We start from the raw sequence: 144,179 nt of genomic DNA, 5'->3' as shown, positions 1-144,179 counted from the left end.
TTTTTTTTTTTCAGGACTTTTTTCAATTTTTATGATATTTTTTCAGGACTTTTTTCAATTTTTATGATTTTTTCAAATTTTGCCCCCAGTGTCTAGCAAGGCAAGGAATATGACAAACGGATAAATAGGCTTGCTAAAATGATGGTGGATAGAGGGAAGACAAAGGCCTTTTATGATAGAGACAATATGGATGCAATTTTCAAGGGCTATTGCATGATGGGACAAGAAACTGGATATGACAATGTAAAGCAGTGACATGGCATGAGGGACATGTCAACAGGTTTTTTGAAACCATGTATAAATTTTGCGTCCTTATGTTAGATCAAGATCAAGGATTGAAAAAGAGTGTATGGATAATGATAAGATATGGATAGGATAAGCAAGACCAAGAATGGATAAGGGACATGGACTGAAGGTCGGGGTTGGCTAAGGGATAGTGGCAGAAAGTTGCAATAAGCTAGGGAATATGGATGAAAGGTTATAATAAGCAAATGGATAAATGACCAAAAGCTATGATAGACTAAAAGCTGCAAACAAGATGCATGATGCTCATGACGATCGTCAGCCTTGTCAAGATCCAAGGTGGAAAGGGAAACTGGACATGAGGGACAATAGGATAATGGAAGGGTATGACATGATATGATAGGATAATGAAGGGCAATAGGATATGAAGGAGGAAACTTGCCCCCAAGTGTGGTGTGCAAGAAGTTCATAAATTACCCATGACGCCTGTTTGCCAGGTTTTCATCATGGTACTTGCCCAAAGCGCCTGTTTGCCAGGTTTTCACCAGTGGACGAATTATTTTTCTTTATTATTTTTTTCTTTCTTTTGTCTTTTTTTTTTCACTTTTTTTTGTATTTTTTTGGATTTTGACTTTTTCAGAAGAAGACGGACACATGATAGGGGATGGAAGAAGGACTCAAGAGTCTTTTTGTTTGGATAGTAGCCTTGAAAAGAATGGACCATGACCTTTAAAAGTATGCTCAAAGACGTTGGTAGGATAAGGACATGGACAATGAGATGAAACTAAGGCAATGATTTATGCAAAGGATTGGACGAGAGGGATGGAAGGATGGAAAATATGCATTGGATAATGGATAGGGTATTGGAAGAATTGGGCTTCAGTGGATGGAAATGAAGGCAAGATCGACATTGGCATACACCTTGAGGGGTGATGGACTAATGGAGGAAAAATGTATTTTGGATATTGAGATTTTGATGGAGGAAAGGCTATGGATTTTGGGAAATAAGGGCCCAAAATGGATGGAGGAATAGACTTGGACGGTTTGGATGGAGGAATAGCAACTTTGGATGCCAAGTTGGATATTTCTTTAGGCTTTTGTGCTTCAAGGAGCTTCTTAGGGATCCACATGGTTTTTGATTTTTCATGCTTTTGTGGTTCCTTGGAGTGCATTGCTTGCACAAGGGATTTAGGAACCCATATATATTTTGACCTTGCTTTATTTTGCTCAGTGGGCCTTTGTGGCCTTTTTGATTTTTCTTTTTCTTTATAGATCAATTTGTTCTTTGTTTTGACATGTCGATTATATTGGACATGTTGATCCTTGAATACATGTGGATTTCTAGACTTACGACTTTTATGCTTGGCATCCAAATTGCTTGGAGGAGGGAATGAATGTTGGTGTGGACGGGAATGATATGGAGGCATGTGGGATGGATGGAAGGTTCTCCAAGATGTGTGCCTTTGTTGATGTTGCATAGGAGATGGAGGGATATAGGGACCTAGAATGGATGGAAGGGATGATGGGGAAGGTGGACATTTGGATTTTGACTTTGAAGGGATACCAATGCCTTGAGTGTGAGCTTTTTAGCCATGACCATTAAGATCTTCTTTAACATGAAGGGATTCTTGCTTATGGAGATCTACCCCTTTGCCTTTATCAATATTTTGACTAATAGGATACTCTTTTCTTTGGGAAGAAGACGAGAGTCCATTATGAGGTGGATGTGATATGAGAGAAATAAGGAGATCTTGAAGTGGATCGGATTGCACCAAAGTGGAAGAACCCATTATGCATGTAGGGGGTTCATGAACATCTTGCACTGACATGTTAGAATCATGAGGGGTATCAGGATCATGAGGGGGACTAGGAGTGTGTAGTGGACATGGCTCAATGACAGGCTCTTCAAGAGATAGAATGGGGGGAATAATAGGATCATCAAAAGAACTGAGACCTTGGAGTGGATATGCGGGATTAGGATGTGGAGATGGAGGGACAAGTGGATCTTGTGGAGGATCTGAAGGAATGATTTGATCTTGACAAGGAGGAAGATCATTGGAATCTTCTTTAAAGGTTCTTTGCTCTTGACTTTCAATGGGATCATCGGAAAGAATGGAAGGGATATCTTGATCTTTCTTAGAAAGTGGAATGTCAATGGGATTTGAAAGGACATTGTGTTTGTGAAATGGAAGGGGATCATTTGGGATTGGATGGACTAAGATATCTTGATCTTGCTCGGAGAATGGAGTGTCAATAGGACTTGAAAAGGTGTTGTTCTCTTGGATAGAATGGATAGTGATAGGAAGATCATTATGAATGTGTGGGAAGATGGGGTCCTGGTCAACAATTGGATGGGATGATAAGGTTTTGGGATCTTGATCTTGATCTTCTTTAGGACTCATTTCTTCGCATGCTAAGTTATCCTCTTGACATGAGGTTGGACTTTGGATATGCATGGGGGATTCTGACAAGAAATCAATGTTTTGGCATGAAGGAAAGGCAATTTGAACATTTGTAAGATCAGACATTCCAATCGTAAAGCTTTCTTGCATCTTAGATTTGGGTCCACTTTTTGGTATTCGAGGAATCACTTCTTGTTGAGGGAAACCTGTCATCAACATTTGTGTGGCCTTCATTTGATCTGGTGTTAAAGGTGTTGCATTAAACAATGGATTGTTTATTATTTTGAATGTGGACTTTTGAGGAATAGTCACTGTCAATGCCTTTGAAGCACGTTTACTCATCAAGGTGGGTTGGGTTTCTTGTTGCACATGTTCTTCATTTGGATGCAGAGAGAAACCTAACAACTCACTGCCTTGTTGTTTTTGCACATTAATTTGCTCATTTAAGGGAATCATATTACTCATCATGTGAAGATACTTTTGAGGAAACCTCTTAAAGACCTTATTCAAGAATTTATCCATCTTTTTTGTCAACTTTGGATCCTTAAGGTACATAACAACATCATCAGAGACATCAAAATATGATGAAGAATCTGGTAAAATATTTGGATTTGTTTCTTGCTGAATGCCTTGATCTGAACCAAATCCTTGTGAGAGAGTTTGTTCTTCAGACAATGTTTGAGTTCGAATGTCATGTTGCAAATTTGGTTGATCCCAATTAAAAGGTGCACTTCCTCTTGGAGTTGGTGGAACACTCCCATGTCCTGGTTTCATGGGTACAAATACTGGTTCATATAATGGAGGTGGTCCAAGTTGAACCATTCCATATGGTGGTAGAGATGTGTTTGATGAACCTTCAACTTGCACTATTTGACTAGTTTGACACTGCGAATTTACTATGTTATCCATGGATTGGTACATTGGTTCACTCATCTTCTTAGATCTTGATCTTGTCTCAACTGGCATGTCACTTATGCAAATGCAATTTTTTTTGGAAATTTTCAAGGATAATGTATGATATGCAACTAAATGCAAACTAAATATATGAAAATGCAATCTATGTTTTTGGTTGTTTTTGAAGATTTTGACAAACTTTTGAAATGCAAATCTAAGAGATGGACCCTTAGGAAATTGAAATGATGCCTAGGCCTCAAAGGACAAAAGGACCAAGTGACAAAAGGACAAATTGACAATGTCTCACCTATATGCTTGGATACTAAGCTAGGTTTGACGAAATGATATTGATGACAAAAAGGACAAAAGACTTGATGAGGTCTAGACTTCTTAACAATGACTTGGGGTTTATCAAAGATTTGGATTGCTTAAGTATGACAAGACCTAGGTTTTTGAGACTATATGCAAAGGGACAATTAATATGCAAGTGATCTTAATATGATATGACAATGACTTAGGCTTAATGAAGAGACTTGGGATATGCAAATGCAAATGTATGACAATGTCAACCTAAGATGAAACCTAAGGTTTAATTATGAAATGATATTACTCTTATGCAAGAGGACACATGTAAATGGATGACTTTTATTGATATGCAAAAGAAGTATGACTTAGGTGAATCCTAACTTTGATACTTGATAATGACTTTGCTAAATGCAACCTATGATGAACCTAAACGTAAGTGACATAAGAGTTGAGACAAGTTTTTGACCAATGTTGGATAACCATGCTTGAAGGATGATCTTTGAATCTTGTTGAATGTTTGTTGGATGAATGTCTCTTGTGCTTAACTTTATGTTATATTAATGTGTTTGTTCTTGAAATGGTATTCAACTTTTGACAATCAAAGAATACAAGATGTTACAACTTAGACTCAAGGCAATCATGCTCATTTCCACATTCCTTAGGGTAGGCAAAGACATTAGGTACTTGAGAGGTAGACTCATTATGGGATTCAAGGAGAATACATAGATGCTTGACCCCACGGGCTCCCCTCCACGGCACTCACTTCTCAGGGCAGCCAAGCATCAGTCCCCATGGAATCTCCCCATGGCGAACTTAGTATCTCTTCCAAGTATCCGAATTTGTCCTTCTCAAGCAACTAGAAGGGTTTTTGGCCTCTAAAAACAAGGTATGTAGTAAGGATTTCTGTTAAGCATTACTCCTTGATGTCATGCAAGCATGATTGAGACATTAAGCCCATCAAGATACCAAACAAATGTAGTCGCGCAAGCGCGATTTAGACCAAGAGGCCCTACTTAGATGTTGATATGAGAAAGAGTTTCAAGGGGCATCACTTCCCAAGTAACTGCAATTCCCACGTAACACTTCCTTCAAAGCTTTCGCTCATCAGGTATTTTTTTATAGTGAGTTAGAATGCCAAGGAATTCTATCTGTACTCACTTTGGGTCGTTCCCTTCTCACGATTATCACTTGCTTGCAAAAGCAAAGTGGTCGGGAAGGCAGGCCCTCTAATGGAGACAAACAATCAACAACACAAGCATGGTATCAAAGATCTGGATTTCTGATCACCCTTTGAAGGATGAGAGCATACTCTCCTACTCCAATGTCATACTTAACAAATAAAGCAAACAAGGGTTCATTTCCTCCTATTTATAAATCACTAAGTGCCTAATTAAAAATCTCAAACACACAATTTGGTTGTTTCTCCAAGGCAACCTGCAAAACGCTAGTTAGATGTTTGATTTGTTGTCTTTGACCATCGAATCTGCATAACACATGTTAGTAGTTTGATTTTTAGTCTTTGTCATGCGTATGCCAAGATCCTGCACAAATAATCAGTACCAAAATCCAAAGCATAGATGATCTGATTTATGAAAACTAGATTACAATTTCAGTCCACTTTGAGAAGGCATAACCTTCTCATCCTAGCTCCAAATTACAAACCGTTTGATGTGTTGGAAAGGTATTCAAATAATCTAGAACCAAATTTTGGAAACATTAATGAGCTCTCATCATGTTTCCGCACACCATATTTGTCCACAAATGCACCGAAGACCCTCAAAATTGCAATTTACTAAAACATATAAAAATTTTCAAGTAAAAAATGCATTTTTCACCTCTGATCTGGACTTTACATAGGCGCAGAAGTCAGAACACAAGCGCAAGATGTATAACACAAGCACAAAATATTTCAACACAGGCGCAAGATGTTTCAACACAGGCGCAAAATGCTTTACAGAAGGGCAGAAGTGTCCAGAATGCACTGCACGACCCTGTTTTTGGGTTTTTTGACCTGCAAATCAACTTAGAAGCACTCCAAAACATAGTAAGATGGTTAGAAGGTTAGTATTCACGTCGGGTTCACCAGTTAATGTAGCGTAGAAATTAGGATTCATCACAAGATAAGTAGATCAATCAAAACACAAGACATGTTAGCTCAATCATAAGAATACTCATTGAAATGAACCTAATTCTAAGCACATTCAATAGAGGCATAAAAAACAAAGCATTCAAAATGAAAATTATGCAAACCAGATGTAAGATTGAATACTCCTTCCATGCGGCTCCATTGTTGTTCTTTCCTCTTCAATGGGTTTGTGGATCTCACCTACAAGTGCTCACACAATTGAAAGCAAAAAGCTCAAGAGTACTAGAAACGAAAATTCGGTAGTTTGATAGAAATTCGGGATTCATGAAGAATTCAAGGGATCAAGGATTCGAAGGGATTTGATTGAAAAAAACATCCAATTTATAGAAAAATTGGATAAATGACAAGATTGGCATGATGCAATTCAAATGGAAATTGCCAATCAACATGACAAAATATGACAAATTATGCACTTTCCATGCACAATTTGATTGATTGATAATTGATGACAAACTTATGACAAATTCCATGTCAAATTGATTGATTATCAATTATGACAATTTCATGACAAATTGAAATGTCATTCCCATAGAATTAGGAGATGAAATAGGAGGGAAAAGAAATTAGAAATTAAGAAAATAGGAAATTGAAATTGATGACAAATTAGGAATTAGAAATTGATAGAAATTAGAATTTAGGAATTAGTGAATTAATTAATAATTTTTCATTTATTAATCAATTCACAAAGAGGAATAATTAGCCAATTAAATAAAGATTTAATTGTAATAAGAAGACCTAGGATAAATAAATAAATTATTTAATCCTAGAGGAAGAAATGACACATTAGGTTAAATGACTAAATCATAAAACCCTAGAAGACGAATTAGAAATGCGAAAATGACAATTAGGTCTTGATTGAAGATAATTAATGTCATGATTTTGAATTGATAAATGACCAATGTGACAAAATAATTTGATTGATAAATGCGCCAATTGATGAGGAACAATGACAAATTGATCCAAATTGACATAATTGAGACAGACAACGATCGATGACAAATCGGTCGCAAGATTACAAGATTGACAAGAGGACGAGGATCGATGATAAATAAATTGCAAGACAACAAGATTGGAAATGACCACGATCGATGACAAATCGATTGCAAAAATGACAAGATTGCACATGACAGCGATCGATGACAAATCGATCGTTAAAATGACAAGATTGAAGGATTGATGATACGATTGATAAGATTGATAGAAGGACAAAACCCTAGTTAGGATTGACGATGTCCAGAATGATAAGATTGAATACGCACATTGATGCGATAGGATAAGATTGATCAAAATCATGACTGGATAATGTTGTCGACAAGACCAAATTTGAGGACGAGATGATTGAAGAATGTAGAAGAACGACTTGATGTTCGCAAATGATAAAGACCAAGTGTGAATCATAGGAGAAATGTTAATGCGACGCAAAAACCTAAAATGAGGCAATGCGCAAATGTTAAAGTATGACCTCGCAAGCGTTGACTATTTTTGGGTGTCTACAATATGTATATATATGTATGTATGTATGTATATGTATATATATATAGAGAGAGAGAGAGAGAGAGAGATAAAACATGCAAGGGGAGTTCATGATGGGGGTCATTAAGTGCCAAACTTGTGACATGATGTGGGTGTGAATATTGGTGCTAAACTATATGCAAGTTGTCATTGTTGTGAATGTAGAGCACAATATTGAGCATAATCACGTAGCTTTAAATGTAATGAGAAGATGACCAAAGCACATTTATGTTGGCTTGATGTTGATGTTTGGTTGTAAAGAATTGATTGGTGACTTGTTTTATGTTGTCATTGATGAAATTATGATTTATAGTCACATATGTCTTGTAAGCCAACCAGTAAAGCTTAACTGATAGAGAAGACAATTTAACAATGAATTGACAAATAGGTCCTCAATCGGTTAACTGGAATAGAGATGCATTCAAGCAACAGGTGTAGGTGATTGACAAAGAGTTGGATGATGTTGTTTTTCAGGAATAATGGAGTCAGGTATTTGGTGTTATATTCGTGACCGCATTAGCAGATTCAACAGGATGATCAAAATTTGATGTACAGAGCAGGCTATTTGGAAGAACACTTAACTGGTAGTGATAAAGTCATGAAGATTGGTAAACCGGTACAATTTTGTTTTATTTTTGGCTTGTTATGTCAGTGGCCAACATAAGTTCGATGTGTAATGTAAGTTTGTCTAGATTCATTGAACCTAGGAGATTGTTCCAAGGTTGTTAGCCGACTAAGTTGATGTCTATGAAAAGTGTGATGACTTATAAATGCACGTATGAGATCGAAGGCGAATATTCATATTCTAATTGTGTGGTGATTTGTGAAGCTTCGTATTGATGTTTTGTTGAAGTTTTGGAGGAACTGAAGCAGATCTTATTAGACACAGATTTGTTATATGAAGATCATTGAATTGTTGTTATCCTAATAGTTGTAATAGCTAAATCCCTTAACCGGGTAGGTCCTGATAGGCCTTAATGTGTAAATACCCTAATAGAGTAGCTCAACATCTGAGTTTAAATCCTCTTGCAAGGTTTCTCCTAACATGGCTCATCATAGAAAATCCCTTAACCTAGTGACTCCTAACAAGGTTTGCTCCTAACAGGGCATATTTGTAAGACCTTAACCAGTCAGAGGTTTCTATTCTATAGATAGGGAATCTTGTGGGTACTAACTCCCACCATGGTTTTTCCCTTTTGGGTTTCCACGTATAAATCATTGTGTTATGGTTGGCATGTTTTATGTTGTGTTTTATTATGTGATTATTTTCCTTGCATGCCAATTGATTTTAAAGTTGTTAAGAGGTGTAATAAATTCTTAAGGTTTTTGCTTGCATTGATTCACCCCCCCCCCTTTCAGTGCCTTATAAGTTTATCAATTGGTATTAGAGCCTAATTCCCTTAAGGCTTAACTACTTGGGAAATATCCCTAAGGCTATCATGGGGTATATGAGCTATAGAGAGATGTCTAATAGACTTGCAAAAACTGGGGAAGCCCTATAAACATTGAGAGGCAAGTATAAATCTTCTCTTGCTAAGAGAAAAGAGCTAACTGAACAATTGTTGGAGGTTTCTTAGAGAAGCTATTTTTATGAAGTAAACATAGATGTATTGGTTGATGAAGTGGAGAAACTGAATGATGAGAAGGATAACTTGAGGAGAGATAGAAGCACTAACCATCATAATGAGTCAAGAACTTGAAGCAAGGAGGTCAGCAAAAGACAAGATTAAAGAGAAAGAACATGAGATCTTTAAGTTGAATTAGGAAGTCGGTACCTTTTATGCTCATTGGCATGAGGAAAAAGACAAAAAGAAAAAATAAAGGCAGAACTGGATATGGCAATGTCTCTTAGAGAGACTCTTATGAAAAGGAATGAAGACCTTACATAGGACCTTGTTGATGCTAATGAAAAACTTGCTAAGTTTAATAAAAGTTCTACCATGGTTGATGAACAGATTCAATCACAAAGGATGAATGGTGACACAAATGGATTGGGTTATACTACATTTGAGAAAGGTGAGTCTTCTGGTACAAAGGACAACATGGAAGAAGGTAAATCTGCACCTAAAATTCAAAAACCCACTAGTAAGAAACCTTATAAACTTGTATGTTTCAATTGTCATAAGCCAAGACATACTGCTAATGTTTGTAAAAGAAGATCTAATGTTACTAATGGTTATAGACCTAATACATATCAAGGATATAAGCCTAGAACCTTTAATAGATATTGTTACACTTGCAACATGCATGGGCATAGAGTAGTTGAGTGCAGGTATGGAGCAAATATACCAGCACCTCACATGAGTCAGAGGTCTGGTGGTGGTTGGTAAAGAACCTTTAATGACCAGAGAAGTCCTAATTGGCAGAGACCCTATGCTAACCGGTCTATCCCTTATGAGATGGAAAATAGGATGGATGTGGTTTGCACAATCTGTCATAACTACAGTCATGCAGCCATGAACTATAGAAGAAGGACTGGTAGAGGTAATGATGGACCTTAGAAAGCATCTGGTATGGCTTGTTATCATTGTCATCAACCAGTAAATAAATCTAATGACTGAAAAGGGAAGATGAAAATTGATGTGGAGGAGACCAGAGTTGAAATGAACAAAATCTAGAAAAACAAGGATGATGAGAAACCGTCTAAAGATCCTAATTCTTCACCTAGTGTGGAGAACCCTTCACCGACAAACTAAGTTGTTAAAAATCTTAGGGGGAGCTTAATGTTATATCTATTTCAAAACCCCTTGAAGGACCATGAGGTAAGTTAAATCTACATACTTTGATGCATTATGATATTGAGAAGTGATTTTATGATCAAACCGATAGGTTTGATGTGTTATGAGAACTGATAATATGTTTAAAGATGTTTTAGGGTTTTACAGGTAATGACATTTAATGAGGTAGATAATTGGCAAATAAAAAGAACCTTGTGAATGTCATTTGTCACTTTGGAATCTTGTGAGCACTCAGAGAATGAAAAGAGTAGAGGAAAGATTGTGTTTGTAACATCTAACCAAATTGACAGAGTTTTGAGAAGATTTGAGGTGATCCATGATCAGCAATTGGCGAGTGAACATTATTGGTGTTGAAACCCTAGTTGTGAAAGCAGTAAAAGGTATTTATCCGACAAATCCTATTTTCTATATCTGAAGTCTGAATCTTTGAGAATGGATACCCCACATCTAGTAGATGTTACAAGCAAACCTCGTCCTAAGTCTGTTGAAATTTATCCCGCCGGAGCCCTATTTGGAGTTCCCTATGGAGTGTTACATGTAGAAGATGTCAGATTTTTTATTATTGCAAATTTGAGGATCTTGGTATTCTGCAATATTTGACCAATATAAATTGCTATGTGATGAGAACAGAGTGTTGAAGGAACAATTTAAGAAGGTTATCGAGAAAGGTTTTCACCATGCACTAAATTTCATTGATGATTTTGATGGAGAACATGTCAGATATGTTCTTAGCATGATTCATGACCAATTTATGTGGCTCGACAAACCACATAAGATTACAAAAGAAGTTATTCATGCAGTCACCAGATTTTGTGTCACCGGTGAGCTTCTAGTATTGAGATTCGTTCCTAAGAATGATGTTGAAAAGCTGACTAATTCAAGATGGGATGGAAGAGAAATGACAGTGAATAATATTAACGATCCAAAAATTAAATATGCTTCAATGGTTATTGGTTATCGGATATATCATTCTAGCAGGATGAACAACATCTGTGCTACAACCATTCATACCGCATACCGGATGATAAAGGAAGATGTTGATTATGATTTGTCGGAGGCATTGCAAAGTCAACTGATTTTGAATCTTGAGTCCATCAAGAAGAATAAGAGATTGAAGTTTAAATTTGGACAGTTGATTATTGGTTTATTTTTCTACTTTCAGAACTGTTTTCCTAGTATTGATGATGTTTGGTGGTCTAATGACACACCGACACTACTACAGATGAAGAACAACATTAGAATGTTGGGTAATGGTTTGAACAAGATTTCTTGGGGTTATTTTAAAGATTTTCAAAAGAAGATGCATGCAAGAGAAAGGTTACCATAGAGTATTGTCAAGAACTATGAGAATATAATTCGTTTCATGGTTGATACAGATACTTGTATGATTGAGGCAGTTGATTCCAGGACAACTTGGGTGATGCTTATGGGTTATGAAGTTGAGGTAGATATTTTGGTGGCATATGCAGATCACTTGTTAACTCAACCAGTAGATACAACTGTAGAAATATTTGGCACCTATAAGGAGACATCTCTACAGGTGTACTTTGAATTAAATAGACTGGTAATTGCTAAGAAAGTGAGAAAAGAAGTGGAGGCATTTGTTGAACAACAAGGTTTTACAAAGGAATCCATTTCACAAGCAAGAACAAGACATACAACACAACAACTAGGAACATCTAGTGCCCCAATCGGTACCAACACTGGTAGACAAACAAGGAGTATAGTGGCGAAGGAGACACCTGTGGAGGCAAAGAAGTAGAAACCTTCCAAGATTCAATTCAAGAGAAAAGGTAAATTCATTGAGCCCCGTGCACCTAAAGCACTCAAAGTGAAATAAGTTTACAGGAAGAGGAAAAAAGAGCAAGCAAAGAGATCGGTAGCTGATGAAGAAGAAACTGAATCATAAGGTGAAAAGAAAGCTTTGAGAGCTAGTGGTAAAAAGTCAAAGGTTGTAGGAGCGTCTACTATCAAATCCGTCAAGAAACCGATAACTAAGCTTGTAGCTTTTGAAAAGATGTTTATGCATATTAAGGAATATGGGATTCTTAAGGGCTTGGATAAACTGTATGATAAGTTTAGTGAGGATGAACAAAGATAACAACCTGAAGCTAGAAGAGAGGAGATAGATGAAATTATTGTAAAGGCTAAATCATCTTTTAGATCCAAGAAAAGGTTGAGAAGACTGTTAATTGGTGAGACCCAATCAGTTCACATGGAAACTGAGCTGATATTGAAGAGGTTACTCAATTTCATTCCTGAGGAGGAAGAGCATCCAGAGAAGTTTAAGACAAGATATTTTGGACAATGTTGATATCAGTGACTTTCAACCTGATGAAATTGTAATGGGAGACCAACCGATAGATGATCAACTGGTCAATACACAGACATAGACTGTTTCCATTACTGATGATGACACCATTACTAATAATGTTGATGCAACTAATAATGTAAATGTGCAGGTTGATGATGTGCAAATGTCTGAACAACAACAAGGACATGAGGAGAAGAAAGAGAAAGAAAACAAGAGCTCTGAAGAGCCACCAGTAAATGACAGTGAAAAGAATAAGGAAGAAGAAAAGACATACGAAATGACAGAGGATAAACCTACAAAGTAGTAAGAGGAAGAAGAGAAGAAAACAAAAAAATTTAAACCTAAAGTATCACCTCTATAATTTACTTCTAAGAAGAAAATTGATGATGATGAGGACAATGATGCATTAAGTGTACAAGGACCCATTAATATGGATATGCCAAGTTCTACAGAATTAATGGAGATTGCCACTACAATGCAATCTAGAGAAAAGAAGAAGAGAATGAAGGAACAATAGAAAGAAGTTGATACAATCAAACATGCAGTTGAAATATTGTCAAGATTATTACCGAAGACTGATATAGACAATTTTGCTACACTGATTCATAAGCTAGGTCAATTGGTTAATGATGCTAGTGAACAAATGAAAACATTTGAGGATGTAGCATATGTTTGTGTAGAAAAGGAGTATAAGAAGCAAAGGACAAAGCAGTTAATGAAAGATATAGATAAAACTGAAGTCTCTTTAACTATTAATAAGGACCACTTGATGGAAGCATTGGAGATTGGCGATAAGATCCTTTCTACTATGGAAAATTTTTCTTTATTTTGTGATGATTTGGTAAAGAAGAAATAGGAAGTTGAAAAAGAACTTGAAGTTCTAAGTGATTCATTTAAGCCCCTGAATGATTCCATAATATACTATTGAAGGTTGGTTGTTGAAATCTTATGAAAATGAACAGGTAAAGCGAACAACATCCCTGCAGGAACTACAAACACATTTGATACCGAAATTTGAGATCTTGTAGATAGGATATAAAGAGTCAAAAGATATTCTTGATACCTCGAAGATGACCACTATAGATGCCATGGAGGAGCTTGTTGGGAAGATGAGGACACATGTGCAGATTACCAACACTATTTTGGAGAGCTGGCATAATGATCTGAAGTAGTTGAAATCTCATTTTAATGATGCTTTTTTCTAAAATTGCATTGTAAAAACATTTTGAACTCCTATATCTATATATTCTATGCAATTTTGAAGTAAATGTATTATCTTTTTATGTATTTACTTTCCTTTTTCATTGTTGTCAAAGGGGGAGTAGTTGTTGAAAAGAGTTAGTCAAATTTTGTTGTAATCATAATTGGGAGTAGCAGTATGAGTCTTGTAATGGTTTAAATTTTTGTAATAGCATGTAATTTCTAAGGGGGAGTATGTGTCATGAATAGAGTCAATTTTTGTATTGCAAACTTAGACAATAATTTTCCTAAGTGTTTGTTGGCTTGAAGTTGATGTTTCTGTGTAAAGAGTTGATTGGTGACTTTCTTTATGTTGTCATTGATGGCAACTATGCTTTTATAGTCACATATATCTTGTAAACCAATCGATAAAGCTTAATCGGTAGAGAAGACAGTTTAACAGTGAACTAACAAATAGGTCCTCAACTGGTTAACCAGAACAGAGTTGCATTCAAGCAACCAGTACAGGCAATTGACGAAGAGTTGGATGATGCGGTTTTTTATGATTAATGGTGACAGGTATTTGGGGTTATATTTTTTACCGCGTTAGCATAGTCAACAGAATGATTGAGATTTGATGTATAGAGCAAGCTATCTAGAAGAACACTTAACCGATAGTGATAAAGTCACTAAGATCAGTAAACCGGTACAATTTTGTTTTATTTTTGGTTTGTTATGTCAGTGGCTGACATAAGTTTGACGTGTAATGTAAGTTTGTGTAGATTCATTGAACCTAGGAAATTGTTCCAAGGTTGTTAGCCGACTAAGTTGATGTCTATAAAAAGTGTGATGAGTTATGAATGCATGTATGAGATAGAAGGTGAATATTGAGATTTTGATTGTGCGGTGATTTGTGAATCTCTGTATTGATGTTTTGTTGAATTTTTGGAGGAACTGAAGTGTCCATCTTATCAGACACAAAAGTGTTATATGAAGATCGTTGAATTGTTGTTATCCTAATAGTTGTAGCAACTAAATCCCTTAACCGAGTAGGTCTTGACAAGCCTTAATATGTAAATCCCCTAATAGGGTAGCTCAACATTTGAGTTTAAATACTCTTGTGAGGTTTCTCCTAATAGGGAAAAGCTCCTAATAGGGCTCATTATAGAAAATCCCTTCACCGGGTCACTCCTAACAAGGTCTGCTCCTAACAAGGCATATTTGTAAGACCTTAACCAGAAAGAGGTTTCTATTCTGTAGATAGTGAATCTTGTGGGTACTAACTCCCACTGTGGATTTTCCCTTTTGGGTTTCCACATATAAATCATTGTGTTATGGCTGGCATGTTTTATGTAGTGTTTTCTTATGTGATTATTTTCCTTGCATGCCTATTGATTTTAAAGTTGTTAAGAGGTGTAATCAAATTCTTAAGGTTTTTTGTTTGCACTTATTCATCCCTCCCCCTCTCAGTGCCTTATAAGTTTCACATTTCTAGGTCCAACAAAGAGTTGCAAAGAAGATTGTAACAAAAAATTGATTCCACACAGAAAATTTAGAAGTGTCAATCATACTAACAACTTGAGAAGTTAGTCCAAAATAGTCTAGGATGACCATCAACAAAATAAATTAGGTATGGAGATGATAGGAGCAACACCAAACAACATTTATTGCCTACTTTTGGCTATGACAATGACCAATAATGATGATGTTAATATTTTTTATTTTGGAGGTAGATGTCCCTAGCCAATATGTGATTATAGGTGCTACTTTTTCGATGGGGGTGATATATCTAGCACTTGGTTTTTCAGGATCTCACATTATATTTTTGGCCTTTTCTTTTCCACTCAATATTATTTGTATTACCAAGAGGTTTAATTAGATGTCTCTATTATTATACACAAGTTGCCTACATTTCATCTATGTTTGACATAATACTCATATACATGATATTTTTCTTACAACTTTTCTTAGTGGTATACACATTTTTCTATTGTTTAGCCATTAAGAAAATAAGGTATCTTCAAGAAAGGGCCTCATGGATATGTACTTTTTACCATATATGTTTTTCAAGATTGATTTTGTTATAGAATAAATACGATTTTAGAGAATTTTGGCTTGAGTTACTAGGGCTCTAGAATTTTGTCAATTTTTTTTGGTGTTGTTAGAAAGAAATCATACTTCATACTGAAAAAATCTACACCTTACATTATTGGGTTATTTGTGTGAAAATTTTGGGGTGTGTCTGGGGTGACCCTACACTATACACTACTGGGTTATTTGTATTGGATGTTATGGTTTTTTAGAATGTGTCTACACCTAACATTGTGTGAGAAGTTCAAATATTTTTAAAATGGATCTACACCTTACATTGCCTTTTGGTATGATATATTTGGGAGTTTTAGGAAGGTACTACACTTTAAATATTCAAGTTATTTTTGTGAGAAGTTTTGGTGCTTTTGAAATGAAACTGCACCATATATATTAATGAGTTATTTGTATGAAATATTTGGGAGTTTTTAGAATGAATTTATACCTAGCATTATCAGGTTATTTTGTGTGTGATGTTTGGGTGTTACACAATTTTTTAATATGAATGTATGCAAAATGTTTATGGGGATTAGGTTTTTTCGGTTGGTATTGACAATGTACTTTGCAAGATTCAGCGTAGTAATAGGACTTTCCATGTAAGAGTAGTTTAAATAACTAACTTAAAATTAGTAATGTTTATGGTACTTGTAGACACTTAAATCTGACTAATTAATTTAATCAAATTGAATTCCCTTGGTCGCATGTATTAATTAAATAACTTATACTATTTAATTAAAAATGGCATCCTTTTTGGCTAAATTAATCTAGTTAATAAAGCCATGTTGAATTGTTTGATTAAGATTTTAATTAATTAGCAATTGCACGCTATGTGCGCACCATAGGAAGTTGATAGGCAAAGGCTACAAAATCAGTTGAAGGGTAGATAAAATGAGGACAACATTTGTAAATTGCACCATTAGCAAGTGAGGCAAAGGAAAGCTTGTTGAAATAAAGTAGTATAGCAAAGAAATTTTTAGGCAAAATGTGTCACATTGATTAATGGTGATAAAATAATGAGACTATTTTGTAATTTGTTTTTGAATCATTGGAATGGAACGAGTGAAATTCGAGCTAGTATCAAAATATTAAAGCGAGGGAATGTTTTTTTTGCGACAAGAGTTGTTTTGTATGATTGAAATCATGGGCTGCAACTGTGAGTTGAACATTACGAAGTAGTGGACCTAGAACCAAAGACAAGGAATTAGAAATTTAATGTACCTGCTTAAAGATAATTGTGATGGAAATAAGCAATGTAACTTGATACAAACAATTCAAATAATAAGAATCAACAAAACTGAATATAAATTATGAGGTACTTGAAATGGTGAGCACCGAATGCAAAATTAAATGGTGGTTGTCTACTCCAAATAGAATATTTGAAAGAGGAGTAGGAGTAAGAAAAAGGAAATGGGTGCAAGTAATAGGTTCATTCCAGAGTATTCTACAAAATTTAATTCACATGGAACAAATATAGAAATGAGATGTGGACAATGGTGTAAAAACTGAATACCTGATTGAAAGATTTGGAGGGGAGAAAAGTTGATAAATAATGTGCACTAGTGTTATGCACATTTAAAAGGAATTGTATATAATATTCATCCTATATTGGAGTCTTGAAAAGACAAGAAATGAGTGTACTCAGAAATATAGTATAAAAACATGCAAGTTAAAAGAGCAATGAGATTGTCAATGTTGAAGGCCATAGATTCGTTGTCTTTGATTCAAAGAGATAGAGAACCTGTAAGGAATTTATAGCTCTGAAAAGAGAAATGTATGCACTGAAATGAAGACAATAAATAAGTTGAAAAATTGAGGTTGTAAAGAAGTGCATAACAATAATCAAAATATATAAGGTTCCATTACAAATGATAATCGATCTTTTAAAACGATGAAAGAAGAAAGGTCAGATAGATACCTAGATTGTTTAAAAGTGGATGGTATTGTTAAACCAATTATATATATATATATATATATATATATATATATATATATATATATATATATATATATATATATATATATATATATATATATATATATATATATATATATATATATATATATATATATATATATATATATATATATATATATATATATATATATATGAGAATTCATCTGGAGATAACATGAAAAGAGATGTAATTGATGTGCGTATTCCAATTTTGAAAAGACAAGAAACAAGTGTATTCAGAAATGTAGTATAAAAACAAGCAAGTCAAAATAACCAAAAATTGGAAGAAGGAAAAAATTAAGTATGTGAAATAAATAAGGTTGTGTATACCTATAGTGAGGATGTAGATGTTGAAGGCCATAGAGTCGAGGTATCTGAATCGATGAGATGGAGAACTTGTAAGGATTTAATAGAAATTGAATAGAGTATTTTTGCAAGTGTTGTGTCAGACAATGAAGCCGGAGTAGTATTGAAAGATTGCAAAGGCAATTCCATGAGGTTGTCAACCATATGAGCATTTAAAGTATTGTTTTCACTTTAATTGTTAAGTTATTTCTTATTTGGTAGTTTCATTCCGATTTTCAAAGCTTTGTGTTGCAGAGATGCTTATGTGATTTGGTGGAGGAAATGTAAAAAACATAGGTTGTAAAGGTAGCTAGTCGTGTAAGGTAATGTAGTGTTTGCTTAGTTGAGGGATGATTTGAAAGGAAAAGTGAGTTGGTGTTTGTTTGAAACATCAAGAATAACAATGTTGTCTTTTGATCTTTGTATTCTTTTTCAATCAGCAGAGCCCCAATTCCCATCCAGTGGTTCTCCACCCTCCTTCGTCAATTGAAGAAGAAAGGAAATTTTATATGTAGAATCAACTTGCCCAAATGCACACCTTGGCCACATGTGCATTTGGAGAAACAATGGATCAAGAAAAAGTACGACATTTAATGTTCATGAACATATTGTATGTTAGGTTGTTGTTATGTATAGTGATCCATACATAGGTTTTTGAAGATAATTTCTATGATTGTCGTTTCTTTCAGCCTATACACAAACATGCACATTTTTTCAATGTTGAAAAATGCCTACCTATTTTTTTAGTTGTATCTAAGTTGTTGGTTGGTGAGCTAATGAATAAATGCATAATATGAAATGAATTTGTTGGTAAGGTCATAAACCAACAACTGAAACACAACTAAAAAGCATATGGGGTTTAAGCTTATTGGGGTAAGGTGTTCTAGTTTTATAGTTGCAGTGATTTAATTTTGTTTTTAATTTACACTCAATTTGATTCTAACTATAATTTGTATATATATAGACTTGGCAGTGGTACATGTGTCAAGAAAGTTAATTCACATGCTTTGAGCATTGATGGTTGTTGAAAGACTAGTTTTTAGGGTGTGTGTTAAACAAACATGGGCCTGTAGACTAGAAATTTGTAATGCGATTAGGTATGGCAGAAGAAGAGGGTATTCAAACCATTCATGGAATGTGCAGCATGGTGTTTTTGTGCTAGGGTTTGAAATAAGCGGGTTCTACTTTTATAGTTGTAGTGATTTAACTTTGTTTGAGATTTACACTGTGAATTTGATTCTAACTATATATAGAGAGGACTGCAGATAGAGAACATTTGTAATGTGATCAGGTTTAGGAGAAGAATAGGGTATTCAAACCATTTGTGGAATGTGCAACACAATTTTTTTGTGCTAGGTTTGTTAGATTGTGGTATAATTACCTAGATTGTGCAAGGACGATGATGTAGCAGCAGATAAAAAAGTTACATCTTTGGTACTAAACTGTGTATGATTGCAATCATAAATGATATTACAAGAGTTATTTTAATTGTTTTTTTTTCAGATGCAAAAATTGTGAGATTATTTTGTGTTATTTACTACATAATGACAACAAAGAATGCAAAGGCGTGAAGAACATATGTACATAGATATAAAAGAGATTAAAAAAAAATTGGACACAATAATACAAGAATAATATTTAATTTGAAAAGGTAAAGATACCTGAGTGGAGCTCACACCGATCATGAGTTGCTTATGTGCATCATGCATCCTGGAGAAAGAATTGAAGTAAGGTATGAAGAAAGTATGAAAAGTGAACAACATTAAAATTTTGATAATAAATTTGAAGATTTTATCGGCAAAGGCATATTTCAAAATTTCTTGTTGAATGTTCAATCAGAGAGTACTTGCAATTTGGCTTCTTCTTTTTTCTGATAGTGGTACAAGGATTTTTTTCATATTTTGAATATCTTTCAAAAGGGAAAGAGTCTCAATTTGCAAACCTTCAAGTGATGCAACTCTTCAAATTGTTGTAAATGTGAGTCATTGTTTTTTAGTTCTTCCTATATCTATTGTTGTTATGTTCAAAGTGAGTCCTTGAGATTTGTGAATAGTGATAGCCCAAGCCATTGTCAATGGGAGTTGTGTGTGACTTCCTCGAGTTATAGGACCAGTGGGAATATGTTTTTGGATTTAACAATCTGGTGGCTTTGAATTGGTATCATAGACAATTGTTTTGATTTGTCCTAATGAGCCATTTACAAGACCAACTTCAATCCATAAATTAGGAATTAACATTACTTGTTCATTTATACATAGGAGTATCTCATATGGAATTTGTTCATCATTATCATAGTTAACATTAGTTTTCCTTGAAATTTGAGCCACACTTCTAGCTTTTGGCAAGTTTAATTGTTTTAACTTTTTATTATTGTGTAGTCTAGCCAATGCATTTGTTGCAAATAGATGTATTAATTTTTCAAACTCTTTATTTTGTTCAACACTTAATTTAGTGCTAGATAGAGTCATAAGAGTATCCCAATTAATTCATAATGGCAAGGCATTTCTTAAGTTCTGAAGGACAACATGAAATTGTTGTGTTTGAGATACACCTTGTTGGCGAAAAGTTGTATCCAATGTGACCACTATTGTAAAAGAGTGTCATAGACTAAGAGTTGTAGAGTGTGATGCATACAAAGTTTTGTCTATTACAAGGGGGAGTTGTCCAAGATCACAAACAAGGATTATTGAGATACCTCCAAATGGTTCATGTTGTTTATGAGGAAATGCTTGGCATAATCTGCTATCTATTTTTAAAAGCAATTTTGGGCCCAAAAAACTCATTTCATCTATTAGAATGTATTGTAAATGTTAATATTGCTCTTGGAACAACATCAAAGATTTCCCTATTAAAGGTCGCATGTATTTAATAGGAATTTGAAGGCTTGCATGGATTGTAGTTGCTTGTATATTATATGCAAGAACACTAGTTGGAGCTAGCACAAGTAATGGATTGTTGTTGCCATTTGCAGCAATGTTCCATTTTTTTCTAATGCAATCTATATTAGAAAGGATTTGTTGATGCATATCATTCCCTATATAATCATTCACAAAGGCGCTATGTTATCACGAGTTGCATGATGGTGAACAATAATGTCAAGTACAAGTTGTTGGTTGGCTGCCAATTGAAATGCAATATTTTGTAAAGATGATGATTGGCGAAGAGTAGGTTGGTATCATAGTTTTTTTGTAGCTATGAATTCAACAAGACTATCAAGCTGCTCGTTTAGATAAGTGTTGTTTGAATTATAGATAATATCATAATCATGCCTACCCAACATTTGGAGGTCATTTTTGTTGAATTTGTTTGACGTCCCCATTTGTGAAAGGTACTCCCATTCATATAGGTATGCATCTTTAGTATCTTGGAAATAATCATGGGCAGTATCTTCATTGATTTCATTAAATATGCCAACATAAGTAGCCATTCATTTTTAATAATTTGCAATTATCCATTCCCTTGATGTTCCTATATTTGTAGGGATATGACAAAAGTGTTTGTATACAACCAACTCACTCCAACAATATGTTTTGAATTCATCATCATCTTTATTTGGTGGCAATTTAAATTGTGGGTACACATTGATAATTGGTTGCTTATGTATCTTTTGTCATTTTGCTTTCTTACACTGTCTATTGTATGAAATATTTTGTGTTGATTGTATTAGGCACACTTGTTCCATTTCAATAGGTCTTTCTATGTAATCACAAATGTAAGACATATAATTTTTTCTATCATCATTCGATTTTGTAACATGTTGTAGTACTTTTCTACCAACATTTAGCGATATAAAATGGTGGCTACAACTTAATAATGGCATATTTTGCAACATATGGAAAGTTTTTTGTGCACTAATGTCCTGATCAACAATTATCCCCATCATGAATTTTTGATATGCCAATAAAATGGTATCTTCGGTCTTATTTCCAGCAACTATCTATTTTAGCATTTCACTATAGCTTTCTGATTTCCTTTCCGATTTAGAAGCATATTTTGAGATATATTGAAGGACAATATTTTTTGAATATACAGGCTGGCGAAAAACATTTTCCCTCCATATTGCAGGCATAACAAGATTGTGAATATTTAAATGGTTGTTATTTCTTGCTGGTTGATAGCATGGTTTGTGGTCATTATCAATCATCAATGTTGATATTTCTTGTTCAGGCCATGGAGCTTTGCAACGACATTGCAATGTGGAGCAATGTCGTTGAACATTTACTAACTACTCATAATCTAAGGTAGGGTCAATAGATAAAATTTGACTTGTATTAGCTAGGCATTAATCAAACATGGAAGAGCAATATACTCTATTGGCTCGATCAGCTTGGCTGTGTGAATTCCAAGCTATAACATATTTATCAAAAAACAATTTTACTAATTGCGCCTCATCATTGTTACTCCAATCTATGTTGTCCATAGTAGGCACATCAAGTAGCCACAAAAACCCATGTATGTGTGTTGAACTGCAATGTTGTCATTCATACCTATACCAATGGTCCATTCATTTCAAAAGATTTTGTATAACTTCTTCACGAAATATTGTAAATGTATAATGTAAGTATAATGATATTATATGTGGATTATGGACAACATTTTCCATAAATTGTTTCCTTATCCATTGTGAATCTAGGCACTCATTTTCTAAAAATAATTTATGCAGATCTGGGCATTTGGTATCAGCAGAGCTCAATGTGAAAAACAAAGTGGGTGTTCCCAATTGGTATATCATTGTAGTAAGCTCTCTACGAGATCTATTCTAATATGCTTGTGTCTCTTGCGATGTTGCTGCAAATCACATTAACTATTTTGGTAATTGATTGGAAGGTGTGTCTTGCAATCATTGTCATAAAGCTTGCAAAGTTGTTGGAAAAGATTCTTCCAAATTAGTCTTTATGAAAACAACAATTGATTATTGTGAATGGTGCCTCATTATTAGGTTATAAAGATAATACCTGAATCTAACATGTTGTCCAAATATTTGGTCATTGTATCTAATTAATTGCAGAGCATATTCATGCAAATGAACATGTTTTGTTCGTGCTTGAAGTGGCAACACAAATCCCTTTGGAAATAATGTTGGGAAAGCCATAGCAAACAAGCCTTTAGTGTTGTATTCATTTATTGGTGAGCAAGTTATTTCAAGCCAAGCTATTATATTGTTGTCATCAGTATCTTGCTGCAACATTTTCTTAATGGCATTAAGTTCACGTGTCAAAAATGATGTTGCACCCCATTTTGACATTACTATTTACTTTTTACTTATTTTGGTTAAAATATTGTAAGCACATGAATATGCTTTGAATATATTTGGAAATTGGATCATTCTTATATCTTGAATATTTAAAGATGGAATATATAATATTATAATAACAACTGACTACTGTTGGAATGTTGTTGAGTTAGATGCAGGAAATGAACGATCCTCTAGGGAAGAGGAAGAGTATCACTCAGGAGAAGAATTTGGTTCAGTAATCTTAATATATGTGCCTTTTGAGCTATCACACACTCACCACCTAGTTGGTCAATTGAGTTAGATTGGTTGGGTAGCTATAAGATGTTTTTTGTCGATTTGGTTATAATTAGGGAAGTGTCGATATTTCTTGGTTTGTATATCTTTGTTTGGAATGTTGGATTGAATCTCTTGAAAGGTTTTTATGCTTTCATATCTATCTATTGATATATATTAATCGATGAATATATGCATGTATCAATTGAATAGTAGTGATACTGTTAGATTATAGTTTATATATTTGTGTTATAAATTATAATCTAACAGTATCACTACTATTCAATTGATACATGCATATATTCATCGATTAATATATATCAATAGATAGATATGAAAGCATAAAAAACTTTCAAGAGATTCAATCCAACATTCCAAACAAGGATATACAAACCAAGACATATCGACACTTCCCTAATTATAACCAAATCGACAAAAAACATCTTATAGCTACCCAACCAATCTAACTCAATTGACCAACTAGGTGGTGAGTGTGTGATAGCTCAAAAGGCACACACACACACACACACACACACACACACACACACACACACACACACACACATATATATATATCACCCCATACGTGCTTAGGTCTGTTGTTCCCGAGCCTAAAAAAGATAGCGTGTATGCATTGATTTTAGGAAAGTGAGTGTGTACGTGCTACTTTTAGGAAAGTGAGCGCGTACATGCTCATAAGCCCTAAAGAACCACGTACACGGTATGTGTCAAAAAAGGTTTTTTTAAAAAAACTGGGTCTTATTTTCTCGTGACCACAACATTTTTTCCTCCATTTTATCCACAAAACCATGAACGAGCTACCTCATTTCTCCTCTAGACACTATGGATCAAGGTTATTTTTTCTTAATTTTTGTCTTTCTTTCCCGTTTATTCAATTTGTTTTACGTTTTGAATTTAATTTCGTTAATTTTGATTAGGTTTTTTTATTTTTTGTTTCAAAAACTAGATTATGATAATCCACAACAAGAACAACAAAATGCACCTCCTGAAAACCCCGAAGAAAACCCACAAGATACACCTCCAGTTCCTCCTTTTAACCGTATGCCTGAAACATAGGAGCAATTGATTAATCAATTAGGGCAAAACACGTCTAAAATAAATAGATTGATTAATAAATTGAAAACATCTGAGCTTGAACATCATAAATCCATCGCCACTAGCCTAGAAACATTAGCTAGTGGTGCCACAATCGTTTCCACACAAATTACAAAATGGGGAAACTTTAGGGATAGGTATCATCAATACTATGCTGATGGGTTATCATACGAGGGAGTGAAAAACAAAAATATTAGTAAACAGCAAATATGTGCCCTTTTTGTTGATCCTAAAACTGGTGAGTCGTTACCTCTTAATGCAAAGAGATTTCCCATACATTGGTGTACCAATGTGCAGATGAAGAATCTTTTTTGGCAGAGATGGTGGATGGTCTTTGACGATCCACCTTGTAATAATTATGAGGTACCATTGTATTTTTTGAGAAAAGTATACTATGAGTTTTCCCTCAATATGTGGCTAAACTATTTTGACATGAGAGAGTTTCATGGTAGAGGTGATGGCTCTACCCAAGATAGACCTGGAGCCCATAGGCGAGTATCCCTAGAGAGTCATCGCCCCCTAGCACCCAAACCCAAGGTGCATCAAGCTATCCCAGTAGAGCCGAAAGAGTTGATGGAGCTACAGAATATTCAAGTGGCCACAACATTGACTAGTGCCATCATCTAGCATGGGACGTCGTTAGCACATCCTCTTGTACTAGATGATGAGCCATTAGTTGCTCCAGGTGGCAACAAAGAGCCCATTTAGCATATGTGTGTCAGTTGCTCGGAGATATACTTAGGGATGGATGACGTGGTCATTATAGATGGATCCACATCTCATTCATACATGATTTGCGGGAGTAGATGTCAGGCCCGCACGACTAAGGATTTGGCGATGACAGAAGAGTTGATGGACATGGCATTTTCCCATCAACGACAGACACAGGTGTGTTGATTTGAAATTCATAACATTTTATTTATCAATCACTTTAAATTTGTAATTACATAAATGAATTTTTATTTATACATCAATTTAAATTGAGATAAATAATATACATTTCAAGATGTAGTAGTGGTATCCTATACTCTTCCCGCAGTTACTATAGCTGCAACTTCGATGCCTGAGGTATAAATTTTGTAACAAGTTAAAATAGAATAGTAAACTTTGAATTCAAAGAAATTATAAGATATAATAACTATCTTTAGTTCTTGGTCCAATTTTTGGTTTGTAGGTGTTGACAGGGGACCAAATGTCCCAGATTGATGACATCACGCTCTCAGCGATCGATTTTGGCCTACAAGGCTATACGGTATCATATTTTGTACAACCTTTTTTATGTATTGTTTTGATGGATTATAGAAGTCATTTCATTTTAGATTTTTTAAATTAGGTTTAATATATTATCTATACTAATATCTCATGTTAATTTTGTTTTTTAGGGTACCCCCTCTGCGTCTAGGCCTCGTCCTAAGAAAAAGAATTCCTCGAAGACACCAAAACATGGGAAGAAGGTAATTGAATGCATTTTTAGTTGTACAATTGTTTGAAAAATGTTGAAATCAAATCTTAGTTGGGGTTTATAGATTGATTGGTGTTTTTTTGTGTATTTTACATCTACAATGACCATTGAGCTATGTGGATTTGTTGAATGCACTTGATTCACTCGTGGATCAAGAAGGGAGGAGGTATGTATCTCTACTTTATTTTCTTGATTTCATGATTATATGAACGTGTACATGTGAAGATGTGATGAATTATAATCTTATAATTTTTCATACAGGAAATATCCATAGCTACTTCATCAATGGCAAGCCCTCCTCCCTGCACTGGAGAATCATCTCATGATCTAGTATAATTTTCTTTGATATATTACATTAATTGTTTTTAACCTACAATAATTATCATTATATTAATTGTATTTAATCTTTGAACATTTTTTTGATAGGTAATAGCAACAGTTTCTCCATTGATGGTGAGCCATCCTCAGTCTATTGGAGAAGCATCTCAGGAACCGACCGTACATCATTGTTCTCTATATTATAGCTTTTAAGTGTTTTTTTATGTATTTATGTTAGTACATTGTATTAATTGTGTATTTAATCTACAATATCCCCCTTCGCGGTTCAGCCATAACATGGATCCTTTTAAGTTTGTCTTCAAGAAAACTCCTAAGAGTGACAAGGAGAGGAGAGCGAAGACGTTAGCTCCGAGATCAGCCAATGAGGTAATCTACATTTTAATTGCAAAGGAATTATAGTTAAATGCATAGTTATGTTGTTAATTATGAACTATTTTCTACAAAAAAATTCTAACTTGGCTTTTGAATTGTGGTTTTGTAGCCATCTACAGAGTTGCGTACTACATCGAAGAGGCTAATTTTGATGATCCACCAAAGTTTAGGATCATATAGTGTTAGTTGTGGTCATAGAATGACTAATACATGTAGATATATTCTATATTTTTATTATATATCGATTTAGACATGGCATATACCACATTTTTGTAATACTTGTATTGACTTGGTAGACATGCCTTACATATATATATATATATATATATATATATATATATATATATATATATATATATATATATATATATATATATATATATATATATGTTACTACTTATCAAGTTGTCATTAGTTTTTATATTCAAAGTCATACTATATACTCTAGTCGGTTAACACTACCGAATCATGCAATCGGTATACACAGAGAAGTCAGTATGCACAATCTAGTCGGTTACAGAGGAAAGCAGTCACAGAATGCAGTATACACTGAGCTGTCTACCGAGTATCCTTTATTGTCTACCGAGAGGCAAAGATGACACACCGAGTTGATATACACCGAGTGAAACATGTTACCAGATATGTTGAACCTAGACATGCATATGAAAACATGTTACAAGATTGAGGCACATCTAATCGTTATTACATTGGAAATTGTACTAAAAGATTGTGTATGATTTTGAGATCAATCAACCAATGAAATATTTTATATAGTTATTCATTCGAGGAATCTTGTTTGTAAGATCGAAGCAATGAATTAGATCACCGACTTAAGAGATCTATTTATACAAAATGAGTTAAGGGTGTATAGGTGTGTAAGAAGACTATTACAGAGACATAGAGGTCACTGAGAAGGTTTTCAGAGAACAGTCGAAGAACAAAGTAAACAGAAGGGTTTACCGAGTTACTATATGGGTTATCGAGGTATGCTATAAGCAAGGTAATCTATTATGAGCACATAGAATCTGCTATAACATTTTAGATGTAAAGTTGCAGATATTTGTAATGATTTTATTGTAATATTGTGAAGTTGAAAGAGAAACCTTTAATAGGGTAAAAGACTCTAATCAAGTCTATAAATTGTAAAGCCTCTAACCAGGTGCAACATTCAGAATAAATGTTGTAAAATCCTTTAGCAAGGTAGATCTAATAGATCTTGTTACTCCTAATAGGGTAAGCTATCAGAAATAGCTAAAATGTAGCTCTAACCAAGAACTCTTTATTATTGCAGTAGTGAAGTTGTGGGTGCCATCCCCACTGCATTTTTCTCTCTAACCAAGAGTTTCTGCGTAACCAAAATATATGTGTCATGGAGTGAATCAGGTATGATTGTTATCTATTTGCTTTAACTTTATTTTATGTTACTGCACTATTCTGTTTATGCATAACAATAAAGTTATTATTCAAGAAAAGTTTTCCAGTACTGATTCACCCCTCCCCTCTCAGTACATTAGCTTTCCATATTGGGCCTATATATATATATATATATATATATATATATATATATATATATATATATATATATATATATATATATATATATATATATATATATATATATATATATATATATATATATATATATATATATATATATATATATATATATATATATATATATTGATCCAATAAATGTGTACTGAGTTCATTATTAAGTATTCATTTTATTTCATGGCTGTCCTTTTATAAAGTTAATTGATCATTTGCCTATGGAATCAAAAATATGAATATAAACAACAAAAATATATGATATAAAACATTGCAATCATGGAATATGATTTGATAAAATTTCTAAAATGTTGAATTAACCCTACAAAACTCCTTGTATTTAGTTTATTATTGTGTATTCATTGTATTTGGTGGCTACCCTTTTATAAATTTAAATGAAAATTTTCCTATGTAATCAACAATATAAATATAAACAACGAAAATCGACAATATGAATATAAACAACAATATGCGTGTGGTGCGAGATCACCCTCATGCTCGCAATGGTCAAATTTTGGTTCTCGTGTGAACAAACTGACATCACAATAAGGTCTAGGTGGCCATTTTTATGCTAGGAATGCTCCTCTCATGCATCTGAAAGTGCCAAAACGTCAAGAGTCATACCCTACCGACGCGATCTCTTAAGTGCCCTGAGTCCAAAAAATTGTCAAACTTTGACAGATTGTTTCTTCCAATCTAGGATACATATGACCAATCTGTTTGAACCTGTGGGGTCGCATGAGCCTCCTCTACAATGTCCTATCTCAGTTTTAATGAATCTAGCCCATTTTTAATTGGTACCATTTTTTTGCCTACTGCAAAAATTGTCAGTTGTATGCAATGCAAAGTTGCAAGATAGGCTAGAATTGATTTGGTTCGTTGTGTTCACAAACCGATGTCATGAGCACGTCTGAGTGGGTAGTTTTACATTAGGCATGCTCCTCACATTCATCCCAAAGTGTCAGAACGTCGAGTCATACCCTACCGATGAGATCTCTAAAGTGCCCTGAGTCCAAAAAATTGTCAAACTTTGATATACTATTTCTTTCAATCCATAACACATATGACCAATCTGTTTGAACATGTGGGGTTATGTGAGACTCCTCTACAATGGCCTATCTCTATTTTTGATGACTCAAAGCCAATTTTAATTTGTACCATTTTTTGCTTGTTGTAAAAACTGTCAGTTGCATGCAATGCAAAGTTGTAAGATAGGCTAGAATTGATTTGGTTCATTGTGTGCACAAATCAACATCACGAGCACGTATGGTTGGGTAGTTTTATGCCAGACATGCTCCTCTCATGCATCCCAAAATACCGGGACATCGAGAGTCATACCCTACCAACGTGATCTCTCAAGTGCCTTGAGTCCAAAAAAATTTTAAACTTTGGCGGATTGTTTCTTCCAATCCAGGACACATATGACCAATCTATTTGAACCCATGGGGTCATGTGATGCTCCTTTACAATGGCCTATATCAGTTTTTGATGACTCAGAGCCATTTTCAATTGGTAGAATTTTTTCCCCTACTGCAAAAATTGTCAGTTGCATGCAATGCAAAGTTGCAAGATAGGATAGAATTGATTTGGTTCATCATGTGCACAAACCGACATCACGAGCACATTTAGGTGGGAAGGTTTATGCTAGGCATGCTCCTCTCGTGCATCCCAAAGCGTTGGAACATTGAGAGTCATACCTTACCAACGCGATCTCTATAGTGCCTTGAGTCCAAAAATTTGTCAAACTTTAACGAACTGTTTTTCCAATCTAGGACACATATGACCGATCTGTTTGAACCCATTGGGTCATGTGAGACTCCTCTACAATGGAATATCTCTATTTTTGATGACTCAGAGCCATTTTCAATTGGTATTATTTTTTTGCCTACTGCAAAAATCGTCAGTTGCATGCAATGCAAAGTTGCAAGATAGGCTAGGATTGATTTGGTTTATCGTGTGCACAAACTGACGTCACGAGTGCATCCGGCTGGAAATTTTTATGCTAGGCATTCTCCTCACATGCATCCCAAAGCATCATAACGTCGAGAGTCATACCCTACCGGTGCGATCTCTCAAGTGCCCTGAGTCCAAAAAATTATCAAACTTTAATGAATTGTTTCTTCCAATCCAAGACACATATGATCGATCCGTTTGAACCTGTAGGGTCACATGAGGATCTTCTACAATGGCCTATTTTAGTTTTTGATGACTCAGAGCCATTTTCAACTGGTAGCATTTTTTCACCTACTACAAAAACTGTCAGTTGCATGCAATGCAAAGTTGCAAGAGATGCTAGAATTGATTTGGTTCATCGTGTGCACAAACAGATGTCACGAGCGCATTTGAGATGGTAGATTTACACTAGGAATGCTCCTCTTGTGCATCCCAAAGCGTCAGAACATCGAGAGTCATACCCGATAATGATAATAATAACAATTTTTGCTCAAATTGTATCTAGACTCAATCTATGACTCCTATGACCTGATAATGACTCAAATAATTCTCCATGATTATACAAGAATAAATAATGTTCATGATTGACCTTATGAATAATAGTCATGATTGACCTTATCACATCACATAAACTCAAAACATAGTCACAAAACATAGACAAAAAAAATAGTCACAAAACATTGTCACATATTATTCTAAAATTTGTCTCTAAATATGGTCAAATAAGCTCTTGGCTATTTGAATATACAAAAAATGTCTTACAAATCATCTCATTAGCTTTAATAAAAAATTTGGCATTACAATATGTGCGATTCAACTCATCGCCATTTTAATATACAAAATTTGGCATCTAAATATGTACAAATCAGCTTATTGTCATTTAAATATACAAAATTATGCCCCTAAACATGTAAAAATCAGCTCATGGGCATTTATAAATACAAAAAACAAATATAGAACAATTCATCGATGATATATACAAAATTATCAAAATCATTCTACTCTGAACCGTAAAATCAATCAAGTGAGCCTTCAGGATCGACTCTAACCCGTATTGTGTCAAGTATTGCCTCGCAGTCAGATTCACAAACTTTCCATAAAATATTGTTATGAGGTCTACCACGATACTTCATCAAATGAATATTTGTTGCAACACCAAGCTTAGAGAAATGAAAAATATGTATGTGTGTTTCAAAGTCCTTGAACAAGCAAACATCATAATTATTGATAGGGTATCTCCTAAGCCATGTTCTTGTCACAACAACAGACCCTATTGGGTACTCAATACCCTCTCCGTCAATGATTGTGGTTGTCAATTTTCTTTTAGGCTCAACATAATGCCACAAATAGCAATTTATTCCTTTTTCATTGTTCTCTTCTGCAACAGCTGCATACACATGACCTGCATTTTATAAAGTGATAATTAATACCCAAAATAAAGTGTGATGTACAACAAAATGAACCAAAAATAATACTTACAAAAAAATTAACTCAAAAAATCACATGAATCCACTAGGTCAGATACATGGTCAAAATCCACTGATGTCTCCATTTGGCTCAATTGTAGTGCTTTGGGAATTTGATATGTATCAATGGGAACCAACGGTCTAAAATACCATTTGTCAACCACTCTTGTGATTGACATTCTTCCCACAAACAATACATGCATAAAGAGAAAAAACATACCATCTGTCTCGTATAAATTACTAGTGAACTTGCATTTGAACTCATAAATGAGTGCATGTCACTCGATCCTGTAACTGTACAACAATCTAGATAGTTTTCAATATTAGATTCAGTGATCAACCAAAAATATCTATGAACCATTGCGCACTTGGATGACCTGGACCCATCGCAGACTTACACCATCGCATAATTGTTTTTGCATCTATCAACTCAGCACCACCTTCGTACTTCAATTCTTCTATAGTCAGGGATCTTTTTACACATGCTCATGCACCATCGTGCTCTCCCTTACCATTTCCATCCTTAGTGAAATTCCAAAAATATTGTACACCCCTCATCATATGCATCCTTGTCAACCAATTAAACATCCTTGCATTCTTGAATTGTGCGGTGCAATTATCTGACCATATTAAGTATCAGTTGTATTGTATGTTTCTTTTCTTTAAATTATCATTGAAAAATTTAAAGAATCCTTGTACAAACTCCGATGAATGAGTATGATCATCACCTATGTAGAAGTGATACTCTCTTACAACCTTTCTATCCTCCTTTGTGCTATCATCTACATGCATGAATGTTATGTGTACAAAAATAGAAACTTGTCTAGAATTATAATACATAGATTGCACTTCATTTTGAGATTGTAGTGTATAATTTTCAACAAAATCAATGATAGAGACAATGGTGCCAAGAGGAAATGTGTCCTTACATAACTTGAATTGCTCATCTAACCATCAAGATTTATGTGTATGCATTATGTACTCATAAACTAGTTTCTCTTGAAACATTTTCATAAATTCAACTACACATATATCATTTTTCACTAGCTCACATCTCTTCAAATCTTTTCCATCTTTAACTCCATATGTGACTGTCTTGTATTTTCCAAAAGAAACTAGTATTCTACCAATTTCATATGTGCTCTCCAAATGTACACATTTTGGTAAATGTTGCAAACCACCACATATAGCACAAGAACCTTCCAAACAAGGCATCTTATAATAAATGCAACCATCATGTCTATTACATAGCATACTTGAAATAAATTATCTTGCCGACTTAGGAGGTGTTTGTATATTGCATTCTTGCAAAACATCGTTAGTGTGCAAAGTAGAACAAATATGATGAAAAATATGGTGCGTACATGATTAATCTTAATATAAAAAGGTTTTGTCATTTCAAAAAATATTTGAGAAATTCTTATTTGAGGAAACTTTTGAAGGAATCTTTCATAAAATTTTGTTTGAGTCATATCCAAATAGTGTTTGGCATGTGGCTCATGATTTGTAGACCTGATTTGTCTTCTAACAACATCTCTTTGGTTGGGCAAAACTCTTGTGTTTTCATGCCAAAAAAAATCAATTAATGTTCTTAGTGTATCAACAACAACCTTGTCTTTACGTGGTAGTCTACCCAAGAATGCCCAAAGAGAATTATTGTTAGGTTCCTCTATTTTTTCTCGCCTATGTAATGCTTTACTCAATGTTGTTCTACTAACATTTAATGACTTACTTGTTTTGCTTATCAAACAATCTTTTTTATTTTATTTCTCATTATGGTTGATGTAATGACATGTCGAGTAGCATTAGAATCTTTAATACGTGATTTTGAACCAATATCTTGATATGCATCAAATAGATTTCTCACAATAGTTCTTTCGTTGTTACTTTCAGATGATCTTAGGCCTAGAATTTTCATTGTCTCTCTAAAATTCAAATTTTTAATCATTTGAATAATTAATTGACATCTTGCGGTTTGATTTGTTTTCAAAATAGTTTTACCATATTATTTCAACCATTCTTCTACAATTTTGTTCATTCATTTTATCGAGCATTGGCTTCAATATATTCTCATCAATGTCAATTAGATACTTTGGTTTCCTATGAATGATTCTAGGAGGTGTTAACATTGATGCATTGTGTACATTCAATTCATCAAATAGAGCAGGTGTATGTTCATCATTTAATTGATTATTCAATGTGGTATATTCTTCAATTGCATTAGGTTCATACGGTAAATCACATGTCTCTTATTCAATTATATTAGGTACATTATGTTCATTTTGTAAATCAAATTGAGATGTTGAGGATGACATACCTTCTTCTCTCATTGTTCTTATGTCACATAATTTCTTCATACGCTGCCTTTGTCTTTCATTTTTAGCCTCTCGTTATTCCATCATTCCTCGCTTGTCCTAAATAGAATCGCATTATATATACATGTCAATAAAAGTTCATAAACAAACAAATAACCATAAATATACATCTTGTCATTATTTTTTTGAATCAAAACTATTAAACAAACACAATAATATTGACAAAACTAATAAGAACAACAATTCATTCATTTGAAATCATGCAAAAACAAAAATATCACTTACTTCTATGTATAAAATAGTGATAAAAGTGCAGACACAGTTGCAATTGGGCCTTCAACAACCTCAAAAACTTCTTTTGAGGCCATTGAGGCTCTTGGGCAAATAAAACTATGTCTAAGTGCCCCATACGCAATATATTAATAATCGTGTGCGCGTTGTTAGTCCCTAAAATGTTGGTAAGCTTGATGGCATTTTTTTTCACCATGTATGTGCTTAGAACTCATAACTAGCGTGTACGCCCTCCTATGCCTTAAAAATGTTATGGTAGGGCAACGAACTAATAGGCTCAGTACCCTATATGTGCTATTTGTAGTAAAGGAGAGAGGGAGAGGGGGGAGGGAAGAGAGAGAGAGAGAGAGAGAGAGAGAGAGAGAGAGATGGGATATGGAGAAAGGGAGAGAGAGAGAGAGAGAGAGAGAGAGGCTATGGAGTAAGGGAGAAGGGGAGAGAGAGAGAGAGAGGTAGAGGGAGAGAGAGAGAGAGAGAGAGAGGGAGAGAGAGAGAGAGAGAAAGAGAGAGAGTTAGAGGGAGAGAAAGAGAGGTAGTGTAATGCCCCACCAGAAATCCTAAAAGAAAATCAACACAACTAGGCAACTAAAGGGTAAATATTTTTTTTTAAAGATTAAGTGCATTTATTATAACAATTGCACATTTAATAACACAACAGAAGTATAACACATGATTTCCTAAGGGTTACCAACAAAGATTAACTCATAGATTATATTAACACCATGGTTAATCCAATTGTCCATTTTAATTAGGTAAATTAAATGCTTGAGAATAAACCTACACATACATCTAAATTCCATAATGAAATAATTAAAGTACTCCAATGCATTTATTTATCCATAAACCATTTATACAAAAGATCAAAGCAACTGAATTAACATATATTCCACTGATATAATATTACAATATCCATAAATACATGACTTCCAAAAATACCATGGAATCCAAAAGTTACAATATCAAGGTTACATAAAAGTTTGATACAATGACCACAAGGTCTCAACTGAACAAAGATCACGAACAAGAGTTGGTACATGAACCACGAACCAAGAAACAGCAGCGAAGCCTTTCCTTGCCTAAAGATACAATCCAGAACATCCGATGGGAAGTGGCACTACCACCCGACCATGTGATCCCGAAAAGGAACCACCCCACCGTGCTAGGAGATAGTAGAAGACCCCCTAGCAATAAAAATAAGACAAGTACGACAAAACTACATGACTCTGCAAACATCCATGTGACTCAACTCACAAACACTAGTGACTCTAAGGAGAGAGTGTCATCACATGTCTTAAAGTGGTTACCCTGGTAGGCCTCCATGGGTCCTGGCCCCCATCCTGGGTTATCTTGGTAACCTCTCTCAAACCTCTAGCTCCATCTAAGCCTCATGCGGACCCTACCAATCCTTTCGTGAAGACAAGGTGATAGGTTTGCCATTCCAAGCCTTCTCACCACATCCTAAGCTTATACAAGCACTCAACCATGTGCAAGGCACATTATCTTAATTAATATTTAATCTACCCACCCCCTATTCAATTATTAGGTTATCACTTCTTAACTGAATTTCAAGGGGTTATTTTGCCATCCACTCTGAGTGTGGCCCCCGCTCGAAAGCCACTCTCTCTCATAGGACGCTAACAAGAAAGGTCTCTCTATGAGAACTCTATGGTGAAATTGACAGTCATATCTAATCCTGACAAACCATAGTTGAAGGATATACAATCACTAACCCAAGATTGACCATATGGAATAAAACACACAATGGCTCATATCAACATGGTTATACAACAACACCTGACCAAGGCATAAAACAACCTTAGTAACAAGACAATAACTCAAATCAGATTTACAACAAAATATGCTTTTACCGAAGAATACCCTTTATTCAAAAGATCCTATAACAGGCAATCTTTTTAAAACAATAAAAAACATTAATTACTTGCAAATACGGATATTTCAAAAAAGAAGAAAATACACCTCTTTGATAAAAGAAAAGTAGAATTGTCATTTGATCAACAAGGCTAAATTAAGCACATAAAAATTAACCTTCTAATGTATTTCCAAGAATAAATATAGAATCTAAAAAAATATAAGCTTTTCTAAAAATAAACAAATTCTGAATTAATTATATATATATAATAATATAATATAAATATATGAATATATATATTCATCGTATATATATCATATACCTATATTCATATTACAATATATATATATTAAAACATGAATTAATTTGTACAAAATTAAATAATACTTAAATGATATTGTAGTTACATAAATCTATCTATTTTAATTAAAAGAATATTTGCTATTTATTTAATTAAAAAAACCCACTAGCCATCAGCTAATTAAATTAACATTTAGTTAATTCATCTTCAAAACATTCTCCTATTAATTAAATAAATTATTCAATTTATTTTAATTAATTCATTAAACCAAATTCACAATCAATTAAATGAATAAATCTTATTTATTCAATTTAATCCCCTTTTCCTCTTTTAAATAAATAAAATAAAATATTTATTTAAATCATTAAATCCCCCCCCCCACTTGCATTTTCTTAAAAATGCAACTTGCACTTATTTGTTGAAATAAATAAATTTTATTTTAATAAAATCTTATTTTCCCTCACCCACCAAATCCATTCGCAATCCTAACCCCCTTCTAGATTCTTCTAAACCCTTCCTAATTAGCCTAATCCATCCCCTAATTATTGTCACATTCCTAAGCAACTTGGAGTCACTTCTCAAAGACTTCAAAGTTTTTGAAAAGCACTAAATGATTTGTGTGTTCAACAATTTAACCTCTAAAGTCTTCCAAACCACTTATGGCTCTTACATGACCATTAATGGTCAAATCCACTTGCACCCATGGTTAGGGACTTTGACCCCTAACTCAACCCTCATGTGACCCATGTATCTCCTCAAGCATTTATTGCTTTGACCATGGTTATCCCTTTAACATTTGCACAAGAGTTTATCCATTGGATAAAAGCATTATTTTTTGAATAATGAATTTATTCACTCAACCCAACCTTGACCTTAACTCCCAAGTTAACTCTCAGGTCATGTCAAGCATTTAATGCTTCTTCCCTCTCCTCTCAACCTATCTCATATTAACACTTGTCATCCTGGGATTGGGTTGAAAGTCCTCACATGGATTGAATATCATTCAATCCTGACCCTTGTTGAGATTTCTCAATCTCAACCATCCATTGCTCCATTTTTCCTATAAATAGAGTTCATTTCTTCATAATCTAGATCCTGAAAACTTATATGCATTTAATCTATAGTCAAATTTAGAGAGTATTTTAACATAAAATCACTAATATATTGTCCTTCTGGACTAAAATAAATCTTAGTTCATATAATAGCATCTCATATTTAGCTTATTTTTACACTTGCATAGCATAAGTTTAAAAGCATTTTCAATCTTGAATCTCCATAAGACATCCATAGTGCAAAAAGTTGTTGAGAGCTACACTAATTTGGAACTTGTAGAGGAGAGGAACAAGGGAGAAGAAGCTAAGAGCACAGTAGAAGGCATTTGGAGATGCCTTGTTGTATTTGCATCCATAGTTAAATATTTCATCATGTTTTTAGTGTCTCTTTTGGTATGTCTGCTTAAACTTGTTTTTGGTTGATTAACACTAACATTTGTCTTTGTTTCTTATGTTTTTGTGTGTTATACGACCACAAGTTTTAGTCTAACATTGTCCATTTTGCAAAGCATCATTTGGTGAAGCCGACGTAAATCCAACACCAATTTTTTTAAAACTACTAACAGTTTTCTTATTTTAATTGTCACACAAGTCGCGCTTTAGTGCTATTGAACTCGCTTTAGCGCATTTGAAAATTGGTGTTTTAGCACTTTCATTAGTTAAATTAGCGCTTTCACCCTTTAATTAGCATTTTTGTCTTTGTTGTAGCGCTATTGTACTTTAAATAGCGCTATTGTAATTTTTAGCACTTTTGCGCTCTCTATTTGTCAGTTTTAATTCTGTAAAATTTTATTATAACGCAAAGTTGCGCTTTTGTACCATAGTTGTTGTGTTTTTGTTCTAAAGTTGCGCTTTTGTTCTAAAGTCGTGCTTTTGTTATAAAGTTGCACGTTTGTCCTAAAGTCGCGCTTTTGTTTTAAAGTCGCGCTTTTGTTCTAAAGTTGCACTTTTGTTTTAAAATTGTGCTTTTGTATTCACAGAGTAGCGCTTTTGTTCCAGAGAGCTCAAAATTGTAATCGAAAATCAAAATTTAGGCTTGTGGAAGCCCACCTAGACTTCACTTCATATTTTTAACTTTTTGATTGTTTGTGTAGGGTGGAGGAGTTTATAGTAGAAAGCATTTGAATTTATTTCTTTAACTTTGTTGTTTTTCAAAGTTCGATAAAATGAATTCATTTTCTTTTTGGCTTAAAATTGAACTTCACATTTTATTTTGGGTTATTAAAAAGAAATACACCTTTTATTTGGGCTTAAAACGAACTTTATTTGTCCAAGTTAAAAACAACAACAAACTCAAAATCCCACAAATTTACTTTCATTGCAAGTTAGGATTCACTTATATTTGGTGTTTAAAACAAGACAAACAAATCTCATTTCTTGCATCAAACAAGAAAATTCACAATCAACACTTCAATTTTTGTGCAAGTAAAAAAAACAATCAACTTGTTAAAGGTTTTCATGTTTTAAAGCAATTTACTTCAAAGCATACGTGTTTCAAATTCAGTTGACGAGGATTTCAATTTCCTAGTTTACTCAACATTTTGTCTTTGAAGTTAAAAAGAAACACCATGATTGTTGGAGCAACGTCTCCAAATTGTTAGATCACATTGTGATGATAAGTTAAAAAGAACAAGTGTCTTTTGTGTTTGGCACACTTGTGCAAAAGAGTTTGTTGAGTGGTCCTACTTCTAACACACACTATCCTCTCCCTTGGCTTTTGTGGTCCTAGGTGCAAGAGAAATTTGTTAGTAACACTCAAGATTATATTTTTAAGAGAGGCCTGCCAAGAGACACATCACTCTTGGGAATGACCTCATGCGGAAAATCCTTCAAGCCGCTATAGAAATCAGGTGAGAGTGAAAGCTGTAGCCTTGGGTATAGTTGTTCCTACAGTGTAACTTGCTGAAAGGACAAATGGACCCCACCACAAGTTATAAGGCTCTTAAATGAGTCACTGTAGAATGAACTTATGTCCAAAAACATCAAAATTTAATAAACACCTTTAAGTAGTAGTCCACCCATTCTATTGATTGAGGATATTTGTGAGAAGTTTAGTGCAAGAGCATAAAAGGTTTTTCTCCCAAGATACTCACCATACATATTTCCTTGAGTAGAAACATAGCTTTTGAAAGGTTACTTGTAGCCTGATAAAAGTGGTGACTCCCCCATCATAGGGATCATCTATTTGTTATGCTCATGCAAGACTTAGTATATCACATCCTTACCTGCCACGACGGGATTCATAAGGTATGTAGTACCAAAGTTAAAGAAATATCAAGATGTGGGCTGAAATTATCACAACTGGCCATTTGACCTTAGGGATAAAGAGTGTCTGAAGTGTTTTCATTTTGTGTCAAGACCAGTGTTAAACTGAGCCGACTTTAGGCTTTTTGAAAAACATACTCAAAAACATTTGAAGGAAAGGGTCATAAAAGTCCAAGGATTGGGTTGATCTAGACCCAAACTTATTTGTGCCTTTTGAGGCAACATTCTTGCGTTTGTATGCTTGCTTTGTTTTCTTGTCAAAGAAAAATAAAAAAATCGAATTCCAAAACAAGTATTCATCCAACACAAAACTTTCACACATTTTCAAATACCAACAAAAGAAAAAACAAAGTACAACAACAAAGTATCAAACTATATGACCATTCTTGACATCTTGAGAAAGAAAAATCTTCATCAACATATCAACTTGAAGAAAAGACCATTGAGCTCAAAGGCTTTAATCAAAAGGAGGAAATTCTTCTATTTTAATAGACAAATATTTGTCTCTCATAGAACCTTCTTACATCATATGCGTCTATATCTTCAAGAGAAATCAAACGAGTTTGATCAAGAGTCATTAAACCGCAGAGATTTTACTCAATATAGAGCTTTGAGTTATCATCAAAATAAGGGAGGCAAGATCAACCCTGCCTTCTTTCCAGATATTTGTATCACATATAACTCAACTAGGGTAGAACCACCAACCCCTGAACAAGAAGAGGAAGAGTTTATTCCCTTTGTAACACAAAGTTTCTATTGAAGTTCACATCTCATCCATCTCCACATTCACACATCATCAAATCTATTTCAAACTCTCAAAACATCAAGAGGTTTTTTGTCCTAAGTTCTATTTTTTATATTGCTTGAATCAAACACAATACATCACTTTTTAGAGTTTCTCTACATCTAGGATAGACTCATCCTAAGAGACATTTCTACATAGGTTAAAACTAGTCTATGAGTGCATCCTCTCATTACTAGGTAGTTGAGTCTATAATACATCGCAGATTTCTCTAAACCTTATCACATCAAAACTTTGTCAAATCAAAACACAACAAGCAATTCAAGAAAGAGCTTTGGTAGCACCTACTTTTAGTGCTAGATATTTGTATGCAAAACACTTCACCAAACATCAATCTTTCATTCCATCACCCACTCATCATCAATTTCATCAAACTTCAACAAAAACTTATAAACAAAATGGCTCATACCAGGTCTAGGTCTAGACAACATGAAATTGAAGAGGAAGAGGAGGAAAATATCAATGAATTAGCCCTTGGAGGAAACGCAAATGATGACAATCCAAGTACTACTCTTGGGGCAATAGAAAGGGCACAACACAACCCTCTCTTTAATAGACTTTTTGATGAAATACTCAGAAGCAATGTTGATGCTCACTTTTTAAGACTTGCTCAAGAGGGGGCTAAACACCCTCTGACTTTGATGTTTCATAACTAAGACAAGCATCAGAATGCCAAAGTCATAATGAGGATGAAAGAGGTCGAGATCACATTAGATATAACCTTCATCAAGTTAATCCCCCACCTCCTCCTCCTCTTCCAAATGAAATAGACATGTTGCTGCAACAAGTCAAAAATATTGCCCAACAACTTCATAGTGGTGTAAAAAACAATCATTTTTCACTCAATGACATTTGTCCCTATCCCTTTGATAGGAATCTTCATATGCCACCTTTTCCATGAGGGTTTGAAACACCCAAGTTCAAAAAGTACCAAGGAAAAGGAGATCCTCGTGATCATTTTAGAAAATTTCATTCAGCTTGCCTCGAAGTGGCATATGAGGACACATACCTAATGCGACTTTTTCCCCAAATATTGGGAGGAACAACCACATCATGGTTTTCCCGATTACCAGGTGGCATTAGGACATTTGAAGAATTCGTCCAAAAGTTCCTGGCACACTACTCACACAACATTGAACGTGATATCACAATGGCTGATCTATGTAATACTAAACAAAAACCAGGTGAGCTATTTTCAGTTTTTCTGCAACGATGGCGTCAAATGTCTAGCAGACGTTCTCTTCAATTACCTGAATAAGAACTAGTTGAATTATTTATTTCCAACTTAATTGCCGAAATGGAATTTCACCTAGACGTCAAAGACACGAACTTTTTCAATGACATGATCACAAAAGGTTTAAAATGTGAACGGGCTCTCATCAAAAAAGGGCTTATCAAGATATATAATGAACCAAAGAATGGCCCTCGCCCACACTTCAATAGTGACAAGCCTAACTTTTGGAATAGAAACAAAAATGTCATCAATGAAGAGGTTGTGGATGCAAGAACTATCAAAAGTGCACAACCTGTGGTCTGATTTGCAATACAAAACCCCACACTCAAGAATAACATAGTTGCTCCTCCAAATCAAGGACACAACATACCTCAAGAGGAACCCAGATAGCATCAGCAAAATTTTAAACCAAAACGAACATACACTCCCTTAGGGGAACCCATTGAAACAATTTTACGTCAGTTGGTTTCTCAAAATCTGGTGACCTTACCCAAAACATCAAACTATGAACCTTAGGTCAAACCTTTATGGTGGAGGGATACTGAATATTGTGATTTCCATCAAGGCAAAGGGCATAAGATAAGCAATTGTCACAAATTGAAAGATCTTAATCAGGATCTTATTGATCGAGGTGAAATCGAAATCAAAGGACATGACCCAAAAACAACAAACAATGATCATCTTATATTCAAAAATCCACTTCCATCACAAGATCAAACGGGTTCTTCCACTTCAAAGAGAAATAGAGACACCACTGATTATAGGCAAGGCGCACATAATTACATTGTGAATCACTTGTATGATTCCAATGAATTAATTGCAGCTATTACCATCAAAAATCCTAGCTCCACCCGCAATGTTGTTACACATCGCGGCAAGATTACCATAAAAGCAGCTCCACAAGGCACCCCATCTATCCCAAAGCAGTATAACCTTGTGGATCAATTAGATAAAATGTCCGCATTGATATCTATCTTAGAGCTATTGCACTTATCCCCATCTCATAAAACAATCTTGGATCAAGCTCTCCAAGAGGCGTCGGTTCCTGCAAACCTAAATACAGATCAGTTCCAAGTTATGGTTGGAAACCTAAGATCATCACCTTGTCTCACTTTCTCTGAAAGTGACAATTCATCCTTCCAACAACCTCATAATGCCTCACTCCACATTGAAGGGTTTATCAACCAACATGGGATCAAGCAAGTCTTGATTGACAATGGAGTGGGCCTGAATATCTATACACTACAATTGGTCACAACATTGGGATATGCGATTGAGTCAGTGGATCCCTGCAAGAAGATAACAATCAAAACCTATGATGATGTCGAGTGTTCATCCAAAGGAGTTGTTGTGCTACCAATCTGAGTAGGCCATGTGGTGAAACACATCATTTGTCAAGTTCTAGACCTTCCTCTGCCATACAATTTATTGTTAGGAAGACCTTGGATACACGCCATGCAAGCTGTTCCATCCACCTACCATCGGTGTATCAATTTCCCGTATAATGGTGTAGAAATCACAATCCTGGGTGATGCAAACCCCTTTGCATATTGTCATAATATCAGTCATCAACCAGAGATTACCATTCCCAACAACAGAGAAGCCATCTCCTCCACCTCATATGTAAGTCCAACCTCTCTTTCCAATTCAAACACCACTATACCCAAGCAAGAGAAGCTCAAGATGAAGATAGCAGAGGAAGGTCCTAGGGAGTACAATTTGAGCCAACTTTTTGGTGTTGGACAAATGCCTACTTCTCCTAGAACTCAGGGTAAACCTCAACAGTTACTTCAAACACCACTAATCAAGCCAACATGTACTTTGATGCCATTCATCCTCAGAAAGAGTCAAGAAGAAGAAACCAGAGATGAGGACTTAGCTAAATGGATCTATAAAGCCCCAATCACGACGAAAATCCTACAAGCTAAGCTTCCCACAAATTAGTATGGAAAAGGCCTTCTCATTATGCAAAGAATGGGTTATGATGGTCAAAGTTCTTTAGGACCTTGCAAACAAGGAAGACATGAACTGCTGCAGTTGGAATTAAAGCCCAAAGATAACACATGCTTAGGCTTTCAAAAGAAGATTCTTCCTAAACTCAGATTCAAAGGAAAACCCAACAAACCTCTATATCAACCTAAAACTCTAAAGAGGTCACCTTTGATTATATCAGCAGCACCACGCACCATAGCAACTGCCCCATTGAGGCTAAACATCCTAGCAATAACATCCACAACACCAATCATCCCACCAATTAAACCAACAATCCCATCAATCACAGCAACCACGTCAACAACGCCACTGGCACTATCAGAATCCCCGGTAGTATCAACAACACAAGCAACTCCAACAAAATCCACATATTCAACAATGTCGATACTCCCCATATCATATTCATTGATCCCCATAATCCTTCCTGTAGTACCGATCATTTCATCTACAATGGTACATCAGCCGATCACACTTGTAGTGTTTAACTCAAAGGATATCCCAGTATGGTATAGTAATCAGATACTAGAAAGTGACTCAGAGACTGACTCACATGAGTGGGAATTTGATTTTGTCCAGCTTAATACTTTAGATGAGGAAGACACGTCACTACCTCCACCTCACAAAGACATCCCTATTTACGGAGAAGCACAGATAAAGACCTCTTGGATTCCTGAACTAGAAACATCTTCCACAAACCCTACATCACATCCTACACCTGATTCTGACAGGGAGAGTACCATCAACAACCTTCACCACAATGTCTTGACCCTCACTAATACATCTAATTAACTTAACCTAATTAATGAGGTAATTCCCATTATCCATCCTAAACTCATTGAATGGAACCAACCTAATCTCCCATGCCTTGACCATTTCCAAATGATGAGGTGATCATTGACTTTTTGGAACTATGAGATAACATACCAAGTGGGGATCACAAAGTTGGATTCAACATTGAAATTAATAGCGCAACATACTTTGGGGTAGATGCCAAACCTTTCAGCTGCAAAATATAGCAATAAAACATGGATCTTCCAGTGAAAACCACACTATGGCACTGTTTGATCCCACAAAAGTAAAAAGAAAGAGCGTATCCAATGGTGAAAACCTCTTTGAGGTGCCGAAGGATGAAAGGTTTGACATTCTCCCTTCTAGTACATAGCAGGAATGATCAACAATTCTCATCAAGGAAACAAAAGAATACAACATGGGGACTCCTGAAACTCCTCACCACATACATCTGGCATCTCTTTTAACTCCAGAGGAACAACCTAAGTTTGTCGAATTCTTTCAGAAGCATCAGATCAACTTCGCATGGTCATATGCAGACATGCCTAGTCTTGATCCAGATTTAGTCATGCATCACCTCACCATAGCAGAAGGAGCCAAACTTGTCAAGCAGAAGCTTTGTAAGATGCATCCCTAGATTGCAGTACTCATCAAAGTAGAACTCAAGAAACTCCTAGATGTTGGTTTTATTAGACCAATTGATTATGCGGATTGGATATCCAATATTGTGCCTATCGGCAAACCAAATGGGGGAATCTGTATCTGTACTGACTTCAGAGATATGAAAAAAGCATGTCTTAAAGATGACTTCCCCTACCAAACATCAACATCATAGTGGACCTAACAATAGGACATGCCATGCTTTCACTTATGGATGGCTTTTCAAGGTATAATCAGATAAAGATCGCACCAAAGGATAAACATAAGACGGCCTTCACATGTCCATGGGGAACATACTGCTGGAATGTAATGCCTTTTGGTCTAAAGAATGTAGGAGCAATCTATCAAAGGGAAATGACCACCATCTTTCATGATATGATGCATACTATAATGGAAGATTATGTTGATGACTTACTGGAAAAATCACTCACAAGAGAAGGTCATCTGGACATATTAGAGAAAATCTTTGATAGACTGGAACAATATCATGTTCGACTCAACCCAAAGAAATGTGTCTTTGGAGTAACCTCAGGGAAACTTCTAGGATACATTGTCTCAAGCAAAGGTATTGAGGTCGATCTTGCAAAGGTCAAAGCAATCATGAACATGCCACCTCCAAAGAACATCAGTTAGCTAAGGACATTACAAGGGTGGCTACAATCCATCTGAAGATTCATAGCACAACTAGCAGATAAGTGTCACCCCTTTACACACCTATTACACAAGAACATCCGCTTTCAATGGGATACCAGATGCTTAAAGACTATCTCATGAATACACCATTGTTGATCCCACCAGATCTGAGTAAGTTTCTATTACTCTATATTTTAGCAACTAATATAGCATTGGGAGTGCTACTGGCACAACACAATGTAGAAGGGAAAGAGTGTGTTGTTTACTACATCTCTCGCACACTAGTCGGCTATGAACTCAATTACACACCTATTGAGCGAGCTTGCCTAGCAGTAATATTGGCAACTACTAAACTGAGGCACTATTTGTTAACACATAAAGTACAACTCATTGCCAAGATCGATCCACTAAAGTACTTACTCAGCAAAGCAGTATTGACAGGCCACTTGGCCAAGTGGGTGATGATTCTAAGTGAATTTGACATCGAGTATGTGGACCGTAAGGCTATCAAGGGTCAAGTTATTTCAGATTATTTGGTTGATGCTCCCCTCATAGGTGATCATCCTCTCATTTCCAATTTTCCAGACGAAGAGATATTCATGATCACAACAGCACAACCCTGGAAATTATGCTTTGATGGTTCATACACTAGGCATGGCTCAGGGGCAGGCATTCTATTTATCACACCTCAAGGTGACAGCATCCCGAAGTCTTATAGACTTACTTTTTCATGCACCAACAACATAGCTGAGTATGAGGCCTTGATCACAGGACTTCGACTGGCTGTACAATGGAAGTTACAAGAACTACAAGTATATGGCGACTCCCAACTAGTCATTCGACAAGCAACAAATAAATATCAGACCAAGGATGATAAACTCATGTCATACAAACAAATGGTGGACAAATTAAAGACATCATTCACTACTATCACCTTTGAGCAGATACCCAAAGATTAGAATCAAGTTGCTAACGTTATGGCTACCATTGTATCTCTCCTAGATCTTCCTCAGAATTCAACACGCTATGAGTTCCTGGTAGAACAACTTTGGATTCCCGCTTATGATATCCCTGAATCCGAAATGATATGTTGCCTTGTCGGTTATGAATCCCCATGGTATGGTGATATCTACACCTATCTCTGTGATCACACACTTCCTCCTAACCAACGTAAAACCTTCATTCGCCAAACCGCTTGATATACCATTATTGCTGAAACCCTATACCGACGCAGTCTTGATGGTACTCTCCTTCGATGTTTGGAATATGATGAGATAAAAAAGGCCTTCGAAGAGGTACATGAAGGAATTTGTGGAACTCACTCAAGTGGCTCGTCACTAGCCAAGAAGATCATACGAGTTGGATACTATTGGCCATCAATGGAAAAAGACTCATACTACTTTGTCAAAAAATGTAAGAAATGCCAAGTTCATAGAGACCTGATACATGCACCAGCATAGGAATTGCAACCAATCACAACACCATGGTCTTTTTGTCAATGGGGCCTTGACCTTGTTGGTAAAATTCATCCATCTTCATCCAACGGCCATAAATTCATCATTACCGCCGCTGAATATTTAACAAAGTGGATCGAAGTTGTTCCACTTACCCAAGTCACCGGTAAGCAGATCGCCTCATTCATCCTTAATTACATCATCTGTCGGTATTGTGTACCCATGTCCATCATCACAGATAACGGGCTTTCTTTCAAAAATCAGGATGTTTGTGAGCTCTGTGAGAAGTTTCATATCCAACACCACTTTTCCACTCCCTATTACCCACCAGGAAATGGTCAAGGCGAAGCATCAAATAAGAACATATTGAGAATCCTCAAGAAGATAGTCAATAATATCAGTCATGATTGGCATGTTCAATTGAATCCAGCACTATGGGCATATCAAACTAGCATTCGAACCCCTACAGGTGCACCTCCCTACTAACTGGTCTATGGCGCAGAAGCCATCCTTCCTATTGAAGTTGAGATACCATCTCTACGGGTTTCCTTGCATAATCTCATAGATGATGAAGCATACCAAGTCTCATGTCTCCAAGATTTAGAGCTACTTGAAGAGAAATGACAAGCTGCATATAATCACCTCAAAGCTTATCAACAATGCATGAGCAGAAGCTATAATCATCGAGTTAGACCTCATACATTTGAGGTAGGTGATCTTGTTCTTCGAGAGAATCCTTGTAACCAGCCAAATAGAGAACATCAGGTAAAGTTTGAATCAAACTAGCTGAGTCCATATGTTATCATTGTTGTATTTAGGTCTGAGGCATATCAGTTGGTTACTTCAGAAGTAGAACTGCTAGCAGATCCAATCAACAACATGCACCTCAAACGGTTTAATACATAAGCTGTATAGAGAATCAAGCTCCCATACATACCAAAAAAACACCAAAAACATTCAGATAAATGTCTTGAAGAAAATACAAAAAAATCAAAATAGTAAAGAAAAATCATGCATCCAAATGGTGAACAACCACTCTGGTGGCACCTTGGGTAAGTGCACTGGTAAAAACATGACAAACAGGTGCCACTGGTAAAGGCTATGGCTCCATTGTCTTTTAGACTTGTTGCAATCACATTCATTTGCATCCACTCATCCATCAGCCCACAAATAGTACTTTATGCGTCTTGCATCTCGCTCTTTCATAGTCATGTCTAAACTGGGAGCAACACTCTTAACCTATTGATGGAAGTATATTGTAAATTACTTTTGATTCATTGAGTTCTTTATTCAAAAACTATCTCACAAAATCCAAAAACATTCAAAATTGTCTCACAAAATACCAAAAACATTCAAAAACACTCACAAAATCCAAAAACATCAAAAACATAAAAAATTAATCAAAAACATAGCAACACCTTATACATACACATCCAAGAAGATACCAAACAAACATTGTGAAATACTCAAATGATGACCACTTATCACATCAACCAAACATTTAACATCAAACATGCAAACTGTCTTAACAAGGATGCATCCTTCCTTACCAAAAACAAAGACAAGATGACATTTTCTTTGACAAGAAAAATCTGTTTAAGCTATCAAATACTTGGTTGATTTGTAGGTTATTCATTCATTTATATATATCAAGTTCCTACACTACTCCGGGATATCCACAAGTGATTAGAGTGGCCAGGATGGTTCCTAAGTATTGTTTGTATGTCTTCTACAAATTATTCCGATGAAGTTTTGGGGCATGTACTAATGGTGTCTATGTGGAACGTTCACTAAGTTACGTGATCATATGCAAAATACAGTCATAGATCACTACGGCTTGCTGACTACAGTTTATACCTTGACCATATGAGCATGAACCATTATCAAGGGTCCATATTCTTTATTCTTTATTTATGTTGTTTGCTGGCAGCTACAACGCTCCATCCTTGGTTCCTACTACCTCATCCAAGCTCGATATTATCATGCTCAATGATGAAAATAAAGCACTATGGATCATCATTCCATCTCATTTGTTTATATTGCATTCTGTTGCATTCCACCCATCCATACATTCATAAATAGTTGCATATCATTGATACATAGTAATGACAATGGGGTGCATACTCTATTTCGCTATTCTTCCATAGAAATAGGTCCTCCATATCTCCTATCTAACATTGAATTCACCCCCTCAACCTCCCTATCTTGATCATCAACATTGTCATAATCCCTTCATCATTTTTCATCAGCTCAATCAAACTACATTCATCACCATCCATCTCTAAACAGGAGGGGTTGCACTTCCCATCCTCGGTCATCCTATAAGCCAAGCAAGTTACTCTATCTGCACAGATACATTAACTCCCACACACCTAGACTATCAACAGATACTTTGATTAAGTATCTTCGGGTCTCAACAGGTAATCGATCATGGTAATCCTAGACTACATCAAGCATTTATCATAATGACCTAGTCTCAACGGGGCTGCTATGATTCACCACAACCATCCATCCCACGCACACACTATCAATTGATCAACCAATCCAACACAATCACAATGGACAATTACATCAATTGTCTAAGTCTCAACGAGTATTTTGCTTCATATACCTTGACTTCATCTGACAATTACATCAATTGTCTAAGTCTCATCAGGTTACTTTGATTCACTTACTCAGACTTTATCTTGTCCAAGTGACCAACTGACATCAACTGTCACGCTTTGACTCAATCGGGGCAATTAAACCGATTACACCAGATTGTCCAACCATTTTGATCAATTATATAGCATCACTCAAAATCACAACCACCACATTTTCACTATATCTCCTGCATGACCTAAGGGTACTCACTGGCTTGATGTTTCTCCGTATTCACTTTGATTTTTTCTATTTTTTCACCAGTGTTGCTAAATTCTTCTATTCTACCTCCCCTCCATTTTTCATTCTTTTTCGAGAGATTGCCCGATTTTTAAAAAAATTTGGCCCATCTCTCGAGGGGGCATACCACCCATTAAATTAACATTTTATGGGGCATATTTCTTCACACCTATTTTTCTTTCTTTGAAACAATACGATAAACCACACCATCTCAAAGAGGGGCAAATGTAGTCACATAAATCTGTCCATTTTAATTAAATGAATATTTGCTATTTATTTGATTAAAAATCTACAAGCCATCAGTTAATTAAACTAATATTTAATTAATTCATCTTCAAACATTCTCTTATTAATTAAATAAATTATTCAATTTATTTTAATTAATTCATTAAACCAAATTCACAATCAATTTAATGAATAAATCCGATTTATTCAATTTAATCCCCTTTTCCTCTTTTAAATAAATTAAATAAAACATTTATTTAAATCATTAAATCCCCCCAGTTGCATTTTCCTAAAAATGTAACTTGCACCTATTTATTGAAATAAATAAATTTATTTTAATAAAATCCTATTTTCTCTCACCCACCAAACCCACTTGCAATCCTAACTCCCTTCTAGATTTTTCTAACCCCTTCCTAATTATCCTAATCTATCCCCTAATTATTGTCACACTCCTAAGCAACTTGGAGTCACTTCTCAAAGACTTCAAAGTCTTTGAAAAGCATTAAATGCTTTGTGTTTTCAACAATTTAACCTCTAAAGTCTTCTAAACCATTAATGGCTCTTACATGACCATTTATGGTTAAATCCACTTGCACCCATCGTTAGGGACTTTGACCCCTAACTCAACCCTCATGTAACCCATGTGTCTCTTCAAGCATTTATTGCTTTGACCATGGTTATCCTCACTAACTCTTGCACAAGAGTTTATCCATTGGATAAAAACATTATTCTTTGGATAATGAATTTATTCACTCTACCCAACCTTAACCTTAACTCCCAAGTTAACTCTCAGGTCATGTCAAGCATTAAATGCTTCTTCCCTCTCCTCTCAACCCATCTCATGTTGACACTTGTCATCCTGGGATTGGGTTGAAAGTCCTCACATGGATTGAATTATTGGTATGTTGGTATGGTTTTGTCATTGATGTCAACACCTACTTTGGAGATCCAACAACATTCACCGGCAAGCAGTAATCTGTGCAATAGTTACTGGTATATGGTCAACCAACAGGATATAATGTTCACTAGTACCTAGAATGACATGGAAGATGCTTGGTAATGTCGAAGACATCATGTGGACACTTTATTTTGAAGTAATAATCATTGGTATATTCATATTTGCATATTTGCTTTTACCGGCAAAAAGGTCCAAGTTATCTAGGGTTACGCCGGCAGGTTTATCTTTTCCAGATCAGCATGGCACGCTATGGAGATGATTTATTATTGTTGTAAATGCATTAAGCCAACATGATTAATCGGTTATTGCATCAGCTATTATATTATTTGTAAAATATTTTTATTTTAATATCTTGTAGAGCTGACCTACTAAAATTGGTCTTAGGGTATGGTATAAATGTAAGATCTTATTTGTAAGATCAAGTGTTGAATGCGAAAAAGATTTAAGTAAAGGCATACACAAAGACATCATTTGAAGGTGAAGCTAGGTTTTCGTAGAAGCATATTAGCATTACACCGGTACTTAATCCAGCATATGAAGATGCTATTTTGTGCAATACATTCTTATTGGATTTAATCATCCAACTGTAGCCAGTGTGACTCCCATTTGTGATTGAGCAGTGAGCTCTAGGTTGTTGGTCTTTCTGCATGTGCAGACTCCTTTTGTACACTTACTATCTGCAGTAGTATCATCTGATTATGGGTAAGGTTTCCCATCGTGGTTTTTCCCCTTATAGGGTTTCCACGTACAAATATTGGTGTCATGTGTTGTGGATGACTTTGTGTTTATGTTTTATGCATTAATTCTTACTGGTATAGCAATTTACTATTAACATTGTCTACCGACATATTGGTTTACCGGTATTAAGTATTAGGTTGGTTAATAATTTTTTGATCTGAATTTATCCGACAACTGATTCACCCCCCCCCCTCTCTCAGTTGTCTCTGGGACCTAACAATTGGTATCAGAACCTAGTCCTCTTTTTGCAAAAGTTTAACAACTTGAGGAGATCCAATGTCTACTAATTATTTCAGGAAGGACAGTCCTAAACTTGATGGAACCAACTATGGGATATGGAAGATTATAATGGAGACACATCTGAATTACATCGATAAAAACATCTGGGAACCAAGAATGGTTATACTGCTGCTGTAGCTGGTCAGACTGCTCCAACTACCTTAGCCAATGATGAAGAAAATGATTGCAAAGCAAGAGAAGCACTCTTGAGCGCATTATCAAATCAACAAACCATGGGATTATCAAATAGGTCTACTGCTAAAGCTATTTGGGATCATTTGGAAACACTGAATGAAGGAGATTCCATAGTCAAAATTGCAAAGCTTGAAAGCTTCCGAGTCAGGTATGAACATTTGAAAATGGAAGAAGATGAAAGGATTTCTACTTTTATGGAAAGAGTAAATGAAATTGTTTTGGGTATCAAATGTTGTGGAGGAACCTTGAGCGAGGATGAGATTGTTTCAAAAAATTTAAGAGGTTTTCCACCAACATATAAAATGAAGGTTACTGTTATAAATGAGTTGAGAACAATGCCTAATACATCAGTAACTAGGGATACATTGATTGGAAAACTTTCAGCTTTTGAAATTGAGGAATTTGGTCCTGTTGCTATTATAAAGACTGATTTGGCCTTTAAAGAATCAACATCATCTATTCCATCTTTTGACAAATCAGACTAGAGAGCCTTTTATACAAGAGAACTTGAAGAAACCAGGAAGGAGAATGAAGAGCTTGAAGAACTTGAAGCACTATTTGCAAGGAAAATGCCAAAAGGTCCAATTGGAAGTAAGTATGAAGGTAAAGCACCCTTTAAATGTTGTAACTACAATAAGATTGGTCATATGGCTTCAAGATGCCCTGATAGACATGCTAGACTAAGAGAAGAAGCTAGAAGAACATACAAGCCTAATCCTAAATATCAGAGATACAGATTTAAAAAGAATAAAGATAAATCTTGTTACATTGTTGATGAAGGTGTGACTGATGATTCTGATGAGGATCCAACAGACAATGGATGGGTTTTTGTTGCTATAATAGAAGATCAACTAGCACCTACTGCTCAACCGGTAGAACAAGCCCTAGCAGCTAAAATTGAATCAAAGGATGAATGGATTATTGACTCAGGATGCTCACATCACATGACTGGAGACAAAGGTAAATTCTTGAACTTTCAAGAATACAATGGAGGTTTAGTAAGATTTGGAGATAACAAAGCCTGTTCAATCAAAGGTAAGGGTTCAATATCTCTTGATGGTAAACATAACACTGACAATGTCTACTATGTTGAAGGATTAAAGCATAATCTTTTAAGTGTTGGTCAATTAGTTGAGAAAGGTTTTCAGTTATAATTTAAAAGTGAAAAATGCAAAATCACGAATAGAACTGGTTTGGAAATTGCAACCGGTAATCAGACTAGAGGTAATATCTGTCATTTGAATAACAGTGAAAAGGCATGCTTAATTGCACATATAGATGAAAGTTGGTTATGGCATAAAAGACTATGTCATGTAAATTTTGATTGCATGGTAAAAATCAGTACTTCTAAGGCAGTTAGAGATCTACCTAAAATTGTGAAACCTCATAATACAATTTGCAAGGAATGTCAATTTGGAAAACAAGTTAGAGCTACTTTCAAAAGTATTCCAGAAAAATCCAATAATGCTCTTGATTTAATTCACACTGATTTATGTGGTCCAGCTAGAACTAAAAGCTTACAAGGTGATAGATATTTCATGCTAATTATTGATGATTATTCTAGAATGTGTTGGGTTACTTTTCTCAGAGAAAAATCAGAAGCACTTGGGAAGTTCAAACTATTTAAAGCAATGGTTGAAAATGAGACCGGTAAGAAAATCAAATGTTTAAGATCAGATCAAGGAGGAGAATTCACATCTAAAAATTTTAATACATTCTGTGAAGTGAATGGAATCAAAAGACAATTATCAGCACCTCAGACACCACAGCAGAATGGAGTTGTTGAAAGGAAAAACCAAACTATCTTGGATGCAGCAAGAAGTATGTTATCAAAAGTAAATCTACCATGTGTACTGGAGAGAGGCAGTAAGCACTGCTATCTATACATTCAACAAAGTTCACATCAAAGGTGAAACCGGTAAGACCCCTCATGAACTATGGTTTGGTAATATTCCTACTCTTAAGTATTTCAAAATTTTTGGAAGTAAATGTTATATTAGAAGAGATGAATATATTGGCAAATTTGATCCTAGAAGTGATGAAGGAATATTTCTTGGTTATTCATCTAAAAGCAAGGCATATAGATGTTTCAATAGAAGATTATAGAAAATTGTTGAGAGTACAAATGTAAAAATTGATGAACAATTCAAAGGAACTTCAAGATACATAGACTCTGAACCGGAAACAAAAATTATGACAAATGAACCTACAATGAATCCACTAGTACAGAATGATGATCCAGTTACTCTGGTATCATCAGAGGATTCCACAGTAATTGAAGAACAACAACAGACTAAGACACCCTGGTATGTAAGACTAAATCATTCTAAAGATCAGATAATTGGAAGCAAATTTAAAGGAGTTATGACAAGAGGAAGATTGGCAAATGAAGAGGTATGTCTTATTTCTCAAATTGAACCATTATCTATCAATGAGGAATGTGAAGAAAAATTTTGGATTAAAGCTATGGAAGAAGAATTAGGACAAACTGAGAAAAATAATACTTGGACATTAGTTACCCGGCCTAAAGATAAAAATGTAATTGGAACCAAATGGGTATTTAGAAACAAACTTAATGAAAATGGTAAGGTTGTCAGAAATAAAGCAAGACTAGTGTGTAAGGGATATTCTCAGAAAGAAGGAGTTGATTACAATGAAACCTTTGCACCGGTAGCCAGAATTGAGGCAATTAGATTATTCTTGGCTTTTGCAGCTCACAAGGATTACAAAGTTTATCAAATGGATATTAAATGTGCATTTTTGAATGGAGATCTTGAAGAGGAAGTTTATACTGAACAACCTGATGGATTTTCTTTAACAGATGACAATGATATGGTTTGCAGATTAAGAAAAGCTCTGTATGGATTGAAACAAGCCCCAAGAGCTTGGTATGCAAGATTGGATAAGTATCTTTTAAATATTGGTTTTACTAAAGGAAATGCAGATAGCAATTTATATTACAAAGTAACTAATGATGACATCTTGATTATTGAAGTATTTGTTGATGATATAATCTTTGGAGGAAAAGATGGATTATGCAAAGAATTTTCTCTTGAAATGCAGCAAGAATTTGAAATGTCTATGATTGGAGAAATAAAATTCTTTTTAGGATTGTAGATTTTACAAATTGATAAAGGTATATTTTTGAGTCAATCCAAGTACTTGAAAGAACTACTAAAGAAATTTGGGATGGAGAACTCTAAACTGGTAAGCACACCTATGACTACAAATGACAAATTATCTCAAAGGGATGAATCTACACCTGTTAATCCAACTAGATACAAATCTATGATACGAGGTTTACTGTATTTGATACAAACCAGACCTGATATTATGAATGCAGTATGTATAGTTTCTAGATTTTAGAGTAATCCTAGGGAAAATCATGAATCAGCAGGGATTTTCCGGTACTTACAAGGCACAACAAATCTTGAATTATGGTATCCTAAAGATGAAAATTTTGATCTATGTGCATATACAAATCCAAATTGGGCAAGAGATGTGGATGATAGAAAAAGCACCATTGGAGGAGCATTCTTTCTTGGAAAGAGATTAGTTTCTTGGTTAAGTAAGAAACAGAGTTGTACATCTTTATCAACATCAGAATCAGAATATGTTGCAGCAGCAACAAATTGTACACAAGTACTTTGGCTTAAGCAAATGTTGAAAGACATAAAGGTAAAATGCAAGGAACCTATTACTATATACTGTGATAACACTGCAGCAATTGATATATCTAAAAATCTAGTATTACATTCTAAAACAAAACATGTTTCTATCAAACTGAATTTTCTAAGGGAAAAAGTTGAAGAAAAAGAGATAAAACTAGTTTATGTGAATACTAAAGAACAGCTTGTAGATATTTTCACAAAACCTTTTCCTAAAGAAACTTTTGAGTATCTCAGAGATTAGCTCGGAGTTATACCACCACCGGTAGAGACTTAGATAGTTGATGATTGTCATCAACTGGCAAAATTAAATGGACAAATCTTTATTTCGGTATTTGATGAGGAAGCTACACCAAAGGGGGAGTAGTTGGTATATTGAATTGGTTGGTATTTTGTATGAACTTGACCTTTTGTGACTTTGACATTTGATGTCAAAGGGGGAGAGATATCTATGGAAACACACATTATCTTTTTGGCAAAGAAAAGAGATTTTAGGGGAGAGATTTTGAAAAACACATTTAAGAAGAAATTGGTATGAAAGATTGTTACTCCTAGGGGGAGAAATGGAGATTGTTAGTTTTTGTATTTGGCATTTCTGTTTTGGCAATGTGATGGTTTTTCCATCTTGTGTTGCCATCAATGCCAAAGGGGGAGATTGTTGGTATTTTGGTATGGTTTTGTCATTGATGTCAACACCTACTAAATACACCTACTTTGGAGATCCAGCAACATTCACCGGCAAGCAGTAATTTGTGCAACAATTACTGGTATATGGTCAATCGGCAGGATATAATGTTCACCGGTACCTGGAATGACATGGAAGACACTTGGTAATGGTGAAGACATCATGTGGACACTTTATTTTGAAGTAATAATCATTGGTATATTCATATTTGTATATTTGCTTTTACCGTCAAAAAGGTCCACGTTATCTAGGGTTACACCGGCAGGTTTATCTTTTCCAGATCAGCATGGCACGCTATGGAGATGATTTATTATTGTTGTAAATGCATTAAGTCAGCATGATTAATCGGTTATTGCATCAGCTATTATATTATTTGTAAAATGTTTTTATTGTAATATCTTGTAGAGTCGACCTACTAAAATTGGTCTCAGGGTATGGTATAAATGTAAGATCTTATTTGTAAGATCAAGTCTAGAATGCGAAAAAGATTTAAGTAAAGGCATACATGAAGACATATTTGAAGGTGAAGCTAGGTTTTTGTAGAAGCATATCAACATTACACCGGTACTGAATCCAGCATATGAAGATGCTATTTTGTGTAGTACATTCTTATTGGATTTAATCATCCAACTGTAGTCAGTGTGACTCCCATTTGTGATTGAGCAGTGAGCACTAGGCTATTGGCCTTTCTGCATGTGCAGACTCCTTTTGTACACTTACTATCTGCAGTAGTATCATCTGATTGTGGGTAAGGTTTCCCACCGTGGTTTTTCCCCTTACAAGGTTTCCACGTACAAATATTGGTGTCATGTGTTGTGGATGACTTTGTGTTTATGTTTTATGCATTAGTTCTTACCGGTATAGCAATTTACTATTAGCATTGTCTACCGACATATTAAACTGGTTTACCGGTATTAAGTATTAAGTTGGTTAATAAGTTTTTGATCTGAATTTATCCGACAACTAATTCACCCCCCCCCCCCTCTCTCAGTTGTCTCTGGGACCTAACATGAATATCATTCAATCCTGACCCTTGTTGAGATTACTCAATCTCAACCATCCATTGCTCCATTTTTCCTATAAATAGAGCTCACATTCCTCATTTTCAAATCCTCCAGCATTCTCAAGCATTTAGCATTCTTAGCCATAATCCTAAAAACTTGTATGCATTTACATTATAGTGAATTTTAGAGAAAGAGAATTTAGCATAAATAACATATATTATCATTTTGGACTTAAATAAATCTTAGTTCATTTCATAGCATGTCTAATTAGTTTATTTTACATTTGCACATCATAGCTAAAACATTTCAATTTTGAATCTCCATAAGGCATCCATAGTGCAAAAATCTGTTGAGAGCTACACTAATTTCAAACTTGGAGAGGATGGGAACAAGGGAGAAGGAGCTACGAGCATGGTAGAAGGCATTTGGAGATGTCTTGTTGTGTTTGCTTTCATAGTTAAATACTTTATTGTGTTTTTAGTATCTCTCTTGGTATGCCTACTTAGACTAGTTTTTGGTTGATTAACACTAACTCTTCTTTGATTCTTGTGTTTCTTATGTGTTATAGGACCACAAATTTTAGTCTAACATAACCCCTTTTTGCAGAGCATAATTCCATCTCATCTGTTTATATTGCATTCCGTTGCATATCACCCATCCATTTACTCAATCCTTATTCATATGCATGGTTTTGTATGCAAGTGTGAACAAGATTAATATGAGTTATATGAAAATTGAGTTGGTCTTGGATACAATCACGACAGAGTGCTCTGATACATCATCAGTGCATCATGCAAAAGTTAAAACAACCTTGCATTCATCTATCATAATGACATCATCATTGCATTACATTTAGTTGCATTTGCATAAACCTAGTTCATTATCATTTACTTGCATGTGGGTTTATTAAGATCTTAAATCTTCATTAGCATGCATTTTAATATCATTTAATTACATTTTATGCATATAGTTCATTCTCATTTACTTACATTAGTATTATTATATATATCATTTCATCATTGCATAAATCATGACATTGAGATTCATTTATATGACAAAATTGTCTTTGTTTACATTTATTACCATGATTAACCATTATAGATGCATTTAGTACCATTTGAGATTCATTAAAAATGCATTCATTATCCTTTTAATTGCATCAAGGTGTAGTTATTCGTTACCCATGAGTTGCATTATCATTTCACTTCATCATATTTTTTGCCATTTACAATCATAACAAAACCATTTGTCTCAACATGGATTCATACATTATGCATATGCATTCATTTAGAAATCATCATTTAAACATTTGTGCTTTACATTTTTTTATCCATATTACATTCATCTAAAACCCATATAGATGCATTTACATAAATAAATCATTCAATCAACACATTACATTAACATCATTGCATATCATTATCTCATTGTCTCATCAACATAAAATACAAAGTACCATCATAATCATCATTTCATTATGCATATATAATTATCATAGCATTTACATACATGAAGCATTAACATCAACAAATCAAGCACATCAACCTGCATCCACATGTTAGCATCCCATTCATACAACATACATATAGACATCATGTAGGAATAAATCATCATGAAACATGCATATAGGAATCATCTCATCAACTCATACATAAAACAAAAACAACTATCCATCTAAGCATAAATCATAAGATCATTATCCCGCATAACATCTATACATATCATCAAAATGCATATCAACACAAAAATATGGGATCTCCTCATATATCATATCATATCGCCAAAAATATGCATGTATCAGAGTACAATGAAGTTCAAAATATCGGCTACCCAAGAGCCATCCAAGACAGTCCAAAATGACAATGTAAAAGCATACAAGAATGTCCTCTCAGATACCACTCTGACCGGATGCTGCACCACCATCACCACCTACTCCCCCACTAGCCCTTGCATCACCTGATCTATCTATCTGTGGAGGACCCATCACACCCCCACTGCTTTGCATCCTCTAAGACTGCTCTAATCTCTCCCAACGCATCTGTGAATAACTCAATGCCCGTCAACTAGATGGCAACTCCTACTCATACAAGCCCTACCAGTAATCAACCTTTGCACTTGCTCTTCATACCTCCCTCACCAATGCATCCATAGAAGGCCCCTATCCCTGCACTCCCTCCAAGGCCTGCACTCCCTCCAAGGCCTGCACTCTCTCCTATAACTAGATCACCCTGTCCATGGCATGATCTCTCTCCCGCAACACTACAGTCAGCTCTAACTCTCGTGCAAACAACTACACATCTCTAGCGACCACCTCTACCTCCATATCCTCTAGTCGATTCTGCAAAAATAATATCATATGTTCCCACATATCTCCATCCCCTATCGCTCCCTCCCCTGTATCCATAGGTGCCTCTCTAGTGGCTCCCTCCCTTGTATCCATAGGTGCCTGTCCCTCACCTACATCCCTGCCACCTAATCTCATTCCTCCCTACATCAAAGTTCCCTGAGATAGCCGCAAAGGCTGCCCACCTCTCTCTCTCTATTGTAATCATCCACCACACCCACCTCCGCCTCTAAATCCACCACCCTCCTCCAAAACCCCCACCCCCTCCTCCTCCTCGATCACCACCTCCTCCATCCCCACCACCACCATCCCCTCTCCCTTGTTCATGTACTACTCCGCGACCTCCTCTCCTCCTCCGTCTCCATCCCCTATCCTCCTCAAAATATGGAATTGGCTCTGTTGGATCTGATATCCAAGGAATCGGATGTGCCGCAATATACTGAGTGTACTCCAACACCCCTGCATCTACCACCCCCGGTCTCATATGCCATGGTCTCACCTATAAAGTGCGGAACTCTGCCAATGCCTAATCATAAGGTAACACTAGCCCCCATAAGTACATCTCTCGTACCACCCATGCATACTCTCTCGATCCACTAGGCAATCCCTGCCACCGCCCAAACTGTCTCAAAACTCTGCTAGAAAATTGTCTCTCCACATTGTAGGTTTTCCTACCAATGAGGTATCATGTCATGAACACATACGGCAATGCCTCTGTATCATCCTCCCACGGCTCACACTCAGTGTATGACCTCTAGATTACGGTATCCAAATCGTCCAGTGTCTACCACCACCACTCTAACTTCCCCAGGTGGGGCTGACTCATCATACCTCCATACATGTATACATATGGTTGGTCCACTGCTCAGAATCTGAGACTAACTGGTCAGGTAATAGGTAAGTGCTTCCATGCCCAAATATGAAGCAGAGTGATCCCCACTCCCAATGACCCCACCCCTCGGTATGCTACCTCATGTAGATCTCGATATAAGTGTGATAGCATGCACGGTCCTCATGCAAATTGGGTGCCCTCTGTCATCATCTGTTCAATCACTTGACCCCAACCAATGGTAAGTCCATGCGATCATCGATCTAGACATAGCAATCCCCCAACAATCCCTTATAGCACTGATGGTAATGGCTCATACAAGGCTGCTATATCCTCCCAAGCTATCGATCTGTCATCAATGAAGATATCCTCATCAAAGAATCTCTGCACTGCTAATATCCCCCATGCTCGATCATATATCACCAACTCTCCTCAAATGGGAATGTGCAGGATGCACCATACATCCTCCAGTGTAACTGTCATCTCCCCCTGCGCTAAGTGAAACGTGCATGTCTCACTATGTCAATGCTATGATCAACCTGCGATTCGTTTGAATCACGGGCATATACATAACATCATACAGGTCTATCACTGCAATGCAATCCACCTCGGCTTCTGTCAATCGATCACGTAACACCTATGTGGTGGGATGTCTCTCGCGCGTCTGTAAGATGTGAAGATCCTCCTACACACATGCATCAACCATCATCATCAGTTATTTTGTTTCAAACTTTCTTAAGTTTAAACCTAGACTATCAACAGATACTTTGATCAAATATCTTTATGTCTCAACAAGTAAGAAATCATGGCACGCCTAGACTACAACAGGTATTTATCCTAATGACCTAAGTCTCATCAGGGCTGCTATGGTTCAAAACAACTCTCACCTCACATCTCCATCCATCCATCATTGGCATCAAGAGATTATTTTTCAAACACATTGGAGCATCTATTTTCCTATACAAAAGCACTATTATGAACACAATAGCGCTAAATCAACTATGCAATAGCGCTAAATCAACAATAACGCTACAGTGACTATACAATAGCGCCCCCTCACAACAATAGCGCTCAATCAACTACTCAATAGCACTAAAAACATAAAAGTGCTAAAACAGCTATACCATAGCGCTAAACTTGACAAAAGCACTAAAACCACTATGCAATAGCTTTATAGTGGCACAATAGTGCTAATTTAGTTGACAACAGCGCCAAAACATAGTTTTAGCACTATTGTGTTGACTCAACTTGGACTAAGCAAAAAACATACCAAAAATGCATGAAATTCAAAAATTCAAATTCACATACTGGTGGTCCATAGTCATCTGGCCGCTGGAATTGATGGACTCGCTCTAATCGGTGCTCTGCTATGGGAACCGACATCCTAACTACTGCTTGCTTTTCCAAAAGGTCACTCCCTGAGCTCAAATTTTACTATGGATGCGAATGCAAATGACCCTATTTTCACCCCTTCCTCCTCATATATACCCTCCGTCGTAACCCTAATTCTACCCCACTCACCGTCATGGTCCCCATGAACTTCCCGAGCCTCCCATTTCTCCATTTTATCTCTGATTTCTTCTATTTTTCACCAGTATTGCTAAAATTTTCTCTTCTACCACCTTGCCAATTTTATTCTTTTTCGAGAGATCGCCCGATTTTTCAAAAATTTTGGCCCATCTCTTGAGGGGGCATACCACCCAATAAATTAAAATTTTATGGGGCATATTTCTTCACACCTATTTTTCTTTCTTTGAAACGACGCGATAAAACCGCACCGTCTCAAAGAGGGGCAAACGTAGTCACATAAATCTATCCATTTTAATTAAATGAATAGTTGCTATTTATTTAATTAAAAAAACCCACTACCCATCAGCTAATTAAATTAACATTTAATTAATTATTCATTAAACCAAATTCACAATCAATTAAATGAATAAATCCTATTTATTCAATTTAATCCCCTTTTCCTCTTTTAAATAAATTAAATAAAATATTTATTTAAATCATTAAATCCCCCCCACTTGCATTTTCCTAAAAATGCAACTTGCACTTATTTGTTGAAATAAATTAATTTTATTTTAATAAAAATCATATTTTCCCTCACCTCCTAACCCCCTTCTAGATTCTTCTAAACCCTTCCTAATTAGCCTAATCCATCCCCTAATTATTGTCACATTCCTAAGCAAATTGGAGTCACTTCTCAAAGACTTCAAAGTCTTTGAAAAGCATTAAATGCTTTGTGTGTTCAACAATTTAACCTCTAAAGTCTTCTAAACCACTTATGGCTCTTACGTGACCATTAATGGTTAAGTCCACTTGCACCCATGGTTAGGGACTTTGACCCCTAACTCAACCCTCATGTGACCCATGTGTCTCCTCAAGCATTTATTGCTTTGACCATGGTTATCCCTTTAAACTTTGCACAAGAGTTTATTCATTGGATAAAAGCATTATTCTTTGAATAATGAATTTATTCACTCAACCCAACTTTGACCTTAACTCCCAAGTTAACTCTCAGGTCATGTCAAGCATTTAATGCTTCTTCCATCTCCTCTCAACCTATCTCATATTGACACTTGTCATCTTGGGATTGGGTTGAAAGTCCTCACATGGATTGAATATCATTCAATCCTGGCCCTTGTTGAGATTGTTCAATCTCAACCATCCATTGCTCCATTTTTCTTATAAATAGAGCTCATTTCTTCATAATCCAGATCTTGAAAACTTGTATGTGTTTAATCTATAGTCAATTTTAGAGAGCATTTTAGCATACAATCACTAATATATTGTCCTTTTGGACTAAAATAAATCTTAGTTCATTTCATAGCATCTCATATTTAACTTATTTTTACACTTGCATAGCATAAGTTTAAAAGCATTTTCAATCTTGAATCTCCATAAGACATCCATAGTGCAAAAAGTTGTTGAGAGCTACACTAATTTGGAACTTGGAGAGGAGAGAAACAATGGAGAAGGAGAGAAACAATGGAGAAGGAGCTAAGAGCATGGTAAAAGGCATTTGGAGATGCCTTGGTGTATTTGCTTCCATAGTTAAATATTTCATCATGTTTTTAGTGTCTCTTTTGGTATGTCTGCTTAGACTTGTTTTTGGTTGATTAACACTAACATTTGTCTTTGTTTCTTGTATTTTTGTGTGTTATACGACCACGGGCTTTAGCCTAACATTGTCCATTTTGCAGAGCATAAGATATAATACCCAAAATTTTAAAATCTTATTTATGAATATATATATATATATATAAAATAAATTAATTAAAAAAATCTAATTATATAACACTGGGCACGGAACCCGATTGTACCATATTTTGGAATACAAAATAAAACCCAGGGAAAAGTGAACCATATTAACTCATTGCTACCACATGGTAGCAGGTACTACCACCGGTAGTACATGCTACCTTACGGTAGGAAGTGTTACCGCTGGTAGCTGTACTTCCGTCGGTAGCAACTACCGACCCTCCCAAATGAATTTATATATATTTATTTATTTATTTATTTATTTTTAAAAAAATTCCATAGCATAAAAATTATAAATTTCAATTTTCAATAAAATTTATTTCCCTAGAATTTAATTAATACAATTTTCCCCAAAATAATTAAATAAAGCAATTTTTCCGTAATTTTTAATAACCCAATAAATTTAAATTAAATTTATTACTATAGTAACTAAATAATTACACAGATATGTACAAATATTGACAGAACAACCATAGCCAAATATCGAAACCAATACCAAACAAGAGAGAATATTTTCTCTAGTAAATCTCATTTTCTACCAAAACTTGCAACGTTTATGCACAGTAAAACATCTTGGCAAAATTTGCTAGAATAACTTTTCCAAAATCCTCACAAAATTTAATCCACAAACACTAAGGAAATAACTTCTTTCCATAAATTAAAATTAATTTAAGGAATGAATTTTAGCCAAGAACATGAAATAACCAAAAATGGTGTTGGATTTGACAAATATTTTTAACACATCATTCAGAAAGAGGGAAGAAATAAAATATTTTCTTTAAAAACAACCAGAAGAGGCCACCCAACCTGTATAGCTTTCCTGGAAGATTCATGCGGAAGAGCTCAGTCTCGTACCGGTTTTCCAAGCCAATCCCTCTTCCAGCAATCCTCTTATAATTTCTTCTTCAACAAAATATTGCTTCCAAAATATCTGCCTCTTTCTTGTGTACCAAAAAGAGAAAGATCTATTCTTTTTAACCTAAAATTTTAGGTTGCACATATTTTTCCCAAAAACCTAATATTTAATTTTAGTAATAAATGCAAATTTTTTTTCTTTTCTAATTCCTAACAAAGGGATAAATTAACATGCAATAAGCAAAAATCATTTTTTTCTTTTCTTTTCTCATGCAAATTAATTAATTTTCTAAACAAAGAAAATAAAGTAATACTTTAATTCTATTTTATTCTTTTATTCATTTATTTATTTAAAATTTTAGGAAACAATAAATGAAATTAATCTAATTTATTTTTCACTAAAATTTAAATAAGATATAATTTGAATACAATGCAACTTGCAATCTAATTTAATAATTTATTTTAATTAATTAAATTTAAAATTTCAATGCATAAAATACATAATTCCAAAAATACCAACTATGAGATAACTCCATAAATTTAATTAATTAATTAAATGCATTAAACACACAAACTAAGCAAACCCCAAGCAAAGACTCATAAAAAGGCCAAACAACAAAATACGAAGGCCGAACAAACTGACAAGATGACCAATTGACGACACTCACAAGAGTGTAACTGGGTAAAATAGGGTCAACTACTATCTCCTCCACTTCCATCGAATAATATAAGGCACGCTAAGACATGTGAAGGCATGTGGAGATGATACCCCGTACCTACCTGGTACTTGTACCTGCAATATCTTGCATCACCGAACCACAAATTCATATATACAATATAGAAAACACAGCATGCACACCAATGAAGGAGAATCGCAACGTTCCCTGTCTCACCGGAGTGAGTGAAGGAAAATCGTCCCCTTGATCCAATACACTCGCAGACACGCAACATATAATTACACATTGCATAGATAAAGTAAAGTGTTAGTACATAGCAATAATCCATAAAATGCCATAAATCACAAGTACTGAAATACTGCAAATAAATTATGCATCTCATATCCAGATAAAGCATGAAATAATGTCATAAAAGTCTGAATAACACGCCATAGTAATGCATCCACTGAAAGTAAACAATAATAAAAAATGAGTCTAATAAGTTCAAACAAGGAGGGGTACTACATTCTCCTCCCAAAACTAGGCTTACTCCTAGAAGCCTAAAAAATATAAGAATACAACTCTCTCATCTTCGCTGCATCCTCTCAAGTCATCGAGGTCTCATCATTTGGGTACCATAGGACCCTTACCTAGTCGATGGTGCGACCCCTGAGGATTAAATCCCGACGATGAAGAATGCACACTGGCTCCATGGAAAGTTGTCTGTCGTCGACCTGCAAAGAGTTCCAACCAAGAACATGTGTCACATCAGGATGATAAGGTCGAAGAACTCAAACATGAAAGACATCGTGGATGCGGGATAGACTTGGTGGCAAGGCAAGATGGTATGCAATGGGTCCTATCCTCTCAAGGATCTCAAATGGGCCAACAAACCGAGGAGACAAATTAGAACCCTTTCCATAACGGATCGGACTCCTACGCGAATGCACTCTCAAGAACACACGGTCGCCAACAAAAAATTGACGATCTAACGTATGAGCATTTGCATACTTCTTCTACCTATCCTGTGCAGCTACCAAATGCTCACGAATCTGCTCAACCTGCTACTCCATCTCTCGAAGAATATCTGGTCCTACTAGCACCTTGTCCTCTAGCCGATCCCAACTCAAAGGAGTGCGGCAAGGATGACCATACAATGCCTAAAAGGGGGACATACCTATGGAGCTATGATATCCATTGTTATAAGCAAACTCCACTAGAGAGATATAATCGTCTCAGTGTGACTGCTAGTCCATAACATACATGCGAAGCATGTCCTCCAAAACTTGATTCACTCATTATGTCTGACCATTTGTCTCTGGGTGATAAGTTGAACTAAAGTTCAACTGAGTCCCCAAAGCGTACTAAAGTGAGGTCCATAATGCTAAGGTAAAGATAGGATCTCTATCAAAGATGATCCGCCTTGGAATACCTTGCAATTTCACTACATCTTCCAAGAAGACTCGTGCCACCACTCCTGCCATATAGGAAGCTCGAATAGGAAAAAAGTGAGCAACCTTTGTCAATCTGTCAACTATGACCATGATGGCATCACGACGACACGAAGAGACAGGCAACCCAACAAGGAAATCCATGAAAATGATATCCCATTTCCAATCCGGTACCAAATTAGGCTGTAAAAGCCCTACCGGGTGTGATGCTCTGCCTTCACCCGCTGACACTCTAAACACTTCAACACAAAATCAGCAATGTCGCATTTCATACCAGCCCAATGATAAATCTGTCTAAGATCTGCGTGCATCTTCTTGACACCTGGATGTGCCAAATAAGGTGCACGATGGGCCTCAGTCATGATCAAAATGTGAAGACCCTCCAAAGGAGGTACATAGATCCATCCAAGGTGATGAAGAAGTCCATCTACCTCAAGGTTATATCCAAAAAATCCACCCTCTAAAGGCCTTCGAGACTCTATCACCGCTCTAACATCCTGATACCATGTATCCTAAGAAAGAACTTTAAGAATCCTCCCTCTCAAGTCTACTCCAAGTGACAATGTTGAATTCTCATGTCGCCTACAACTCAAAGCATCTACCACTACGTTCTCTTTCCCCTGAATATAATGAACCTCAAAATCATACTCGCAGAGGAATTCCATCCATCTCCGCTGTAAAGCATTCAAGTTTGGCTGTGCGAATATATACTGCAGACTGTAGTGATCACTATGCAGCTCAAATTGACACCCTAATAGGAAATGTCACCATCTAACCAAAGCATGAACTAAAACTGCCAACTCTAAATCGTGAATTGTATAGTTCAACTCATGGATCTTGAGTTTGCGAGACTCATAAGTAACCATACTTCCATCCTACATAAGCACTGCACCTATACCTTCCAAAGAGGCATCTGTGCATACCATAAAATCTCTAGATGGATCGGGAACTACCAAAATCGGAGCACTGACAAGGCATTCCTTCAAGGTCCGAAAAGTTGACTCACACTGCTCTGACCAAATAAACTTCTTCCCTTTCCTCTGAAGAGAAGTAATCGGGTGTCCTATCTAGGAAAAGCCCTAAACAAAGCGATGGTAATATCCGACCAAACCCATAAAAATCCTAACTTCTGAAACATTGGTCGGCACTGGCCAATCAACAATGGCTTGGATCTTTAAAGGATCCACGGATATACCTTCTCCCAAAACCACATGACCAAGATAGTTCACCTCAGACTGGAAGAAGTCACACTTCACCAAATTGGCATAAAGTTGATTCTCCCTTAAGCACTACAATGCCTGACGTAAGTGACCCTCATGCTCTTCCATAGTTCTAGAATAAATCAGAATGTTATCCAAGATACAATGATGAAATGATCTAGGTAGGTGCGAAAAACCCCATTCATGAGGCTCATGAAAACTGAAGGTGCGTTCGTTAACCCAAATGGCACCACTGTGAACTCATAGTGACCATAACGAGTATGAAATGTTGTCTTATGAATATCTACATCCTGAATGTGCAATTGATGATACCCAGATTCCAGATCAATCTTAGAGAACACCTTGGCTCCCTTTATTTGATCAAAAAGATCATCTATATGAGGCAATGGATATCGATTCTAGATGGTTACCTTATTCAGCTATCGGTAATCAATGCATAACCGAAGAGAGCCATCCTTCTTCTTAACTAAGATAATAGGAGCACCCCAAGGAGAAACACCAGGATGAATGAATCCCTTGGCCAACAATTCCTCTATTTGCAATTTCAACTCATTCAACTCCTGAGTAGCCATTCGATATGGAGATCTCAAAATAGGTTCTGCACTAGGAACCAAATCAATGTGAAAGTCTATGTCTCGCTTCGGAGGCATACTAGGAATATCCAACAGAAACACATCAGCATACTCTCGAAGAATAGGGTGATCATACAGAGTGATTTCTTTACTCTCTGACTCATCCACATCCTCAAGAGTAACTACAAAAAGCTAACACCCTCTACGCATGCACCGCTTAAGTTGCATAGCGGAAATCATAGGTAGGGATATCGGTCTCTAAACTCCAACAATCTCCACTTCTCTACCAAGGTCATCTAAACTCTCCATTGTCTTCTTGCGACAGTCTACACGAGCACTGTGAGATGATAGCCAATCCATCCCCAACACAACTCCATAAGAACCTAAAGGAATGACTCAAAGGTCAACTGAGGTAACTATGGTTCCTAGGTCCAAATCACAACTGGGAATAAAGGCATCTACATAAACACGGACACCTATAGCCAACTCTACTTGCCACCTATCCACCTGCTTAGCAGACGAGAGTCCGCAATGCTCCACAATGGACGAAGAAATGAAAGAATTTGAAGCACCGGAATTAAAAAGTATAGAGATAGGGATTCCATGCAACATACCTACTGCCTCAATAACTGTACCCTGATGATCAACTTGGTGGTCATCCACCACTGTAAACACTCTATGGGATCTTCCTACATCTCCCACTGAAGGCTTTGATGCAGCTGGCCTCTGACTACTTGTATGGTGGAAATGTTGAGGGCACTGCACGGCTATGTGACCAAACTACCCACAAGAGAAGCAAGCTCCTCTACCTGATCCACTATTACTTGTCGGCCCACTAGACTGCGGGAAACTTCCTCTGCTAGGGGCGTGAGATGCACTCTATGAGGACTGCCTTGAAGGGCCCTGTTTGCCCCTTTGCCAGTTCCTGTTCTTCCTATACTGAGAGTTGCCACCTTGCTAGCCTTGGAACTGTACTGGTTTTGACGGTTGATGCTACTGTTGTTGTCCACCCTTAGTAGTTGCCTGAGGAGTCCTAAACGGTGCAATTGACTGAGATGAATTCCCTTGAGCTCTGTTCCCACTAGAAGGTGCACTCCCTATCTGCACACCTGCCTAACCACCAAGTGCACAGCTAAGGTTCAGCTCAACCAATCTAGCTTTCACCATGGCTATCTCAACTAAAGGTGGTTCAAACACCCTCACTCTTCCACTGATGCGGTCATTCAAACCCTTCAAGAAGTGCTAGCCTCATCATTACCAACCCCGGCATACTGTTTGAGCTCATAGAACATGTGCTCATACTAGTCTACTGTCATACCATACTGACGTGAGGCGTAGAACTCATCTGCCCAAGTCTACCTCCACTGGGGTGAGAGAAATCGTACCCTAAATCTCTTCAGAAATAGCTCCCATGTTATGGTGTTAATGCACACACCGATCTTCTCCTCCTCTAGTCTCCACCAGATCAAAGAAAAACTATTGAGACACATGATATCACATCTCGCCTTGGTGTTGCTACTATATGGGAACATAGCAAAACACCGATCCAAAATGATAAGCCAGGTCTCTGCCTTAAGACCGGTACCCATACCATTAAAGAAAGGAGGGTTGGACCTCATCAAGTCCTTTATGTGACCCAAAGACGCTGGATCTATGTTGGTTGGGATCTCCCTCCTCATGGGTGGTCTCTCTCTCTCTCTCTCTCTCTCTCTCTCTCTCTCTCTCCTATGGATCTTACTGATGCGACTCCTCAACTTGAGCATGAATAGGCTGATCAACCTCAAGCCTGGGGCCTAACTTGTCCAAAACCTCCTGAAACATTTGTCTTAGCTCTTCCCTTTCGAGAACCTGCTCTCCTACATGCTGTGAATCCTGATGAACAGACTGTTTCGGCTCAACACTCACATGAGTGGGTGGTGGTGAAGGACTATGATGATTAGAACCATGACCCCATCCTCTACCTCTGCCTCCTTTGCGACCACCCGTATGACCACCTCCCTTAGCTTTCCTAGCCATGACCTAGCACCACAAAAGAGAAAATGGTTCAGATCTACGACAAGGATCAGACAAGAGAAACACAAACATTAAGACCTAAGTAAAAATGTCAAGTTGAATAGGCTAACTACAAACCCAGAGTACCCAGTGTTGAAACATGGGCTCTGATACCAAATGTAATGCCCCGCCAGAAACCCTAAAGGAAAATCTACACAACTAGGCAACTAAAGGGTGAAATGTTTTTTTTTTAAGATTAAGTGAATTTATTATAACAATTGCACATTTAATAACACAGCAGAAGTCTAACACATGTTTCGCAAATTATATTAACACCATGGTTAATCCAATTGTCCATTTTAATTAGGTAAATTAAATGCTTGAGAATAAACCTACACATAGATCTAAATTCCATAATGAAAGAATTAAAGTATTCCAATGCATTTATTTATCCATAAACCATTTATACAAAAGATCAAAGCAATTGAATTAACATACATTCCACTGATATAATATTACAATATCCATAAATACATGGCTTCCAAAAATACCACGAAATCCAAAAGTTACAATATCAAGGTTACATAAAAATTTGATGCAATGACCACAAGGTCTCAACTGAACAAAGATCACGAACAAGAGCTAGTACATAAACCACGAACCAAGAAACACCAGCGAAGCCTTTCCTCGCCTGAAGATACAATCTAGAACATCTGATGGGAAGTGGTACTACCACCTGACCATGTGATCCCGAAATGGAACCAACCCACTATGATAGAAGATAGTAGAAGACCCTCAAGCAAGCAAAATAAGACAAGTACGATAGAACTACATGACTCCACAAACATCCATGTGACTCAACTCACAAACACTAGTGACTCTAGGGAGAGAGTGTCATCGCATGTCTTAAGGTGGTTGCCCTAGTAGGCCTCCATAGGTCCTGGCCCCCATCCTAGGTTATCCTGGTAACCTCTCCTAAACCTCTGGCTCCATCTAAGCCTCATGTGGACCGTACCAATCCTTTCGTGAAGACAAGGTGATAGGTTTGTCATTCCAGGCCTTCTCACCACATCCTGAGCCTATACAAGCACTCAACCATGTGCAAGACATATTATCTTAATTAATATTTAATCTACTCACCCCCTATTCAATTATTAGGTTATCACTTCTTAACTGACTTTCGAGGGGTTATCCTACCATCCACTTCGGGTGTGGCCCCCACTTGAAAGCCACTCTCTCTCATAGGAGACTAACAGGAAAGGTCTCTCTATGAGAACTCTATGGTGAAACTGACAGCCATATCTAATCTTGACAAACCACAGGTGAAGGATATACAATCACTAACCCAGGATTGACCATATGGAATAAAACACACAATGGCTCATATCAATAGGGTTATACAACAACACCTGACCAAGGGGTAAAACAACCTTAGTAACAAGACAATAACTCAAATCAGATTTACAACAAAATATGCTTTTACTAGAGAATACCCTTTATTCAAAAGATCATATAACAGGCAATCTTTTTAAAACAGTAAAAAGCATTAATTTGCAAATACGGATATTTCAGAAAAGCAGAAAATACACCTCATTGATAAAAGAAGAGTAGAATTGTCATTTGATCAACAAAGCTAAATTAAGCACATAAAAATTAGCCTTCTAATGTACTTCCAAGAATAGATATAGAATCTAAAAAAATATAAGCTTTTCTGGAAATAACCAAATTCTGAATTATATATATATATATATATATATATATATATAATAATTTAATATAAATATATGAATATATATATATATATATTTATCATATATATATCATATACCTATATTTATATTACAAAAAATATATATTAAAATATGAATTAATTTGTACAAAATTAAATAATACTTAAATGATATAATACCCAAAATTTTAAAAACTTATTTATGAATATATATATATATATATATATATATATATATATATATATATATATATATATATATATATATATTTATATAATAAATTAATTAAAAAAAACTAAATTATATAACACTGGGCACGGAACCCGATTGTACCATATTCTGGAATACAAAATAAAACCCAGGGTAAAGCGAACCATATTCGAAAATATGACTTTTTTGATGTGCAAGTCAGGCACTATGTTATGTTTTTAAGAAAAAATCAGGGTCTATTTTTTGTGTGCAAAGGATTTGACCCCCTTAAGCTTATCCAATTTTGAAAAAAGCTAGTAGTTTGGAAACTAGATTCAGAGTAATACAATAATTTTTCTTTGATTATGTTCATATGTTGAGTGGATGACTTTCAAATTTTGCCTCCAAGTTTAGGTTCACCTGATTTCAAAAAAAAAAGTGTCCACTTATACCCCCCTTTTTTACCACCATCTTTACGCACTTATATATATATATATATATATATATATATATATATATATATATATATATATATATATATATATATTGTTATCGGCCTGTTATTTTATCGACATGTGTGCATTAGTCAAAGGAGGTCGACAAGAATAGGGGGTGATCACCATAAAGGTGGCGCACCCCATTTAACATGGTGAATGCATGTTGGTAACCACCACCTTACCCACGTTGGGTGGCGGAATGGGCTTCCATGCAGCACGTAGGCGGGAGATTAATGTCATCCGCACCCTACTCCAAAGGGGAAGGGCGGTGATAGTTAAACTGCCACCCTTAAAATGTACACCCAAGTAAATATGCAACCTCGTCTTTAACTTATTCGGTCCATATGGTAGCATTGACCATGGGGGAAGCGCATAAATATTAATATGTCAAGTATAATCGACACCCTATAATAAGGGAATGATAATGTGAATAGGTCAGCTAGGCATCGACCTATTTATTAAGGTGAGATAAATAATTAAGTTATTCATAGGAATATAGTTAGAAGCTATTCTTAATATAAGGGAAGACCTAGTCATTAGGCATATGATAATTAGAGATAGATTTCTATTTGAATAGGTAAGAGAGATGTGGCAATCTAGTGAGCTTAATCGTATCCATAGGTTTCTCATTTATTAGTATAAATAGATGAGTGATCTTGGAGGTTATTCACTCATTCCCATTTTTCCATTTCCATTCTCATTCATTCACTCGTTCATTTTGAATTCCATTAGTTAGTCTCATTGCTTAGAGCTCATATTTGTTGAAAAGAAGTGTTAGTGTGAGGGAGAATTAGAGGAATATTTTGTAGTAGGATGTGGAGAATTGTATTCGATTCCACTTCATCCCATCTCATTTGTCTCATTGCTTAGAGATCATATCATCTCTTGCATTTTGCTCTCATTCCATCTCAGTTATCCATCTCCATAATATTTTCCATTTCTTATCATTCTTTGTTTCTAAGTTCTTCATTGAGAGAAGAAGATAGTTCAAGAGTTGTTAGGAAGTGGGCTAGATGCTATTGGGGAAAGCTTGGGAATGTCTGTGTTAGTGGATACGTTGTGAAACTAGCATCAATGGAGGAAGGAATTGGTAAATGCATGGTAGATATAATTCAGGCATGAGTATAGTACCTCTCTTTTATATTAATATGTTATAAATAGATTATGATATTGTGTAGGCTCAATTGAAGCCATGATAGGAATTGTGCACTTGAAATTCATGTATTCTTGGGTGATGGAAATTTGTAATCTTTTGATTAGATTCACATATGTGATTAATTATGCTTTATTAAAGTAATAATTGAGATACTTACATGATACAAATTCTGGAGTTGATAGAAACTCGATAATCCTTATAATTAGATATATATTATGTATGTAATAGCTAAGATAGAGATAATCTATATATATATATATATCTATAGTACATAGGAGTGAATGGTTTAGTTAGTCCTAGGGATAGGAAATTCATAGATAGGAATAAATCGAGATAATTATTCTATTATTTAAACCATATGAGAAAGGTGTGTATCTATAGTATATAGGAATGAATGAGTTAGTAATCTAGGGTTAGATTAACCAGGGTTGGGAGCAACCTAAATGTTTCCTATTATAACTCATGGAATAAATATGAGATAGTTGAATGGTCAGTTCACCAAATAGAGCAATGAAGTGGGTGGACATACGACTCTCACTCGAAGTACTGGGTGATGATTTCTTAGGCCTAAGTAGTGTAGGTTGTCACTGTCTACACTGTCGGTTCACTATGATCCAGGTTTGCATACTAGGCAGGGAATGTCATACATGCAGGTTGTAGCCTATGTATGGTAGCTCTAGTTATGTAGGACACAACACTATGCTCAAAAGACTATATTATATTGTGAGGTTACCAAACCAAACTGTTCGTTGAAGGGTCGGGCTGCTTCAGTTAGAAGAGGCACGAGGGACTACTAAGTCTTGTTTGGGTGGAAAAGTGCTTGAGTGATGCTCTTCCTCATGCAGTTGGTGGTCGATATTTGAGGATGTATGCCAAGAAGGACATCTGGACCACTATGTTTTGCTTATTTACTCTTAAGCTCAGTTGAATCTTTATTGGGAATCAAATATTCCTAAAGAAAATGGAAGTTTGAAAAGGATAATGTAAATGCATTTATATTTTTATGAATATGGCATTGTATATGTTTCATGATCAATGAAAATGAAAAGTGATATATTTCAATTGTGTATCTTGAATTGAAAAGGAAAAGAGAATTTTTATTATTGGTATTTTGGCAATGTATATCTTTTTACTTGTGGGTTAAAACTTGGTAAAATTAAAGGGTAGAACAAAGGGGGATGTTACACATAGAAGCTTTGGAATAAATGATGATGTACTCTCCAATCGAACTTCATTATCAACAAGCAGATTTTCTTTAGTTGGTTGCTCAACATTTTCTTCTAAGCTATGTAACAAATTTGATATATCAATGGTTGTTTCTCGTAATAAATTTGATGCATCAAAATCTATGGCAACATCATTGTAGTATTGGTCATGATGGATTTTATAATTGAATGCATCCATAACATAGAATTTAATCAAATAATAATCATAATATTTCCCCCGTAAACTTGTTCTACAAACAATAAGTATTTCCAGGTCCTGCAATTCAGGTGGCAAAATAGTCGCAATTTCTAAAATCTCCTATGGGAAATTTATAGTGTGTCTTGTATACTTATATTGACCCCCTCTTTCATGGTTAACTTGAAAAACAAGTGCAACCCTTGCTATAAAGATTTCCTCCACTTGAGAAAGCCTTTTTAAAACAAAAGGTTGTTCACCAGGATCCATATTGTTTGCAAAAGAAAAACGATGAATATCGTTTTCACCATAGCATCTTGAACAAATAACATTTGGTTGGTTCGATCTTACTACCATACCAATATAATTTCTTTACAAATAGCACATGTCTATAGAAGCTAACAAGTTATCAATCCTTCTTTGGAAAGTAGCCAATGTATGGTTATAGTCAACAGACGAAAAAGGGTTTGACATTGGCTCACCTACAATCTTGGTAGGAGTCATTATTTGTTGAATCATAGGTTGATGATGTATAGGAAATTCATTGGTTGCACTATTGAATGACTTGGTAAATGTTGTTGAATTTGTACTCCAAATTTGTAAAGAATTTGATGTTGCAGGCCCCATGTCTATTCATTTGTAACGGGTTCCAACTACATTGTGCCTAAAACCTAGAATGGTTGTGAGATATTGGATGTCATTTTTTGACTTTGTCATTGGAACGTCGCTTTCTTGAGATTTCTTCTTTATGATGTGCGTAATAAATATTATTCTTTTCTTTCTTTTTGGCTTTCTTTAAATCAGATTGTTGCACAATAATCTCAATGCATATCTAAGAGATATTAAAGCAGTAGGCTATATTAGAATGTGAATCCCTAAAGAAGAAAGCTATGTGAAATCTTTATTCTACATGTGGCAGCGAAGTCAATATATATATATATAGAGAGAGAGAGAGAGGGAGGTAAGGGGTTTTAGTTTTATGATTGCGGTGATTTAATTTTGTCTATAATTTACATTATGAATTTCATTTTGTCTATAATTTATTTGTATATAGACTTAGTTGGCTTGTTACTGATTAAATAGGTAGCCACCCATTAATAATCTTCAATTGGTAGAACCCCAATTCCTTTCCAATGGTTCTCCACCTTCCTCCATCAATTGAAGTTTAAGAATATTTATTTATATGCACCCTACCTCAGCAAGATACGCATCTCGGCCAAGTGCGCAATACTTAGGGTGTATATATATATATATATATATAATTTTATTTTGTTTTATTTTATTTTATTTTATTTATTATTTTATTATTTAATGGTAAGTGCTATCGTTAAAGGGGATAGCACCCTATATATTACAAAAATTGGTATATGTGTGTGTGTGTGTACATATATATGTATATACATACATATATATATATATATATACATATATATATATATACATATATATATATATACATATATATATATATATATACATACATATATATATATACACACACACACACATTTATATAAATCTGTGTGTGTGTGTGTATATATATATATATATATATATGTATGTATACACACACACGCACACATATATATATACATGTGTGTCTATATGTATATATATTTATATATGTATATGTATATACATATATATCAAAGGTGGAAATCAGCAAAAACAACATTTATATATTTTTTATTTTTTCAATAGTAATTGATGGCAATACACACAATAAACATTTCTTTTTATTATGTTCACCTTTTTTTGGAGAACAAGTGTACACTCAAAAGTGATTCCATTTTTTGTGTAGATGGTAAAAGTAACTTCTGGACACTGATCGATGGCCAGATACATAATAATCATTTTCATTTTGTCTAGCTTTTTAGAGAACAAGAGGGTATTCAAAGAGTTTCTCATATTTTTGGGACTCTCTTAAATAAAATCTTAAACACACACACACACATTGTAATGCCCATACCCTAGTCGGACTTTTAAAACCCGTTTAACCTTGATTGACTTCCTAGGTGGCATTCTCGAATGGTAGATTAACCGATATGCAATGTGTAGTTTAGATAATATAAATAAACTGAGCATACTTATTATTGTGTTTTTGCTTCGATTCTCGTGTAAATGCAATTGTTCCTAACCCTTGTGATAAATCTTGAGCTAACATCCTCATTGAATATGTATTTGTATATGCATGCTTGTATGAATTCATGGGTGCAGGAGATTGCAGGTACAACACCGCTTAGGGCAAGGTTCATCTCCTTTGGAATTTGCAAGGTTGAGTATACTCGTTCATCTTTTGAATTCGGATTTAGTGGTCATATAGCTCTCGTCTTGCCTTAGCCATGGTTAGGTGAGCATCGTGTGTGGATTCGTGGGCTTGCTCTTCAATGGGATGCGTGTCGAGTGATTTGGAGGACTTCCTCAATTTGCATGCCATGCGCGAGGTAAGTGAGGTTTGTGATCCTAAGTATTAAATTTAAATTTAAGAGTAGACGAGCGCATTAGAAATTTAGAAATTTAAATGGGTAGCTTCTTCTATATGATTAATCACTAATTTAAGAGATTGCTTTAAATTGTTATTGTAACAAGCTTAAGGTATTTAACTGAGGTTAGTGTGCTCATTTACGCATTTGTAACTTTTATGCATTTGTAGTTGAGAAATTTGAATAAACAAGACTCTTGCATTAGATTAGTCATTTATTTAAAAATGTCGCTTTATTAAGTTATAGCGAGTTAATTTAATAGTTAATTTTAATAACTACGATTTTAATAAATTATGCATTTTAGAAAGGAAAATTTTTTAAGTCGTTTGGGAGATAGTAATAAATTACTCATTTTCGCATTTTGGAAGAAAAGGGATAAATTATTATTATTTAAACGAAAATCATTTCCTTTTTACTTGTATAGTTGACATAGTATAAAAAGATTGATTTTTAGAAAATTAAAATTTAATCAAAATGCCTTACTCGGCCAATAGGTTCGAAATAAGAAGTAGGCTTAAAACTTGTAGTGAGAAATTAAAATTTAAAAGAACGCAATAGGAAAAGGAAGCTTTTTAATTTTAAGGGAAAAATGAATAAGAGGTTTCCATTTTTCATCTATTTTATTTTAAAAATAAATGCCTAATTTCAAAATTAAAAATTAGGGCAAAATTAGGGCTTTTTCTTTTTAACCTAGTTTTGCAAGCATTTTGGGGGTTCTTGGCTTTTTTGGTCTTTCTTGGAAAAAGATGGTTCTTGCAAGGGAGATTGGGGATTTTGGAGAGGGATGAGGAAAGAGAGCAGCTGATTTGGGAGCTCATCTTCATCAAAATCTCTCCCCGGAAAGCGTTTGGAGGTAAGAAATTTTAATCTACCCTTTTTGTTGCATGAGTGTTCTCTTTTAGTTTTAGCTTTCAGTTTGGTTGTTCTTGGTTCTAAGATTGGCCAAGGTTTTTTTTGGGATATTTTCAGGAAGAGAAAATCTTCCCCATTCTTAGTTTAAACAATCTGGAAATTTATTTTATGGCTGTTAACAAGATGGGCATGGGGTTTTTACATTCTTTTTTGTCAATCATTTTGGTTTATTCCAAAATTTTGTTACAAAAAAAAAAGAGGAACTGGCTGTGAATGTGTTGTTTTCAAAATAAAGAGAGAGGGTTTGCTGGAAAATACTCTAAATTTGTGTTTTCAGACTGTGTTTTGGTGAGAAAATCATACATTCTATTTGTATTATTTACATACATTGTTTTCTTTGTTTTAAAAAAAAAATGTATCTATAATTATTCATTTAGCAATTTGTGGACTGCACTCAGGCAGTATTGGTCTGGGTTTGGAATGATAAAGAAATTTGGATCTGGTATCGTATTTTACCAGAGATTGTTTTTTTTTAAAATAAAATAAAACAAAAATGAAAAAAAAAAATATATAAAAAAAATGTTGTTTTATGCCCCCCCCCCCATCGCTGGGAGGAGGCAATGTTACCACGGTAGCTGCTGCTACCAGTTGGTAGCAGCGCTACCACTGGTAGAACTGCTACCAAATGGTAGCAGCGCTACCAAGGGTAGCGCCTGCTACCATTTGGTAGCAGCGCTACCAATGGTAGCGTGGCTACCAAGGGGGCCCACGTGGTATTCCACGTGGGTAACCCCAGTTACAATATGCCTCGTTTTTTTTATAAAAAAATCTTTTGTTTATTAAATTAGTTTTTAATTCATTTTTTTTTATTGTTTTAAACAAAAGAAAATAATAAAATAATAAATCTAGGATATGTTAATAAACAAAAAAAAAAGGGGGGAAAACAATATATTGATTTTGTATGGGGTCCTTGTTATTATTTAAATTTAGATTTTTCTCCCTTATTTAACTAATAATATTTAAGCTGAGTAATGATTAACATATAGAATTTAGAATATTGGAAGCTCGAAAACTCATATAGAGATACATGTTTTTGTTTTGCCACATTCTAATTTATATAACTGGCATTGATAATTACTAATCATAAACTATGGTTAAATGTGAATATTTAATAAATGATATCTTAGGAATTTCTTATATCATCATATAATATTAATCACATGTGGCTTCTTGGTCCCTTCGTAACAAATACCTTTCGCGAATTAACCCTTAGTGTTCTGACGATAATTTTAATCGGTTTGATATAAAATTGAGATTTACATATACTTGTTTTATATATATGCAAGGGATTTATAAATCGTTGGGAGGGTACTAGTGTATAGTTCTAGACCAACATGTTAGTGATGTGTATCTAAGGATTAAGTAAAATACCCGAATGAGAAATGCTTACATTTATGTGAACTTAGTTGGCAAACTTGTAGAGTTGTATTTACGGACTGAAATTGTCATTAGGAGTATGGTTGTGATCGCCTAAAAGGCAAGATTGTAAAGACCTATAAATTTTGTATTCCTACGATATAATACCAAAGGGGTCTTGCAGTTGAGCAGACCCGGAGATGTAGCCCATCCGGGGTGAACTCCGAGATCATATCTGTGTTATGTGATGATTATAGGGTGCCTTGTTTTATGTTTTAAATTATCATGAAAGGATGTAATCTTGCATGAGTGTATGGTGGAAGTTTACTGAATTCGAATTTTAAATGCATAACATTATTCATATGGATAAACGTAGTTATTTAAGTTCATAGAACGTTGTGAATTATGAATATGGCATGGTATTTATATATTGAAAATTAAAGTGTGGAAAAAGTAAACTGGTAATGTTAATTTGAATTGTAATAGTGGAAGAAATCCAGATAGAATTACTTCATTGGATTAATTGTTAAAAAGTATGTTAATTTGGGAATGAATGTAAAAAGGGGAAAACAAAGTTAAAAAATTATGTCACAATTCTTAGATTGAAATTTAAAAGAAGAACATCATAGAAATATCTATCCTTTTACCTTAGTAAGTGAATCACGCCATGTCAGTTATGTTTCTTTACATTGGATAAAATTTGTTAAGTTATTTCACATTTTAATCACAACCAATAACCCTCACCAGATTACTTCTATAACCGGGTGAACCCAACTAGAAAACCCATATGTTAATCTTTATAAAAAGGAATCCCTCATGTTTGCTAAGATTGAACTAGAATGGGAGACGTCATGATAATTATGTTTCATTATATTGGATATAGTGGTTTGGTCTATCACGTTTAATCTTAACAAATCAACCTTATCGAAATTTAACTTGATAATTGGTGAAACTCAACTAGTTCACCCTGATTTTAACCCCAACAAATGAATTTTCTTTATGATTGTTAAAGATGAACTGAAAAAGAAGGGATTCAATTAGTTGTTGATACATTAAACCTAATAAAAGAATCTCTCTCACCTTATATTCATTTAACAATAAAAAAAAAAAGTGATTTGCAACAAAATGATTGTAATTCAATCCTAATGGAAGAGCATCTCTTGGAATTTATACTTTAATCTTGAAATGATAAATATTATCTTCCTAACTATATCTTAAAGTTAAAGGATGAACTCTTCTGTGGCTCAACACATTTTCAACGTAATGAATTAAGCCATCTAGTAGTACTATTATAAAAACTCCAAATGAATTCCCATGGCTTCTCACATTATACCTTTCATAATAGAACTTCAACTCATCTGTTAGCTATGCACGAAATCTAATGAAGGGAATCTCATTCTATTAACTGTAGTTAAACTTTAAGGAATGATTTTCTCTTACCGACCATGCTTTTAATATTTAAGAAGGATATCGAACGAGGGTGAATATTTTAAAATCAAATGAAGGAATCCTCGTTTAACTAATCGTAGCTTAACCCTAAAAGAATGAATCTCGTTAGGCATACTTATAGCATGAAAGGATGATGTCAAGTGTAGATGGTTATTTTTAAAACTCTAATGAATGAACTTGGTTACATTTAAAACGCTTGAACCCATTTGGGGACCCCCTAATGAAATTATGAATTAAAGTGCCTTGAGTAATTAACCTCTCGAGGGTCTCCTCATCAACCAAAGCAATTGAACGCTTCCTAAAATTTTAAGATGTCATATCTTGAAAACACATATATAATCAAGACCTATGCATTTTCCCGTAATATAAGATATCCAGATTGATGGATCTGATGACGCAAGATGAGTTAGGTGTAAGGTTGTGTAATCGCGTTAGGAAACTCCTTAGGATTGTTTGAGCCTTCCGCTGTGATATCTAAATTGAAAGATTATCTCCATTGTATTTTAATGTCGTGTCTAATTATGAATTGAGTTAACTTCAAACTATCTTAACGTTATAACGTTTCATTAACGCACTTAATTATACTTAAAAAAAAAATTTACACTCTATTTGAGTGTTTTTAACTTAAACCCGTAGGGGTTTCCTGGCGGGGCATTACACTTGGTATCAGAGCCCATGTTGCAACACTGGGATCTCTAGTTTCACTTGTGCTCTTAGTCGGTGTGTATGTATCTACCTTAGGTTGTATGCTTGCCCACCTCGATGTGAGGGTGTGATTTAACAAACCATACTTGTGTGTAACGTGTGTGTTCACACTTTGTTTTCACCTCAATGATGTGGGTGTTTTGGGAATAATTATAAGAGTTTTGTCTGCTTAATGAGGACTTGGTCTACGATTTCTCTTCTTCAAAAGGGAGTCGTATGTACCTTCATTTTTGATTTATTTTCCTCTTTGACTAATCCATCTAAGTTGGTTGTTAATATCTTGAATCTAAAAGTACGAAATGTGTTGTTTGTGGTTTTGGCTCTACTTTAATGATTGTCCACTTTAAAAACTAGTATGGCAAATGTTAATGCTTATCATGTAGTACATTGAGTGATTATGACTCATCTTCTTTTCTCTTTCTCCAAGTAAATTAAAATGAATTGATACGTGTAGTTACCTCTTAGTTAAGTTTTCTAATTGCAAGAGAAAGGATGATATTTCTTGAGCCTTGTGTGAGCTTCATAACGTTTTTGTGCTTTAGATTGTGAAAAGGATTGATTTAGGAGTTAATTTTTGGTTAATGATAGAAAATTGTATGTTTACATTAAAGGGTGCTCCATGTGCTTGGTAGGAGTAATATAATCAAATTTCATCTTAAGTAAGGTGCTTCAAATGCGTATAGTTGATTTTGTGCAAATTGCTTGATGTGAAAGGAAAACCAAAAGAGGACATACTGTAGTAGCTTCAAGAGTAAATTGATGTGCTTCTCAAAAGATTGTTTTATGTGCTTATTCAATTAGTGTGATTAGGACCTATTAAATGACGCACCATTTAACTTGTTTTGGTATTAGATAATTGCCTTATTATGTTTCGAAAGGAGTAAATAAAAGACTTGTGGAATTGTATGCACTAAATGTGTGAAATCTAGTAGATAGCTCTTTATTTACCTCCTTATCATATTATGAAGCTTCAAAGTTAAATTTGAGGTATTATTGTATTGTAACGTATTACAAATAGTGATTGTGCTTTAGAAGACTTGTATTACAAAAGAAAATTTGGTCATTTTGAATTCTTGTTCGGAAAACTAGAACATTATAGAGCAGCAATAATAATTAGAAATGTCATGTTAGGATGCTTTGACACCTCCCTAAAAGATAGCAAAATGAAAACTGTGCAACTCAAATGATAAACTTATGTCCGAGCATATGGTGTGATTTTGAAATTTTTGTGTATTCGTAGGAAATAGTTGATTTTCCAACTCTCTTCCTCCTCTCGTTTAAAATATAGGAATTGTTGTTTTTGAAACACTATTTAGAATGTAGTGATTTAAGAAGAAGTTTTTCTATAACGCATGTGAAATTTTATGTTGCTTTGGGCTTCTAATTGAAAGGGGAAAGTTTTTCATCTTGAAAAGGGAAATTGCATAGTTAGTAATGTGAATGAAAATGCTTAGGGAAGATTGAGAAAGATATTAGAATGATGTTATCTCGTTGTGTAAATTTGAATTGTTGAAAATTTCAGTATGTGGATCTAGAGTAAACCTTGTTGGTGATTCATGTGTAAAGCATAATTAAAAAAACTTCCCTTAAGTATATGTTAGCATAATGTAAAGTGCTCCCCGTAAATGTGACTAAACCAGTAATAGTGCTATTCGGTGTGTGTTGTGAGAAAACCCGTACTTGCTTTGTGTGCCCATGGGATGGTGAAGTAATCAACCATGGGGAATGTGTTTGTTTATGAGTATGGGAAACCATACCTATCTATGTGATGTTGCTTGTTTGTTTCCCTTACTGAGTGCCAACCCACGGGTTGTTGATAAGTCAGTATGTGAAGGGGTAGTAGTAGAAGTCACCATTCCTCGAATAGTATGAACAGCGTACGAGTAATGTCGACGCGAAGCGACTTTAGCTTCCCTATTTTGAGGGAAAAGTATGGTTTTGTAACGAAACTATAACATAGGTGTACTCAATACTTCCCCTTGTGATGAACCGATTTATGAGGTTCATGTGTGCCAGCCTTATTCCTATCCTTTATCTTGAGCATATAGATGACAGTTTTTGAGCATATTGTTGGATTCCATCGGAGCATTTGTTGCCTTGTCTTCATGAGAGGCGTGGTACTTTCTTACATATTGGAGCATTTGTTGCCTTGTCTTCATAAGAGGCGTGTTATTGTTCTACATAAGTTACCAACTGGCTAGTGTTGGTAGACTTATGGGTAGACCTTAGCCATGTATACCTCTGGCTTACGGCGAGTATCCTGAGAGGAACATCGCTATACGGAGAGTGACCAGCGCGTGCCTTATCCGCGGGGTACACTGCCATGTGGGATACGTCCATTGCGTGCTTTGTCCACTTGGAGTATTGCCATGCCGTGCTGAGACACGATGCGGGATGTAGTAGACATTTCCATGCGGTCTACCGCTATGTATTGGGTAGAGCCATGCCACATGACGACGTGATGCGGGGTGATGCCGAGGTGCACACTGCCATGCCATGTGGATGTGTGACTTGGTCACACCACATGATGAGCTACTAGGGTAGCTAGACGATTGTTCCTTCCTTCCTCGTTGGTGGCTAGCTACTAGTCACGTAGTGATGTAATGTGCAATTATGATTTTCTTGTAATTATTTATTTATTTCCTTGTGGGCCAGCAATTTATTTTACCTTGACCTTGATAGTTTAGCCACGATCTTGCGATCTTGATTTTACTTGATTTGATGTTGCAAATCCGGAAATTATTTTCTTGTTTTATTGTTGGAATTGACAATTATTATCTTTAATCTATTGTACTTTAGTGGCTAAACCGGTTTATCCTTGTTGTTTTCGTATGCTGGTCTTGTGTTATAATGTGAATTCCTCTCCAAGAACGTAGGAGACGGGCTTGGATGAGTGTATACGAGGAAGTAGACGCAAGGAACCTTGAGGATGGAGGTATGTGAGGCTGTGAAAACAGCTAAGATCCACTACCTACCTATGAGTGGTGACTATCTCTTGGAGGCTAAACACCTTACACAACAAGGGATATTCACGGGGGACTTGTATGGAAGGTGGCACCACTATGGTGTACCCTAGCACCATCAAGCCCTTGAGTGAGATGATGGATATTTGTTGATCATGTATGTATTCTGAGAGCAGGCATAGAGATGTGGATCATATATGTTACCTTTGACCGAGCATTAGACATGCTCACATGTGGCCTATTGTGTTGTGCAAACCAGTATTGTGGATGGATATTATGTGTAATCATGGATTAAATGGTATTAACTTGTCACTATGTTATGGGGCATAGTCATTGGAAAGGATCTTGTATGTCTGAAAAATGTAAACAATTGAGTTCTTATGTTGTTCTTATTTGTTGAGAAGTTAACTTGGCCCTGGAAATTGTTTTATGTGAAACTAGTTCTAGGTGATAAAATCTTGTGAAAGAGAGGAATTGATGGAAGAAATTGACCTTGAGAGCCTGTTTTCTTGTCATGATTGATAAATGAGAAGGATAACTGTGTCTATGTGTATTTTAATTGCTTTAATTTGGTGTAATAAGGAGGGAAAAGTCTCATATCTTTGCTATAATTGTGTGAGAATTATAGAATATTTCAAGGTGTGAATGATGTTAGATGCATTTTTATTGGTGAATAATGTTTTAAATTGTTGACAAAATAGTCGTTTGTGTAAATTGATAATTGTTAATTGAGTTTAAGGACTAATAAGTGTTGCAGGACTTCCGTTTAACTTTGCGACTTCCAGGAGTAAGTCGGAACCTAGGGGGGGAGAATGTAATGCCCATACCCTAGTCGGACTTTTAAAACCCGTTTAACCTTGATTGACTTCCTAGGTGGCATTCTCGAATGGTAGATTAACCGATATGCAATGTGTAGTTTAGATAATATAAATAAACTGAGCATACTTATTATTGTGTTTTTGCATCGATTCTCGTGTAAATGCAATTGTTCCTAACCCTTGTGATAAATCTTGAGCTAACATCCTCATTGAATATGTATTTGTATATGCATGCTTGTATGAATTCATGGGTGCAGGAGATTGCAGGTACAACACCGCTTAGGGCAAGGTTCATCTCCTTTGGAATTTGCAAGGTTGAGTATGCTCGTTCATCTTTTGAATTCGGATTTAGTGGTCATATAGCTCTCGTCTTGCCTTAGCCATGGTTAGGTGAGCATCGTGTGTGGATTCGTGGGCTTGCTCTTCAATGGGATGCGTGTCGAGTGATTTGGAGGACTTCCTCAATTTGCGTGCCATGCGCGAGGTAAGTGAGGTTTGTGATCCTAAGTATTAAATTTAAATTTAAGAGTAGACGAGCGCATTAGAAATTTAGAAATTTAAATGGGTAGCTTCTTCTATATGATTAATCACTAATTTAAGAGATTGCTTTAAATTGTTATTGTAGCAAGCTTAAGGTATTTAACTGAGGTTAGTGTGCTCATTTACGCATTTGTAACTTTTATGCATTTGTAGTTGAGAAATTTGAATAAACAAGACTCTTGCATTAGATTAGTCATTTATTTAAAAATGTCGCTTTATTAAGTTATAGCGAGTTAATTTAATAGTTAATTTTAATAACTACGATTTTAATAAATTATGCATTTTAGAAAGGAAAATTTTTTAAGTCGTTTGGGAGATAGTAATAAATTACTCATTTTCGCATTTTGGAAGAAAAGGGATAAATTATTATTATTTAAACGAAAATCATTTCCTTTTTACTTGTATAGTTGACATAGTATAAAAAGATTGATTTTTAGAAAATTAAAATTTAATCAAAATGCCTTACTCGGCCAATAGGTTCGAAATAAGAAGTAGGCTTAAAACTTGTAGTGAGAAATTAAAATTTAAAAGAACGCAATAGGAAAAGGAAGCTTTTTAATTTTAAGGGAAAAATGAATAAGGGGTTTCCATTTTTCATCTATTTTATTTTAAAAATAAATGCCTAATTTCGAAATTAAAAATTAGGGCAAAATTAGGGCTTTTTCTTTTTAACTTAGTTTTGCAAGCATTTTGGGGGTTCTTGGCTTTTTTGGTCTTTCTTGGAAAAAGATGGTTCTTGCAAGGGAGATTGGGGATTTTGGAGAGGGATGAGGAAAGAGAGCAGCTGATTTGGGAGCTCATCTTCATCAAAATCTCTCCCCGGAAAGCGTTTGGAGGTAAGAAATTTTAATCTACCCTTTTTGTTGCATGAGTGTTCTCTTTTAGTTTTAGCTTTCAGTTTGGTTGTTCTTGGTTCTAAGATTGGCCAAGGTTTTTTTTGGGATATTTTCAGGAAGAGAAAATCTTCCCCATTCTTAGTTTAAACAATCTGGAAATTTATTTTATGGCTGTTAACAAGATGGGCATGGGGTTTTTACATTCTTTTTTGTCAATCATTTTGGTTTATTCCAAAATTTTGTTACAAAAAAAAAGAGGAACTGGCTGTGAATGTGTTGTTTTCAAAATAAAGAGAGAGGGTTTGCTGGAAAATACTCTAAATTTGTGTTTTCAGACTGTGTTTTGGTGAGAAAATCATACATTCTATTTGTATTATTTACATACATTGTTTTCTTTGTTTTAAAAAAAAAATGTATCTATAATTATTCATTTAGCAATTTGTGGACTGCACTCAGGCAGTTTTGGTATGGGTTTGGAATGATAAAGAAATTTGGATCTGGTATCGTATTTTACCAGAGATTGTTTTTTTTGAAAATAAAATAAAACAAAAATGAAAAAAATATATATATATATAAAATGTTGTTTTATGCCCCCCCCCCCCATCGCTGGGAGGAGGCAATGCTACCACGATAGCTGCTGCTACCAGTTGGTAGCAGCGCTACCACTGGTAGAACTGCTACCAAATGGTAGCAGCGCTACCAAGGGTAGCGCCTGCTACCATTTGGTAGCAGCACTACCAATGGTAGCGTGGCTACCAAGGGGGCCCACGTGGTATTCCACGTGGGTAACCCCAGTTACAATATGCCTCGTTTTTTTTAAAAAAAAATCTTTTGTTTATTAAATTAGTTTTTAATTTATTTTTTTTTTATTGTTTTAAACAAAAGAAAATAATAAAATAATAAATCTAGGATATGTTAATAAACAAAAAAAAAAGGGGGGAAAACAATATATTGATTTTGTATGGGGTCCTTGTTATTATTTAAATTTAGATTTTTCTCCCTTATTTAACTAATAATATTTAAGCTGAGTAATGATTAACATATAGAATTTAGAATATTGGAAGCTCGAAAACTCATATAGAGATACATGTTTTTGTTTTGCCACATTCTAATTTATATAACTGGCATTGATAATTACTAATCATAAACTATGGTTAAATGTGAATATTTAATAAATGATATCTTAGGAATTTCTTATATCATCATATAATATTAATCACATGTGGCTTCTTGGTCCCTTCGTAACAAATACCTTTCGCGAATTAACCCTTAGTGTTCTGACGATAATTTTAATCGGTTTGATATAAAATTGAGATTTACATATACTTGTTTTATATATATGCAAGGGATTTATAAATCGTTGGGAGGGTACTAGTGTATAGTTCTAGACCAACATGTTAGTGATGTGTATCTAAGGATTAAGTAAAATACCCGAATGAGAAATGCTTACATTTATGTGAACTTAGTTGGCAAACTTGTAGAGTTGTATTTACGGACTGAAATTGTCATTAGTAGTATGGTTGTGATCGCCTAAAAGGCAAGATTGTAAAGACTTATAAATTTTGTATTCCTACGATATAATACCAAAGGGGTCTTGCAGTTGAGCAGACCCGGAGATGTAGCCCATCCGGGGTGAACTCCAAGATCATATCTGTGTTATGTGATGATTATAGCGTGCCTTGTTTTATGTTTTAAATTATCATGAAAGGATGTAATCTTGCATGAGTGTATGGTGGAAGTTTACTGAATTCGAATTTTAAATGCATAACATTATTCATATGGATAAACGTAGTTATTTAAGTTCATAGAACGTTGTGAATTATGAATATGGCATGGTATTTATATATTGAAAATTAAAGTGTGGAAAAAGTAAACTGGTAATGTTAATTTGAATTGTAATAGTGGAAGAAATCCAGATAGAATTACTTTATTGGATTAATTGTTAAAAAGTATGTTAATTTGGGAATGAATGTAAAAAGGGGAAAACAAAGTTAAAAAATTATGTCACAATTCTTAGATTGAAATTTAAAAGAAGAACATCTTAGAAATATCTATCCTTTTACCTTAGTAAGTGAATCACGCCATGTCAGTTATGTTTCTTTACATTGGATAAAATTTGTTAAGTTATTTCACATTTTAATCACAACCAATAACCCTCACCAGATTACTTCTATAACCGGGTGAACCCAACTAGAAAACCCATATGTTAATCTTTATAAAAAGGAATCCCTCATGTTTGCTAAGATTGAACTAGAATGGGAGACGTCATGATAATTATGTTTCAGTATATTGGATATAGTGGTTTGTCACGTTTAATCTTAACAAATCAACCTTATTGAAATTTAACTTGATAATTGGTGAAACTCAACTAGTTCACCCTGATTTTAACCCCAACAAATGAATTTTCTTTATGATTGTTAAAGATGAACTGAAAAAGAAGGGATTCAATTAGTTGTTGATACATTAAACCTAATAAAAGAATCTCTCTCACCTTATATTCATTTAACAATAAAAAAAAAAAGTGATTTGCAACAAGATGATTGTAATTCAATCCTAATGGAAAAGCATCTCTTGGAATTTATACTTTAATCTTGAAATGATAAATATTATCTTCCTAACTATATCTTAAAGTTAAAGGATGAACTCTTCTGTGGCTCAACACATTTTCAACGTAATGAATTAAGCCATCTAGTAGTACTATTATAAAAAATCCAAATGAATTCCCATGGCTTCTCACATTATACCTTTCATAATAGAACTTCAACTCATCAGTTAGCTATGCACGAAATCTAATGAAGGGAATCTCATTCTATTAACTGTAGTTAAACTTTAAGGAATGATTTTCTCTTACCGACCATGCTCTTAATATTTAAGAAGGATATCGAACGAGGGTGAATATTTTAAAATCAAATGAAGGAATCCTCGTTTAACTAATCGTAGCTTAACCCTAAAAGAATGAATCTCGTTAGGCATACTTATAGCATGAAAGGATGATGTCAAGTGTAGATGGTTATTTTTAAAACTCTAATGAATGAACTTGGTTACATTTAAAACGCTTGAACCCATTTGGGGACCCCCTAATGAAATTATGAATTAAAGTGCCTTGAGTAATTAACCTCTCGAGGGTCTCCTCATCAACCAAAGCAATTGAACGCTTCCTAAAATTTTAAGATGTCATATCTTGAAAACACATATATAATCAAGACCTATGCATTTTCCCGTAATATAAGATATCCAGATTGATGGATCTGATGACGCAAGATGAGTTAGGTGTAAGGTTGTGTAATCGCGTTAGGAAACTCCTTAGGATTGTTTGAGCCTTCCGCTGTGATATCTAAATTGAAAGATTATCTCCATTGTATTTTAATGTCGCGTCTAATTATGAATTGAGTTAACTTCAAACTATCTTAACGTTATAACGTTTCATTAACGCACTTAATTATATTTAAAAAAAAAATTTACACTCTATTTGAGTGTTTTTAACTTAAACCCGTAGGGGTTTCCTGGCGGGGCATTACACACACACACACACACATGTATGTAAAAGATATAAGCATAGATAAAAGATGCATGTATGTATGTATGTAAAAGATATATATATATATATATATATATATATATATATATATATATATATATATAAACATACACATACACATACACATACACACAGGTGTGTGTGTGTGTGTATGTATGTATGGATGTATATATACATATACACATATATATGCATATAGATATATATTCAAATTTATATATGTATATATATATATATATATATATATATTCAAATATATATATATATGTACATATACATATATATGTATACATATACATATATGTATATATATTTGAATATATATACATATATATATATATATATATTTGAATATATATACATATGCATATATATATATATTTGAATATATATATACATATGTATATAATATATATAAATCACACACAAAATCAAATCATTGTGCCCATGCAGCTAACACAATATCCACTATGAACCCCTAGCACGACACACACAAACACAAATACCTAATTAGATTTAAGCAAATTACAAATATAACCAAGTCAATATATGTAGTATTTATTGGACATAACATTCAAAGAGCAAAAACAATAACATTTTTTATAATTTTGTTCATACAAATTTTCACAATAATTACAAGAATCCTCCCCAAAACCATGTCAATACCAATACACACAATTTATGGAATAGCTAAGTCTAGACAATGCGACCAACGAAAAATACCTTGTCACATATTCAACAAATGATTTGAATACCCTATTCTTCTCCTCATCCTAATCACATTATCACATTACAAATATTCTATCTACATGCCCATGTTTGTTTAACGCACACCCTAAAAATTAGTCTTTTAGTAACCATCAATGCTCAAAGGAGGTGAATTAACTTTTTTGACACATGTACCACTGCCAAATCTCTCTCTCTCTCTCTCTCTCTCTCTCTCTCTCTCTCTCTCTCTCTCTCTCTCTCTCTCTCTCTCTCTCTCTCTATATATATATATATATATATATATATATATATATATATTACAAATAGGATTTAAAAATTTATAGATAAAATCAAATAGCCATATGTCCATGAAGCTTAAACACCTTACCTCGATTAGCTAAAACCCCAAATGTAGGATCCCAAATACAAATACTGTAATATCTCTAAATACCCACTTCTTGTACTACCCATGCGTACAAAAACCAAACTGCATATTTTCACAATAATCACAATAATTCTTTTCAAAACCCTGCAAATTCCAATACACAATTTTTGGAATACCTAACTCTAGACAATGTGTCCAGCCAAAAATACCCTGCTGCACATTCCACAAATGGCTTGAATACCCTCTTGTTCTCCTAAACCTAATCATATTGCAAATGTTCTTTGTATGCCAACCCATGTTTTTTTAACACACACCCTAAAAATTAGCCTTTCAGCAACCATCAATGCTCAAAGCAAGAGAATTAACTTCGCTGACACACATACCATTGCAAACATTTCATAATCCACACCTAGAATGTGTCCTCCTCCACATTTCATACGCAACCTCTTAAATGCATGTTAATTAATAAACAAATATATATATATATATATGTTTATCATCTTTTTAGGTGGCATCGGAATTGTTTTCCAGTTGGCTAACAATTTTCCTCACTAAAAATCCTACACTGAAGCCTATCAGCTTAATTAATTCTCTTTTTACCCTTCCTCTATTAAATAAAATAATTTTATTATTCTATTTAGTTCAAGTCACCTTTTCCTCCTTTTATTTGAATTTAATTGAGTCACATGCCTCCTAACTTTAACCCTTCTTCTAACCCAACCCTTGGGTTCTAACCATCCCTGTCCCTTCCAACCTCCTCCCCCTCACATGTGTGTGCACATTCCTAATTTCATAATATTTATGAAATTGAAACCAATTTTGGGTGGCCATCTTCCAAAATTGACATGTGTCTTTGAGGACACATGTCATGCCTCTTCTTGACATATGTCTGCATTGAAGACACTTGTCCCTCTTAGTTGAACCACTTTGAGGACAAGTGTGGAATCCCATTCCACATGCCACCTTGAGGATTGCCAGTGTCTCATTTTTGCAAAACCTTCCCCTCTCTTCCAAATTCTATTTAATCCATCCATTTTCTAAGTATTTCATTCACTCTCATTTTTTATACCATTGTATCACAACATTTTATCCACTCTCATTTTTCATACCATCGTAATGCAACATTTCATCCACCTTTTTCACACTCATACCATTACCATGTAAATTTTCATAATCATATCCAATCATCTTACACTCATGTTTCAAATCCATTTTGCATAATGCCACATCATCGAACAAAATTGAGTAGCCACAATGTCATAAACTGAAGGCTAATCAAATCAAAGGAACAAAATGGAGTTTGTATTTGTATTGCTTTGTCAATTATGCTTTATTAATTCCTTTCTAGCATCCTTATCTTGAGTGTTTAATGAGTTTGTGTATGCTTAGGCTGAGAATTGTTATTTCAATCATTTTCTTTGTTTAGCACTACATTTTTCTCATATAGTACTATAGTAGCCACCATGTCTACTAGCATCTACAAAACATATAAGATAATTTATAAAATCCATATATTTTATCAAGGAATCAACACTCTTCCATTCAAATAGAGTTTTAGTATATGAATAAATTTAATTATCAATTGGAAGGATTGAAATTGAATTAAACAACTTACAATAGTTACTAACTAGATTAACAAAAAAACTTTGGATCACTCCACAAGCCAAACATTTGATCTTTTATTTAGTGTGAAATAATACGACTCCATTTACCACTACTCATGTAGACTAGCTACCTACCTAGGATAGCCTATCACAATATGAAATTTCCCTAGTCTAAAGCTTTTCGCCAAATATGGTTGGAAGAGGATGATAACTCAATGATGAACAGTAAGTACCAAACCGGTATTGAGAGGGGGGTGAATCAGTACATGCACAAAAAAATTTCCCGAACTGGTTTGACTACAAACAGTAAACTTGACTGGCAATCACTAACACCGGTTTGAACCAAATTACTACCAATTAAACACAATGCTACTGGGAAAGACATAAACCGACAACACTTAGCTTTCCATACAACCTACTCCCTCATTTCCACTTTATCCTTATGCATAGATAGATAATCTATCATTAGAGATACAATAATTTACTAGCATAACATGATTCACCACTTGACAGAAAATAACAAAGCATCACACATGAGACACAAATTTTTCACGTGGAAACCAAAACTGGAAAAAACCACGGTGGGGATGAATACCCACAAGCTGTTTTTGAACTCTTTAGAAGTTCGCTCTATTAGAAGCCTAGTCCAATTAAAGACTATTACAACAGGTTCTGTTAGGAACCAATCCTGTTAGGGATCACCCAGTTAAGGGATGGCTAGAATACCCGGTTAAGGGTTAAACCCTGTTAGAGGTTACCTTGTTAGAGGATTTCATGAACTCAATGGCTTTGAGTCACCCTGTTAAAGGATTTACAACAAGTTGTTTAAAGCTACCTGGTTAAGGGATTTTCCAACTATTGAAGTGGTTAAAGATCAATAGGTATTACAATGATCTGGTGATAGCACTCAATGCCAATGCAAATCCACATTAGTTCTTTTCTTCTGCACACACACTATGCAGGCATCAATCCTCTTATCTGGTCTGGCAAGAATCACGTGTCTCTACACTTAAATACACATACACCATTTTCCAACAACCTCAATATGAAACACAACATCGACCTTATAGGAAACAGATAGGTCGGCAACATAAACCCTAAACCCTAAACATTTAGGTTAATAAATTTGATTGGTTCAATCCTGACCATTGAACACTTTGCATTTGAATACAATGGTCTTGTACAGATCTCAACACATTCTCCAATGTTCATTCTTTACCACTTCATGGAGGTGATAACCCATCATGCATTCTCCACCGTTTATAGGGACTTCACACATTCCCAAGGTAGATAGGATCAATCTCCTTCATGCAAGATCCTTCACATGCACAAGGCTGACATGGCAACACGATCTGATCTTCATTACAATGCTAACTCATCACACAATGTCATCAGTTGAATCACACAAGCTTGGAAAACTTCAACTGGAAATTTATAAGCTAAGACTACCAACCGGTAGTCCTACCACATTGCATGTACTGGTTCACATTTCAACATACCTGTTCACTTGGACAAACATACCACTTCACCTATTTCTCATATCCTAGTTTACAACACCATATCGATTCTTTTTGTCGATGTTTAACTTCAATTAACTTCAATATATCAGTTCACGGCATATTGACATCAATAACAATAACTAGTTCAGTCTACAACATATTGACATCAATGACAACATACAATATCAACATGTCATCATACTCTTGCACATATGCCAAGAATCTCCCCCTTTGGCATTGATTGCAATATACAAAGATATCACTCAGCATCACATCTTCTCCTTAATACTACAGATATCTTCTTTGCTTCACATCTTCTCCCCCTTTGACAACAATGCCAAAGTGGAGGCACAAACTTTTATGTTCCACTATGTTGCTCCCCCTGAGGAGTAGCATCCTTCAACGCATCAATCTTGAAAAGATATAGCAAAGTAAGATCTAACTGATGTGGAGCACAAACTTCTTTTTCACCTCTTGAAGGGGAAACATCCCTAATTCACCTCGCAAATAGGTAAATGAAGCCTTTGGTAGAGGCTTGGTGAATATATATGCTAACTGCTCCTTACTGGAAATATGTTCCAATACAACCTCCTTATTTTGAACCTTCTCCCTCAAGAAATGATACTTGAGCTCAAAGTGCTTGGTTCTAGCATGCAAAGCCGGATTCTTGGAAATGTTAATTGTACTTGTATTGTCACAAAATATGCTTACTGATTCAGATACAAGAACTTTGAAGCCATTCAATACATGCTTCATCGAAATAGTTTGGGTGCAGTTCATAAAAGCTGCAACATACTCCACTTCTGTTGTAGACTGAGAGATACAACTCTGCTTTTTACTCATCCATGAGACCAATCTACCACCGAGAAAGAATGCACCACCTGTTGTGCTCTTCTGGTCATCTACATTACTAGCCCAATCAGCATCTGTGAACACTTTCAGGTTGAAATCATTATTGTATGGATACCATAACCCATAGTTAACAATTCCCTTCAGATATCTAAGAATCCGCTTGACTGCTACCAAGTGGGATTCTCTTGGGCTTTGCTAAAACCGAGTGGTAATACACACTGCATGTGCAATGTTCAGTCTGCTATGCACTACATAATGTAACTTACCAATCATTGATTGGTAATCCTTTGCATCTACCAATGCCGAGTCACCCTCTTTGATAGCTTACAACCAGTCACCATTGGTGTACCAACCGGTTTAGTGTCTTCCATGCAAAAGGTCTTCAATGCCTCTTTGACATACTTGGATTGAGTAATAAAGATTCCATTTTTCATTTGATGAATCTACAGTCCAATGAAGAACTTAATTTCCCCTATGAGTGACATTTCAAACTCCTTTTTCATCTCATCTGCAAAGTCATGACTCATCTTGTCATCTCCACCAAAGGTTATGTCATCAACAAATACTTCGCATATCAGAATTTGATCTCCTTCTGATTTCAAGTAGATATTGTTATCTTCACTTGTTCTTTCAAATCCAATCTTCACAAGATGGGAGTGCAAGTGTTCATACCATGCTCTAGGTGCCTACTTTAGTCCATACAAGGCTTTATGTAGCCTACACACCATGTCACTGTCCTCTGATAGGGCAAACCCATCTGGTTGCTCTATATACACCTCCTCTTCAAGTATTCCATTTAGGAATGCAGATTTTACATCCATTTGGTATACCTTGAATCATTTAAAAGCTGCATATGCAAGAAGCATACGAACTCCTTCCAATTTTGCTACTAGGGCAAAGGTTTCTCTATAGTCTTCTCCTTCTTCTTGGGCGTATCCTTTACACACTAATCTGGCTTTGTTTCTTACCACTATGCCATCCTCATTTAGCTTGTTTCTAAAAACCCATTTGGTTCCAATGACGTTTTTATGCTCTGGTCTGGGTACCAAAGACCATGTACCATTCTTTTCTATCTGGTCAAGTTCCTCCTACATTGCCTTGATCCATTCTTCATCTTTATATGCCTCTTTGAATGATTTAGGCTCAAATTCAGAGATCATACATCAGCTTTCTTTGACCTTTCTTCTTGTAAGAATTCCTGCATCTTTGTATCCTATGATCTGCTTTGGATCATGATTGAGTTTGACATACCTAGGTATGTTCTTAAAAGATTCCTCTTTCTTTTCTTCTTCATCCTCATCTTTATCAGCATCAACATCCACCGGTGTAGGAGCACAATTACTGGTACTGGACTGATTTGCAACCGATTCCTAGAAGGTTACTACTAGTTCATCTCCTACTTACTCACTGCTGGTTTCCTTATGTTTCCCAGAGTTTTCATCAACCCTAACATTGATGCTTTCAACAATTCTCTGAGTCTTATTGTTGAAGCATTTGAGAGCTTTACTCTTGGTGGAATATCCTAGGAATATTCCCTCATCACATTTAGCATCAGACTTGCTTTGATGTTCACTCCTCTTGATGTAACATTTACTACCAAACACTCTAAAGTATCTTACCACTGGTGTCTTACCGGTCCAGTACTCATAAGGAGTCTTATCCTTACCTTTCTTGATGAGTACCCAATTCATTGTGTAGACTGCAGTGCTCATCGCTTCTCTCCAAAAGGTGTGAGTGACCTTTCCTTGGATCAACATAGTTCTAGCTACTTCAACCATAGTCTGATTGTTTCTCTCTACTAGGCCATTTTGTTGTGGAGTCTGGGGGCTAGACAGTTTCCTCTTGATGCCATTCTCTTCACAATATTTGTTGAATTCACCAGAAGTGAACTCCCCTTCTTGATCAGTTCTAAGACATTTGATTCTTCTACCACTTTCCTTTTCTACCAGTGCTCTGAAAGCTTTGAACTTTCCAAAGGCTTCATACTTGTCCTTCAAGAATGTGACCCACATCATTCTTGAGAAATCATCTGTAAGAATCATAAAATACCTATCTCCCTACACACGCCTAGTTTTTATAGGACCACACAAATCAGTATGCACAAGATCAAGTAAGTTGTCAGCAGTGAAAGATTTACCTTTGAAGGTTGAGGAAGACATTTTCCCTAGTTGACATTCTTTGCACAAAGGATTTTCCCGTTTGCTCAGCATCGGCAGTCCTCTAACTGCCTTGATCTTACTGGCCTTTATTATGTTATCAAAGTTTACATGGCAGAGTCTCCTATGCCATACCCAGCTATCATCAAACTTAGCCATAAGACATGTACTTATATTTGCATTTAGCTGAAATAAGTTACCTTTGGTGTGCATACCGATGGCCATCAATTCACCATTCTTTTCTTTGATTTTGCACACTCCATTTTTGAATTCTAGAGTGAGTCCACTGTCATTCAGCTGCGAAACACTCAATAGATTGTGTCTAAGACCTTCCACCCAATACACATTTTCAGCACTGCTCTTTCCATTCAGAGAGATGGACCCTCTTCCTTTGACCACACATGGTGCATCATTACCAAAGTGAACCACACCACCATCATATTCTTCCAAAGATAGAAACTTGCTCCGGTCACCAGACATATGGTGAGAACAGCCACTATCAATAATCCACTTATTGGAATTATCAAAGCGGGAGACAAGAGCCTTCTTGTCTGACACATCTTCCTTTACTGCAACAAACACAATATCTTCATTTTATTCATCTTCTGATTCCTTGTCTGTGACACCTTCATCAACTGCTACAAAACAATTTCTCTAGTTTCCTCCTTTGAATTTCTTGAACCTTCCCGGTTTGTCCTTGTTGTAACCATTAGGGCATTTTACAGCAATATGTCCTATCCGATTACAGGAAAAGCATTTCAAAGGGAGCTTACCTCTATATTCGTCGGTTCCCTTAGGAAGTCTCTTGGCAAGAAGAGCTTCAAATTCCATCAAAATCTCCTCATCATCCATTTCTCTTCTCTGTCTTGGTTCACCACTGGTGCTTGCTTCTTTTCCTTTTCTGGATGGTGCAGCAGAAGCTCTAAAAGTTGATTCAGTCTTTTGAACACTACCATCAAAACTATTTAGCTCAGAGGTTGTTAGTTTTGCAATTATGGAGTCTAGGGATACCTTAGTCTTGTCTATAGACCTCAACTCTTGAATAGAAGCAACCCTTATTGCATAGACCGGTAATAAGGACCTCAGGACTTTACTAATAACAGTAGAATCTTCCATCTTTCCTCCCGCACTCTTGATGTCTCCAACAACAGTTTTGATTCTTATTCCATATTGTTGAATGGTCTCTCCTTCAACCATCCGCATGTCTTAAAAATTCCCCCTAAGGCTTTCTTCCTTGGCTTGTTTTACATGCTCATCACTGCCATAGATATTCTCAAGAGTATCCTATACTTATTTGGGATTATCTTTATCCTAGACATCAATAAACTCAATGTCAGATAAGTTGTTGATTAGGGCTTCCATGACTTTCCCATTCTCCTAAATCTCTCTCTTTTGATCATCGGTGAGAATAGCAGTTGGGATAACATAAGCATTCTCAACATAGCTCCAGTGTTGAGCACCCATGCTTCTGATGTATATCTTCATTCTATCCTTCCATATTTTAAAGTTATCTCTGTTGAACTTTGGACCTTCCCTCTTCATCATTACAATAGGATCTTTCCCTCAAGCAGTTAAACTTACAACACAGAGGACCTAGAGGACACTCTGATACCAATTGATAACTCAATGATGAACGGTAAGTACAAAACCGGTACTGAGAGGGGGGGTGAATCAGTACAAGCACAAAAACTTTTCTCGAACTGGTTTGACTACTAACAGTAAACTTGATTGGAAATCACTAACACCGATCTGAACCAGATTACTACTGATTAAACACAATGCTACTGGGAAAGACATAAACTGACAACACTTAGCTTTCCATACAACCCAATCCCTCATTTCCACTTTATCCTTATGCATAAACAGATAATCTATCATCATAGATATAATAATTTACTAGCATAACATGATTCACTGCTTGATAGAAAATAACAAAGCATCCCACATGACACACATATTTTTCACATGGAAACACAAACTGGGAAAAACCACAGTGGAGATGAATACCCACAAGCTATTTTTGAACTCTTTAGAAGTTCACTCTATTAGAAGCCTAGTCCGGTTAAAGACTACTACAATAGGTTCTGTTAGGAACCGATCCTGTTAGGGATCACCTGGTTAAGGGATGGCTAGAATACCTGGTTAAGGGTTAAATCTTGCTAGAGGATTTCATGAACTCAATGGCTTTGAGTCACCCTGTTAAAGGATTTACAGCAAGCTGGTTAAAGCTACCTAGTTAAGGGATTTTCCAACTATTGAAGTGGTTAAAGATCAATAGGTATTACAATGATCTGGTGATAGCACTCAATGCCAATGCAGATCCGCTTTAGTTCTTTCCTTCTGCACACACACTATGCAAGCATCAATCCTCTTATCTGGTTTGGCAAGAATCACGTATCTCTGCACTTAGATACACACACATCATTTGCCAACAACCTCAACATGAAACAGAACATCAACCTTATAGGAAATAGATAGGTTGGTAGCATAAACCCTAAACCCTAAATATTTAGGTTAACCAATTTGATCGGTTCAATCCTGACCATTGAACACTTTGCATTTGAATACAACGGTCTTGTATAGATCTCAAGACATTCTCTAATGTTTGTTCTTCACCACTTCATGGAGGCGATAACCCATCATGCATTCTCCACCATTTATAGGGACTTCGCACATTCCTGAGGTAGATAGGATCAATCTCCTTCATGCAAGATCCTTCACGCACACAAGGGTAACATGGCAACATGATCTAATCTTCATTACAATGCTAACTCATCACACAATGTCATCAGTTGAATCACATAGGCTTGGAACAATTCAACCAGAAATTCTAAAGCTAAGACTACCAACCGATAGTCCTACCACATTCCATGTATTGGTTCACATTTCAACATACCAATTCAATTGGACAAACATACCGCTTCACCTATTTCTCATATACCGGTTTACAACACCATACCGGTTCTTTTTGTCGGTTGCTTAACTTCAATTAACTTCAATATACCGGTTCACAGCATATTGACATCAATAACAATAATCGACTCACTCTACAACATATTGACATCAATGACAACATACAATATCAACATGTCATCATACTCTTGCACATATGCCAACAGAGGACTCTTTAAATATTATAAATTTTCTTAACAAATGTAACCCCCCTAGTTGGTATATTGAATCTTATATCTTTGATTCCTTAGCGATCCTTAACTCTTTGGAAATTTTTTACCTCCCATATTTATAAGGAGGGCAATGGCCTTGTCAATGCCTTTACCAATGTGGGAGTCGCTATTGACTCAATTCAATTTTGACACAATTATGACTATATAGACCATGATATCAAATCTATCAGTAATCTTAATGGGTAGAGAGGTGTTGGAAACATCACCTAAGGTTATGATGGCACTGGTACTTTCCACATGGATTATAGGTAGTATTTTGGTTTCTATTCCTATGTTTGTGCAGCGGTGTATTTGTTTTCTCCTCTTTTTGCTGATTGAACATCATCGTTCTACCATGGGTGATGATAGGAGTAGAATTGGGCCTATTTTTGGAGGAAATAAAAGATATGGAGGATTCTAAACCATTGGGGGTGTTACTCCCTACATGGATAAGTTTTATGGTCATGATCTTTTAATGACCAAGATATTTTTGAAAGGGTGGAAGGATTGAACCTTAGTGTTTGATGGCAAAGAGGTGGTTATCCATGAAGAGCTGATTGGAGAGATTACGAGTCTTTCAATAAATGTAAGGAAAGTTTTCAAAGATAAGAAAGTCTTAGAGGAATCCATGAATTTTTTTTTGAAAGGTAAGGAGAGAACCAAAATTAGAAAATTTGCAAATGGTGGTTATGATAGGAAGTCTATTAAACTAGTGTGGGAAAAACTAGCTAGATTGTTAATGTGTTATTTTATGTTCGATGGTGATTTTACAATGGTTTATGGGATTCATTTTATTCTGCTCAATCATTTGTGTTATAATCTTGTTGTGTCTTTTCCTTTCTTTCTACTTGCCTCCCTAGAGTTTTGGATAAAAGAGCATTGCCAAGAGTGTTAAATTTACCATCCTACATGAGGGTTTGATTCTATTGATAATGGAGCACTTTAAAGACCTCCCCTCTCCCTCCAAAAGATCCATTGGTGTCGACAAAACTAGGATTGAAATTTCATCTAAGTATGGTTCTGAGGAGGTTGAGTTGGATGAGGGAAGGGAGTGGAGGGTTGAAGAGGAAGAAGAATATTTCTTTGCATCCTTCTTTAGGAAGGAAAAAAGAAAAAAAGTTAAATTTTCCAAGAAAAGGAAAAGTACCTAGTTTTTTTGGTCTGATGAGTCCAGAATAGGGGATGAGAATTCTTTGTCTGCTTCAAAGGAGATAGGCTAAAAGAAAAATTATATGGTGGCTAAGGACTCTGTGATATGTAAAGGTAAGGAAAAATTAGGTTTGACATGAGCTGATAAAGATAAGGTGCACTTGAAGGGCAAGGGGAAGGTGGATATGATTATTATTAAGGATATGCACAAGAGCCACAACAGTCTTCATGGTCATGTTGGTGTCCATAAACCTAATGATGGTAATGTGGGTCTTTTTCCTTAAGATCTTCTAGATAATTGGGAGGACATTTTTCAATGTGTTGAGATTAGCACAGGAGAGTGTGGTTGGTCATTTTCGCTTGGCTAAATTGTTCAATATGGAAATTAATCAGGGTAAGTGCAAAAAGATGGTGGACCAAAAAGAGGTTTGAAGATGCCACTTTTTTTCTAAAATTAACAAAGTCTAAACTTTGACAAGAAAATGAAGATATTTAAATTCAAAATGTGAAGTGTGTAGGGGAAAAAGTAAGACTAAGTATGGAAACCCTAATCCCACTCTCATACACATTCATGGAATACGAAAGAGCCTAGGGAGGTAACACACATCGGCTAATTCTTATGAGAAAGATAGAGTCATGGATTACCTCTTAGGTTTTCTACTCTTTTGTTGTAAATGAGAGAGAGGAATGATGCAAAATGAAATCTAACCTAGAAAGCGAGTAAGCAAGCAAATCCTAATATGAGAATGCAGATCAAAGAACAACTGATACACTATTGAAAAGTACAGATTAGAAGGAAAAATCAAAGATGCACCTCTGTCTAAAATCTGAGCAGAAATGTTTGGGACCAAGGTGCCATGCCACTATCCTGATTATGTAATTCTGGAGCTACAACTAACAGGAGGGCTTCTAAAATCTGTAAGTTGCTTATCTACCAAGTCCTGCTGACAGAGGGTAGGACCAGGGCACCACACCCTTGTCCTAGGCAGAACCGTGGCATCAGGCCCCTATCCTTGGTAGGACCAGGGTGCCACGCCCCTATCCTGGGTGGGACCATAGTGCCACACCCCTATCCTTGATAGTTTTCTATACTTCTAACGTTTCTAGGTGGTGTAGATGCATGTTCCAAACCTGTAACAGCTTCCAAATTCCTGTTTCTGCGCCTGCAACTAAAAAGGGAAGGTTTGGGGTGGCTATATAGGTTTTTTCCTTAGTGAAACCCCCATGTTGGTTATTTCTACCTCCACTAATAGCTGATAATGTATTGAAAATGTGTGTGAAAGAACCTTGTGTATATGCAAGATCCTAAGAATGAAAGTAAACAACCTAGAGCAACCCTAAAGAGTAAACCCTAATTGCTAATAATTGACAAATTAAATTCTCTAAATCCATAATGCAAAGTGATCTAAAGCATGAATATGAATCAAAATGAAGCTTATAAAAGATCTGAAAACAACATGAAACCATACCCAACCCCAAGGGAGAGGTACAAGCCAATCATCAGTCGGTGATCTCCTAATTTGCTTCTACATCTTCAAAAGTCCCCAATTGATAAAATGATGCTTGATGAATGTTGAATGTTGTTGAAGACTTCAAATATCTACTCTTTCATTGCAAACAAGGCTCTAATACTCCAAAAACCTACCCTTAGATTCTTAGAAGAATACCCCTTCAAATGAAGAAAGAGAGCTCTTAAGTATGAAACCCTAGATCTTAATTTCATGTTTAGGCCGACCTAGGATTTGAATTTCCCATTGATATTTTGGGGTTAAGCATTATCATATCATAGGATTGTGTTCTCAAAATTTTGAGAAAAAAGTCGCGGACCATGTGCATTCTCACCACGGTCCAACCAACTTTTCACCAAATTTTCAAGGTCATTAGATATGATGATATTAGAGTGCATCCCAAAGTTACAACCGATTTCGAGGTGTCTTGATATGAGAAATCAGACCTAAACAGTCAAAATAAGACATAATTAGGGTTTATGATTAAATGATTCATTGGAGGAATAAGATGAAAAGGGGCACACTTAGGGTAAAGGACCCAACTTTATAATAAGAAATGACCTTATATTTAATTTAATTAATTAATTAAATGCTTAAAGGGGAATGAGAAATGCAAGATGTAAAACACATTATTGGGGTGCTAACCTAAGTGTGAAATTGTACCACCCTAGCAAGGGTATACAATTTACGACACTAAATTTAGCCCCCACTTTAGCGGTCATATGACACGCATATGCAAGCTAAAGTATAGAAAAGTAAACATCATTTTTAAAAGGATATATCCATAATTTGTCAAACAAAGCCCCCAATGGTATCTACAGTACACAGTTAGGAACTACACCCTAAAAAACCACATATTAGATCACAAAATCACCTAATTCTTACTAAGGAATGTGATTAAAGTCATGGGTAGCTATACGCCCCCTTTTTTGACTTGCTTATTTGTGAGGTGAAACAGGGTATATATTTTCCACAACGAACTGTGATAAAGCTCATGATGATGCAAATTCATAGCAAGGCTTGATTACTCATCCAAACACATTATGGAACTAACATGAAGCAAGAGGGTGAACTTGTGATTCCAACACCACTGACAGTACGAGAATCGAAGCTTCCTAGATCAAGATATGATAGATTGAAGAAAAAGTGTAGAAATTAGGGTTTTAACTTAAAAACACAAAGTCAAAAAGTGCATAACACATAAATATGAAAGGGACCCCTTCATTTGTCACTTTCTAACTTTTTGTCACTATTCATTGCAGAGGATCCCACATACAAGCCATCATGCCTCGACGTTGATTTGGGTGACCTACATAGATGGAGATCTTGAGCCAGTTCGTACTCATCGGTCAATCACCCAATGAGGTGAGTTGACTTTATGTTGACTGTATTTGACTTTGTCATGTTTTCATAGTTTTCAGAAGTGATGATGTCATTGCCTAGTCTGGGTCGGGGCCCACTCTGTAAACACCTAGGGGTACTAGGGTGTCTTGGTCCTCCTAGAGTGTCATGGTCTCAAGGGGGCACCATGGTCCCATTTGAGTGCCATGGTCCCAGTAGGGCGCCCTAATCCATATAGGGCACCCTAGTCCCTATTCGGGGTGACCAACGGCGACACTAGATCAAGCGATGAATGCTAGAAATGATAGAATGATTGCATTGATTAGATGATGATAGATGATTGATCGATTACTGATGAGAGATTGCTTTGCATTTTGTAGACATTACCGTACATCCATGAGCATACCGTCGGTCTCACCTTTCGGAGCCTTCGAGAGAAGATCTCATGACTGATAGCAGGAGAGAGGTATTTGCTACATATAGTGGGTTTGTGGGATGCGATGACCATGTTGACCATCCGATTCCATTCTTCTATGTTGATGGCACTAATGGAGAGGTGGGATGTAGATACCTCAACATTCTCACTACCTGTGGGGGAGATGACGGTCACCCTAGAGGATGTATGTCGTATTTTGTGCCTACCCATTAGAGTAGAGACTGTTAGATATCAATCTTACAACATAGAGGAGAACTATAGAAGAGAGAAGGTATATGTTGTGGGGAGAGTGGTACGCAGCGAGATGAGGGGTCGCATTATGGTCAGCTGGCTCTTACACCCTATAGGTGAGGTTCCATTGGTGAGATGAGTCATGATTGGGACCCTTGCATTAGTTGTGTGCCCCAATGGGTGTGGCACACATATGCATGAGGACTCATCTATGTCATGCGAGCTATGGAGAGACATAGGAGAGTATACTCTTTGGGTTGGAGTATGCTTGCGCATCTCTATCACAACCTTGGAGAGTATGTATTCAAATAGGGATGCAGCCTTATGACATGCACACTACTACAAGTGTGGATGTTTGATCATATCACATGCACTAGACCTTGTGGAGCCCCCATAGAGCTAGTCCCAGAGTAGCCTAGGGTATATGCTTATCCTCTTACCCGTGAGTGGCGATTCGACGATCTCCTATATTGGAGGTTGACCATGGATAGATTGACAGCAGGTGGGATAATATGGAGACCCTACCTCAGGATGTCCATGTGGAAAGGGCTATGTAGACAGATGCTCAACATGCAGAGGAACCGTCTACTAGAGGGATGGTATAGCCACATTGTCATTCCTTTCTACTTCGACCAAGTTTGGTGGTAGTTTGGGTTTGAGTAGTGTGTTCCTACTAACGTGCCTGTATACATCCGACACTCATGAGTGATGTCAAGACTAGGAGCCATTCCTAGACCTACGAGTGATGATATCGACATCATAGATTCAGATGGGTCGGATCAGGACATAGCGAAAGATTATAGAGATGATTTAGGCGTGCACTGATGATACATCACATGGTGGAGGAGAACATACCTCAGAGCCATTTTATTGGTAAACTTCCTTAGAGGGAACCCCAGACCATGGAGACAGTCAGGCGATGGAGAGGGGTTTGATGCATCTGAGGAGGATTCAAATGATCATGGTGATGACATAGAGGAGCATGAGGCAGGCAGAGACAGAGATGATCATGATATCGGAGAGGGAGATCAGGATGGAGATGATGATGAGGACAAGGACGAGGAGGATGAGGATGAGGACAGGGACAAGGAGGATGAGGAGGAGGCGTAGGAGGATGAGTCAGGTACATTTCATCACTCTAGATAGGATACCAGAGCTTTATATTCACTGACTCTCCCACAAAGGGCAGAGAGGGGTCCCATAAGGGGTCCTAATCCTGATCCTCATCAGCCCACACTGACTATACAGAGACAGTATGAACGGGGAGAGCATACCGAGTCCCAGTCTCAGGATATCGTTGTTCATAATCCTCACTAGCGAGAAGGAGATCCAGGTAATGTGCTCTATTATTTATTAGCATATGCATCCTACCTACTTTAAATTTGATGATATAGAATGTTATTGATGAAAAATTCATCTCTATCTTTTAGCTACCATCAAGGAGTGGCGTTCTCTGATTCAGAATGAAGTGACATACCTTATTGTGACTGCACATGTTTTGAGTTCCACATAGATACCACATAGATCCCAGAGGAGTGTAGGATGACATGAGGACCTTTTATCCCTTATTCGAACAAAGGTGGAGGTCCTACGGGATAGATTACGATAGATAGGGCATGATCTAGTGGTGGCATAGACAAAGGCAGCCACATACCGAGGGATCATGATGGAGAGAGATTGGAGGAGCTCCTCGTGGATTCACTCACGATTCGTATCATGATACACCCCTATGGGGACACCCCCACAGCTAGATCAGGAGGGGGCATCTAGCCACCATCCTCCTACTACTAGTCCTAGGGATAGGAGATGATTTTGATGTATTGATGTATATATTATGATACTCATGATTATGCTATTTTTAATGCTTAAACAATGTACACATTGCTTAGATTAAAAGTAACATATTGAGTAGTGAGCATGTATATCTGATTTAATTTTCATGTGATTGATTTCTCAATACTTCATGATTAAATTGATACATGTATTATTTAATTAAATAACTAAGTATTTAATCAAATGCTACTTTGATGATGTAAAAGAAGAATGTATTAAGCCTGAGAACTATATGACTAATGTGATTTAATTAACTTTAATGAAACACAACATGATATAATTCTACTTAACACATAAGAAATTGTATAACATGCTAGCACATATGAAATGTAAATCCATTACAATTTACATAAAAATAATCCAAGACAAACAATATAGTAATGAAACATGCTTGTCAAGAATGAAGTAATGTAGACCAAATAATATAACATCATTTAATCTTACATACTTTAATGAAGACATGCTAACATATTACCCAATTTTGAGGAAAAAGACATAAAGAAAGAATAGAAAGAAGATGAGAGAGAGAGAGAGAGAGAGAGAACTAGGCATAGTATCTACAAAGGTGCATAACATTTATGGGTTCCTTGAGAGGCGTACCTTCCACATCTGCTATCCTGTAAGCACCTAATCCATAGACCTCCACAACGATGTATGGTCCAAGACAATTAGGACTGAACTTTCCTTTCTCTTCAAGTAAGGCATTCATGTTGTGTTGATTCTCATAAAGGACTAAGTCCCCTACCGAGAAGGAACGTTGAATGACCTTATCATTGTAGCTTCGTTGAAAAGTTTTATGATACACCTGAATGTGTTCGAGGGCATTGATACGTCATTCATCGAGAATCTCAAGTTTTTGAAGTATGCCAATCCTTACCATGCTTGTTTATAGTCTTTCAAGGAATTTGTTCAATTATCCTATTAGAAGATTCAGCTTGAAGAGAGAATAGAAAGAAGATGAGAGAGAGAGAGAGAGAACTGGGCATAGTATCTAGGAAGGTGCATAGCATTTATGGGTTCCTTGAGAGGCGTACCTTCCACATTTGCTATCCTGTAAGCACCTGATCCATAGACCTCCACAACGATGTATGGTCCAAGACAATTAGGACTGAACTTTCCTTTCTCTTCAGGTAAGGCATTCATGTTGTGTTGACTCTCATAAAGGACTAAGTCCCCTACCGAGAAGGAACGTTGAATGACCTTATCATTGTAGCTTCGTTGAAAAGTTTTATGATACACTTGAATGTGTTCGAGGGCATTGATACGTCATTCATTGAGCATCTCAAGTTGTTGAAGTGTGCCAATCCTTACCATGCTTGTTTATAGTCTTTCAAGGAATTTGTTCAATTATCCTATTAGAAGATTCAGCTTGACCTTTGATTGAGGACAATAAGGTGTAGAAAATTTATGTTGAATATGATATTTCTCGAGAAAATTCTTCACATCCTTATTTTTAAATGATGTTCCATTATTTGAAACTAAGGTGGAAGGTAACCCAAATCGAGAAATAATGTTTTCCAAAATGAATTGACAAATTACTTCAGCGGTAGTGGATCGAAGAGGAACGGCTCCCACCCACTTTGTAAAGTAATTAGTGGCAGCTATAATGAAAGTATGTCCTTGAGATGAGGGAGGAGATATTTTAGCAACAAGATCCAAACCCCATGTAGAAAAGGGCCAAGATGCTACCTGTGATCAAAGTTCTTGGGCAAGGGCATGGATCCAATTGCTATGTTGTTGACATTGATGACATCATTTAACAAACACAAAATAATCTTTTTCCATGGTTTTTCCAATAATATCTCATTCAGAGCAATATCTGAAATAAAGACCTACCCCCAAAATGCCCCCAGCAAGCACCTGAATGTGCTTCTTCAAGAGCGATAGGGACCTCAACCTTGTTTAAGCATCGAAGAAGAAGACCATTATAACCTCTCCTATAGAGAACATTAGAAAGGATAATGTATCTAGAAACTAATTTGAGAACCCTAGCCCTAGTATTCTTATTCACAAAGTCAGGAAAGGTACCATCACTCAAATATCTTATGACATGCAAGTACCATTCGTCAGAATCTATAATGCAACAATATGCCACATAACTAGGGTTATCAGAAATAGTCAAGGAAGTAAGGTTGTGAATAGTGAATTGAAGATCTAACATGGGGTCCTCTAGAGACACAAGAGAAGCAACACATGTCATCACATCAGCATGTCGATTATCTTTTTGAGGAACGAGCTCCATGGTGTAAGAATCAAATTTTTTTAACAAGGATAAAGCTTTTTAACGAGCATCAGTATAAAATTTTAAATCAAAATCATTTCCTTTCTGATATACTAAGCCATAATCCTTAGTGCCTTTCAAGTATCTAAAAATTCTTTTGATTGTTGTCATGTGTGTTTCCTTAGGATCTGCGGAGAATCTTGCAACTATACCTACTGCATGTGCTATGTCTGGTTTGCTATGAACAACATATTATAGTTTTCCAATTATGGATCGGTAAAGTGTCTCTTCAACAGATGCAGATTCATTATTCTTTGATAATTTATAGTTGGTAGTCATAGGAGTACTTACTGGTTTTGAATCCTCCATTCCAAATTTCTTCAAGATTTCCTTTATGTACTTGGATTGAGTAATGAAAATCTTATTTTTCATTTGCAGTATCTGTAAACCTATAAAATACTTTATCTCACTGATTAATGACATCTCAAATTCTTTGCTCATTTCATTTCCAAAGTTCTTGCATAAAGAGTCATTTCCACAAAATATAATATCATCAACAAATATGGCTAAGATCAGTATTCCATTTTCATCATTCTTCATGTACATATTGTTGTTCTCACTTGTCCTTATAAAACCAATCTTAATCAAATAAGAGTCCAATCTTGCATACCATGCTCTAAGTGCTTGTTTCAAACCATATAAAGCTTTGTTCAATTTACATACCTGATCTTTATTATTGTTTTCAACAAATCCTTCAGGTTGTTCAATAAAAACTTCTTCTTCTAATATTCCATTCAGAAAAGCAGATTTGATATCCATTTGATATACCTTGAAGTTTTTGAAAGCAGCATAGGCCAACAATGTTCTTACTCCTTCAAGTCTAGCAACAAGTGCAAAAGTTTCACCATAATCAATTCCTTCTTCTTGAGCATAATCTTTGCGAACTAATCTTGCTTTGTTTTGAATGACCTCTCCTCTTTCATTCAGCTTGTTTCTGAAAATCCACTTTGTACCGATTACATTTTTGTCCTTCGGTCTTGGGATTAGTATCCATGTGTCATTCTTCTTGATTTGATCAATCTCTTCTATCATAGCATTTATCCAATCTTCATTGTTAAATGTCTCTTTCACTATTCTCAGTTCAAATTCAGATATCAAACATGTGTTTTGTCTCAGTTTGTTCCTTGTCATCACTGGATCATCCTTATCTCCTATAATCTAACTTGGTGCATGATGTCTTCTGAAATACTTGGCTAATACAGGCTTAGTAGGCTCTGTATGATCTTCTCCATCACTCGATAAATGGATATTCTCTTCATTTTCTTCAACAGCCTTCTCGGTAAGACTTCTCGGTTGAACATAGACAAATTCATCATAGTCTTCTAGTTCCTTGGAATTTCCTTCATCATTTCTTTCTGCAAATTCATCAATTTTCACATTTGCATTTTCTACTATTTTGTTAGATGATTTGATTAGACATTTAAATGCTTTGCTTTTAGAAGAATGACCTAGAAATGTTCCTTCTTTACTTTTCTGATCAAACTTGCCATTTCTATCATCTTTGTGAACATAGCATCTACTTCCAAAGATTTTAAAATAACTTACATTAGGTTTCTTATCATACCAGATTTCATATGGTGTCTTCAAAGTACCTTTCTTCAATTGTACTCGGTTCAAGGTGTAAACTGTTGTGCTTATTGCTTCTCTCCAAAATGTTTGTGGCACCTTCTTTTCAATCATCAGTGTTCTAGCATAATCCACAATAGATCTATTTCTTCTCTCAGCTATTCCATCCTGCTGTGGAGTTCTCGGTGCAGAGACTTGTCTCTTAATACCATGATCATTGCAGAATAAGTTGAACTCATCATATGTGAACTCTCCTCCTCTATCTGATCTAAGACATTTCAGTTGTCTTCCTGTTTCATTTTCAATTCTTGCCTTGTACCATCTAAACATTTGAAAAGCTTATGATTTTTCTTTTAGAAACATTACTGACATCATCCTTGAATAGTCATCCACAAATAATATGAAATATTTATCACCATAATAACTTTAAACTTTCATATGACCACAGAGGTCAGTGTGCACTAGATCTAAAATTCCCTTAAAAGTGTAAGACTTACTTGTAAAGCTTGATCTTGTCATCTTACCCATCTGGCATCCTCGGCACATAGCATTCTCAGGTTTTTCAAGACTTGATAGACCTCTTACTCGGTGCTTCTTACTTATTTTGATCAGATTATCAAAATTTACAGGACAAAACCTCTTATGCCATAACTAGGTATCATCTATATTTGCATACAAACACTTGTTACAAATTGAGTCAAGGTGAAATGTGTTACCTTTTGTTTGTGTCCCGGTAGCAGCTAACTTTCCATTTTTGTCATGAACTTTGACAATTCCTTTCTGAAATTCTATTCGGTAACCTGTGTTATTTAGCTATGCTACACTCAACAAATTGTATTTCAAACATTCAACCCAATAAACATCATTGCATCTTGCATTGTCAAGAAGTGTTATAGATCCTTTACCTTTCACCAGACATGGTGCATCATTACCAAATCTAACATAGCCTCCATCATAATCTTCTAATATAACAAACTTGTGTTTATCTCCTGTCATATGATGTGAGCATCCACTATCTATGATCCAAGAATCATTAGTGTTTATGTGAGATGTTAGGGATTTTTCTTCATACCTTTCTTCATCTGATCCATCTTTGATAGCCACATAAACTACTTCCTCTATATCAGTATCATCTGATTTATCATCATCGGATTCCTCATCAGCTATTAAACATGTCTTTCTAACTCTTCTTCGGAAATCTCAGTGTCCTCTATAATGATTATCTTTCTGTCTGTCATCTCGGTAATCTCTCCTTTCAGTAGAATCTTTGTCAGGACAGTTAGAAGCCATATGTCCTATCTTATCACAATTGAAACATTTCAAAGGTATTTTTCCTTTTTACTTACCTTTGCCTCTCGGTAACCTTTTGGCTAATAGTGCTTCAAACTCTTCTTGCTTTCTGATTTCCTCATACAGTTTGTGTACTTCTTCCATGTTATTACAAAATCTTTCACTTGCTCCACTGTGATCTCCTTCAGAGTACTTATACTTTCTTTCATTGAAATCATTGGATTCATCAAGATGAAAAGAACTAAATGCACATTCAACTTTATTTACCAAAGATCCATTGTTATCAAAGTTACTTAACTCAAATGCATGTAGCTTACCAATAGTAGCATCTAAAGAAACTGGCATATTAGGTACAGACCTCAATTGATTAATTGCAGAGACTCAGATTGCATAAGCTGGTAGAAGGGTTCTTAACAACTTACTTGTTATATCCTTTTCTTCAATAGTTCCACCTGCTCCTTTGATTTGATTGAAAATATCCTTTAGTCTTGTACTATATTGGGTTATGTTCTCACCTTCATTCATCCTCATAGATTCAAGTTGTCCTCTTAGACTATCTACTTTTGCTCTTTGAACATGTTCATCTCCTCCATACACTAATAGGAGCTTATCCCACATAGCCTTTGCATCATTGCAGCCTTCTAGATCATTGAACTTTGAATCGGTCAATGCAGATGTTATTTCAATCATTGCTTGAATATGTTCTTGCTTTGCCTTTATCTCTTCCATAGTCAATGGATAGGTGCTCGGTGTAACAAAATCATTCTCTAGATAGTATACAGCATATTCTCCAACTCCTAATAGATGTAGCTTCATCCTTTTCTATCATGTAGAGAAACTTGACTTGTTCAGCTTCGGTGCATCCCTCTTATACATCTTTGGATCTTTAACTCAAGTGCCTTTAAACTTTTCTTCCGGAGTCCAATGCTCTGATACCAATTGATAGTTATGATACTAAATGTAAGTACAAATCCAATAGCCAACAAGATGAGAGGGGGGGGTGAATCATACAAACTTAATCTTCTATAAAAACATCTTCAACCTCAGTAACATATACTTCAATAATATAACCAAAACTATTAAACATGCAAACTCAAAAGCATATAAACCTCATAACACCAGATTTAACGTGGAAACCCAAATAGGGAAAAACCACTATGGGATTTCGGACCCACTAAGAAATATACTCTTCTAGAGTATGCTTGGTTAAAAGCAAATCATGTTAAAGATTACAAACACATTGCTAGATGTGACCCGGTTAAGGGATTTCACTCAGATCTGTTAAGATCTTCACCTTGTTAGAAGTGACCTTGTTAAAGGATTTCAAACACTAATCAAAATGTCACCTTGCTAGAGGGTTTTACAAATAAGACTGTTAAGTCCACTCGGTTAAGATATTTTCTGTCACTTTCACAAAATAACAGTAATAAAAATCTATCTACAACTTCACATCTAAAATGCTAAAGTAGATTCTTATTTTCTCAATACAATCTAGACATAGAACTAATCTTGTCCATCTACTGGGCTTCTATACTCTGTTATTCAAATAGGTCTTCAAGCTTCTGCGCTCGGTAATCACTATGTAGCATCCCTATGCATACACTTACCCGCATACATTGTTTATCGATAGTTCCCTATTTATAAACAATTAGCTAACCGCTTAATCTCCTTGATCACATTTCCCATGATCAATCATAGCCATCAGATCTTCAATCTTGTCCAGGTTCAATGCATCTTTCAATCTGAAAACATTTTACCCCACCTAGGAGCTTGCATATATTTCTTGGAACTTGTGCTAGGGTATTGCGGTTCAATCTATGTTGTAGATCTTCATGTCGACTTTCCATTGCCTTAGATTCATTAACAAACTTCATGCATGACATACCAATCATTTAATCAGTTCCAACTCATCAGCTTCCTTCATTAAATATTGCATGTAACCATTTAATGCATTCTGTTATAGCTTGGTTACAACTCGGTTATAACTCGGTAAATACTAAACTTCACTCGGTAGATGTTCCGCCTTCATTAACCAATAGTGATTGTAATGCCCCGCCAGGAAACCCCGAAGGGATTAAGCCATAACACAAGAATAGAGTGCAAGAATTTTTTTTTTTTTAAAGTTACACCACATAAGATACAACAAGATAACAAAGATTCAGATTACATAGCGGAAGACATCAACAACTATCACCTAAAGAGTTTCCCAACGAGATTACTTAAATTTCACAATTCACTTAACTCACACCATTAATCCAATAAGCTGATTATCTTAATAACAAGATAATTCTTAATCAGGATATCTTCTTTCAAAAGATGGAAATATAAATCACAAGCAATGACTCATCCATTAAGATCTATTCATAACCTTCATTCAAGCTTTTCATTTAAAATACAAGCCATACATCTAATATTCTAATACACTAGAATTTCATCATAAACATAAGAGGTCTTTTCAAGCATACTTAATTTCCTTGCAACAACTGAATATATTCCATTACTCTAAGTTACATTCTTTCATATTCCAATTCATATTGCATTTTAAAAGACGATTACATACATGCATCAACTATAATTCTCATCTCAACCACTTACGCATTCGATCAACATGGCATTCAAGAAGGGACTGAATATAAGCATTTAAAGTTAATTCCATTTATCCACTTAATCATTCTAACATAAGCTAATCATACATGATAAGGCTGAATAAAGGAAACATAAGAGAATACATCACATAACACCATAATGATCTCGGAGTTCACCCCTAAAGGGCTACATCTCCGGGTCTGCTCAACTGCAAGACCCTTCTGATAATTAATAAAGTTAAGAATACAAGAGGTTACACCATTACAATCCGGCCATCAAGGCGATATACAAACAATATACAAGCGACCGCATCGGTCAATAAATACATAAACAATCCCTGAAAAGAACAGGATCCAGCTGAACATAATCAAAGCTAATACAAAGGTCCAGGAGAGCATCCATAAAACTGAGTCATCACCACCCAAGGTCTAACATGAAACCGATACTCACAAGGGCAGAGACAAAAGGATGACCCACAAACGTACTCTTAACAAGACAAAACGACAACACACTAGCGAACGTAGGGACAAGTGTCATCACACAACCTGGTATGGATACCATGGAAATTCTTCATAGGTCCCGGCCCCATACACTGGGTTACCCTAGCAACCTAATCCGAGCTTCCGGCCCATCCAAGCCTCATGTGGACCCACACATCCTCTCGTGAAGACAAGGATGGTGGTTTGCCATTTCAGGCCTTCTCACAGCATGCTGAGTCTATGATAGCACTCGTCCCATGTGTGAGGCACATTTATCTTACTTAGAGATTACATTCTAATCTACTTAAAGGTTATCACTTATTAGACTCACTTTCGACGGGTTACCCAGCAGCCACTTTGGGCGCGGCCCCCAATCGAAAGCCACTTTCCCATACGACACTAGACTATACTCAACGAACTCAAAACCCAAGGAATACACATGGTCAGATGAACGGAGTTCAAGAAGGGAGAAACAACCACCTCGTCAAACATGACTCAAAGATGATCACTTACTGACGGTACTCTAACTAGAGACCTGACAAACTAAGGTCAACCACGAATCATCATTCGACTCTCACAAAGAGGATATGACCAAATACGACACTACCACAAGACAACAGTCAACTCGGAATCGAGGACTGAAACAGGTACCCCAAGACATTTCATACGACAGGGTCCTATCAAAACAAGCACGACTTGCCATTACATAAGCAAAAGCGAATACAGAAATTAAACTCGCAAAGGAATATTCAACAGATACAATCTTTCCGAACTGATCTAAGCATTAAAAGTCGATCAAGTTTTCTACAAGATCTATATCAGATTACAGTTATCTACCTCATCTAGGGATAAGTTGTTCTTGGTTTACTAACTCTTGAAGGTTCAAAGCATCGAACAGACATATAAAGCCATAAAGAGTTTTTAAACCAAATTCATATTAATAAAATTCAGACAACCATGAATCAATTAAACAAGGTATTTAATCTCCAATAAAACATCATAGACATACTGGTTCAAAACCACATCTACAGTTTCATATTTTTCAATCCCAGATGCACTATATGGGTCACGGAAAATATAAAAATAAAAAGGGAATCCAAATGAAGGTAATCATTTCCCAAATCCAAGTCTTACTTTCCTACGCACGTATAGCAGAATCCAAAATGAACTGTTAATTAAAGAGTATATTTATTATTCCACAATAAATAAAATATACACAATTAACGACTAATAGTGCACAATAACCCAGTTAATTATTAGTTAATATATAATTATTAATCTTTATTAATAAAATATATCTCACTAATAATTAATGCATTTGCACAAATTTTGAATTAAATATCGATTAGTTTATATACACAAATTAATTTCCATTAATCATATATATAATAATCATTAATCAATAATTGAAAACTTTATTTAAAAAAATACTTTTATTTTAACAAACTCATTTATTTGTTTATTTTTTTTCATTAAAAAAAAATAATTAAAAAAAAAACATGAAATACAATTTTTTTATAAAACTCCAAGCAAACCACGTGGGGGCCACGTGGGCTTCTCCCACGCGGTTCTTTTCTTTCCTTTCCCTGCGGAAGGGCTGGGGAGACCATGACGTGGTCTCCACCCAGCCTTGGCTGCGTGGAGAGCACGACATGGCCTCTGCAGGCCTCTCCCCAGGCTTAGGGAAGCCTTGGCTCTCCCCAAACCTGGGTCGAGGGCCTTGGCAATACCGTAAACCCCCAAAACCGCCATAAGCCAAAACACGCCACGCGGTAAACATTTCGCTTAAAATAATATATATTTTTTTTAATTTGCTGTTAAAAAAAATTTCATACACAGCAAGGAAAAACACAGTCTCACACAGACTGAATAAATAAATTTATTTTTTTTGGTTTCTATTCTTTCATAAGCAGTAGTAAAAATACCCAGACCAGGAAAGAGGAAAATTTCTCCAAATCCAACAGCATATTGGCCAAATAAGAATGATCTTCACAAATCTAACATCTAATCTACCAAACCCCCAAATAAATTTCAATTTTATTTATTTAAATCATTCTTAGCAAACCAGAAATTGATTTGAAAACAAAGAATGAAATCAAGGAGGGATGATTCAAGATCTTATTTCCATTCTACTCTATTACTCAATCAAACTGATTTTTTTCCAATAAAGATTCATTTCTTTCAACCAGAACAGTAAATTCTTTTGGCAACAAGAAAACAATTCAGAATCCTACCTTCATACGCAATCCTGGAATAGCTGAAGGAGAGCCCACCTGTCAGATCCAGCATAATCCCTTCCTCTCCAAAAGCCCCCAAATTTCATCCCAAAATTTCTCTCCAACCAAAAATTTTCCAAAAATATCCATCCTCTAAAATTTTCCCCAAATTTTAGGTTATATGGAAGAGTTGACCAAAATTCCATTTTTGGAATTAAAATTTTTTTTATTTAAAAATAACTCTCCAAATTAATTCTTTTCTAACTATAACAACAAATTGACTTGCTTTTCAATTCAAAATCGATTTTCTCATTCAACTGAAATTTAATCTTTCTAATTTCAAAAGCCAACAGAATACAATCAATCTATTGCGATAAAATACAAAACTTTCTTTTTCAACAGCATATATAAAATGCATTTAATATTCAAAATCAGTCATTTAAATCGAACTCACTCCCAATTTAAAACGAGCAATCCAAAATCAACGAAAATCGCATAACGGAATCCCGATTAATCTAGTCCATTAATCTCTAATGCACAATTACATATTTAATCAAAATAATTACTACGGACTAATTAATCAATTTATCCATACACACCAAGCATGCAAACTGAGAAGGTCAACCAAACAAACGACTCGCAAACCCAAACAAAAAGGGATACTGACGATGATTGATGATGCTCACCTGAGAACGACTAGGGTCAACTAGGGTCTTACGACCACCTAATCCAACTCTAAGGATTAAAGAGGTACACTCAAACTAGCAAATCCAGGTGAAGACGAATCTCGCACTCATGCGGCTTTGTACCTGAAATCTCCTGCAACCAATGATCATACATGCATACATATATAAACTTAATGAAAGCGTTAGCTCAATATTAATACCATGAAATAGGAACACCGAATAACTTGCATACAACTAGTGTGAAAACCACATCAACAGCTATGCGTTAAATCAACATCTGACTATAACATTATATTAAGATAAACTAACCAAGATTAAACCAAGATTAGAGATTGATTAGGGTAGGGGTACTACAGTGATAACCTTAGGGTTTACCGACTAGGTTCCTTGGGGTTTACCGACTAGGTTCTTTGCTTGGTAACATAGTATAGTATTAACCTTTCAATTTACAACATATGTATGATGTTAAAACAATCTAAACATCATGATCTCATCATTGTCTGACTCGGTAATAGTTGCCCATTGAATACTTATTCATCATAATCTTTCCTGTGTCTTTTACCGACATCTTTATATTCTTCAAATCATACTTTTCAAGATATGGCAACATCATACTGAATTAGAAAATCAATTTCTTGACATCAATGACAAAATAATAATAGCAAGACAATAAACATCCTTAATCAATTATATCCATAATCATCAACAACCTTCTCAATATCCTTATTGAAATGCCAACAATCTTTCATTGTCTGTTATAATGCAATATTGCCAACAAATATATCATTAGCATAATCTTCTAAGGTCTTATGCATATATTCATGGAAGATGAGGGTCATAGCACTCTGATAGGTTGTGCCTACATTTTTCACTCCAAAAGACATCACAATCCAACAAAATGTACCCCAAGGAGTTGTGAAAGCAATTTTATATTGATCTTGGGGATTGGTGAAAATTTGATTATTGTTGGCAATTGACACTCATTGGATTCATATGTTGTCATTGATGGCAACAAGATTCCATTTAAGGCATATACCGGCATTTGGAGGCATATATCGACAGATACCAGCATTGGAGTAATCAGGGTCATCACTGGCACTGGCATCGGTATCCTGCACTTCAGTGAAGCCAACATCAATCTGGATCTGAAAGATTTTATTTATAAAATCATTTTGTAATCATTGTATAGGGCCAACATTGAATATATTTTATGTTCTAAGCCGACATAAGGCATATTATTTGTAGAGGGTATATAAGGCAATCTGTTAGGTCATTTTGTGAGAGATATAGAGATAGGAAAAGGTAGTAGAACTGTGTAATGCAAAGGATATGTATGTAGGTCATTTGTATGAAAATGTAATATCATGCTATGATCAGTAGATGGATTGTGAAGCATTCTTGGAGGAAAGGAGATATCAGTAGGAGGATTCAAGGTTTATGAACCGGTACAAAACAAAGCTTTAACTGAAACTATTTTTGGCATTGTAGATGCATTTTTGTGAGTTCACCGTTACTATTTTATCTTAGCAGAAGCTTGTAGTCAGTGAGACTCTTTTGTGTTGAGCAGTGTGCTCTAGGCAATGTAACTTCCTGCATGTGCAGGCCCCCATGTTATGTAATATCTTTCATATGGCCAGTGAATTGATATTGTGGGTCACAAATCCCACCGTGGTTTTTCCTCTTTGAGGTTTTCCACATATAAATTCAGTGTTTTATGGTGTTCATTCATGTGGCTGGTTTATTTGCTTCATGTTATATGTTTCTTCATTTACTATTTTATATGTGTATGTTATAAAAAGTTAAAATCTTGTATTACTGGCAGAACAATGATTCACCCCTTCCCCCCCCCTCCCCTCTCTCGGTGTTTTTCAATTCATTGTATTCTAACAATTGGTATTAGAGTTTGGTTCCTCGAAGGAAGTTTAACAACTTGAGGAAGATCTTGAGACCAGAATCATTGAACATGGCTATGGAGAAGCAACCTGAGATGGCACTTGAGGATTATGATGTTGAAAGGATGAAGAACTTGAAACTACAAGATAAATTTAATGAATTCATTCTTGTTCTGTAAGAAAGGTTATCATCTGCTCAAGCTAAGAGAAAGGAACTTTTACAAAACCTAGATGATGAAGAGAAAGATGCACTTAAAGAACAATGTCAGAAGTTGAGTCAAGCAAACATGCTCATGAAGAATGAAATGCAAGACCTGACTATGAGGATGTCAAAATTTATTGAGGACAGAAAGAAGAAGGAAGAAAATCTTGTTGTATCTCTAAAGAACAAATCTAAAGAATGTGGCAGATTGGCTCATGAGAATAATATCTTGAAAACTAATTTGGTACAATCCCGGAATAATGAACAAAAGTTTAAAAGACAAATAATAACTCTAAGAAATTATCTGACTACTACAAGTGAGTATAAAGAAAAATTCAGGATTAGTGTTACACAGTTGGATGATTTATTGAAAAGACAAAGGAAGAGTGAAGATTCTAGAGGACTTGGATTTGTACAAGGTGAAAGCTCTGGTACTGCAAATGAAGATCAGACAACTGATATGTTGGCATTTTCAGTTTGTTGGTATTTTGCATATAGATTGCATTAATGATATGTTGTCATTGATGTCGATTGAATCGGTAACAGTATTCATGTTATTGCTGATATTGTTATTTTTTATATTGGCTAGTAACCGGTAGGAAGAGCTTTGTGGAAGATGTTGTAAACTGGTATGTTAAGTTTATGAGTTGAACCAGTAAATTGGTGTAAAGGGTTAAACCTTTCTATGCAATGTAACCGGTAAACCCTATCAGTTGTTAAACCCTAACCGATCAAGTCTTTTGGTTTATTATCTAATGAGCGGTAATTATGGAGACACATGTGATCACTATATGAAGATAAGTTCATATTATTTTGGTGTATTTGTTTGTTGTCTAGGGAAGGAGAAAAGTGGATTGCATCTAATGCATAGTGCATGATGAGTTACAAAGTCTGATGAAGCGGTGATCATGGAGCGGTTAGAATTTTTTTGAAGAATGTGAAGAGATTGTTATGATTTCTAATGGTCAAGATTGTACCAACTTGTTTGTAATCTCGATGATGAGAATTAAGTTTTTGTTGTGCTACCGACCTAATTGATTTGTATTTAAGGTCAATGAAGTTGTTTGTAAAAGTTGTTGGCAAGAATGGTAGAAACCTGTTAAGTGTGTAGTTGCCTAACCGGTGAATGATCTGCACTTTGAGTAAAGGCAGATTGAAGCTTAAAAGGATCTAATCAAGGAAATGTAGTGCTATTCAGAAAGATCAAGAAAACCTGTTGTTTTCTAACAATTACCGCAGAAGTGAAATCCCTAAACCCGGTAAGCTCTAACAAGCTTGGTTACTTATTAAATCCTCTAACAAGGTGGTGCATTAGCTTGGATTCTTAAATCCTCCAGTGAGGTTACTCCTTACAAGGTATTATGCTTTTTATAAAGGCATATTTGTAAATCCCTTAATTGGGTGATTCCTAACTGGAATTAGTTCTTAACAGGACTTATTATAAAGCTTTAATAGGCTTGGCTCCTAACAGGGCGAACTTCACAAGAGTTCATATAGCTATCCTTGTGAGTCTCATCTCATCGTGGTTTTTACCTGTTTGGGTTTTCCACGTATAAACATTTGTGTCAAGTGGTGAATGTTTTTGTGGTTATGATCTTATTTGTTGATTTGATTAACTTATGATAAGGCATGATAACTAGAAGCATTGAGAGATGAATATGTTGAGATATGGTTGAGCATTGTTGATGTTTACAAGATTGGAGTTGTTTACTGTTAAGTTATCATAACAGTCAAACTGGTTGATGTCAAGTATTCTTATGAATATTAATCTTAACTATGATATGTTTACTTTGTGTGATTGAATTTGAGTTTGGGAACTTTGTATCAGTTTTTCAGTATACTGATTCAACCCCCCCCCCCTTCTTAGTATTCTATCGGATACTTATTCTTTCATCATACCATCAATTGGTATCAGATCATCTCAGCTTCTCTTTAATCTAAAATCCCAACAGCTTGAGGAAAAGATCTTGTAGACCATGGTGAAGAAAGAAGGTCTGAAGTTCAACAAAGATAACTATAGAATATAGAGCGACAGAATGAAGATTTACATTAAGAGTCTTGGTAGTCAGTATTGGGATCATATAGAAACTAAGTATATTACACCGACTAGAACTCTGACTAATGATCAGAAGAAAGAACAGCAAAAAAATCATCAAGCATTAGAGGTGTAATGCCCCGCCAGGAACCCTAAAGGAAAACAACACAACAAGGCAACTAAAGGCTGAAATATTATTTTTTTTAAAGATTAAGTGCATTAATTATAACAATAGCACGTTTAATAACACAACGGAAGTCTAACACATGATTTCCTAAGGGTTGCCAATGAAGATTAATTCGTAGATTATATTAACACCATGGTTAATCCAATTGTCCATTTTAATTAGGTAAATTAAATGCATGAGAATAAACCTACACATACATATAAATTCCATAATGAAAGAATTAAAGTATTCCAATGCATTTATTTATCGATAAATTATTTATACAAAAGATCAAAGCAATTGAATTAACATACATTCCACCGATATAATATTACAATATCCATAAATACATGGCTTCCAAAAATACCACAAAATCCAAAAGGTACAATATCAAGGTTACATAAAAGTTTGATACAATGACCACAAAGTCTCAATTGAACAATGATCACGAACAAGAGTTGGTACATGAACCACGAACCAAGAAATACCAGCGAAGCCTTTCCTCGCCTGAAGATACATTCCAGAACATCCGATGGGAAGTGGTACTACCACCCAACCATGTGATTCCGAAATGGAACCACCCCACCGTACTAGGAGATAGTAGAAGACCCTCAAGCAAGCAAAATAAGACAAGTACGATAGAACTACATGACTCCGCAAACATCCATGTGACTCAAGTCACAAACACTAGTGACTCTAAGGAGAGAATGTCATCGCATGGCTTAAGGTGGTTACCCTGGTAGGCCTCTATAGGTCTCGGCCCCCATCCTAGGTTATCCTGGTAACCTCTCCTGAACCTCCGACTCCATCTAAGCCTCATGCGGACCCTACCAATCCTTTCATGAAGACAAGGTGATAGGTTTGTCATTCTAGGCCTTCTCACCACATCTTGAGCCTATACAAGCAATCAACCATGTGTGAGGCACATTATCTTAATTAATATTTAATCTACCCACCCCCTAATCAATTATTAGGTTATCACTTCTTAACTAACTTTCGAGGGGTTATCTTGTCATCCACTTCGGGTGTGGCCCCTACTCAAAAGTCACTCTCTCTCTCTTAGGACACTAATAGGAAAGGTCTCTCTACGAGAACTCTATGGTGAAACAGACAACCATATCTAATCCTGACAAACCACAGATGAAGGATACACAATCACTAACCCGGGATTGACCATATGGAATAAAACACACAATGGCTCATATCAACAAGGTTACACAACAACACCTGACCAAGGGGTAAAACAACCTTAGGAACAAGACAATAACTCAAATCAAATTTACAACAAAATATGCTTTTACCAAAGAATACCCTTTATTCAAAAGATCTGATAACAGACAATCTTTTTAAAACGGTAAAAAGCATTAATTACTTGCAAATACGGATATTTCAGAAAAGCAGAAAATACACCTCATTGATAAAAGAAAAGCAAAATTGTCATTTGATCAACAAGGCTAAATTAAGCACATAAAAATTAACCTTCTAATGTACTTCCAAGAACAAATATAGAATCTAAAAAATATAAGTTTTTCTGGAAATAACCAAATTCTGAATTAATTATATATATATATTAAAACATGAATTAATTTGTACAAAATAAATACTACTTAAATGATATAATCCCCAAAATTTTAAAACTTATTTATGAATATATATATATATATATATATATATATATAATAAATTAATTAAAAATGAATTATAAAACACTGGGCATAGAATCTGATTGTACCATGAATACAAAATAAAACCCAGGGAAAAGCGAACCATATTAGCTCACTGCTACCGTATGGTAGCAGAGGCTACTGCCGGTAGTTGTACTACCGAAATATATATATATATGTCATAAAAGTTATAAATTTCAATTTTCAATAAAATTTATTTCCCCAGAATTTATTTAATACAATTTTCCCCAAAATAATTAAATAAAGAAATTTCCCCATAATTTGTAATAACCCAATAGATTTAATTAAAATTAAATTTATTACTATAATAACTAAATAATTACACAAAGATGTACAAATATTGATAAAAACCATAGCAAAATATCGAAACAACAACCAAACAAGAGGAAATATTTTCTCTGGTAAATCTCATTTTCTCCCAAAACTTGCAACTTTCAAGCATAGTAAAAATCTTGGCAAAATCTGTCAAAATAACTTTTCCAAAATCCTCACAAAATTTAATCCACAAACACCCAGGAAATAACTTCTTTCCATAAACTAAAATTAATCTTAGGAATGGATTTTAGCCAAAATCATGAAATAACCAAAAAGGGGTTTTGGATTTGACAAATATTTTAAACATCATTCAGAAAGAGGGAAGAAATAAAATATTTTCTTTAAAAACAACCAGAAGAGGCCACCCAACCTGTATAGCTTTCCTGGAAGATTTAGGTGGAAGAACTCAGTCTTGTACCAGTTATCCAAGCCAATCCCTCTTCCAACAATCCTCTGATAATTTCTACTTCAACAAAATATTGCTTCAAAAATAATTTTCTGCCCAAAATCTCCGCCTCCTTCTTGTGTACCAAAAAGAGAAAGATCTATTCTTTTTAACCTAAAATTTTAGGTTGCACATATTTTTCCCAAAAACCTAATATTTAATTTTAGTAATAAAAGCAATTTTATTTTCTTTTTTAATTCCTAACAAAGGGACAAATTAACATGCAATAAGCAAAAATCATTTTTTTTTCTTTTCTTTTCTCATGCAAATTAATTAATTTTCTAAACAAAGAAAATAAAGCAATACTTTAATTCTAATTTATTCTTTTATTCTTTTTTTTATTTAAAATTCTAGGAAACAATAAATGAAATAAATCTAATTTATTTTTCACTAAAATTTAAATAAAATATAATCCAAATACAATGCACCTTGCAATCTAATTTAATAATTTATTTTAATTAATTAAATTTAAAATCTCAATGCATAAAATACATAATTCCAAAAATACCAACTATGAGATAACTTCATAAATTTAATTAATTAATTAAATCCACTAAAGACACAAACTGAGCAAACCCCAAGCAAAGACTCATAAAAAGGTCAAACGATAAAATACGAAGGCCGAACAAACTGGCAGGACGACCAATTGACGACACTCACAAGAGTGTAACTGGGTAAAATAGGGTCAACGACTACCTCCTCCACTTCCATTGGACAATATTAGGCACGCTCACACCTGTGAAGCCAGGAGGAGAGATACCCTGAACCTACCTGATACTTGTACCTACAATATCCTGCATCACTGAACCACACATGCATATATACAATATAGAAAACACAGCATGCACACTGATGAAGGAGAATCACGACGTTCCCTTTGTATAATATGCATTCAGAGCTTCTATCTCTAACTCATCTATGAGAAGTAGACATACCGGCCATAGCTATGATTCTAGATCCAGCAGAGATGTTGATGATGAAGACAGCTTAGTGGAACTTGAAGCATTGTTGGCAAAATGACTGCCTAGAGGCACTAGTAAATATAGAGGTAAGCTACCTTTAAAATGTTTTGCATGTAACAAGATTGGTCATATAGCAGCGAATTGCCCTAATGGTGAAGATGAATACAAGAGAAACAAATTTAAGAAGTATAAGGGTAAAGGCAAGAGAGATTGTCTTATAGCTATTGGTAGTGGTATTATTGATGAAGAATCTAATGATGATGCTAGTGAAGATATTGTGTTTGTAGCTATTAAGAAAGAAATATCAGATCAGAAGGCACTAGTATCCAAGATGGATAACTCTGATGATTGGATCATTGATAGTGGTTGTTCACATCACATAACCGATGATCGGAGCAAATTTATTTCCCTGAAGGAATTTGATGGCAGTGTTGTCAAATTTGGCAATGACTCACCATGTATGGTTAAAGGTAAGGGAGGTATTTCTCTTAATGGGAAGAGCAGTGCTGACAATGTCTATCGGGTTGAAGGCCTAAAGCACAATCTTTTGAGTGTGGCACAACTTACTGATAGAGGATACCCATTGGAGTTTAGAAACGGTATGTGCAAAATCTTTGACAACAAAGGTGAATTGATTGCAACCAGGAAACAGACCAGAGGTAATCTATTTCATCTTAATCCTAAAGTTAGCAACTGTTTGATTGCAAAGATAGATGATAGTTGTCTTTGGCATAGGATATTTTGTCATATTAATTTTGACAATATTGTTAAAATGAGCAAGTCTAAGACAGTAAGAGGTCTTCCTCAGCTAGACAACCCGGTTAATTCTCTTTGTAAAGAATGTCAGTTAAGAAATATGACTTCTTCAACTTTCAAGAGAAAGTCCTTCTCAGCAAAGCACTTGTTAGATTTGGTTCATACGGATCTATGTGGACCAATAAGAACAAGAAGCATTCAAGGTGACAGATATTTCATGATCTTCACTGATGATTGTTCAAGGATGATGTGGGTCACATTCTTGAAAGATAAGAATGAAGATTTTGGTCAATTCAAGGCATTCAGGACCTTAGCTGAGAAAGAGAGTGGCAAAAAGATAAAATGTCTGAGAACATATCAAGACAGTGAATTTACTTTTGAGGAATTCACTAAGTACTATGATGAGAATGGTATCAGACGGCATCTTTCTGCACCAAGGACACCACAACAGAATGGTATAGCAGAGAGAAACAACCGGTCAGTGGTTGAAGATGCTAGGACTATGTTGATACAAGGAGGTGTAGTGAAAATATTTCGGAAAGAAGTTGTAAGTACAACTATCTACACAATGAACCAAGTTCTAGTGAAAAGAGGTAAGGACAAGACCCTTATGAATACTGGTATGGGAGATCACCTGATGTTATCTATTATAAGATATTTGGAAGCAAATGTTTTATTAAAAGAGGTGATTACATAAGCAAGTTTGAAGCTAAGAGTGATGAAGGCATATTTCTTGGTTATTCCATCAAGAGTAAGGCCTATAAATGCTTCAACAACCGGACACAAAGAATTGGTGAGAGTGTTGATGTTCATGTAAATGAATGTCCTAAAGTCTCTGAAGGAACCAGTTCAAAGAAAAAGGATGAAGATCCTTGCATTTTGCTTTTGGAACTTGAAATTGTTAAATCAGAAACTGGTAAAGCAAAATCCTGATATACTTGTTCAACTAAAACAAATAAATTTAGAAGAAGATGATAATGAAGAAGTTGAACCTAAAGAGAATGATCATGTTATTCCTAGGAATGTGAGACTAAATCACAGTCCTGAACATATTATTGGGGAAAAGGATGCTGGAGTAAAAACTAGAAGGAGAATAAGAGAGAACTCTTGCATGATCTCCACCTTTGAACCTAGAAATGCTAAGGAGGCATTTGTTGATGATCATTGGGTTAAAGCTATGGAGGAGGAATTGGATCAAATTGAGAATAACAACACTTGGACCCTGGTACCCCGACCGGTAAACAAGAATGTTATAGGTGCTAAATGGGCGTTCAGAAACAAGTTAAATGAAGATGGTGTTGTAGTTCACAACAAGGCAAGATTAGTCTGCAAAGGTTATGCGCAAGAAGAAGGAGAATATTATGGAGAAACTTTTGCACCAGTAGCAAGACTAGAAGGTGTCAAAACTTTACTTGCATTTGCAGCTCATAAGAAGTTCAAGGTATACCAGATGCATGTTAAGTCTACATTTTTTAATGGGATATTGGAAGAAGAGGTTTATATATAGCAGCGTGATGGTTATGCATTGATAGATAAGGAAGACACAGTATGCAAATTGCATAAATATTTGTATAGATTAAAGCAAGCACCCAGGGCATGGTATGAACGACTTCATACACATATGATGAAGATAGGCTTTGCTAGAACCAGTGATGATAGCAATATTTATCTCAAGGCTGAAGGAGATGAAATACTGGTCAATGAAGTATTTGTTGATGACATTATATTTGGAAGTAATGATGACATGAGCAATATTTTTGCAGATGAAATGAAGAATGAGTTTGAGATGTCATTAGTAGGGGAAATAAAAAATTTCATATGCTTGCAGATACAACAAATGAAGAATGGTATTTTCATTATTCAATCTAAGTATGTGAAAGAGGTTTTGAAGACTTTTGGTATGAGTGACAGTAAACCAATTGGAACCCCAATGGTTACAGGTTGTAAGTTGTCCAAGGAAGATGCATCTAAGTCTGTGGATGAAAAGGAATACAGGTCAATGATTGGCAAATTACACTATGTTGTTCACAGTCAACCAGATATTGCCCATGCAGTTGGTATTGTTGCTAGATTTCAGAAAAATCCAAAGGAAGCACATCTGATGGCAACCAAGAGAATTTTTAGATATCTAAAAGGTAATGTTGACTATGGGTTATGGTATCCATATGGTGGAAAGTTTGATTTGAAGGCATACACGGATGTTGATTGGGCATAAAATATTGATGATCAGAAGAGTACTACCGATGGAGAATTCTTTCTAGGAGGAAGGTTTAGTTTCATGGAGTAGTAAAAAGAAGAGTTGTACTTCACAATATACTATTGAAGCTGAGTATGTAGCAGCTTATATGAATTGCACACAAGCTATTTGGATGAGACACATTTTAGAAGGTTTTAAGATGAAAATCTCAGAACCAATAAAGATTTTGTGTGATAATACAAGTGCAATAAACATTTCTAAAAATCATGTTTTGCACGCAAGGACTAAGCACATTGAATTGAAGTATCACTTCTTGAGGGAAAAATTTCAAAGTAAAGATGTTATCTTGGAGCATGTTTCTACCAAGGAGCAGCTTGCAGATATCTTTACCAAACCTCTGCCTAAGACCATTTTGAGTATCTTAGAAGTCAATTGGGGGTTGTCCCTCATCATTAAGTTAGTTGAGCATGATGTTGATTGCATCAGTCTCTGAATTACTTGTAGAATCTTACATGGATTGATGAATAAGTGGATGTCTTCCACAGGGGGAGCATCAAGTTGCAATATGTTGTTGATGCACAGTGAGAGCAAAATTACATGTTTTTACTTTCACTTTGACATTGTTGTCAAAGGGAGAGAAGAATTATGTGATTGAGGAGATGAATTATTTATCTGATTGGGTAAACCAATGGCAAGCTGAAGATAAACAAAGCGAGGTGAATACTTGGTAATGTAAACCAGGATTCCTATTCACCAATCTCAGCAGCAATTAGAGGCGTTGATATTTGTATTGCCATCAATGCCAAAGGGGGAGATTGTTGGCATTTTTAGTTTGTTGGCATTTTTCATATAGATTGCATTAATGATATGTTGTCATTTATGTCAATTGAACTGGTAATGGTATTCATGTTATTGTTGATATTATTGTTTTTGATATTGGCTAGTAACCAGTAGGAAGAGCTTTGTGGAAGATGTTGTAAACTGGTATGTTAAGTTTGTGAGTTAAACTAGTAAACTGGTGTAAAGGGTTAAACCTTTCTATGCAATGTAACCGGTAAAACCTATCAGTTGTTAAACCCTAACCGATCAAGTTTGTTGGTTTATTATCTGATGAGCGGTAATGATGGAGACATGTGTGATCATTACATGAGAATAAGTTCATATTATTTTGGTGCATTTGTTTGTTGTCTAGGGAAGGAGAAAATTGGATTGCATCTAATGCATAGCATGTGATGAGTTACAAAGTTCGATGACATGGTGATCATGGAGCGGCTGGAATTTTCTTGAAGAATGTGAAGAGATTGTTATGATTTCTAACAGTCAAGATTGTACTACTTTGTTTGTAATCTCGATGATGAGAATTAGGTTTTTGTTGTGTTATCGACCTAATTGATTTGTATTTAAGGTCGATGAAGTTGTTTGTAAAATTTGTTGGAAAGATTGGCATAGACCTATTGACTGTGTAGTTTCCTAACCAGTGAATGGATCTGCACTTTGAGTAAAGGCAGATTGAATCTTAAAAGGATCTGATCAAGAAAATGTAGTGTTATTTATACAGATCAAGAAAACTTCTTGTTTTCTAACAATTACAACAAAAGTGAAATCCCTTAACTGGGTAAGCTCTAACAAGCTTGGTTACTTATTAAATCCTCTAACAAGGTGGTCCATTAGCTTGGATTCTTAAATTCTCTGGCGAGGTTACTCCTAACAGGGTATTGTGCTTTTCATCAAGGCATATTTGTAAATCCCTTAACGGGGTGATTCCTAACCGGAATTAATTCTTAATAGGACTTATTGTAAAGATTTAATAGGCTTGGCTCCTAACAGGGAAAACTTTAGAAGAGTTCATATAGCTATCCTTGTGAGTCTCATCTCACCATGGTTTTTACCTATTTGGGTTTTCCACGTATAAATATTTGTGTCAAGTGGTGAATGTTTTTGTGGTTATGATCTTATTTGTTGATTTGATTAACTTATGATAAGGCATGATAACTAGAAGCATTGAGAGATGAATATGTTGAGATATGATTAAGCATGGTTGATGTTTACAAGATTGGAGTTGTTTATTGTTAATTTGTCATAACAGTCAAACCGGTTGATGTCAAGTATTCTTATGAATATTGATCTTAACTGTGATATGTTTACTTTGTGTGATTGAATTTGAGTTTGGGAACTTTGTATTAGTTTTTTCAGTATATTGATTCACCCCCCCCCCCCCCCTCCTCTCAGTATTCTATCGGATACTTATTCTTTCATCATACCATCACAGTATGCATAACTCATAAGACTAGAGGAAACCGGTAAGGCAATCTAATGCTTACAAATTCAATGGTAGATGTTTTGTTTGTAATAAAATTGGGCATATGGCTAGACAATGTAGAAATAGATCAAATCAAAACTACAATTCAGTTCCCGGTCAATGCACAAATTGCAAGAAATATGGTCATAAGTCAAAAGATTGCAGAATGAATATTAAGTGTCACGCATGTGGAAAGTTTGGACATTTGGCTAATCAATGTAGGTCAAGGAATGACACCAGATATGTTAAAGAAATTCAAAAGAATAATGTTACATGTTATGCATGCCACAAAATAGGTCATATTGTTAAGTATTGTAGAAGCAAGACTACACTGATTAGCAATGATAAAGAAAATGAGAAAGGAAAGTAGAAGGTAGATGAAATACAACAAGAACACACCAAGAGATGCATTAGAAAATCTAAAGAACCAAGTGGAGATGCAACTACACCAGTAACTGCACCTGTAACTCCACCGGTAAATCAGAGCATTCTTGCACCGACAGGAAATTCAACTAGTAAGTGAGGCTTATGCCTTAGGGGTTGGCAAATTCATTGCAAATCTTGCATATTCCCCAGAGGAGATCTGGAAGAGATCTGGAGAGTGGTATTGATCATTGATGGAGGTTTATTTAGCATAAAATTGTGAAACCAACATCCGGTAGGGTACATCACTATTAATTTATGATAGTGAAGGACTAGGGTTTACTCACTGATAAAAAGGGAAAATGGACTCATTTTCACTCACCCAGCACTTGAACAAACCAAAGCGAGAAAAGGCATTCCAAAGGATTTCCAACAGTTATCTAAAAAGTAATCAAAATCTTCAAACTGGCGACTATTATCGAGGTATTTCTTTGAAATGGCATTTGTATCATCATCTTCTCCTACTTTAATTGTGAATCCCACTGTTGTTGAGGTCATGGATAGGCTTAGACCCATTTTCAAAGAAGTTCCCCAAATTGCTATGAAGGAAGACTCTACTGGCACATTTTCGAGGGTTCCCAATGACGTGGTTTATGTGAAAGATGTCAGCCAATATTCACTGCACCTTCAAGGATTTAGGCACTGAGGAAAACAAGGGAATGTATCAATCTGTGATACTAGGCAACTCCGAAACAATCAAGTTGGAATATCAAATTATTGAAGATCTAGGGTTAACCAGAATCTTATATATACTGGAATTCAAGGATGAAGTGATCAAAAATATCCTAAGAAGGGTCCATAATGAATTTATCTAGCTGGATTGGCCCCACATGATCATCAAAGAATCTATTCAAGTGGTCACCGACTTACCCAAAGTTGGACAGGAACCAGGGAAGAAGATTTCCAACACTGTGGTTGAGAAGCTCACTGGTGCAACCCATGATGGAAGATCGATGAGGGTCAGCACCATCAAAGACACTGATGTAAAATTTGCCAGCATGATCATCGGCTACAAGGTAACTCAATCAAGTAGATTAAACTATGTTGCCAATTCTTGTATCCATGTTGCATATCAAATGTTAAGAAATAATGGAAAGTATGATCTATGTGAATGGTTAAGAAGTGAATTAATGTTAAATCTTGGCAAGATAGAGGGTGTTAAGAAAGGAACATTTAGTTTTGGCAATCTTATAGTCTTCTTGATGTTATACTTGATGAATGAGCTATCGGGTTTGGGAAAGAAACATTGGGCTCATGACGTACTAGTAGGTATGCAAATCAAAGATGCAATCACCAGTCTTGGTAGTAACAGGGATGAGAAGCTTTGGGGCTACTTTAAAAAATTTCAAGAGAATATTAAAAAATTTGCAAACACATTGTGGAGAAATACTCCATTGATATTTGTTTCATGGTAAAGATAGATGAGACACCGATGGAAGTAGTGGAACCTAGAACTCTATGGGTCACTGAATTGGGATATGAAGTAGATGACAACATCTTGGAGTTATATGCTAAAATGTTGATTGATGGTCCTTTGGATGATAAGGATAAACACTTTGGCACTGTAGAGGAGAAGGCTCTTGAGGTTAAAAATGGTTTCAACAAGAAAAGAAGAGAAAAGAAGATAGACAAAATGTCTGCATTTGTTCAAGATGTAATTCACAGGATAGATACAGAACTAGATTCTGGATCTATACTAGTAGATCAACCGGTAGCAGTTAGTGCTCCTAAGGTCAAGAGGCTTGAGACTTTCATTTCTTCTATCACTTCTGACTTTGATCCAGAGGATAATAAACCTCTTGCATTCAAAAGGGTATAGAGGAAGAAAGATAACAAGCCTCCTGTACAAGAGAAGAAGGTGGAGCCAAGGAGGAAGCTAGTAAGAAAAGTAACAACTACATCCACACCTCTAGCAAGGAAACCTACTCAAAAGAGGCATCCTTCTCCATCCACTCCTGTAACCCACAGAAAGAAGGAAAAGAGTGTGATCGATGAAGCAATTGAATCTGGTAATGCTATTACCATCCCCCAATGACTTGTGTAGAATTGATAGATGAGGTAACTAAAGATAGAATTTTGAAGAATGTGTCTAATTTCTATAAAGATTTAGAAGATAATGATAAAAATGAAATAGAAGAAGCAATTTTGTTACATTTAGATATATATATAAGAAGGCTTTGGTAGAAATTTTGAAGGAAATTCCTTTATCATTGTACAATAAGTTAGAAGCAAGAAGATTAGATGCAGTTAAGAGGGATAAGGAAATTAAGGAAGTTAAACTTTTGAATATGTGTGGCTCTATAAACAATGAGGAAATGAAAAGGTGTATAGATGTTGCAAATAGAACAATCTTTAGCAGCAAAACCCCGACAAATAAGCTTAATGATGGGTAGAGTCAATGAGATAGTAAATGAGACCAGAGATGGTTGGGATAAATTCTCCCAAATGAATCCTTATTTTCTCACTTCTCAAGAAGAATTTGCAAAGGCAACAACTCCCACCATCCCGAACAAATCTAAAGGGAAAGAAATTTTGAGAAGTTCAGATCAAATTTTGAGTGAACTGGTAGTTAAACCTAAAACTGATGAGAGTGTAGAGACTAAACCGGCCGAAATAACATTTGTACAGACTGGGCAAGGTAATATAGATAATGTATAGGTTATAGATAATATTGTGGATAATACTCCACCGGAAGTAACAGATACTGCACCAAGTGGCGAAGCCACCGGTGCAAAAGAGGATGAGAAAAGGGATACATCAGGAGAGGATAAGAAGGAAAAGAAAAAGGAGACTGAACCGGCGGTTGATTCCCCAACAAAAAATTTGGCAATTGACACTTCTCAAGTTGAGAAGAAATCAATCAGAGAGATGAGTCCCACAGAGCTAATGATGATGGCTACTCAAAAGCTAATGAAGGAGGGATCTATAGACAAAGGAATAATAGATCAAACAATAACAGTTTTGCATAGATAGATTCCTGATTGTATGATTGAAAATGAAGCAAGCCCTTCCGGCAAGCTTAAAGTATTGAAACATAAAAGAGGAAGATTGAGGAGAAACTTATACTAATTGAAAATTCTTGGAAATAGTGTACTAACATCTACAGGGTTTGTTGTAACATAGAAATTCTTACAGTGAATATAGATAAGAGGATAAAAGAGTTACAAGACAAGATTGTTACTATTGCTAATTCTTTTGAAGGATTAACTTCACTTACTACATCTATTGATGGATAAATTTTGACTTTGGAGAACCAATTTTTTGCTTTTGAAAATGAAAGAGACAAGATCATTCAGAGAGCAAAGAGTCTCAGAGGTTTGGTGAGTCCAAGATTGGATTCACTTGGTGTACATAAGAGGGAATGTATGGATATTCTTGCAAAACCCACACCAACAGAAGTCACTAAGAAAGAAACACTAGCACATTTATTGAGTGGACTTGTATCCATATCTAAAACATTCAAAATCAGTTGGGATACCTATATACAGTTGTTATAAAAATCTTATCCAAAAATTTTGAGATTGGTCAAGCTCCAGTAAAGTAATCTGTAATTATTCTTTCAATTCTTTCACTGGTCTTTGGCATTGATACCAAAGGGGGAGTGTATATTATGTGAAAAATATGAATATGTATATAATCCTAGAGGGAGGATATCAGACAGAGTTAATCACCTCAGGGGGAGCATGCTTCATACTTCAATTGAACCAGCAGGGAATCCATTTTTCACATGAGTGTTGCCATCAATGCCAAAGGGGGAGATTGTTGGCAACTGACACTCACTGGATTCATATGTTGTCATTGATGGCAACAAGATTCCATTTAAGTCATATACCAGCATCTGGAGGCATACTGACAGATACCGGCATTGAGTATTCAGGGTCATCACCGGCACCAACATCCTGCACTTCAATGGAGCCGACATTAGTCTAGATCTAAAAGATTTTATTTGTAAAATCATTTTGTAGTCATTGTATAGGGCCAACATTGAATATCTTTTGTATTCTAAGTCGACATAAGTCATATTATTTGTAGAGGGTATATAAGTCAGTCTATTAGGTCATTTTGTGAGAGATATAGAGATAGGAAAAGGTAGTAGAACTGTGTAATGCGAAGGATATGTATGTAGGTCATTTGTATGTGAATGTAATATCATGCTATGATCAGTAGATGGATTGTGAAGCATTCTTGGAGGAAAGGAGATATCGGTAGAAGGATTCAGGGTTTATGAACCGGTACATAATAGAGCTTTAACCAGAACTCTTTTTGGCATTGCGGATGCATTTTTGTGAGTTCACCATTACTTTTTTATCTCAGCAGAAGCTTGTATTCAGTGAGACTCTTTTGTGTTGAGCAGTGTACTCTAGGCAGTGTGCCTTCTTGCATGTGCAAGCCTCCATGCTATGTAATATCTTTCATATGGCTAGTGAATTGATATTATGGGTCACAAATCCCACTATGGTTTTTCCTCTTTGAGGTTTTCCACATATAAATTCAGTGTGTTATAGTGTTCATTCATGTCGCTAGTTTATTTGCTTCATGTTATATGTTTCTTCATTTACCAGTTTATATGTGTATGTTATTAAAAAAAAACTTGTATTACCAGCAGAACACTAATTCACCCCCCCCCCTCTCAGTGTTCTTGGATTCATTGAATTCCAACAATTATATCCTTAGAAACCATCCATAAAAGATAGTAAATCATTCTCTACTAGCAAATCTATTATCATATCAATATTCGAGAGGGGAAAATCATGTTTTAAAGAGGCCTTGTTCAAATCACGAAAATCAATACACATCCTAATCTTGTTTTCAGCTTTAGCCATTGCCACAATGTTTGAAATCCATAGGGAATAATCGATACGACGAATGAATCTAGCATCCAACAATTTTTCAATCTTAGATTTAACAAGTAATGCCACTTTAGGGTGAATCTTTTGAATCTTTTTCTTCACAGGTTTAGCATCAGGAACTAGGACAATCTTATGAGTGACAATCTTAGGATCTGCGCCAGGCATGTCAAAATATATCCAAGCAAAGATCCTAGGAAATTCATTTAACTCGGCATATTGCTTTTTCTCTTCTTCATCAAGACATTTCCCTATCTTGGTGATCTTATCTTCAACACAAGGATCCTTCTTAATATCAATGGTGTCATTTATTATGAGATTACTTTGTTGAGGAGCATCTCTCAATTGAGGAAATTTTTTAACTATCTCATCGTTATTTCTTTCCTTCCCAAAGTAAGCTTGCACATTTAAACAATAGGAAAAACTACGGTTGTGGTGATAACAAGGAAGGTTGTCATAAGCTCCAAAGAATTCAGCTAAGGAATAATCGGTAGAAAAAATATCCAAAGCAAAGACACAAGAAGGGTCAAATTCAATATATTCTGGATATTTTAATGAGAGAGAAGCATAAATGACATTAACACTAATAGATGGTCTCTTAGAGGCTTTAGTGCACTTGAAAGGATCATAATCAAGCCCAAATGTCATATCACGAAATTTATTTTCCAAGGGAACTTTGATCCCTTGTTCTTGAGCACCACATCCATTTTCATTATATTCACACCTAGCTAGGATGTGAAAACCGGGACCATAAAGGTTAGTCATTTTTTAATAAGAAAGAGGATTTTCAAAAAGTGAAGGATCAAAATCCTCTAGACCAAAAACTAAGGGAGATGAAATCTAAGAAGCCGCCACAAATTTATTACTTAACGGTCAAGACAAAGTAGATTTATTTTTAGGTTCCACTTCTTTCTTCTTTTTGACCTTAGGTTCTCTAGGGGAAATTATGTATTCTCCTACAAAAGTAGGATTGAAATCAACGGATCCCCAATCATCTTCTGCAAGAATTTTCTTAGGAGAGAATGTATTCTCAATTGTAGAGTCGAGCTGAGAATATTCTTCCTCAAGAACCTTAGGTCCACTTGAGGAAGCATCAGGGATTGATCCAGATATAGGAGACGGGTTTGATGAACTAGTCACACTAATCAAAGTAGAAGCTTTAGAGGAATTATCTAAGATAGTTGGGGAACAATTGATTGAAGAGGATTTATAACTTGATGTCTGTAAAGAAGCCTAAAATGTTGTATCTCCTAACAAGGTATATGTTGTATTATTGTGAATGAATTTGATTTACCTATGCAATGTAGAGGGAACAACTTGCATGCTATGAATCCAAGGTCTTCCTAGCAATAAGTTGTATGTCAACTCTCCAAACATGACATGTATAGGAGTAGGTAAAGTAACAGAACCTACCTTAATAGGCAAGGTGATGATACCTAGTGAAGATTTAGCAACATTATCAAAGCCACGGATAGTGAGAGAATTAGGCTTGATAAGAGATGTATCAACATTGATCTTATGCAACAAGTTAACGCTACAAACATTAAGGCTAGAACCATTGTCCACTAATGTTTGTCTTATCGCGCTATCATTTATAATGACCACGATCATTAAGGGATCATATTATTGTTGAATTTCACTATAAGGCGGCTCATCTTGTGTAAACACAATTTGGGCCTTAGGTGATGTAATAGAGTGAATCAAGGAAGCCATATTATTAGATGTCACTACGGGTGGGACATTCAATGTTTTCAAGGCATATTATATCATTCCATGATGAGTCAAGGAAGTTTGAAGCAAATCCCAAAGAGATATCTCGGTAGGAGTATCTTTAAGTTGTTTGACAAGATCATATTCCTTACCAAGAGTTTGTGAAATATGAGGTGCTTGAGGAAGAATGAATTGAGGATCAGGTAAAGGAGTCAGAACAACCAGAGGAGGATTAGGTTTCCTATTGTTTCTTGTGTTGTAGGTATGGGCAACTGCATTATAAATCTCCTTAGTAAGTTGTCTAGCATAGCTATAAGGACTCTTAGTGGGATTCCTTCCTTGAACCGTAATGATGGGTTTGTTTGGAGTGCTAAAGGAATCATGACCATATCCACCTTGAACCATGAAAAGAGGTTGATTAGGAAGAGGTGAAGTTGGAGAAGGACAATCACCTTGGACAACAAAAAGTGGTTTTCTATGTTCATTCACATTGATCATGTTGATTAACTTTTTAGATGCATTATTCTTGCTTGAAAGTTTAGGCAAAGACATAAAGTCATCAAGGGCATCATCAAATAAAGCATGGTCATAGTGATTTAAAGGCTTATCTTTAGACTCAAAAGGAGACATAACATCATAGAAGTAATCATGGGAGTCAACTATGTTGCTATATCTAGTGGAAGAGTTAATAGGAATGTACCCATGAGAAAGATCATTCAACTTATCTTTCTCATCACCATGAAATGGCATAGTAACAAGGTTGATTAATTTTTGGCAAAATGAGGGTTTAGAAGGCTTAGGGTTCAAAAATCATCTAGAGCTTCATCTAATTCATCCTTACTAAACTCATAATCAACAAAATTGCATACATCATCAAAACCATGAACTTCTTACAAATAGAAATCTGGCATTTTAAAATGAAAATTGCATGAAATTTAAACACACGATGCAAGGAAAATGAAAGAAACCTATATATTTTTATTTTTATTTCTTTTTCTCTTTTGTTTTTTGTTTCATTTTGAAAGAAAACTAAATAAACTAGATCTACATCTAACAATGCAATGCAATGAAAATTAATTTGTGTTCACGTCGGGTTCACCAAAGATATGTAGGAGAAAAAGTAAGACTAAGTATGGAAATCCTAATCCCACTCTCAAACACACTCATGGAATACGAAAGAGCCTAGGGAGGTAACGCACGTCGGCTACTTCCTATGAGAAAGAGAGAGTCTTGGATTACTTCTGAGGTTTTCTACTCCTTTGTTGTAAATGAGAGAGAGGAATGATGCAAAATACAATCTAACCTAGAAGGCAAGTAAGCAAGCAAATCCCAATCTAAGAATGCGGGTCAAAGAACAACTGATATACTATTGAAAAGTATAGATTAGAAGGCAAAATCAGAGGTGCACCTGTGTCAAAAATCTGAGTTGAAATGTTTGGGACCAGGGTGCCATGCCATTGTACTGACTCTGCAATTCTGGAGCTGCAACTGACAAGAGGGATTTTGAGATTTGTAAGTTGCTTATCTACCAAGTCCTATTGACAGAGGGCAGGACCAGGGTGCCATGCCCCTGTCCTTGGAAAGGCCAGGGTGCCACACCCTTTTCCTTGATAGATTTATTCACTTCTGAGGTTTTTGGGTGGTGTAGATGCTTGTTCCAGACCTATAACAACTTCCAGAATCTTGTTTCTCCACCTGCAACTGAAAAGGGAAGGTTTGGGGTAGCTATATAGGGTTTTGCCTTAGTCAAATCCTCGTGTTGGTGATTTCCACCTACACCAATAGCCGATAATGTACTCAAAATGTTTGTGCAATAACCTAGTGTATATGCAAGATCCTAAGAATGAAAGTAAACAACCTAGAGCAACCCTAAAGAGTAAACCCTAATTGCTTATAATTGACAAATTAAATGCTCTAAATCCATAATGCAAAGTGATCTAAAGCATGAATATGAATCAAAATGAAGCTTATAAAAAGATCTGAAAACAACATGAAACCATACCCAACCCCAAGGGAGAGGTACATAAGAAAGAGAGCTCTTAAGTATGAAAACCTAGATATTAATTTCATGTTTAGGCCAACCTAGGATTTGAATTTTTTGCTGATATTTTGGAGTTAAGCATTATCATATCATCGGATTGTGCCCCCGAAATTTCAGGAAAAAAGTCGCAGACCATGTGCATTCCCACCACGGTCTGACCAACTTTTCATCGAATTTCCAGGGTTGTTAGATATGATGATATTAGAGCGCATCCCAAAGTTACAACCGATTTTGAGGTGTTTTGTTATGCAAAATCAGGCCTAAATGGTCAAAATAAGACATAATTAGGGTTTATGATTAAATTATTCATTAGAGGAATAAGATGAGAAGGGGGACATTAAGGGTAGAGGGCCCAACTTTATAATAATAAATGACCTTAGATTTAATTTAATTAATTAATTAAATACTTAAAGGGGAATGAGAAATACAAGATGCAAAACACAATAAGGCGGGTACTAACCTAAGTGTGAAATTGTACCACCCTAGCAAGGGTGTACAATTTACGACACTACATGAAGATGCAACAAGAACAAGAGTTGTAGTGCTCCAAGTCTACTTTCTAAACTACAAAAGGGTTTCAAAAAGGGGGAGCACACAAAGTGGTCCTATTTTTTTAGAAAAATATAACATAGCACCTGGTGTGATCCCCCTAACATGTCAACTTTTTTTTGGAACTTTTAAAATTGCTCCAATGAGAAATTAGCTAACACCATGGAGTTTATGAATTTGGCTAATTTTTTAATGAATTTATGATTTTTCACTGCTTTTCAAAACGGACTCAAAGTGGACACATCCTGAAAAATAAAAATTTGAGCATTCTCCTCCCTCAAATTTGTGAAAACGAATCAAAAATCTATTTTTTTAAATTGTGTAAAATGAATTCTAGTTTCTCAAAAAAAAAATGTTCAAAATTAGAGATGAATAAGTAAAAATCTATGCCCAAAATACGACATGTTGGTTTTTGACAAAAAAATGGACACACTAAGAAAATAAATTAGAGATTATGACCTTAGCATAATCAAAATGTGAAAAGAATTATATGGTTGGATAGCTAAGAGAGATTTTAACGTTTTCATGATGTTTATTATTGTTTTCATTGAAACACATGCAAAACTAATAGAGAGTAGGAAGAAAAATGTGAGGAAATTTTGTGTGTTTGTAGAAAAAGATGGCTTAGGCCTGAGAAGGATGTCAAAGACTTTGGGTTGGATTCTTAAGTAAAAGACAAGCCTAAGGATTTTTTCCCTAAATGTGGCACACACCAAATTTTGTGTGTGCCAAATTCAAAAGATGATTTATTTAAGTTTTGCGCATTCCAAATGTATTGTATTAAGACTTTTTCAATCTCTCTCTCTCCCTCACTCTATTTGTCAATGCAATACATACATAAAATATAACATTGAAATATAAGTCATATTATATTTTATTTATATATTGGCAAGCTTTTTGAGAGTGGTTTTAGATCTCTAGGATTTGTAATGTAGAAACTAGTTTTTAGAATATTCACATAAATTTCAGACTTTATTGAATTTCAGTAATCGACATGCATGTATCATTGAATTTTAGTAATTGACATGCTTGTATCAATTGAATTTCAGTAATAGGAATTCTTGTATCAATATTATCTCTCTAGTCTCTCCCTCTCGTTCCCCACATTCCCTCACACTTCCTTTCTCTCCCTCAACCCCTACCATCCTCTCTCTCTCTCTCTCTCTCTCTCTCTCTCTCTCTCTCTCTCTCTCTCTCTCTCTCTCTCTCTCTCTCTCTAGTATCTCCCTCTCTTTCCCTCCCTCCCTCTCTTGCACTTGGTTTCTCCCTCTCTAGTATCTCCCTCAACCCCCACCGTCATCCCTCTCTCTCTCGCGCACTTGGGATCTCTCTCTAGTCTCTCCCTCTCTTTCCATAACCCTTTATCTCTCTCTCACTTTCTATCTCTCTCCCTCTCTTTCCCTCAACCCCTCTCTCTCCCAACTCCTCCCTTCCTCCATCCCTCTCTCTAACTTAGGCTCTTTCTCTCTAGTCTCTTACTCTCTTTCCATCCCTTCCTCCCTCTCACCTAGGCTCTCTTTGTCTCTCACTCTCTCTTTCTCTCTCTTTCCCTCCCTCCCTCTCTCTATCTTGGACACTCTATCTCTCTCTCAAGTATCCTTTTATTTCTCTCCTTCCTTCCCTAGCTCTCTTTCTAATATCTCTCTCTCAAGTATCTCCCTCTCTCTTTGGTATCTCCCTTTCTATCCATCAAACTCTCTCTCTCTCTCTCAATTATCTCCCTCTCTTTCCCTCCCTCCCTCCCTTACACTTGGGT

Source organism: Cryptomeria japonica, chromosome 10, assembly GCF_030272615.1.
Source record: "Cryptomeria japonica chromosome 10, Sugi_1.0, whole genome shotgun sequence".
Classification (NCBI taxonomy): Eukaryota; Viridiplantae; Streptophyta; class Pinopsida; order Cupressales; family Cupressaceae; genus Cryptomeria; species Cryptomeria japonica.
Note: the sequence above shows the minus strand (reverse complement) of the source record.